We start from the raw sequence: 144,179 nt of genomic DNA, 5'->3' as shown, positions 1-144,179 counted from the left end.
GTCAGTTTTACACAGAAGAGTTACAAAAGATAAACCCGGATGTTGACAGAGTATATCGTATACAAAACAAGACTCGAGAGGTCATGGCAGAAATAAACAAGTTTTAGTCAAATGGCTAGTGTGGGGGGTTAAATTTAATAGTTGGATCAAAACTTCAGAGGTGAAAGACATAGCACAGGGGTTGTGAGAGGCTCAAAAAATGAGTGAAAACGGATTTTACTTGACTTTAACCAACAACGCCTCACAGGATCTATTTCCTAATAACAAGAGCTCCAACTTTACTGATCATCTAGCCAAATCCATCGATCTATCAGTTAAATGGGAGGTAGGGATGGTGGAGATGCACTACCCCTTGACTGTCAATACATTTGACAGGAAACAGAGCTTCAAATTGCATTCTGAGACAACCGATACAAACTAGTATTATGAAATATCACAAGGCTACTATAAAACATTGATGTATTGTTAACAGCCATGAATAATGCTGTCAAGGCTGTCCCCACATCGCCCAAGGTATACTTTCAATACAATTATATTAGTAGAAGTGTGAGGCTTTTCGGGGATTCGACTGTATTGTTTTTTACCAGGGGCCAACTAGTACACATCTTGGGATTCATTCCCGAGAAGGGGGGGGGGGAAATCGCCCCATCCTGTGGGTATTACTGCAGGTTTTAACCACATGTATGTTTATATATAATTGAACACCAAGTTGACACTTATGCCCCACTTATGCGCTGTGTACCTAAAAAAGGGGAAGAAGACAAGTTCGTTACACTGTTATATGATAAGCCTCACTATGTCCACCTGAGCATGGATCAATTCGACACCATCAGTATTGAAATAAAGACTGATCAGAACGAACATGTCACATTCGCATACGGCAAGGTGATAGTGTAGTTGCATTTCCGACCTGTTACAACCACTTTTAAAATCATGGTGATTGTTAAAAACTATGGAGACCCGCACATGTATAGGAACTACTACAAGTATCAGGCGGGTAATGGACTCCCCAGTTTCGCCAGGATGCCGGTACAATACGGGACTAATGTATATCAGGAGAGGCATTAAAAGGAAAAGAACGACACCACTGGGGCTCAAGGCCCCCGGCACCTGTTAAAAGAAGGGCCGTACGGAAGAAACACAATCATAAAATAAACGGGGCCGGTAAGACAGGCCAGGCAACAACATCGTGGGGATATATTTTAAACATGGCTTTTGTGCACTGTAGCTCTGGGGAGTGCACCAAATCTGAACTGGACCTTTTTCAGCTGGCCCCCATACAGACCAGCATTAAAAAGAGTTTCTATGTGGAGGGGCCGCCCCTCACAGCGCTCTCTGACAACGCCCCACTGGAATTCTACATCACTGGAAACGGCGAAGACTATCTAGATCTGAACAACACTGTGATCTATCTGACTTGTAAAATAACTAAGCACAGTGGCACCGATCTGGCCCAGGATGATCGGGTGGGCCTTGTAAATTACCCCGTGGCCTCCCTTTTCAGTCAGGTCGACATCACAATTGTTGACAGACTTATTAGCCAGAGGAACAACCGTTATCCGTACAGGGCTATAATAGAATCCATTCTCAACTACAGTGAAAGCACCCTGAACACACAATACTCTGCAGGCCTTTTTGTCAAGGACACAGCCGGCCAGCATAAAGTAACGGCACTGAATGGGGCAAACCTGGGGTTCAAGAAGCTGCTGCGTATACAGCAGGAAGCCGAAAACTAAAATTGTTGAGTTGTATTCATGCAGACATGTTTGTTCAAGACAAATTAATGCTGAATGGTGTTGATATAAAAATTACACTCACCCGTAACAGAGAAGCGTTCTGTCTCATGAGCAACGCTGATGATTTTAAACTCTCGATTCTCTCAGCAGCTCTGTTTGTGAAGAGGGTTCGGGTGGCCCCCGCTGTCAGGCTGGGCCACGCCGATGCGCTGCAGGTGGCTAATGCAAAATACTCTGTAGATCGGGTTCAGATGAAAGTGTTCAGTCTGGCCAGAGGAAGCCGGGTGTGCAACTAGGGGCCAATTGCCTAAAATAATAGTAATTGGTTTTGTGGATAACGTCGCATTCAGCAGTGACGTTACACAAAACCCCTTCAACTTTAAACATTGTGATATTAATTTCCTGGCCCTGTATGCTGATGGGGAGCAGATCCCTACCAAACCACTACAACCGGATTTCGCAAATGATAACTGTGTCCAGGAGTACTTTAACCTGGTGGAAACAGCTGGAAAGCGCCTCAAAGACAAGCCTCTGGTAGTGGACCGTAAGGCGTTTGCCAGAGGTTACACCCTGTTTGCATTCAACCTCAGCCCGTATCAAGAGTGCACCGGGCACTATTCACTCATAAAAACAGGGAACCTGAGAGCAGAAATTCGTTTTGCCCAGCCATTACCAACCACCGTGAATATGATAGTGTATGCTGTTTTTGACGACATTGTTGAAATTAACATGAGACGCCAAGTCCTTTATGACTACAGCTGAAAAGGAAAAAAATGATTGCTTTGTGCCTTTCACTAAACTGGCCATGGATACCAAACAACTTTTTGTCATCATGACTAAGGACATTTACACAAGAGACTATTTTCTGGGTGTGTTTCCATCTGATAAGCTCCCCAAACTATCACAAGTCCCGAATAGGAGGCTGGTCTGCTTTATTATTAACACCCACCCCCACGACCGACCCAGGGAGCACTGGTTTGCTATGGAGGAAATGGGAGGAAATGGGAGGAAATGGGAAGGCTATAACAGTAACCAGATGCAAGATGCTTTGTCCACAACATGTGGAAACCACTGTGTGTATTTTTTACAACAGCGTTGTAAAGGTTTAGCTTATAATCAGATATTGGATTTGTATTCTGAAGATGCATGAACATGGTAATGCAGTTTGTGAAAAGTTATAACAGGAGAACGAGACCTATGTATTTGTTTAAGCTTCATGTAAATGAGAATTGTCAGATGTGTAAACGAATGTATTATTTTAGGATCTGTCATAATTGCTAAATCAGTCATGAACAGAAATAAGCAATATTAGAGCCAATAACGCTATAGAGGTATAGACACGCTAGATTAGTGCTTGTGTGTGTGTGTGTGTGTGTGTGTGTGTGTGTGTGTGAGGCGGTGTTAAGTTAATGAAATTTGAAATTCTTATATATGTAATGCCTGTTAACCAGATAATAAAATATTATATACACAATAAGTACGGTTTTACCTAGTTAATAAATTCACACATACAAACACCATTGTTTATCTCACGTTACATTTTTATTCAACCCATACAAATATTCACAAAAAATATCAAAAAAACAATTAAACACCACTGACAATTGTTATTTGGAATACAAACACAATAATAATAATGATAAAACATGTTTTATTATCAGAACAATGATATTACAGATAACAACAACTTATGTATTTCTATAACCTATATATAAACAAACACCCACCAAAATAATAATACAACAAATTATGTATTTTTTTTACGGATAGGAGCTCCCTTGTACACAAATTCCCCATTCTCATTCCATGAAGTTACAGCATTGTTGGATACCATTCTCTTAATTAATATTTCGGCATTTTTCTTTTGCCTCTGTGGTATAGCCTCTAAAATATCATCAAAAACAGGCTCTAGACTGTAGGTGTTATTTCGGCCGGGGTAGCCGTATTAGGCATCTGCAAAGTTAACATGGCTTTGTCTGATTCTGCCTGACACGTCAGGGCCAGGTACCTCTGCAAAACTTGTGCATAGCGTTTAGCTTTTTCATATTCACCCAAATGAGAGCTTTGCAGAATATCTTTCATTTCCCCATCCAATTTATACGTGGCTATTTTTCAGATGACGTGTTCAACTGGAAAGTCCTCTTTAATTCTGTATATTGTTTCTGTGGAACTAAATACATTTTTTCTGTGAACTGATTTTTTTTACTTGGCCGGTATGCTGGTGATGATGGAGAGGGCGATACTTAGCAAATTACAGATAAACCGGATGAGTGTTTAAAATGCCAGATCTCGTATATTTCAGCTATTCTGTAACCATTGTCCATAGCACCCAGCAGTTCTGGCGTGCACCAGACACCGGTAAGCGCTCTCTCCTCATCGCTGTGTGTGCAGAGAGACACCTGCTGTGTGTCCGCACACGTCCGACAGAGGGTAAAGAACAGTTTTTTAACTCTGGTCGGTAGCACAGGGAAAAACAATCGCCTTGGGGGGGTAAATTTTGACTTTTGCTAGACCAAAATAATTGTGTAAATCTTCAAACACCTCACATATTATATCAGGATGACCAACAGGGTACAATTTGGTTTTATTCACGAAAGGGTAGAGACTGGTAAAATCGTAGTATCGGACCTCCTCACCAGGCTTTGGTTGATAATACAGGGTTACGGCATTAGTCCTACCACCGAACAGAGACTCTCTGGGGTCTAAAGGTGCCGGTAACCGGACTTCAGAAATAAAAGCGCTAACATCCAGATTTTCATTCTGCATTGCCAACCAATCGTGTTCCCATATCACTTTGACATCAAACCCGTGTAATTTTAAGAATTCATTTTTATACTATGTATTTTGATAAAACCAACCAAATGTTGTGTGTGTGACGCTGTTAAAGTAATTTTCACTAGAACATCTATCACAGCCATGAAAAAAACAACTGTGGTACTCAACTGCCGTGTTCACTCCATGTATTACTGCGAAACCGTCTAGATAGTACGGGCCATATTTACAGTCACCAGCCGGCTTTAGTGCGTGTTGTATACTGATGTTGTCCTTGTGCTCTGAATACATGAGCCACTGAATAGCGGGGGTCGAGAAGCGCTTTTCCTGTCTATGATAATTCTCGTGGGGGACTAATGCAATTGTTTTCGGTCTATTGTCATATACACTGAAGCTATGGTGATGTACTGAAACGGGTCTGTGTCTGTGACCGTGCTAATTGTGACACATTTGTTCTAAATTTAAGCCTACGCAGCATTCTTTTGGTTGCATTAAAGGGGTCATGAACTGTCTTTTTTATTTTGTACTGTTCTCCGAGGTCCACTTATGTTATCAAGATTTGTACATCAAAAAACATCATAATTTAGAAGTAATAGGCTATTTTCTGTCCTGTTTTGACCCCCCTCATCGGAACACACCGTTTGAATAGGTGTGGCGGATTGTAGACTCGGAAGTAAACGCCCACTGGTGTGATTGGCTGACAGTTTTGCATATTTAAAAATGTTCAACTCCCCGTTAGTACACGTGTGGAATTGTTTTGAAAACTTCCAATGTTGAGAAATGGCAGCCGGTGAAATTCAGCCAAACATGTTTGAGCCAGAGTCTGATCCCGAATCACAAGACAACGAACCTGCACCTCAAATGGCAAGGATACTACAGCCTGCGACAGCGTGGTAAATAATCATCTTTATTTATATTTATACTTTATGTATTTGTGAGGTAGTTAGCCTATTACATTATATTAGAGTTTAGCCGAAGACGCTACAGAAAGCGGTTTGTGTCGTTATGTTGTTAACATTTATGCATATTACACGTTTTATATTTCATTGGTTGTTGCATATAAAGTTTAGATACTAGGCATTAATACAGTTATATCTGACAAAGGATAATTCACGATGCTTCATGTAAACGAAGTATTAATGAATGTACCATCGTTTGTCAAGCTGTCGTTCATATATTCATTGTCCATCATTTTCATTAAAGTAAAAAACTTGTCAATTGTTGTCTTCGGAGCCATCTTTATCATTTGGTTTCTGCATAGACCTGCGTTTGCCTCTCTCATTATTTACCTACTATATGCGTTAATCGGTGGGCGGGGCTAAGCAGGTAGTAATTTAGAAGCAGGCGTTGATCTTCTTCTGCGGAGGCGGGGTTTAGCCACACTATTACGTAATAAAGTGGCACATTCCAAATCCTGTCGTTTTTGCAGATTGGCTTCAATATAAGCTGTTTTTAGATTAACAATACAGTTTTGATTTCTGAAACTTACAGGATGTTTTTATAGTACAATTACCTCTTATATGTCAAAAGATCAAGGGAATTTTGATTTCTCAGTTCATGACCCCTTTAATTTTATTTCTCATTGGCCATTTTTGTGCTTCTCCTTTTTCATTGTTTGTCAATTGTTGTTTTCAGAATTGGTTGTTTTCTGTAACAGCACTTCTAGATCTTGCAGAGAGACTGATTGACTCACAGTGTCCCCATTCACCAAACTCTCATTAGAAACGGGATAATACCTTGTTTTAACAAATTTGTCAAAACATGTACTTTGCACTGAGCTGTGTTTAATGCCTCCACAAGCTGCCAGCAAATATGACATATCTTGCTAAACAACAGGGCCCTAGAATCACCAGGGGTCTGTATGTCAACACAGGGTGATTGATCACATTTCATCTCTGTATCCCCACTAGTGGTGGTTTTAACAGCGTTTTTACCCCGTTTACCTCTTTTTACAGTAGCGGAGCTCGGTCGGTTCACTTTCACACATTGCACCCCCACATCGGTGGTGTCGTGTGCAACCCGGTTTGTCTTACTCAGGGCTTTTCTGGGCTCTGTGTTTCCCCTTTGTGTGGCTGATGGCTGTCTGCCCCGCTGTAGAATGGACCTCCCCTTATCAGCACGATCGGTTCTCTTCAACTGTTTACCTCTTGACAGGTGAAGACTCTGTATATGTTTTATATTGATGTTAGCATTAGAAATTGTTTGTATACAGACTCCACAAATTAGATTTATCTAGCCTAGCAAAACCAACGAGGTGGTGGTTAAAGATACATCTTATTGAAATTATTCTCTCTGCTTCCACTTCTGTTTAATCTATGATAAGGGAAATGGTCCGAATGTTTCGCCCATGGGTTTGTCTGTGTGTGGATTTCCTGTTTCTCCTCTCAAAGCCAAAGATGTTACCTCATTGTTAAGAAAACCACAAGATCGTACCGTTTGTATGCTGTAACAGGACCAGACATCTGCTTCTATGATGACCTCCTCCCTTGGGAAGGCCAGCCTACAAACTTTCCAGGGCTTGCATCTTTTGGAGCTTCTGATTGGATGAACGGCCACAAGATTCTATGTCATTTTTCCTATAAAGCTGTACTCATGTTTGTAAACATTAAGTTCTCACTGAAGGAATTTTCCTGACGTGGGGCTTCCAAGCCGGCTTGATTAAAGTTCTATTTGCTTTATCTCGACGACTTCTCCACTTATTTCCGAGACGGGTTCTACAACAGGCCTCTCATGGGGCCCTGTTGAGGGATTGATCGCTCTGGCTGTGCAGCATTTTTAGCTATAAGAAAACAGACATGGTAATTACACTTTATAGAGTGACTTTTCACTACATTTCGAAAAAAAAAAATAATAATAATAAAATTGGTAAAAACCAGTGAATGTTACATACCTCCATTAAAAGTTTGCTCTGTGACTTGGGTTGGGTGGGGGAGTGCGTAGTTATGAGGGTAAACACGGTCTCGTTGACAACTGTCAAAACAAAAACAAACATTGGTACCGTAAATTTACACATTATTATGTTTTAGAAGATGTTATTAATTCATAATATATAACAACTTGTTCTATGGCATACCATGAAATCTGAATAAAACAGGGGCATTGAACACATTGCTTTGGCCCACCTTCAGAACACGTGTCTCCTGCGGTTTGGAAGGCGCTGTGCGGGACGTAGGCGTTGGGGGTTGTGAGTTCCACTCTCCGTGGTGCCCCGCGGGGTGCTTGGCCCGACAGTCTCGGGTCTGTTATTCTGTGCTGTAGTATCTCGGTTCTCTCCAAGTCCAGTGTTTCGCCTTAAATTATACAAACACCTATACATGAACTATGCATGATATACTAAGACTTTTAAACCCAACTCTATTTCTATAAAAAAACATTCTTACCATCAATACATGATAATACATTTACTAGCTTTTCCTCATCAAATGTACCCCAGTCAGATGCCATGATGATGAGTGTGTCTGTTCATATATTATGTCTGCTGTGTAAAATTAACCGCTTGGAGTTGCTTATTTATCGGGGGGCAAAATGGTATTTCATATTTATTCTAAGAATCACAAAAACATTTATTCCACAGAGCATACCAGGAAAACGCCAAAAAAAAGAAAAATGTTTTTCGCATAATAGAATTCAGTTGGGGCAGTATGTTGGTGTCTATTTCACTCCGAAAAAGTTTATCCCCGCAGACATCTGTATCTATGCATGCTATGGTCATGGTCTCTTGTTCAAAACAACATGTACACACAGGGTGAGGTGACCGTTTGGAGAGATAAAAGTGTTATCACATATTTGTTCTGGACACTAACGTCATGGGTCCAAATGCTGACAATACCGACGTGTCCCCCATACACATACCCAACTCCGCCCACACCCCGCCTCCTTTGCAGAGCCACTGCCCCAATTTACCCACATGTCCCCATACACGCACCCAACTCCACCAACACCCCGCCTTCTCTGTAGAGCCGCCACCCACCATTTACAGTATAAAGAGCACGCTGGTAAACACAGAAAACATGTCTCCCGATTGGGAGAGAACAGGTCTGCGGTAACCGTTGGAAATCCCATAGTGCACTATGGCTACACCTGCTAAGAAGACACCCCCTAGCGACCACACTGCTGATGAAGATGCAGGCGCACCTAACACAAAATTAAGACAGACGGAAGACAGGGACCCAAAAGAGGTGACACTTTATTTTACTTTAAAAAATGTGTTTAGGTTTTTTACAAAAATGTACCCCCACGCGTTTACATGTTGTTAGGCTGTATGTGTGTATATATGAATTTCAATGCAAAATGAATTTAAATACATGTTTTCTTATTTGTATGTTTATCAAAAGAATGGTGTCAGCGCTCCTCCTCCGAGCCCCAGTGAAGCTGCCCCAATGTCTGATGAAGACGAAGGTGTCAACACTGGTGATGAGTCTGAAGATGATGACAAGGATTGTGAACATGGCAGTGAGGGTAAAACCTCAGACACTGATGGTGGAGTTGGACCATCAGCGGAAAGAGAGGTAAATATAGAGGTCCTAGAACTGTGTATAGTCATGTACTTCTTTACTTACCAAAACTCATTACAGTTTTAAGTGTTATTTTCTTTTATCTTCATTAGAATAATGGAGTACCTGACACCAGTGATATCGATTCCTCTGTCAGCTCTTTAAGACCCCGAACAAGATTGAACATTAAATGCTTCTGTTCTTGCCTTGCTAGAACCCACAAGAGTTTTGATTCAGACAGGGAAGTTGTGAGATATAATTGTAAAATCTATGATGAACATGTAACACTAGTGATGACACATACCATAAAGGCCAGTATTGCGCTAGTGTTACAACATTGTATAGGCCGTGAATTAGTTGATAAGTGTGAGGCTTGTCTGATAGGAGACCCCAGCCAAGCACAGCATCTCTGTCTAACTTTAGATCATGAGCAAGGAAGTGTCTGGAGTAGTGTCACTCTTATATGTGACAAAATAAGTGTCACCCGTTTGCTAAACGTTGTGTTATGTGTTGCACGTGCCCTATGTGGGCTATGTATCACCAGACAGACTGAGAAAGAAGTGAGATCTCTGAAATCTCTAGAAACATGCACTCTACCTTCAAGATGGTTTAGTGACTTGTTGGAAAGTGTAGATGAGCAAGTAATACAATTAGTTGAGAAGGTTATAAATAACAAGCCTTATAAGATGTTTTACAAACATGAATAAAATACTATTTGTGTGTGCTCTACATTTTTTGTGCAATAAGACATTATATATTTTTTTTTCAGAGAAAGAAAACTCCTGCTGCCATGGGTTTACGTATGTTTGAGGAATCTCTGCTTGAAGATGTCATCCTCACTCTAATAGCTTGCAAAGTTTGGTGATTTGTATGATACTGGTAATCCTAATGTGACATCACTAGTTGAGGATATTGTGAAAACAGTGGATGCCTTTCCCAGTATGCTCAAGAGAATGCTGTATGAAGATCCACGGCCTGGTGTACCTGCTTTTACAGCTGTTCAAAAAGTTCTCCAGAGTTCTTTTGGAAACACTATCCCTATCATGACCAAGTCCAATTTCTATACTGTGCTAGACAAAATCTGAACGATCTGCGTCACTGCCCTTGCAAATAAACAGGTTGAGGACGTTATGCTATTAAACATTACACCTCCACACCAGCAGGGTGAGGTACCCTTGGACCATCACCATGATGGATGTCATCATAACAAAATGACCTATGACCTTACAAATGGCTGATATTATCCAAGATGGCTGACATCCAAAATACTGTGTGCAGTTCTGGGCACCACACTTCAAGAAAGATATCGCTGCTCTAGAGGCAGTTCAGAGGAGAGCAACCAGACTTATTCCAGTTCTGAAGGGAATTTCCTACAGAGAGACTAAGGAACTGAACCTTTTCACCCTGGAACAGAGAAGACTACGTGGAGACTTGATCCAAGTCTTCAAAATCATGAAAGGCATCGACCACATCAAACCAGAGGATCTTTTCCAGATAAGCAGGGACACACGCACCTGGGGACACAAATGGAAATTGGGCTTCAAGGCATTCAAAATGGAAAACAGGAGACACGTCTTTACACAGAGAGTAGTCACAATCTGGAATAAACTCCCCAGCGATGTGGTAGAAGCTGAAAGTTTGGGAACATTTAATCCTTGGATCACTCCATTATTAATGTACACCAAACGAGCATGATGGGTCGAATGGCCTCCTCTCGTTTGTAAACTTTCTTATGTTCTTATGAAGAGAGGCAGCCCCACAAGCTCAAGATTCCCTAACCGCTCACTTGGGGGCCCATGAAAGGGCCGAGCGCCCGGGAGCCGCATGCCCCTGCCCGCTGTACCCTGATACCCCCGCCGGGAGAGTGCACCAAAGGTGGGTAGAGAGCGCATGCCCCGCAGATGGAGACAGATAGAGAAAGCATGCGCTTCCTGTGGAGAGAAGGGATGTGTGGTGCCAAGGAGAGAGAGCCCTAGAGCTCTTTTGGAGTTGGAGTTCCTCATGCTAAACATGAGAAATAAAAATACATTAATTACTTACCTGCATTCTCTCCACAGTCTCTTCGTGTGGGCTGCAGCTATGAAAGAAGATCTAGTGAGTCAAAGCAGGGAACTCTGATCGAGGTTAAATTATTGATTGTGTTACTTATGTTCTCCTGTGTCTTTTCCAATTGGTATTGATCAGCGCTGAATATTAGCCGCTGGGGGGACCATTGGATGGGGTGATAGTGGGGGCTTTAAATACATTGTTTTTAAGTTGTTTTATTTTTAATATAGCCTGGGATTATTAAAGGCGTTTTAGTAGAATTTATTAACATACCTTTCTAGTTTAAATTATTGTTATTCCCTGTAAATATTTTCCCTTTGTATTGTTACTACTTCCCCACTTGTGTAATTTGTGGCAGCTTCTTGCCCTGGGCTCCTACCTGTGTGGCACTGCAAATTGTTAATAAACATTGTTGCCTTTTACAACTGCCTTTTGATCATTGTTGCTGGGAAATATTGGGGAGTCCCCAAGCTCAATAACTTGGGTTGGTGTAGTTATGAGTTGTCACCACCTGGTGGTCATGACAGATGTATTCATGACACATACCTCCATCCACTTGGAGTAGGCATCCACTATGACTAAAAACATCCTCCCCATGAAGGGCCCAGCAAAGTCCACATGTATCCTCGTCCAAGGCCTGTCAGGTCAGTCCCATAGGTGCAAAAGTGCTGGAGCTGGGCTATTGCGTACACTCTGACACACATTGCAATGTCTGACTTTTCTTTCTACAGCCAAATCCATGTTAGGCCACCATACCAGACACCTTGCCAGGCTCTTCATTCACGACATTCCCGGGTGTGCCTAAAGAAGTGCACTCATGACTCTCTCTCGGCCCTGTGGGGAAACAATGATGCAGCTTCCCCTTAACAAACACCCATCTTGAATGCTCAGTTAATCTTTCCTTGCAAAATATGATTTCCAGCTGTCATCATCCAAGCGCTCTGGTCAGCCATATTTGACAAATGCAAGGATTCAAGACAGGACTGGATCTGTCTTAGTCCACGTCAGTATGCTAGCAGCATTCACTGGAAATGTGGTCAGAGTCTCCAACAGTAGCACAGTGTCACCAGGGAGTGGAACAGAAACTGGGCCAACAGGCAAGGCGGCTAAGCGCATCAGCATTAGCAGTCCCCTGCATTAGAGGTCCCCTGCCTTGTATTCATAGGCAGCCAGTGTCAGCGCCCATCTTTGAATTCATCAAGAGGCTGCTTTAGCTTCATTGAACAAACTCATTAGGGGTTTGTGGTCAGTGCAGATCGTGTCATGGTGGCCATGGTTATAGTTGTGAAATTGTTTCACACCAAAGACTATAGCCAGTGCATCCTTGTCTAAGAATAGTTTCGCTCAGCTGATGCAAGTTTCTGTGATGCAAAACTGATTGGCCATTCTGGGACAGCACTGCCCCAACTCTGTGTGATGAAGCATCACAGGCTAGAACTAATGGCTTCTGTGAATCAAAATGGGCAAGGGGCTTTGAAGAATGTAGTAACTCCTTGGAGGCTCTGAAAGCAGCCACTTTAATTACTTGATTCCATTGCCAGGGAATATTTTTATGCAGAAGCTGGTGCAATGCAGCCAACACAGTGGAGGCATTTGGCAGGAACTGTATTATGTATTATTCGTAGGTAGGACTTCAGTTCTGTAGGATCCTGTAGTGCAGGAGCATCTGTAATATCCTGTACTTTGTATTGGGTCAGGTGCAGCCCCTCAGCATCAATTTTGTGCCCTAAATACCATGGAGAGACATTTCTGTCTTAAGTTTTAGCTTTAGACAAGCGTTTGATAACCTCTGCAAAACCTCTTCCAGGTTTTTTAAATGTGTAGCTGCATTGGGGCATTTGATGAGTACATCATCTAGATACTACAACTTGTGGAATTCCTTGAAATATGTTTTCTGCTGTGTGCTGAAAGATTCCCAGAGCAGAGGAGACTCCAAATGGCAGCCTGTTATAGCAGTAGAGACCTGTGTGTGTTGATGGTCAGTTACTCGTTGGATCCTTCACGCAGAAGCAACTGATGGTAAGCTTGACTCATGTCAGGTTTTGTAAACTACTGGCTTCCTGATAGTGTAGCAAATAGGTCTTCTATTTTTGGAATTGGGTAGGCATCTAGTTTTGAAACCTGGATTGCGGTTAGCTTGTAGTCCCCGCAAATGCGTACTGAACCATGGGTGCAGCATTGGTTCAAACGATCCAGTTCCCTCCCCACTTTATCTTACAGGGAATATGGCACAGATCTTCAGGGTTCCTAACCCCTCTTCAAACACTGCTGAATACTTATCCAAGATCTCTTGCACTCTACTTGACCTCACATGGTAATGCTTGTCCAGTCAAGTTTTATTTAGTACAGCAAATTCCTTCCCATTAAGCTTGGACCAGCACCTTCCACCACTAACTTCTTTAGGAGCAGGCATGACTCTAAAATCCAGAGCTTTATGTATGTTTGTTCGCTGATTACTGAAAATAATGCTTTTGTGTCCACTTCCATTTGAAAATCCTGGTCATTCAACTTGACCTGCACATTCACTGGGGCTGACTTATCTGAGTTTATATTATACATGGTATAAACAGACTCTGCAGCTGATTCACCGTGCAGTCTGATGATGTAGCTCCATTAATTACTTGTGTGTGTCGCGCTGCAAGCTCCATAGCCTGTGCAATTTCCAGCGATTTCTTAAAATCCAATGCTGGCACTGACAATTAATGGCACTGAATGTGATCATCTTTAATGCTGCACACTAATCTGTCTCTAAGCATCCTTTCAAGCATTTCCCCAAAGTTTTCTGAAAGACGTCTCAGCTCGGCAACGTTTGTAGCCACAAATTCTCCCGGTTGTCTGAATCAACTGTGAAACTTGAACGACTGTACTATGGCAGAGGTCTTAGGGTTTTTTGGAATTGAACCAAAGCACACAGATCCTGAAAGCTCTTGACTGATGGTTTTAGCTACTAAGTTTCATATGACTGTTAATGTCTTCAGCCCGTATACACTTAAGAAGATAGAACATTTCTTACCATTCGCAATTAAATTATGTTTGAGACACTCCACATATTCAGACCAGTCGCTGTCATCATTGAACTCGCCAACACTGCTGAAAGTTGCCATTGAACACATTTCTTTTGTATTGATCAATATGTGTATGCGCCAACTGATAGGGATAGGGCTGTCTTTCTGGGTGTTCTGAATGACACACTGGATAGCTGTAATCCTGAGGATCTTTTAGTTTTGGGTGGGGGTTTTAATTGCACTACCGATAGGATGGATCGGATCACATACCACACCTGCCACACACACTTTCTGGCAGGATTTTAAGATGATCCATGGAGAAATATGATTTACAGGATGTGTGGAGGAGTTTTTATCAGGAGGAGAGGCAGTATACTTGGATGCACGTTAGAGGTGATGCTCTCTCTCTTGCTCGTCTGGATCGGTTTTACTGTTTTAAGCACTTTTTTAGTTGTTTTAAATCCTGTTGTATAACTCCTGTTGGTTTTACTGGTCATTGTTTAGTTTGTAGTGTTTTTATGAATGCAGTTAAAGCTAAGAGCGCATACTGGCATTTTAATACTCTTTTATTAGAGGACTCCCATATTAGGAACTGTTTTATTTTTTTCTGGCGGAAGTTGAGGGCGCAGAAGGGAGATTTTATTTCTCTCGGACAGTGGTGGGATGTGGGGAAGCTGCAGATCAGGCAGTTCTGCTAGCAGTATACTATGAATGTCACCCGGAACAGCACCCGGTGTGTGAGAGACCTGGAAATTGTGGAACTCCAGACTTCTCTAGAGACCACAGCAGACAGAGCGCAGATTGAGGCTCTCAAAGTCAAAAAAGCATCATTGGCGGACCTGCTGGGCAGCAGGGCACAGGGATCGCTAGTGAGGTCATGGTTCCTGAGTGCGTCTCATATGGATGCCCCTACCAAGTACTTTTACGATCTGGAGAAGAAGCGTGTCCAGAGTAAGCTCCTCCACTGCTTGCGTTCGGCCTCAGGGCAGGAGCTGCGGGGCCCGGGGGAGATCCGGAAGAGTGCTTTCGAGTTTTATTCGCAGCTCTACACCAGCAAGCTGCAGGGGGCAGCACCAGGCACACAGCAGTTCTGTCAAGGGCTGCCACAGGTCCCCGAGAGGGAACAGGCGGGGCTGGAGAGAGTACTCTCGCTGAAGGAGCTCTCTGCTGCATTATAAGGGGTTCTGGCCTGTGCTGGGTGAGGACTTGCTGTCCATCCTACAAGAGAGTCTGGTTCAAGGGAAACTGCCTTTCAGCTGCAGGAGAGCAGTCATTACACTCCTGCCAAAGAAAGGGGACCTCTGTGACATCAAGAACTGGTGGCCTGTCGCTTTGCTGTGTGCTGAATACAAGCTGTACTTGAAGGCTCTGGCCACCAGACTTCGGGAGGTGATGGGGGCTGTCACGCACTCGGACCAGTCGTACTGTGTCTCTGGCAGGTCCATCTTTGATAATGTGTTTCTGATTCGGGATGTTTTGGATGTCTCCAGGATATTGGGTCTGGACACTGGTTTGATTTCCCTGGATCAGGAAACGGCATTTGACCGGCTCAGCGCAGTGCTACGGGACTTTGACATTGTGTTGTTGGCCAGAGTCAACTGGGCCAAGAGCTGCGCTGTGCTGGTGGGGGAGTGGAGGGCTGGCCCCCCGGCTCTACTTTCTGGACTACAATGGCAGCGTGGAGGCTTCAAGTACTTGGGGGTACACCTGGGAGATGAGGCCTCCAAGGAGAAGAACTTGGAGGGGGTGCTTGAGGGGGTGCAAGGGAGGCTGGGCTGCTGGCGCTGGCTGCTCCCCCAGTTGTCCTACAGGGGGAGGACACTGATCATCAATAACCTGGTGGCGTCAGCGCTGTGGAACTGCCTGGTGTGTGTGCCGCCTCCTCCACCACTGCTGGCCGAGCTCCAGAAGGCAGTGCTGGATTTCTCTTAGGACAAGCTGCACTGGCTGAGGCAATGTGTGCTGTACCTGCCCAGGGAGGAGAGGGGGCAGGGTCTAGTGCATATCGGCAGCAGGATGGCTGCTTTTCGACTGCAGTGCCTCCAGCGGTTGCTGTATGGTCCTGACAGCTTGGTCTGGAGGCCGCTGGCCTGCACATTGCTGTGGCAAGCTGAAGGCCTGCACCTTGGCCTCCCCCTGTTCCTGCTAGACAGCGGCCAGCTGACCCTCACAGCACTGAGCCACTTCTACCGTAGCCTGATGAAGGCCTGGCAGCTGCTGGGAGTGAAGAGAGTGGAAGGGGCCCCCTCCCTGTACTGGCTGCTGCAGGAGCCTCTGGTCCACAACCCCCGCCTGGACATCACCCACATTCTTCCCAGTTTCCCCCGCCTGCTGATCACAGCGGGCATCACCCAGCTGTGCCACCTGCTGGACATTCTACAGTGGTGCTAGAAGGAGGCAGACAGTTTGGTTGCAGCACTGGGCCTGCGCTCCCTGTGCTGTGTTGAGAGGCTGCTGGCGCACCTCTGCTTTGTGCTCCTTGAGCAGGATACAATCCTACTGGGAGAACTGTTTGAGGGGCGCAAGTTCCCGGATGCATAGGACCCTTTCCCCACTCTGCTGGTCACCCCCAACATCACAGTGACTGCCACCCCAGAGGGGTCCCTGCGCTCCCGGGGGTTGCTAGAGGCCCTCTATTTTGATTCAGTGACGGATAAGGACCTATGCAGAGCATGTGTATGGTCCCAGCACCAGGCTTTACTCTCCACAATTCCTGACCCTCCCTGGAGAGCCTGGCTGGGGGTTGGGGTGGACACGCAGCCCTGCTGGAGGGTTTTGTACACAACACTGTTAAATAAGAGAGCTGGTGATCTGCAGTGGAAGGTGCTGCAAACCACTGTTGTAGTTAATTCCTGTGTCGCTTCTTAATCCCAGTGTCAGTGATGAATATCCCTTCTACCAGCGTCGGGAAACTGTGAGCACGTCTCACCCCTCTTTTTACTGTTTTAGCAAGTTTGTTTAAGGATTTTAACCTGGTTTTTAGTGCTTCTGTTTTTATTTTTGGTATGATGTATACGAAGCAAACAATATTTGTTGCCCAACTAGCCAACTTTCTGCTTGGCCAAGCCAAAATGGCCATATATTTAAGCAGGAAAAACAAGACTGAGGGCGGCTGGTGAGGAGGAGCCCGGAGACGGTGTGGGTGCTGTGGGGCGGCGGGACTCGCAGTCAGAGGAGTCTGTCTGGGGGAACCTGCCGTCTCAGCCCAAGGAGTCCGACCGGCTGCGATGCCGGGAGTCTGAGAGCAGCGCTGCAGGTGTGGAGAGCGCAGACTCTGGCAGCGCTGCTGAGGGGGACATCACTGACTCCCAGAGCCAGCCCGTCTCCACCGACACTGCGGGATACAGGGCTAAGAGCATCAAGGATTTGTTAAGGGAAACCAAAGGGAAGAGGAATGTAGTTTTAGAAAACTCTTTCCCTGATGCAAAGCAGTTCCTGGCATCTGCAAAAGTGATCTTGCAGGATGCAGCACTCGTGTAGTTTAGTGAGCCGGAGTGCTACAGGTTGAAAATGTGGAAGAGTTGTCAGGACTGCTTTGCAATCTACCGATGATGATTAATAGTATGTGTTTTTATGTCTTTCTCCTGTTTCACACTGTTTCTTTTCTAGTCTTTCGGTCACCCTCTTTCAAATTTGTATCAATGACAAACCTCGTTTGTGGGAGCATTAATATTAACGGTGGGAGGGCAGTGGTGAAGGGCACAGCACTGCTGCAGTGCGCGCAGACATAAACTCAATGTTTTATATGTACAAGAGACGCACGCAGATCAGGATCAGGATTGGAAAGGAGAGAGTGTGTTTAGTCACGGGTCTAGTGTGAGTGGGGGAGGGGGGATTTTATTCTCACACACTTTTAAATTTGATTATTTTAAGAAAACAGATTTGGTTGCTGGAAAATTGTTGATGGTAAAGGCTGAGAGGGGGGAAGGACCTTTGTGTTTATTAATATCTATGCCCCCAATGCTGTGTGAGATTGTCAGTGTTTTCAGTGCTCAGCAAAGCACTAGCAGACTGTGTGGCGGAGGAGATACTGGTTTTGGGAGGTGATTGGAACTGTACTGTGGACTATAGATTAAATAGAAATAATTTGGAGCCCAGTCCACAGTCAGCAACATAGCTGGAATGTAATATACACAATCTGGTCGATGTCTGGAGGATTGCCAACCCGAAGGTGAAACAGTACACCTGGGTTAGGCCGGGTTCCAGCATTATTTCGCTGGCCAGGCTGGATAGATTTTATACCTTCAGACATTATGTAAATCTGATCAGTGGCTGCCATATCACCCCCACCGGCCTGTCTGACCACTGTCTCATAACTATGAGTGTCACCCTGCCTCCTGTCTGGCTGCGCAGTGCCTACTGGCTTTTTAATAATAGTTTGCTGCAAGACAGGAATTTTTGTGACTCTTTTATTTTCTTTTGGCAGACCAGGCTCTTCTGCCAGCAGTACACCGAGCATAGGACTGACAGCTTGAATGAATCTATGAAGGAGCTAGAAGGAGAGATTCAGGCACTCCACCGAGCCCTGGACTCTGGAGATTCGGGGGCATTAGAGGACCTCAAAGCTAAGCAGGAGGCATTGTCAGAGCTGCTGGGGATGTGGACTTGAGGGGCGATGGTGCGCTCGCGGTTCCAGAGCCTGACACAGATGGATGTGCCCACCAAGTTCTTCTTTGGGCTGGAACACAGGCGGCAGCAGAGCAGGGTGATGCTCTGCCTGAGGACGGCTGAGGGCTGTGTGCTGCAGGACGGACAGGAGATGTGCAGTCATGCCGCCCAGTTCTATAGAGAGCTGTACTTTGCAGAGCCGGGCAGCCTGGAGCAGCAGCAGCACTTTCTGCAGGGTTTGCCTAAGGTCCCACAGGATGGGGACCTGGAGGCCTCACTAACCCTGGCAGAGCTGACCTGCGCAATGCAGGGGCTCAATAACGGCCGGGCGCCAGGGCTGGATGGGCTCACTGCAGAGTTTTTCTCTGAGTTTTGGGCTGAGCTGGGTCCGGACCTGCTCTCAGTGCTGCAGGAGGGCCTGCAGGCCGGGCTGCTGCCCGTTAGCTGTCGGAGAGACGTTCTGACCCTGCTGCCCAAGAAAGGCCATTGGCAACTGGAGGCCGGTGGTGCTGCTGTGTCAGGACTATAAGATCCTGTCCAAGGCTCTGGCTAAGTGGCTGAGAGACATCATGCCGCCCACAGTGCATTCAGACCAGTCCTACTGTGTCCCTGGCAGGTCCATCTTTGACAATGTCTTTTTGGCTGCTTCTAAGATCTTCGGTTTTGAATGCAGTCTCATCTCCATAGCTCATGAAAAGGCTTTTGACAAGGTCGATCACCACTACCTGTTTCAGGTGCTGAGAGCTGTTGGTGTTGGCCTTGCGTTTGTAGAATTCATTCAGCTGCTGTACTGTCGTGTGTTCAGTGTGCTGAAAATCAATGGTGGCCTGAGTGAGTCTATCCCCATCCACAGAGGCATCCCCTGTCAGGGATGCTATATTCCCTTTCCATCGAGACCCTGCTGCACAGTCTGAGGCAGCTGCTCGCTGGGCTGTCCCTTGTCACCCAGAGCAGGCGGTCAGAGTGTCAGCCTACGCTGATGACCTGACTGTCTGTGTGTCTGGCCAGCGAGACGTCCAAGTCCTGGGGGAGTGTCTGGAGGAGTTCACCAGGGCCTCCTCAGCCAGGGTTAACTGAGGCAAGAGCACCACTCATCTGGTTGGGGTGTGGGACGGTTCTGCCCTCCCTGCCCTCCCTGCGGGGCTGCAGTGGTCTCGCTCAGGCCCTCGGATGCTGGGTGTGACTTTGGGGGAGATGCAGGAGAACTGGGCTGGCCTGCTGGAGAGGGTGCAGGGCAGGCTGAGGGCGTGACGCTGGCTGCTGCCCCAGCTCTCCTTCAGGGGGAGAGTGATTGTTATTATTAACTTGGTGGCCTCAATGCTGTGGCACACTTTTGCCTGTCTGGTCCCCCCCCACAGCCCTGGTGTCCTGGATACAGACCCTGGTCCTGGATTTCTTCTGGGACGGGTTGCACTGGGTGTGAAAAGCAGTGCTGTACCTGCCGTTCCAGGAGGGGGGAGCAGGGGTTGGTAGATCTGCAGGCAGCTCAGAGGCTTCTGTACCCTCCAGACCCACAGACAGTGTCCCCCGCCCTGGACACTTCTTGCCATTCTGCAGTGGGGGGGGAGCAGCAGTCTGTATTGGCTGTTATAGGAGCCACTGCTGTGGAACCCCGGTTTTAGCTGTCCACTCCTGCTCTCCAGCAGCTTCAGGTCGGTCCTGCTTAAGGTCGGCATTATCCAGCTGAGAGATTTGTTGGATTTTAACAGGGGCCAGTGGGTTGGTGCCGACAGCCTGGCTGCCAGGCTGGGTGTATGGTCACTGAGAGTTGTAGTTTGACTTGTCTGGGCAGTGCGGAATGCCCTTCCCATAGGCACTGTGGAGCGGCTTTCTCAGGTCTTCACGTGGCGCTGCTGGCCCCAGGACCCCGATTCCATCTTTCCCCTTGTGTGTCTGTGTCTCTCAGTCCCCCCTAGCTCCTCAGGCCGCATTCTGTCACCTCACAGTCTCTATAGTGTGTCTGTCTCCACAGCCCAGCGTCAGGATCAGTGTGAGGGAGCTGCACCATCAGCAGCTGCAGCCCCTCCCCGACACCCCCTGGAGGGAGCACCTGGCTCTGGGGGAAGATGTCTGCCCAGCCTGGAGGAGCCTGTAATAGCCCCCGCTCTCCTAGCGTTCTGCAAACCTGCAGTGGCATGGCGTTGTAGCAAAACAAACTCTTTTGCACACACTGGACCCCCAAGTGAACGGCGCCTGCCCCCACTGCGGGGAGAGAGAGACTTTTTCACAGTTTCTGCCACTGCCCTAGATTAGAGCCGCTGTTCACTGCACTGGAGAGGCTGTTCAAGCAGCTGGGCCTCCATTTCTCTCGCACTATGTTTATTTTGGGAGTGCAGTACAGGCAGCGCCACAGACATGTTTGTCAATTAGGTAACTTTCTAGTGGGGCAGGCAAAGCAGGCTATCCTGAGCAGTAGGAGAAGTCAGACTAAGCGTGTGCAGCAGCAGTGTGCGCTCTCTCTCTTCAGGTCTCCATACGCTCCAGAGTGCAACTGGATTACTGTTCTACAGGCTGATATAAATAATATAAAATTGTTTACAAAAATCACTGATTAGCCCCTGTATAAACTTTTACATCCCTAATTTATCATTGGCACCCTTGGCAATTAGCAACTGTAAACAAACCAGGCTTTGGTAATTAATGGAAATTGATTTTAAATTCAGATTCAGAACAGAAAACAGGAGACACTTCTTTATTCAGTGTTGTGGGGTAGTTTAGAACTATAGCTATATGGTTAAAGCAGACTGCACTTGCATCATTTTATGTAGATGGAAGAGAGAGATGGGTCTTTTGAGTATTTTTGTAAGGCACTGTGTTGCACTAGTAGAAAGCTACATCTGATCTTGAACTTTCTGCAAACTTTTGATATTGAAATTCACAATGTAATCAAAATACCCTAACTATGAATACAGAAGACAGATAAATATGCACAATTTATAGGAAAACTCATTGATCAGGTGATAGCATAAAAGCAGGAAATGTCTACCTGCTACAGAGAGTAGGGGTGTAGTGGCGAGAGGAGGAGAGTGAGCCTGTGAAAAAGCACTTCTGCTGGCTACGGGGAACAGACCACTGACAGTGTGCTGCACACAGATAGCCTACTGAACTTTTGCTTTCAGACTTGGACATAGTCTTTGGAATACAATGAGGCTTGTGTATTCAGTGAGGGTTTTGTGTATGTTTTTTAATTTCCATTTTGTACTGGCAGTTGCTTAGCTGCTCAGCTTCTATAGAGAGGGATAAAATGTTTATGTAGGCTCAAACAGGGAGTTCTGTTTTTGTTTTAGTTTGATTTCATTCACTCACCAGCAGTGTACATAATAAAAACACACCATTTATACATCTTTCCACTGTTTCTAGTTCTTGTACTTCTTCCACTGGATCTTGTTTCCCAGGAACCCTGTGAGACCAGTGTCACACAACACTTCATGGTGTGACAAAAAAAAGTGGTAACATTTAATTGGCAGCTCAATCAAGAATTTAAGGTTAAAATAAAAGCTTTATTTGGTCATCATGCAAGAAATAATTAAGAAAGTGACATTTCCTGCCAGTGATGCTGACTGGATGGCATGTTTCCACGTTGTGGCACATTGCTAGCCTGTGAGAGAAGTACACAAATGTTAATGTACACAGAATTTAAATGATTAATCATGAATAAAAAAAAATGTATTCTTCAAAAGTGTGGAAAGAAAGAAAGTATAATGAAAATAACACGCATGTCCCCAGAAATTAACTAAGACCTCAAAGCTCCAGTTCCACCACATTCTGCTGCTCTGGAGAATTGCTTAGTTGGGTCATAATCTTAAGTCTCGTATGTATACATTTTGTTGATATCTCACAAAATAATATTGAATGAATCCCAAATGTCAATTTATTAAAAGCATCTGAAATAATCAATTCTAAATATAAATACATTATTTTAAGTTTCTTAATTGTAGGTGGGTTTTAAGCATGAAACACAATGTATTTTTGCAAACACAAATCTGTGCTTTATTCAGGAACTGACACACAGGACAACAAGTCCACACAAAATAGTGTCCTGGACAATTATTTACAGGCGGCGCTGTCTGCTGCCCTGGCTGCACACTCCACTTCAAGTCCCAAGGACCACTCCCATGAATCCTTACGCCTCACTAACACAGGGCTCCAACCCTCAATGCTGAATCATACAGAGGGCAGGTTAACAGAGAGCGATATATAATACAAAATGCAACTCCCCACTATGAAGATCACACCAGAACAGTATATTAATTTTTGATTAGGTTTAAGACTATGATTCAACTCTCACACCTACAATGTTCTGAGTTTATTTAATTTGAGTTTCTTTGCTTACAAGCTTTAGTGCATAAACAGATTTGTTTTAAATAAGCAAGCAAATGCCCCTATATAAATGATATAGTCATAAGTTTCAAACCCAGTATTTCATAGTGACTTTATGATGGTCAATAATTTTTGTATTTACCAGATATAAACCCACCATTCACTGCAGAGGATGTAGTGTGTAACTTGTTGTTCAGTCAATGTTCCAATTTAATCCAAGCCATACATTTAAATCCCAAATACCAGACACTACTGAATAAGACAGCTTGTGATTGGTAACACAGAAATAGAGAAAATGTGCAATTAATTAATTTCCTGTATAACAGATATTCAATGTCCAGCATTGGGAACCTTTCTGTTGCCACTGTCCTCAGTACTCCGCATGGAATGGATAGTCTTTGTGGTTTATAGCCCTGGAAGAAAAATCATTCCTATAAAGATTACTTGGCTGGATCAGTCAGACTTTCAAAAAGTCAGATCCTCAAAAATTAATTTGATTGGGAAAGAAATTATGGACATTTTGCAATGTGGTGTATGCCCTGCATATTAAACATGTTTGAGCATATTGCTGTAGAGCTTTGTTTTATACTGAACAAAAATATATAGGCAACATGTTTCATGAGCAATTTTGTGTCACAGATACAACAGATGTCTCAAGTGTACAATGGGCTTGCTGACTGCAGGAATGTCCCCCAGAGTTGTTGACAGAGAATTAAATGTTAATTTCTCTACCATAAGCCACCTCCAATGTGGTTTTAGAGAATTTGGCAGTACGGTCCAACTGGCCTCACAACCCTGGACCAGATGAAACCACACCAGCCCAGGACCTCCACTTCCAGCTTCTTCACCTGCAGGATTGTCTGAGAACAGCCACCCTTACAGCTGATGAAACTGGGTTTGCACAACTGAAGAATTTCTGCACAAACTGTCAGAAAACGTCTTGGAGAAGCTCATCTGTGTACTCGTTGTCCTCACCAGGGTTTTGACCTGACTGCAGCTCTGGTGGACATTCCTGCAGTCAGTAGGACTGATTTCATTTCCAACTGCAATAGTTGGGTACATGTTTTTAATTATTAGAGGATGTTTTATAAATGTTATATGAATTTTAGTATCTTCCATTATTTAAACAAATCTTTCCATTCATGTTTTTAATGCAAACCTCTATAATAGCCATAATATAAAATCAAGATAGTTTAGAGATAGACCCTGCTTAACAACTCTCAAGAGTTGTAGGTTTTAAATACATTGTCCCAGCATTTCACAAAATGATCAGAACTTTATAGTGATGTCAAGAGAACCATGCAGAAATATAGTGGTTATGGTGCAGAAACTTTTTACTGCTCAACAGGACATTGTACCAATATTTCTCAGAGTATAAAATTTTCAGTGCCTAAATTTTAATTCACACAATCCGAATGTTGTGACAATTTAGATAAAGTGTCAGATCACTTACCATTTAAAAGCAAAGGCCCTCCAGTTTCTATTGAACTGGAGGATGGTTTTCATGTCATTCTCATCAAGTTGAAAATCAAAGACCTGCTATGACACAATAAGAGATGCACAGCTGTAGTCTTACTAGTAGACCAGCCATGCATGGACATTTATGGGATGCAAGGAGTTATAACTACATGAAGCAAAAGATGGAGCTCTCTCATACTCTACAATGTCAATTACCTTGAAATTCTCCTCAATGTGCTTAGGGGTAGAGGACTTAGGAATGACAATGACATCCCTCTGAACTTGGAAACGGATCAGGACCTTAGAAGACCAACACAGGAGAGTTGGAGCTACACAATGCATCACAATGGATAATAGATAGATTCTTAAACATCTTGATTATGGAGAGGTATACACTCACCTAAAGGATTATTAGGAACACCATACCAATACTGTGTTTGACCCTCTTTCGCCTTCAGAACTGCCTTAATTCTACGTGGCATTGATTCAACAAGGTGCTAAAAGCATTCTTTAGAAATGTTGGCCCATATTGATAGGATAGCATCTTGCAGTTGATGGAGATTCGTGGGATGCACATCCAGGGCACGAAGCTCCCGTTCCACCACATCCCAAAGATGCTCTATTGGGTTGAGATCTGGTGACTGTGGGGGCCAGTTTAGTACAGTGAACTCATTGTCATGTTCAAGAAACCAATTTGAAATGACTCGACCTTTGTGACATGGTGCATTATCCTGCTGGAAGTAGCCATCAGAGGATGGGTACATGGTGGTCATAAAGGGATGGACATGGTCAGAAACAATGCTCAGGTAGGCCGTGGCATTTAAACAATGCCCAGTTGGCACTAAGGGGCCTAAAGTGTGCCAAGAAAACATCCCCCACACCATTACACCACCACCAGCATGCACAGTGGTAACAAGGCATAATGGATCCATGTTCTCATTCTGTTTACGCCAAATTCTGACTCTACCATCTGAATGTCTCAACAGAAATCGAGACTCATCAGACCAGGCAACATTTTTCCAGTCTTCAACTGTCCAATTTTGGTGAGCTTGTGCAAATTGTAGCCTCTTTTTCCTATTTGTAGTGGAGATGAGTGGTACCCGGTGGGGTCTTCTGCTGTTGTAGCCCATCCGCCTCAAGGTTGTACGTGTTGTGGCTTCACAAATGCTTTGCTGCATACCTCGGTTCTAACGAGTGGTTATTTCAGTCAAAGTTGCTCTTCTATCAGCTTGAATCAGTCGGCCCATTCTCCTCTGACCTCTAGCATGAACAAGGCATTTTCGCCCACAGGACTGCCGCATACTGGATGTTTTTCCCTTTTCACACCATTCTTTGTAAACCCTAGAAATGGTTGTACGTGAAAATCCCAGTAACTGAGCAGATTGTGAAACACTCAGACCGCCCCGTCTGGCACCAAAAACCATGCCACGCTCAAAATTGCTTAAATCACCTTTCTTTCCCATTCAGACATTCAGTTTGGAGTTCAGGAGATTGTCTTGACCAGGACCACACCCCTAAATGCATTGAAGCAACTGCCATGTGACTGGTTGGTTAGATAATTGCATTAATGAGAAATTGAACAGGTGTTCCTAATAATCCTTTAGGTGAGTGTATATCGATAAGTATCAGATGCAACCCCAGTTATCTGAAAATGAGAATAATGCCCAAAGGCGACAATGGGAAGTCGCATCAGAATCAGATTTCATGAATAAAGCTGCTGGTAGGCCCTGTGTGCCATAGCTAGTCAACCCTTCCTTTTGCTGGCTTTACCTCAGCACAGAGACGTGCAGTATTTTTTGCTCTTTATGGATGCGTGAGTAATAGCAGCCTTTTTGTATGCAAACCTCGTTTGTCATAGTATTGTTACGTACCTGCTACTTAACTGCTGAACTAGAATTGTTAATATTCTTATTATTCTGTCATTTCATGGCACTCTTTTGACTGAAATGGAAGTCCACGAGCAACCTCTTTGGGTGGTCACCATCCCAGAAGAGGTACCTGCATTGTTGATGCGAGACTGCTTTTCTCCCAGTTGACCTATAAGGTCAACTTTTGGAGATGATCCAGGACTAGTATTGTGTGTGTCACTCAATAAGTGGTCTCAGGGGGACCAGGATGACACCCATGCACTTGGAAAAGCTGCAAGGAGCGAGTGACAAACCGAAAAAGGACACAAATTGAACACGTGCCTTTGAACAGAAAGTGAAGACTTCCTGTGCGATGGAACAATAGAAACGTCAAGATACGCATCCTTTAGATCCACCATAGTGAACCAATTGCATAGTCTGATAGATTGGATGATGGTGCGGTACAGATGCTAGTTCAGGAGTCTCAGATCCAAGATAGGCCGCATTGTCCGCCCCTTCTTGGGCACCAGGAAGTAACTGGAATAAAACCCATCATGCATCAGATGGGTGGGCACCTCACAGAATATGCACTTTTGTAGCAGCTCCGTGATCTCCACCTGGAGGGCCATGCTTCCACACTGCAGGCAGTGTCTAATTTTTATATTTTGTAGCAGCCACGTGTCTTGGGTGTAGAGCTGCCAAATTGAGTGTTGCAATGGGGAGAGCAGGTGGAACACAGACTGCTGGAAGCCTTTAGGGCCTAGGAAACACAGTTGGGAGAACTGCCTATGTCTTGGATGCCCCTGGGCTGAAGCTCCAGGAGGCTGAAGAGCAGATTTGCTTATGCAAATCACATAGAGGGTAAGGTTGCAGAACACACATCCACTTTTTCACCACCACACCACTAGGAGGTGTCATAGGTGAGGGTATATCTGTGCCTTCTGCTGTGACTGCTCCTGAGCTTTGGTCAAGCACAGCCTCAACTGCCAGGCCAAAAGGTGTAGCCAGAGGAGATAGCATATATATAAAAAAAAACAACACATGCTGCAATTTCCTCCCTTCTGGTCTGTGACGGTGACCATGGAGGCCAAGGAGTGTACTATGGCCTGGGCGCCATGCTGCAAGGACTCAACTAAAATGTCAGTTACAGCTCCAGGGTCCTTTTAGGGGTTAGTGTATGGCACAAGCAGGCTGTGGGTGTGCAGCATTCGGTTAGCCTGAAGCTATATTCTTTCGTCAGCAGGCCATGACCTTACAAGCAAGTCCTGGGGTTCTACTGACACCAGAGGGAGAGAGACCAAGGTCAGGATCGACGAGTATGATAGGCCCACCTCTGGCATTCCTCGCCGACTAGCAAACTAGATTCTGCCCTGGTGCGGAGGTTCTGGCTTGTCCCACAGGGCCTGGAGTTCACGGAGGAAGTTGGGTGGGGGAGATGGCTATCAGCACCTTCTGTCCTCAGTGTACAAGCCCTCTGCATCTGGCCTGAAATCACAAGGTGTTGTCTATCCACAGGGAGGGAGTATCCTCGCTCTTTTCTGTAGGTGTTAGGGGAATTGAAGCAGTGGCTCCCATCTCAGGTGGGGCTGTAGGTTGCAAGGGAGGGGGGTCAGAAACAGATGGATCCACTGTCTGGAGATGTAGAAGCCAAGAAGCTGCTCCCATCTGCACCTTCAGAATTTGAAAGCCAGAATGCTTGTTGGGATCTCAAAGCAGAGGAGGGAGAACACTTGTGCATCTGCTGAGTCTGATCACAAGGAGGAGGAGGAGACTGGCCAGAAAATGGCCAGAGAAGGGCTCAAGGAATGCCTCAGCCACATTGCAGATGAATATGACTTGCTTCAGCCCATAGCTCTATACAGGTGATCATGGAGGAAGTGCATTTCGAACAGTAAGCAGATTTTGCAGGAGGAGCAGTACTATAGGGCCTGGTGAGCATGATCTGGTCCCAGACAAACTGTGCAGAAAGTATACAAATCAGCTCGATGCATGGTAAGAGCGCATGCCTCACAGCGATGGAAGGCCTGCTGGGCCATTGTGTGAGCTGACAAGTAATGTTGGGGACACAAACATAAGTATGCTATTTATACAAGAATATGTAATATGTATAACCTTATAAGTTTATATAAATATTATAGGTAATTAAATTATATATTACACCTTCAGGAGGTCTAGTGGAGTCCATGCCTCGACGGGTCAGGGCTGTTTTGGGACCTACACAATATTAGGCCGGTGGTCATAATGTTATGGCTGATCGGTGTAAATACACAGTATATTATATTCTTATATATGCATACTATGATATATAGATGTATATATATATGCACACAGGTGGCAAATTGAGACCTTAAGTGGAGGAAAAAGCACACAACCAACAGCACAGTGTGGGAGAGGCAAAACGTATCAGCCAGTGTGGGCACTAGCAATATGAAGCAAGCCCTACTTCCAGTCCAAGCAGCACACGTGCACTGAATTCAGTGACAGGTGTGGGCCAGTAAAAGGCAGGCTCAAGGTGTAATGAAAGCCCATGGGAGAGGGTGAGGTGATTAATACATCTAATTCAACAGTTAAGTAGCAGGTACTTCACAGAATACAACTGCTAAAATGATTTAAGTTTTAGACAGTGTACAAAGGGAATTTTTGCATACATAAATGCTGCTATTACTCAGGAATCTGTGAAGAGCAAAAGATAATGTGTGCTGAGATGAAGCATGCAAAGGGGGAGTTGTCCAAATACAGCCTCCGTGAAATCTGAGCCGACAACTTCCCATAGTCCCATTTGGGTATTATTCTCGAATTGAAAGAAAGTATTTAGAAATGGCAGTTAAATGTTGTGGAAAGGAGCTTAAAACAATTAATAACATCTAAATATCGATTAAACAACATATAGTAATGTTCACTGAATTCTAGGTATCTTTACCTGAGCAGGGGACTTCTTGTACTTTGCAGCAATAGCTTGGATTTGTGGATGATCCAGCAGAGATGGATCATCTGCCATGGTCCTGTCAAAATACATACGTATTGAACATTTTCAGGACCCCAATTTTATTTACCAAATCTTTTTGGGAAACTATTTATAGGTTAGCATACCACTGCACACCAGGAGACAGCCTGTTTTTATCCTATACATGCCACAATCTAAAAGCCTACATTTTAATTAAGTACACAAGAGGACTAGTTGTCACAAGAGTATAAGGAATCCCAAGATAAGTAGGTTTGGTAGATTGCAAACTTTATTTCCATTGTCCCTACTTGCCTTTAAAGCTATAATAAAAGGGTTTTTAATCCATGTCTGTTTCTCAGTTAAATCACAGATCTGATGACGAATCACATATTCATTATTACTACCCACTAAGGCAGGATTTTCAAAACCGATATTACCCATCTCCACATGGTGAATGAGAGGCCTTGGAGGTTTAATTTTTCCCACAGAATATGCGAGACTCACACCAGTTGCAATGAAAAACCTCAAATTGATCACTAACCCTGGTCTTGCTGGTGATCCAAGGGGACCATAACCTGTCACAGCAATTCCTTTGGAACAACAGTAGTTTATGAGCTTTTCCTGGGTCAAGTACGGATGGCACTCAATCTTAAATGAAAATATACATCAATAATATAATTATTCTTTGCTATTAAATCAACTCAATATTCATCAAGTTTTTAAACTAACATGGATATTAAAGGCTCCTGAATTTAGTTATCCGAGAAAAAATATTATGTAGAAACATTAATGTCGAGATATTCTGGGATTACTTGTACACATCAGAATATTGTATGCCCTTTAGCTGGGAAGGAGGATAAATAAACATTTATGTCCCCACCTGATTATGTACTTTAATATAATTTGGTACACAGTGGGGGGTTGCCACAATGCTAGGCTATTGTTATAGGTGGGGCCTCAGGAAATATACACAGGAACAGTATAAATGTTCCTATTTGGAGCACTGCCACATTAACTAGGCAGAATGTAATGGGGTAAAAAGTTGAATAATGAACACAACTTATTAGTTTAACAGCAAGCGATATAGCAAATACTAAATTGCTTTATTGTGTAACTTAAAGATGTGTGCATTTTATATGCAATGTGAAGCAAGTCAGAACAAACCAGTTCCTGACCACCTTTTGGCATCTTCTAAAAATGCATCTATTCAGACTACACCTGTAATACCTCTGCCATGGACAATATGGCACTAACTTTAAATCACTTTATAAACTGCAACAAACATGGGACCAAGACTTTACATGTTGCATTCATATTTTTGTTGAGTATAGTGCTGGCATTGTTGGAATACTGTAATGTTTTGTGAAATATATTTTGTAACAATTGTAACATGTTACCATGGTTAAGGTAACATTCAAAATTACACTGGACGTGATCCTTGGATCACTTAGTTATTAATGGACACCAAATGAGCATGATGGGTCGAATGGCCTCCTCGTTTGTAAACTTTAGGTTCTTAATGTTTACAAAAATCAGAGTTCAGGGCAAATATGAAAATGACAAATGCATTAATGAATAAATGAACCTACCTGATTAACAGCAGGCTTATACTTTAAGCCAGGCTTATTTAAGATCGCCTCAATCTGTTCATGGTTGAAGTTGGAAACTCCAATGGCCTTTACCTTTTTAGCATTTACCAGCTCCTCCATAGCCTGAAGAAAATCTGCATTTCAGGAATTCATCCACAGACAAGCAATAACATGCAAAACTCATTTTAGGATTCAGAAAAAACAAACAAGCACCACATTTATCTGAATGTGTGAAGTTGTATTTTTGTTGTGTTGGATTTGACAAAACATGATACAAGAAAAATATTGCAGAAACATTACCCACAGTGTCGTTGAAATGGTTCACTCAATGTACCAATGCATTTTTCCCTATTATTGCAGAGAAACATTATTTACATTATTCAAATACATATTCATATATATTTAAGAGCACTCATCGTGTATATGAGCTCGTTACAGATGACATAACATGATGACATCAACAATCAGTACAGTGATAAACCTCCCTCGTCAGGAGACCTGGTCTTTTGGCATAGTGGACTTCTCTCTCTCTACTGGGTGGAGCTGTGAATCATGGTTTGAATCCTGAGTGGATAGCTCCGACCCCCACCAGCTACACATAGCACATTTCTATTATATTGCATACATACACTATATTTGATTACATATGTTAACATCATATTCTTCTCGGTCATTTTTTTACCTCCCAGACATCCAAGAAGTTGGTGTTGGCTGGTATTATCAAACCATTTTCATCCAAAGGGATCAAGTTATCGCCAGCCTGAAACAAAAACCATACAGTTGGCACCAAACAGGTTTGGTGCGGAATGCATTTTGCCTGTACAGTGGCTGTCAAAAGTATTAACCCCCCTTGGACTTTTCCACATTTCATTGTGTTACAACATGATATCAGAATGGATTTAATCAGAAGTTTTTGCCGCTGATCAACACTGAAAATGTCCATAATGTCAAAGTGAAAACTATAATCTGCAAATTGTTCTAAATTAATTACAAATACAGAACAGAAAATACTTGAATGTATAAGTAATCTACCCCTTTGCGATGACATGCCTGATTAAGCTACTGATTAAGCTAAACTACACCAGTCTCTGGGAGGTCCCACAGTTGGTTAGTACAATTCCTAACAAAAACTACATCATGAAGACAAAGGAACATTCAAATCAAATCCGGAATAAGGTTCTTCAATAGCACCAATCAGGGGTAGTATACAAGAATATTTCCCATTTGAATATCCCCCAGAACACAGTAAAGTCCATTATTAAGAAACTGAGAGAATATGGTACAACTGTGAATCTACCTAGATCAGGCTGTCCTCAAAATCTGAGTATCCGGGTGAGAAGGTCACTAGTCAGGGAGGCCACCAAGAGGCCTTTTGCAACTCTTTTAGAGTTACAGTCTTCCATGGCTGAGCTGGGAGACACTGTGCATAGTGCAATAATAGCCCAGGTGCTTCACAAAAGTGGCCTTTATGGGAGTAGTAAAAAAAACTAAAATCTCAGCTAGAGTTTGTCAGAAGGCATGTGGGGGACTGAGACCAAGAAGATGAAGATTCTATGGTCTGATGAGACCAAAATAGAGCTTTTTGACCTCAACATTAAGTGCTACATTTCGCACAAGCCTAACACCACACATAATCCCAAGAACACCATCCCCACCATGAAGCATGGTGGTGGCAGCATCATGCTATGGGGGTGCTTCTCTGCATCAAGGCCTGAAAACCTTGTACAGATAGAGGGCAAAATGGATGCAGCAAAGTACAGAGAAATCCTGGAAGAAAATCTGTTGAAGTCTGCAAGAGACCTGGGAGAAGATACATCTTCCAGCAGGACAACAACCCCAAACATACAGTCAAAGCCACACTGGAGTGGCTAAAATAAAAAGATCCATGTCCTGGAGTGGCCCAGTCAAAGCCCGGACCACAATTAAATTGAGAATATGTGGAAAGATTTGAAAATTGCTGTTCACCAAAGGGCCACGTCCAACTTGATGGAGTTTGAGCAATTTTGCAAAGAGGAACGGGCAAAATTTTCTGTGTCCAGATGTGCAAAGCTGGTAGAGACTTATCCACATAGACTCATGGCTGTAATTGCTGCCAAAGGTGCTTCTACCAAATATTGACTGATGGTGTTGTTTACTTATGCATTCTATTATTTTCAGGTTTGTATTTGTAATTAAGAACAATTTGCAGATTATATTTTTCACTGATATGGACTGATATGGACTGCCGATTAAATACATTCCGATTTCATGTATTAACTGGTGAAAGTGAACGTTGCTCTGGATAAACAAGTCAGCTAAGTAAATCAAAAATATTTACTATTCTTAATTTAACATTTAACCATGCCAATTTACGGTTATCAGTCAGAGCTGGTTTGAACAAAACAAATAATTTTAAAAAGGAGGACATTTGGTATGGGAATTTCTGGGAAGATTATGGGAAGTGCAGAAAGATTACATATATTATGATGGGTGTGCCAGGACAAATGCAATTCATTATTACTGCCAAAAAACAGTCGCATCTGCAACAAAAACATCACCTTGAATCCCATGGGAGTGTGCATCAGAAGGAGATCCAGGTATTCAATCTTTAGGTCACTTATTATCTTAATTAAGTTTTCCTTTACCCTCTCATTTTCATGGTTGTTAGATGAGAGCTGTGAAGGAAGGATTTTTCTTTTAATTTTTTTAATAAATGTGGAAAAAGGGATTTAGTTTTTATTTTCTATGAACTACACTTTATTCCATTCATAAATCAAGATTAAACATTTAATACATATGAATAGTTTGTAAATACAAAGTTTATTTCAGACAGAAAAGCACCAAAATAGTAATCTATACACACACGTGGGTAATTTACATGGGGGATGTAAATATTTAAAGAAGCTTAATCCATCCCCACCAATAATGTGTTTGAGGGGAAAAGAAGATCTGCCAAGATCTGCGCTGCTCCACCAATGGAATCGGTGGAATTCTGCAGATCTGTGCAGAACTGCGGAAATCTGAGCTACAAGAACGGGATCGGATGTTGGTGCGCAGCAAATCAGAAGGAAGAAAGTGTGGGGAGGCGGGACTGAGCACTAGTGGGCCAAGATAGTGTGAGGTGATCATCGGATAGGAAAAACGACATGGGCGTTACTTCTAATATAGCCAACACAGTTATACATTACATTTATTTTTATATTCCCTTATTCCCATATTCCCTTGTTAAATCTCCTTTGCTTGCGAAAGCACGAGTTGACATGAAATGAATGCGCTGGCACCGTTACCGTTAGCTAACATCAAGTTCAAATTCTGGGTTTTTAAATATATACTAGTGTAACGTTAAAAATTGGGGTGCAGTTCCCCTTTGTTATCTTGATTATATTAGCTGTATATATTGTTTTAAAGATGGTAATGCGTGTGTGTATACACACACACACGGATAAGCGGCCGCCATTCTCTCTCTAGCACACAATCAGTGACGTCAGTGCGGCCCCACAGTGCAGAGAGGCTGGGTGTCTGTTTGACACCAACAGCTGCTGGGACTAGCGGCAGTTCATATTGTCACATTAATGAGTTTGAAACGACGCAATAAATCAAGTTAACGGTTTTATTTTAACAAAGTCCAAGTGCACAAAACAACTACTTCCGTTTCAACGTATTCTTATGTACTCTTCCTGTAACCACTGACCTCTTACTAACCACCTCATTTCCTGGTCACGTACTGTTCAAGGCACAGTAAATAATTACAACAATTACATGGCAACCATCTGTGTTACAAACATGCCACACTGTATGGCTTTTGGCTGTACACAACACAGTGGACGCCATCAAAAAAACAAAGATTACCACAACGATGAGGAGGAAGTAAAATTATTCTGCTTCCCAAAAGATCACCAACTTGCCAGACAGTAGGCTGTCAATATGGGTACCGACATCTGACCAATCAAATGTATTGATCGTGTCAGTCAGCTAAAAGGTCCATCAAATTCAGGTTGTGTAGTAAGCCAGTGGTTTTCAAACCAGTCCTGGAGTACCCCCTGCCCTACTGATTTTAGTTCCAACCAAGGTCAATTACTTAATTTAACTGTATATTGCTTTGTTAGTTCAATTAAGGATTCAATTAAGCAATTCAGACCTAGGTTGGAACTAAAACCAGCAGGGCAAGGGGTAGTCCAGGACCGGTTTGAAAACCACTGTAGTAGGCACTTCAATTCAGATGTTTCAATGGGATCTCAAGCAGAATTAACTAAATATCAAAAAAAAAAACTAAAAAGACACTACCTGGTTGCAATAGATGCAGGGATTGCTTTACCAACTGAAAACAGAAGATCTAAATAAGGATATACTTTTCATCCATTTCATTTACATCCTATATAGATCTATAACATGGGGAAAAACACAAACAAAACACCAGCAAAAATTCATGGGGTCAACCAATGATTTCCCATAAAATAAATCTGTATTCTCTCTCTCTGGGCAAACATACATTCCAACTTTGAAGTACTTTATTGGAATGAAAAACAAGTGTTTCCAGTGCTATCATTTAAATATTTATAATTTATTGAAAACAAACTTTGTCTTTGTTGGTGAAACATTAATGCTGAAATGTATGTTACAATGTTTACAATATATTGGTATACCTGTACTGCTGATACAGATTAGTGACAAATTAAAGGAAAACCCTGAATAAATTAGTGGAGGAACATAATGAATGCAGATGCCTCCGAACAGGTGTACTGCATGATACAGCAATTAACATCCTATCATGCTCTGTGTCATGTATGAAAATGCTGAGCAGGCCCAGTTGACCTCGATTTTGGATCAAGATGGCAAGAGGAAAGGATCTAATTGACTTTGAAAGAGGGGACATTATTGGGGCACGAATGGCAGGAGCTTCAGTCACAAAGACTGCTCAACTGGCTAGTGTTTCAATAGGAACAGTGAGTAAAGTTACATCTGCATTTAGATCTATGGTTAAGACATCAGTGAATAGGGTTGGAAATTGTGGTCAGAAGCGCACATTCGATGACTGTGATGGTCATGCATTACTGTGATATGTAAGGAAAAAACAGAAGAGCAACTGTTTCCGAGGTGACAATGTCAATGCAGGACATGATCAGACTGTCAGCAAGAACAGTGTCAAGAACTAAACAGAGAGGAATATTATTGTAAAGTTGCAGTGCATAAACCCCTCATTACCAAGACAAATGCACATTTGTAAGTTCAGTGGTGCAAAAACCATAGGCACTGATCTACAGAGATTTGGAAAAAAAAGTGATATGGTCAGATGAGTCATCCTTCACCATATTCTTGACAAGTGGGTGAGTGCATGTGTGGCGTACACCAAGAGAATGGTATAGGCCGGACTGCTTGACCCCTAAAGTGAGTGGGTCCGGAGGCTCTTATGCTGTGGGGGGCATTTTCCAGTCCACTTGTCCCCTTAGAGGGAAGGGTCATTGTAAATCATTACAAAGCTATTCTGAGTGATCAACTTTATCCTATGGTGAAACATTTCTATGCTTGTGGGAGTGGTCTCTTCCAGGATGACAATACCCCCATCCACAGGGCACAAGGGGTCACTGAATGGTTTGAGGAGTATGAAAATCTGAATCATATGCTTTGTCTTCGCAGTCACCAGATCTCAACCCAATTGAACACCTATGGGAGATTTTGGACTGACGTGATATAGAGCACTGTCCACCACCATCAAAACAAAATAAGGGAATATCATTTGGAAGAATGGTGTTCCATCCCTCCAGTAGAGTTCCAGAGACTCATAGAATCTATGCCATGGCGCATTGAAGCTGTGCTGTTGGCTCGTGGTGGCACAACGTCTTAGAGACACTGGGCCGGATGAAATCATAATTTTGACCCACCCACTAATAGCAAACTACAAACCTGTTCATCATAGCGGTTACATTTAGGATTAGAAGAAAGTGTCACCTTACTGAAAATGAAGCCACAACCGAGTACAATTCTGTGGTTTTCTATTAGCAGGTGGGTCAAAGTTTTGATTTGATCCAGCCCACTATGTTGGTTTTTCCTTTAATTTGTCACATGTGTGTACACACACAATACCACTTTCTTTTCCAATACAGGTACCTCAACCTTGACTATCTGCCGATACCCATCCAATGTTTTTCCAAAATGATCCAAAACTACTAAGCTCTTAATATGCCATAGGTATGGATGCACGATAGCCATCTAAAAAACATCATGCTCAAACTGTGAAACAAATTCCCCATTTCCCTAAAGGAAAAAATACAAAGCCCACAACAACATGACTTATGTAATAATGCTGCAATCCTTTGATTTAGTGGAAAAAAATATATTTAATAAAATATAAATATATAAAATATTTAAGCAGCATTTAAACATTCAAAATGAATACTGAAATATCACTAAAAGTACAAATTCACGGCATTTAGATAACAAAATATATAATTCTAGTATAATACATTGGATTAAAAGATGACAATATAAATAACTCAAACTTCAATATACATCTAAAAATAAAAGCATTTCCAGTAAAAAAAACTTTTCAACTTTTCAAACTTTGTATTGCACTTATGTTGTAAGTCGCCCTGGATAAGGGCGTCTGCCAAGAAATAATAAGAAGAATGTAGAATGTACAGTGGGGGGAAAAAGTATTTGATCCCCTGCTGATTTTGTACGTTTGCCCACTGACAAAGAAATGATCAGTTTATAATGTTAATGGTAGGTGTATTTTAACAGTGAGAGACAGAATAACAACAACAAAATCCAGAAAAATGCATTTCAAAAAAAGTTATCAATCGATTTGCATGTTAATGAGGGAAATAAGTATTTGACCCCTTCGACTTAGTACTTGGTGGCAAAACCCTTGTTGGCAATCACAGAGGTCAGACGTTTCTTGTAGTTGGCCACCAGGTTTGCACACATCTCAGGAGGGATTTTGTCCCACTCCTCTTTGCAGATCCTCTCCAAGTCATTAAGGTTTCGAGGACGACGTTTAGCAACTCGAACCTTCAGCTCCCTCCACAGATTTTCTATGGGATTAAGGTCTGGAGACTGGCTAGGCCACTCCAGGACCTTAATGTGCTTCTTCTTGAGCCACTCCTTTGTTGCCTTGGCTGTGTGTTTTGGGTCATTGTCATGCTGGAATACCCATCCACGACCCATTTTCAATGCCCTGGCTGAGGGAATGAGGTTCTCACCCAAGATTTGACGGTACATGGCCCCGTCCATCGTCCCTTTGATGCAGTGCAGTTGTCCTGTCCCCTTAGCAGAAAAACACCCCCAAAGCATAATGTTTCCACCTCCATGTTTGACGGTGGGGATGGTGTTCTTGGGGTCATTCCTCCTCCTCCAAACACGGCGAGTTCAGTTGATGCCAAAGAGCTCGATTTTGGTCTCATCTGACCACAACACTTTCACCTAGTTCTCCTCTGAATCATTCAGATGTTGGCAAACTTCAGACGGGCCTGTACATGTGCTTTCTTGAACAGGGGGACCTTGCGGGTGTTGCAGGATTTCAGTCCTTCACGGCATAGTGTGTTACCAATTGTTTTCTTGGCGACTATGGTCCCAGCTGCCTTGAGATCATTAACAAGATCCTCCCGTGTAGTTCTGGGCTGATTCCTCACCGTTCTCATGATCATTGAAACTCAATGAGGTGAGATCTTGCATGGAAACCCAGACCGAGGGAGACTGACAGTTATTTTGTGTTTCTTCCATTTGCGAATAATCTCACCAACTGTTGTCACCTTCTCACCAAGCTGCTTGGTGATGGTCTTGTAGCCCATTCCAGCCTTGTGTAGGTCTACAATCTTGTCCCTGACATCCTTGGACAACTCTTCGGTCTTGGCCATGGTGGAGAGTTTGGAATCTGATTGATTGATTGCTTCTGTGGACAGGAGTCTTTTATACAGGTAACGATCCGAGATTAGGAGCACTCCCTTTAAGAGAGTGCTCCTAATCTCAGCTCATTACCTGTATAAAAGACACCTGGGAGCCAGAAATCTTGCCGATTGATAGGGGATCAAATACTTATTTCCCTCATTAACATGCAAATAAATTTATAACTTTTTTGAAATGCGTTTTTCTGGATTTTTTTTGCTGTTATTCTGTCTCTCACTGTTAAAATACACCTACCATTAAAATTATAGACTGATCATTTCTTTGTCAGTGGGCAAACGTACAAAATCAGCAGGGGATCAAATACTTTTTTCCCCTCACTGTAACTCAAATAACTTAATATTAACATAAATAGCATCTCCAGTGTTAGTCCTAAATCATACATTCAAGTTTTCACTTAAGAATAATACAATTTCAAAGTATTTTTAAGGACCTTAAAAGTCATTAAAATGAATGCTGTCATTAAAAGTCATTGTTTATAACCTACAATGTAAAAATGATTCTCTCATCTGCGCTCTGACCAGTGCGCTCTGCAGCAGCAAGTAATCTGTCACCTGCCTTATTAGCTAGTCCCAGGGCTGAGAGAGGTCTTCTGGATTGTCTAGACTCTAGATATTAAGAGTCACGATCTGTGATTGTGTAAAAATAAATAAATCTCTAGGGATGACGACAGACCATAGCAACGCCCTTTCCATTGGTCAATACCATGCCTATGTTCTGCAGTTGCGCAAACGCCAGCAAAGACGCAATGTAAACAAACCGCACATGGTTCTTTTTAGCAGAATCTCAGCTACGCAGGTAAAACAAATGTCTCCATCACAAATCGTTTCCCCATAAATTAATACTTTGTAATTGATGAATACTTATCTAACAACAACTTTGTTAAATAAACATTAGTCTATGTAAAAATACCTTCCTAGTATGGAAATGGCACAATAACAGCAGCAATAAGCAGACCTGTCAACTCACGCATCTCGTGTCAGACTATCCTATTCTCGTTTGTGACAATTTCAAATTAACTATAAAGGTTGTGACTATTTGTTTAAAAAGGAATATTTTGCAATTACAGCTGTAACTGTCCGTCCAATAGGCTTTTCCTTCTCGATTGTAATTTATTTTTCATTCAATAGCCTAATAGTTTAGCAATGTAAACTGCAACGAAAATGCCTTAACATTAGCGTCCTTGTGGCAATATTTCGGTCATAACAGCGAAATACAAAATGTATTAGACTATGTAACGAATTTATAATTATTTACTTTACTTTATTTACTTATCCACGTTTCCAAACCACAATCAACATATACACTCAGACTGCCGGTCTACGTTCAGAAACATACCTGTGCGTTCGAGTTCCAGTGAATAAAAAATAAATAACAATAGCTGGCTGTGTATATTTAGCTTAATAATATTTGTTGGTTGCTCCTCTTTCCTTTTCCGTCATTGCTAGTTTCACAGAAGGGTGTTTGGCTTTTTGGTGGGTTAACATACCAGCTGTAGATTTGTGGTAGTTTAATTGCACTGCACATATTATACACTTAACAGTGTTTTAATATACTTTGTCGGAGTATTTCCACGCAGAACGTCTCTGTGAGGAAACCATTGTTCGCGTTCTTGCAGCGCAGATTTGCATCGATTGTGCGTATATGGATTTTCAGTGCATCTATTATAAATCCCAGAACACTTTGATCCATGTGATTAAAAACTCAGTAATTATGATTATGAAAATTCATTACAAGTCTTTTTTTTTTTTTTTTTTTTAACCCACATCCTTAACCTACAAGAAGCTTTGCACTCCGCCGTCTGTAGCCTACATGGCAGGGCCTGGAATAAAATCAAGTTAAATAATAGCGACAGTTAAGGTGGGGAAATACACTTTTTATGACTACAAACCGATGGTTCATTCGTAAAAATGGGATGATGGAGCCATCGAACGTGCATAAAATGTTTTTTTGTTTTTTTTAATGATTTTCGTGACTTTTCTGATTTCCCACAATGACTCTCAGCAAAGCTGCTCCAGAGTTATCACCCCGGCGACGTCACGGCATATTTTTCGATCTCTGATTTCTGGTACGTAGCGTCAGATTACCCGGTTACTAGGTCCAAATATTAAAAAAATGTTGTGGTTTGGGCTCTGGACTCATAACTGGTAGGTTGTGGTTTCAAATCCTCGGTGGGGCGGTGCTGTTGTACTCTTGAGCAAGGTACTTCACTTAGATCGCTCCAGTAAAATGCCCAGCTGTATAAATGGGTACAAATGTAAGTCCTGGATAAGAGCGTCGGCTAAATGACAAATGTAATGTAAATTAATTTGTTACCGTTTCGAGTGATAGCCCTTCTTCATCTGCACTCTTAAAAGTAATGTGTTGCAATTCTACACACACACAAAGTTAATAACATGTTGTGTTGTTTTCTACACAATAAGTGCAGGGTACTGTCTTTCTTCTAACACAATCGAACGGTGTTATTTATTTTTAACCACAATCCTCTGCGAAATGCGTCTCAACCAACCGCCTTCCTCACGCCCTTCGCTCCAGGACAGCGGTGAGGGTTTGAGCCGTCTACACAACCTGTTAGTTGGCCACGAAATTACGAGAGGTGAGTAATATTAAATGTATTTTAATCCTTAGTTTGTGTTCGGTTTGACTTAATTTTATAATTGTAAGAAAAGTAATTGATTATCGTATTAGTACGGAAGAGCCATGGGGCCATGTGAAACAGAACCCCTCCGAAATTCGACTCGAAATTTAAACTTGTAATCTCTCAAATTCGGGTCTCCAAGAGATATTCTCGTTTCGTTTTTTCTTGAGCATGGCACAGGGCTCTTCCGTATTAGATACAATGTTTAGATTATTTATTTATTTTTTAAGGATGCTATGTTACGTTGGCGATTCGATTTTTCAAGAAGGGTAGCTTATAGTAGTAGTATAGTAATATACCCACTATAAAATAATATTAAAAAGTCCAATATGCCGGTAATGTAATACGGTGTCGATTCTGAAGTCTTGCGAAGACGTCCAGTGACGCGGCAGTCAATACAATGTGTTTTTGTTTTGTGTCTCAGGGGAATTTTAATTTATATAGGTGAGGTTTAAATAATACTTAATAGTTTAATCAAACATAGTAACGGATACATTATCTGTTACTTCACTTTCGACCTGTCCATAGGCCTGCTGTGGTACTAGAGACGTCGAGTATCCCTCCCCTCCACACGGGACTGCAGAGCCGCTGAAGCGCATTGAGCCTCGTCGGGTCTCGGTGTCCTCTGAGCAGCGCAGCCCAGCAGCGGCATCGACGCCACTAACCACAAGATATCACTGCACTGGAGTCTGCATGTGCTTTATTTTGGATGTAACTACCCTCAAAATTAAAGATGAAAGTCTACACTTAAAGAACATGGTTTCCTTTAAAATCCATTGTGGTGGTGTACAGAGCCAAAGTGACGACAATTGTGTCACTGTCCAAATATTTATGGACCTAACTATACACACACACACACACACACACACACACACCTCTTGATTAAGTTGAGTGAATGGCATTAATCTTTAGAGGCATTTTAAATGTAACATTTACATGTCTTGTAACGTTATAGCCTGCGGTTTATGTGCTCCGAAAAGATCACCCAAGATGCAGCTGGTCCCAAAACAAGAGCAAAAACGAAATCAGTCAACACTTCCATGTAATTATGACTGTACCTTACTGACAAGGAAAAGGTCCTCTCTTTTCACAATCCCTTCCTTGATCTTCTCCTGTATGGCATCTCCTACTTCACTCTCATTCTGATATGCATGGGCGCAATCAATGTGGCGGTAACCAATTTCTAATGCTGCCTCAACCGCTTCAGCTACTTTCCCGGGCGAAGACTGGCAATTACAAGAAATGAGGAGGATTAGAAATAACAGTTTTATCCGACAAATCATGATTAACTTTAGGACATTACAGTGGTTAATGCCATTGCCCTCGTACCTCTTTAGGGTAATTGACAGGCGTCTTGTGCCATTGTCACATAGGTTCGTTCAAAAACAGTTGTTATGGAAAATGTGTTGATTCTTCACAGCTGTGAACAACCTCACAGACAATGTCCTATTCCAATGTCACACACCAGAAATTTAGCTCACCTCAGTGTGCATTCAGTAGATAGGTACAAAGAATTAGAAAATAAATGCAATATGTGCTAGCTTATATTGTATCATGTAATTAGATAACAATTATTTAATTTTGTACTTTTGGCTCATGTGTAGCAGAATATCTTATTGTATTTATTTTGTAATGTTTGATTTATAATTGTTCTTGTGACAACTTGCTCACTGAAGTGCACACTATATAACATCAGTAAAATGTCAAAGGCAGTATACACTTATTGCTTTTACATTAATAGTACTCATGTTTATTTTGGTTCCACTTATGCCCCCTTCCCATTAGGGTTTAACTATGACTGCACATCTTGTCTGCACTTATTAGCAATTCCAATCTAGGATTTAGGATTTATGTTGGATTAACTATTTGCCTATGCACTTGCATAATTCTGAACTTGTAATTTTATTATGTTTAGATCTTCACTGTATTATTGCACTTTTGTAATGCTCTAAGATTTTGTAAATCACCGTGGCTAAGGTCATCTGCCAAGAAAACATTCTAGGGGGTGTGATTTGCATGTTATGCAAATACTTCAGACCTCATTTTACATCATGAATTTGAGGACTGAATGGTACATTTTAGTTTCTAGCAAAGGCATCACAATCTAAAAGTTGGACAATACATTATTTCTATCAGTTACCAATAGACTTGAAAACAAAGACAAAATACAATAATCCACCCATCCAGTAAGAGATCAGTGAACGAGAGTTTACGCACACGCACACAAAATCCTATCCTTTGGCATGTAGGATGAAACTATCAAACTGATGAAACTGAAACTGCCTATCAAACCTACGAACTCCACACATGTAGATCATGTTGTGATCACATGGGGTGCCAAATTAATGGAGGGAACAAAACTCAAGATGGTAACAATAAAACTTCAAAGTTTTTCAAATAAACAACGCATTTTTTTCACCTTACCCTCGATGTCCCAAGACCCAAAATTGGCATTTTAGCTCCGGTATTTAGGATTACAACAGTTTGCATGATAAATACAGTTTACGAATACAAGGCGCGTGAACGCAGCGGTCCAAAAATAAATAATACAAAAAAGCCCAGCCTGCATACAGACTGAGAGTCAGAGCTCTGCGTCTTAATATACGTTAGCAATGAACAGCAAGGCGTGTCACTTAATTAAGACCAGTAATTAATGCGATTGGTAAATTGAACTAGGCCTATACAGGAACATATTTTAAACAAACTCGCTCTCAATATGCATCGTAGTTCCAGAGACCTACGAAATAAAACGAACATTGCAAATATCACCATTTAACGACTGTCAGAACTGAACTGGCAGACTTTTTCATTTGTAAGGTTTATTGAACTGAATGTCAAATAACGGGGCTTGTGGATTGTTATCGAGCTAGCTATTAAAGACTAATGAGAGGAGAGGAGAGGGGCCGAACACCGAGAACCGAGTGGGTGTTTGTCAGGAAGCAGCCGGGAACGAGGCTGGATTCTGTTCGAATGGAGACTGCTCGAGGACAAGCTGCTTCTGTCGGTCGGTGATTGATTTGTGTTTTCTTTAGAATCGGCACCTTGTGCCTGGTTCACTTTCTATACAATTGTGATACGGCAAATTAAAACTAATCCTATGCCCTCTCTGAATGTGTATTAGCGATTGGTGCCTGTTCTATTGAAGACTACTGGTAAAATAAGTCCAGTTCTCTTCTATTCTTTGTGAATATATATGAATAACTTGTGCCCGGTTTAATGTACATAATACTGAAATATAGCCCTACTGTAATGACATGAGGTTTTGACACTGATTGATACAATTGCGATTCTACACACATTCTCACGAGGTATAATTACCCTAGTAACACAACGTTTCTGCAACATTTAACAATTTTAAGGATGGTTGGTGACAAAGCAACAATGTGACAACGTTAGATGTTACTTGGTCCAAAATTAACGTTGTGGCAACAGTGCTGAAACCACACTTGATAACGTTGTAGCAATGTTAAATGTCAATTGATAGACAACATTGTGTAGGTTATGCGATTTTGTTGTGTGTGTTAACACACAAGTATATTACAGTTCGCAAACGTGAGCGTGTGTTTTTTTTTTCCTCAATGGGAGAACAAAACTGCGCGATAATATGACTCTCTCCGATGATTATAACTCACTATTAAATAAATCGTACATCAATATACTGAATGTTAGTGCAAATAAAATTACTGATGAATAATATGTCATACACGAGTTTAGTGATGGAGAATTACCAGCATTCCTAGACTACAATGACCCAGTAAATAATTAAGTATATTTGACCTTTTAGTCAAGCATGATGCTAAGTGCAAATCTCTTTAGGGTGGTAAAAAATGATTAATCTGAGATGTTTCTGTAAATGTTTAGGTTGCACGAGATGACTGATGTGCCTACAAAACAAGAGGATAAAATACTATCTACTTTGAACCAAATGAAGTCATAGAGGTGCTGCCGTTTATAATTAATGTATAATAGTATCAGTTGCAAACATAATTGAATAGAGTTCTATGAGAAAAAGCACAATCCACAAAGAATATCTGACTTTTTTTCTGTATTAGTCTTTTGGTAGAATACCAAGTGATTTCTTAATGCAAATGTGTGTTTTTGTTTGTTTTAATTAAATTGACCCAGGGATTATGCTATAGGGGTTGTTTATATTTGTGCATTTTATTTTTAATTATTTTATTGCAGGAAGACCTGTTTGATGAAACTAGTTTTGAAGCCAACAGCCCTGTGTATAATGGATCAGACTTGTTGAAGGGACAACTTCTGGCCCTGCTGATGGCATTTTCTTTGAGACATGGCTCGTCTGGTGTTGCTTTAAAAGACAGAGTTCAAATGCTGATGCCTTTGCTTGGATAGATAAGAATGGACATCAGTATACTAGCAGAGTGCTAAATTTTTATATATATATATATATATATACACACACCGATCAGCCATAACATTATGACCACTGACAGGTGAATTGAATAACTGATAATCTCATTATCTTGGCACCTGTCAGTGGGTGGGATATATTAGGCAGCAAGTGAACATTTTGTCCTCAAAGTTGATGTGTTGGAAGCAGGAAAAATGGGCTAGTGTAAGGATCTGAGCGACTTTGACAAGGGCCAAATGGTGATGGCTAGACGACTGAGTCAGAGCATCTCCAAAACTGCAGCTCTTGTGGGGTGTTCACGGTCTGCAGTGGTCAGTACCTATCAAAAGTGATCCAAGGAAGGAAAAGCGATGAACCGGCGACAGGGTCATGGGCGGCCAAGGCTCATTGATGCACGGGGGGAGCGAAGGCTGACCCGTGTGGTCCGATCCAACAGATGAGCTACTGTAGCTCAATTTGCTCAAAAAGTTAATGCTGGTTTTGATAGAAAGGTGTCAGAACACACAGTGCATCGCAGTTTGTTGAGTATGGGGCTGCATAGCCGCAGACCAGTCAGGGTGCCCATGCTGACCCGTCTACTGCCGAAAGCGCCTACAATGGGCACGTGAGCATCAGAACTGCTACTATCCGAATCAGAATTTTCCATGTAGCACCTTAATGTCCTTGTAATGAAAGAATAAGATGGAAATGTGTATTATTTTGTGTAAAATTTGCGTAGATTTCCTTTCAATTGTGTGCCCTTTCTTCCAAATGTATTTGATCCCATTTTTACTTACTTTATTTCTTCCATATGATTTACATCTGCACCGATTTGTTGTCCAGGGTAGACATAACTTCACTTGCTGCCAAAAAAAAAAACTGCCGCAGAGAACAACTGTCAATTACAAATACTTCAGTAAATTTCTTAAAAATTATGAAAACACAGGAGAAACACAGCTATTTCCACATGTAAACTAATTTCACATGTAAATGCTACTGAGGTAATTGTATATATCCTTAAATGAGCACATTATAAAGATAACTGGTCTGTTTATTGTGGGTTTTAAGGTAAAGTAAGTTGCTGATGGACGTTTCATGGTTAGCAATTGTGTATTTCAGGTTAATGGCAAAGCAGAAAGTTTTTTTTTTTTTTTTCCTGTTATCATTATGCTCTCTATATTGTCATGGGTCTGTTGTATAATCTTAACTTCATAAAACACTTACATTTATGGCTTACTAGCTCTATCACTGACATGAAAAACCACTTGGCTAAGATCAGTAAAACAAAGTATTAATTTAGGGCTGCAACAAATGACTATTTTGATAATCTATTCATCTGTCATTTACGACTTCATTTACTACAAAAACACATACATTCCAGCATTAAGTGTTGTATTAAAAAATGAAAGGTTTGAGTTGTTCCTCATCTTGCACAATGCTCTCTTTAAAACAACTTGAGACGACAGTTATAAAACCAATAGAAAACATGTGAAAAAAATAAGGGTTTTATAAAGTGCATATAGTAACAGGAGTTTTTACATTGTTCTCAAAAGACAAAGTGGTTTTGCTTTTCAGTTTGAAAGGTGGTAAACTGTTTTGATAAATAATGAAAAATAAAGAAAAACATAAAATTCAGTGTTTACAGGCTTTTCTAAATCAAACAGCTTAAATGGCAGTCCAATACTGGAGTATGGAGCTAGATTTTTTTTAGTTTTTTTACTGAAATGAGAGAGACAATAGGAGTATGGATAGTAGCACAATATTTACATTTCCAGGCACACTGGATCCCATGCATCTGATTTGTACATGCATGTAAAGAGAAAAAAAATAGTGTGCATATTCCCTTTCCCACCTTGCACATTGACTCTGTCGTACTACTGTGAAACCAGTTCAATTCGATCAGATTTTACATGCGTTAAAAATGTAATTACCCAATTAAACGAGAGGAAGACATGGATTGGTGGAAAAGCTTATCATTTGCGTGTCTAACTATGAATAACTAGAGCAAATAAATATAGACATCTGTGTAAAAATGATGTAAAAGCTCCTTATTTATCCAGCAGCCCTGTTGCAAACTCAAAACGAAACTCAAACGTTTTAAATGTGTATGTTGTATACGACAATGTTTTTTGTTTTTAATTCAACAGCCTTCTGTAGCAATGCTCCACAGCTGTGCAATGCACTTCCAGAGGCTTTGAGAAGCACTACACTTGATAGTTTAAAGAAATCTTTAATTTTTTTTTTTTTTACACGTTGTAGCAAACAGTCTTCTTTGAAGTGTGTTCATGACTTTCCACAGGTGTACCTGCAGCCTCCACCATTTCTCAAGTTTTTTTTTTTTTTTTTTTTTTTTTTTTATAGCTGCACCCCAGGTAGACCTAACTAAATCGACATGGAAATTCGTTGCCAATGATTTTTAATAATCGATTTTATCAATTAGTTGTTGCAGCCCTAGTATTAAATCAACTAGACACAAGGCACAAGCCACAGCTGTACAGATTGAACAAGATTTTCAGCATTTAAGGAAAATCCATGAAGGGGTGGTTTACATGCGCAAGAACAATACTCGAGACACTTCCATCACGGAATTAATGGAATATTATAAAGAAAATGACAAGTGAAGTAGCATTTAAGCAAAATGGATAGTAGTATCGGGTCAAACAAACCTGAAACATCATTGGAGGGTTAAAGATAATTCTCAGTCCTAAACACAGATTTTCATTTTCAATTCTGACTTCAGGTGCTTTTTCACATGTGAAGAGACTCAACTTTGGCAATACCTTTCAATATTTGTATTACTAGTCCCCTTTGTAATCTCCTTGGTTTAAAATGAAAGATAGTATACTCTGAAAGACAACACAAAGTGAATTCAAAGTGAAATTTTTATTCAAATATATATTCTTACAATACTTTCCACACTGTGTTCTGTACATAGTAACCATTAAATCCCCATTCTATGATATCAGTTATAGAACTGCCACAGAAAAATAAGAATTTTGACAAGACCAGCTTGTGTTCCTCACTTTCTAGCCATAATACTAGCTGTTTGTGCCAAATGAAAGAAAATGGCAACTGAATAAAAATTTTTTTCTGGTATATATAATTTAGTTTTACTGGTATTCAATATGTTTACTATCGGCTATTATAGACTAGAATTTGTAAATATAAATTTAAAATAGTACACAGTATCAAGTTGTACACAAAAAAAATAATATAGTAGACATTGTGTTTTCAGATAAAATTCTACACAACCAAGGTACATTTTTAAGCAATGCTTTTTAGATTTCACAATTAGTTTTTACCCTCAATAAATATTTTGACCTAAATAAAAAAGTGTGTGGGTGGGGTTGACAATTTGTGTTTTATTTGGACATGTAAATTGCCTATACATTGAAACTGAACATTCATTTTTAATTGTGTGTATGTAGGGAAGTTTATATTACTACATTAATTCATGTTAATACAACATTCATCCTTACATAAAAACCTTTCAAAACCTTTTCTTGAAAGCCTGTCAAACTTAAGTCTATACTTTCAAGCATTTCAAAACAGTAGAGAACAGACAATATATTGGATGTGAATCTGGTGCAACAAAATTGCAAAACAAGAAAAGGAAAAAAATAACCAGAGGAATTTAAAATGTGTTTAAATGACCTGCCCTGTATTGCATAACTTGTACAATTCTGAGCTTGGTGTGCGGGTAATGCCCCATATTTCAGAGCGTTGGTTCCAGTCTGTGACTGGCATAACCCACATAGCAGTTCACTTGTCTCGTCTCTCAACAGTAACTCCTGCAGTTTGGTGCTGGGTGCCTGTGAGCTCTTCAAAGTTATGAGTGAGAGCCAAATGAGTCCTGCCCAGAATGTTCTCTCTCTGCTCTTTGCATGTGACAGAAGTGAAATTTCCTGTCCATGATTTTTTGTAAAACAGTTAGGGTTGTCTTTGACCAGAAAATGGCATAACAAAAAATAAAGTTATAAAAAAAGGCACCTCAAAACATAAACAGAGATCAATTCAGAAAAGACTGAGTGGTAGCACAATACCCCTTCTTGGGTCTTCTTTCTTGGTTGTACTCCTAATGACCTAGAATGTTTTTTCGTTTTCGCCGAATTTACACAATTTGGAACTCAGGTTGTACCTGTCATCCATATAGCTAAAAAAATATTATAGCAACAGAATTGCAGGTTAACCCACAAAACAGCAAAAGGTGAAGATCAGAAATTATATGGAAGAGCCTTGAAGGTTAACTGCCAGAAGGACATTATCCTTGCTAAAAGACTGTGTACTCAAAAAGGATCCAGTAGAGGTTAAATCTGGATAGTCACAAATCACCCCTGAAAGAACTTCCATCCTCTTCTGAAAGCCACATATTTGTTCTTTGGTTGTGGTGTTTCTTGACAGCTGACAATCTCCTTTTAACAAAGTGTTGAGGCATGGTGCCCCAAAGTGGTACCTTATAGCTGCAGAGGTACTCTCAAGCAGTGATTACTCTCAGATTGAGTTCCTGAACGAGTCCCCTGTGGTCCAGATGGGTTAGTATCTGCCGTGTTCATCTGTGGCTGTGACAATAACATCCATCCAAATCCTCATGGCTTCAGCAGTGGGGGCTACCATGAAAAATAGCCTATCATAGGTCTTCACACAGAAGGTAAGTTTTGGGTGAGGACTCTGGGTGGGGAGGGGAGAGAGAGAGAAATTTCATTAACATAAAAGGGTCAATTTTAAGATCTGTACAAAACTAGAAAAACAGCCTATGATACATCTTTGCGTGTTTATACCATGCTATAACATCTGCACAGACACAAAATAATTATTAACATTAGTAGGGCTGGGACGATGAATCAATGGATAGATGTGTCGAATCGTTTCAAAACCAATGATGGGCAAAATAAATTCAATTTTAAATACAGCTTGATTTGGAGACAGGCAAAAATCTGGGAATTAGTTTAGTCTACTAACTTTTATGGTACCCTATGCAATTATAGTACTGCTTTAAAATAATAAAATTTTAAAAGGAACATCCCGATGCATTTTTCAGAACATAATTTCCTTTTACCGGTAATTGAATAGACAGTATATGTGAGAGCAATTGAACTGCAACAGTTTTTTGTAATTGTTTTACCAAGCAACCATATTCAAAAGTAAACTACGTCTTGTACGAGAATTTGCTGAGCTCTTCTGCAAACACAACAAATGTACAGGACCACTTAGTAAGACTCCATCCTTCTAAATACAAAACTAAAAACAAATGGGAGCCTTCTCCGGCTTCTTACTTTGGATATAAAAGTTAGCCTGAGCAAGGTCGTGGATGTAATGAATAATGCAATTTACTGTACTGTTGCCAAGAGCAATCAAAGTTTCAAATTTCAATTGTATTCTTTGTTGGTCTGTCACCTTATGAATTTAATATGTTTATATTAAATTCAAATATTTAAAGGTGATGGTTATTATATATATATTCGTTTCATAGGGAATATAACTACTGGGATACATCAGGTGGTATCTGTGGCAATGCAGACACCGTGTTGAGAATTTGTGTGAGAGCGCTGTAGCCCTGATGCGTAGAGCGGTCGCTGTGAGCTTAGTGCTCTGTGGGTTAATGCTCACACCCACACACATTTAATAAACACAGCACAAATTTGCCATAGGAATTTTTTTTGTAATAAGACAGGCTGCTCTGGTTTTTCTCAAATCAAAAATGTAGGTATCTCAGGATTTTCCAAAAGCGATTCCTTGAAAAAGGGAAGACAGGTCTTTTGACCAGTAGCTCTCCACATACATACTTTTGCCCACATATACACCATGGACATGGATTGTTATGAAAGCTTGTAATTCCTCCAAAGAGACCCAGATAGCACAGGACGTTGGGCCAACGTCGACATATGGTTGGCATGGTCGTACAGCAGTAGTTCGGGGAGGTGGAGGATGACTGACATCGACATATGGTTGGCATGGTCGGACTGCAGTTACAGTGGAGATGGCAAGATGGATCATGTCCGACTAAATGCTGACAGATACGATATCAGTGCAACTTGTTTTAATACATTGATCTATATAACTTTAAAATATCATCAGTATGAATAATCATTATAATTGCATGATACTGTCAAAAATGTTCCCAGCTTAATTACTTGAAAACGCTCGAGCGCTCTTCCTCGAGACCATACTGAGAAAAGGCGTCTCCTCAGATTTCCTTCAGACTGAAGAATGCGCTGGAAGGTAAGTTCACTTTCACGACTATTATTAAAATGTTTAAATTTACTGTTGTTTAAATGTACTGAAAAGTAGAATATTTAATTGTCTGAAGTACCGGGTTGTATGTATGACACATTAACTGTGGTTGTTTTCAAAATAACATTTTTAAAATATCAGTGATGGGCTTTTAATTTTCTGTATAGCAGAATGGTTTAAAGTGAATGTAAATTACAATATATAGCCAATTGGGTAATTCATTATGTAGCGAATGTATATGTAACTAATTTGTCAGAAGTGTTCACATTTTCTTCTCATTTTATTTTTCGGTTTCATTAAGTACAGGCCTTGTGTGCAAAGATGGCACAGAAACTAGTTGTTTGTATGTATTTGTAAGAGGACACTGATTTATCCACGAATGTAACTTAAAGGTCAATACTGACAATTAAGATTTCAGTTATAAGAATTAATACAGCTTATGTAATGCCTTTTAGTTTAGTTGTTCGTTTATCTGTTTATCTAGAATTGAGCCAGACATGCCCAGAGGATTCAGGAACTTGAACACTGAGAAGCAAGATCAGACGTTTGTTGTTTATTCTTTTAAATGTTTAATCTACTATTTGTGAATAAAATTGGTGCTTGTTATTCTTTAATAATGCCTCTGCTGAGTGATTTGAATATACGATCTTAAGTTACATGTCTTTCTTCCTGTTGTGTTTTTATCTGGGGATCTGTAATTCTCCAAGTGGCTACTGCTCATTTACATATTTAATATTAAATTAATGATTTAATTAAGCTTTTTGTTCAGCATGTATAAGACATCAGCTTTTTAAATAACTGAGTGTGTTGGATAATACACATTTTAGAAATATGCCACATTTGTACCTCACCATGGAGAGAGAAAATGAAGCATTGACAAAGTGTGACTGTAGTTCTGCTCTTCTGAAATATATTTCTACAAGATCAAGAACGGGTTCTGAAAAAACTTAGGGTTACAGGACGAGGACAGTGGAGGAACAAGCAACACTGGATACAGAATAAGAGCAAAGGATACTTTTGGGGATTAACATTTGCAGGTCAAAACACGAATGGACCAAACGTCGTTTTGAACATCGGGCCAATGTGGGCACGATGAGCAAAAAGACGACGGCCCGACGTCGTCTTCAAACGTTGGTCCGACCACTCATGATCCATCGTGCAGACGTTGGCCCAATGCTGCTGTGCTATCTGGCTAGTTCCCATTGATCAACATTCAGTACCCACTGCGTCTCTGCAATGGTACAGCGCTGAATGTGAAGCAGCAGTTGCATGGAGATCAACAACAGAAATGCACCACGTGAGATGTCGGTTTCATTTTGCATGTGGTGTTGGGCCTGACACTTCAGACAAAACATCTTCAGCTGTCTGCCTTCTCAAAGCAGCATCACTTGAATTAATATTTTTCCAGACTGTCCCATCTTTGCCTGAGAAGCTGATGCAGCAGGTGTAGTTGTCCTTGGTACTGGTGGTGCTGATACAGCAAATGCAAGGACCACAGTTCTCCAGTTATGGATTTGGATCTGCCACGACCAGGACCATAACCTCTCCCTCTCCTTCTCCCTCTCCCCCTGGTCAGCTCTTCTTGTGCTTCACCTTGGCTCGGTGTCCTCACTTTCACTGTTGGAGCTGCTTTTGGAGTTTCCACAGCCCTGTCTCCATCACTTACACCACCATCAGAATATCCTTCTGCCACTTTGAGGAATAGTGCAAGTGCTTCTTCCATATTCAGTACTCTTCGTCCAATCTTCTCAGTCCTATATAGATACTGAATTGTAGCGCTAACAATAAATGCTAACACCAGCCAGCCTGTCGCCAGCCCTACAACCTAATACAAAAGACTTAGCATACATGATCACACAGGTGACTGATCAAGGCATTGATCCAAAGACCTGGGTTTGCAACCTGATCAAGATTGAATTCCAAAGAAACAGGCAGATGAGAGCTGTATCACATGAATTCTTTAATTGTGTATATTTTGTGAAACCTGCTAATTAAATAATGATAATTTATGATTTGTAGAAATTCACATGTTTCAGGACTCAAGATTATAATTCTTTCACAATGACAAATTTTATTACAAAGCCCAGATTGTCGGCTATATATTCAATATAGCCTACCGTATAAACTGTGAGTCCAGTGGTTGAAGAAAATATTTCCAGATGAAACACCATATAATTTCAAATATTTAGTAACACATAAGAAAGGACATGGATGAGTTATTCACATACGATGCTAGTATTAAAATGTTACTTTATGTAATTCAAAATTACAATAACATTTTACCTTTAAGGAAGAAGTAAAACAATAAATGTTGTATCAATATTCAAGAGGAATTACTGAAATTTTTTAAATCATGGATGTAAGAACAGATAACTCGCACACTTACTAATAAGCTCCATATTTAGCCCAGGTTAACCTAATAAATTTAACCTAATTAACCTGGATTTGGCTCATCTATTCTTACATATTGATCTTCCATGATTTTTAACATTCCAGTAGTGACATACCTAGGGATATTATTTGAGATTCTTAACACAATCACAAACATACAGAACCAAAATAAAATGTACACAGGCTCTATAATATGTTAATAAATGTAAAACATTAAGAGGAAAATATGTTCAAGACTTTTTACACACCTTGGAGGCACATCGCAAATGATCATAATACACCTCTTCTATGGCCTGAAAATAAATCACACCTTTCAGTTTCATTTCTTCTTTATCTGAAATGCAGAAAATAGCCATTAGAGAACACAAGACACCCAATTATTTAACTTGATAAACTTAATATTTTATTATTTATCAACAGTGATAAAAGGATCTAGAGTTTTAAAGGATTTAGAACAGAAATTAGTAAACATTTCTTCATTCCGTGTTGTGGAACAGTCTAGAACTAACTCTCAAGCCATATTGTTAAAGCAGACATATGATTCTAACCCTTTTAATGTTGAAATTCACAATGTAATCAAAATACTCTAACCAGAACTATCTTGATACTATTTCTGTATAGGAAAACTCATTGGTCAGGTGATAGCATAAAAGCAGGAAATGTCTACCTCCTATAAAGAGTAGGGGCATAGTGGCGAGAGGAGGAGAGTGAGCCTGTGAAAAAGGACTTCTGCTGCCTATGCCAGGGAACAGACCACAGATGACAGTGTGCTGCACACAGGTATTTAACTTTTCCTTTTGGACTTCGGATTATGATGTGTTTAGTGTTTGTTCATGGTGTTACAACAATATAATTGGTTTAATTCTTATTTCAAATGGCAAAAGGTGGTAAAATAGAATTGGCAGCTCAATCTAGAAATTAAGGTAAATAGAAAAGTTTAGTTAAGCTAAAAACAAAAGGGACATTGCATGATCAAAACATTTATATAAAATAAACTTTAAGCCATTAACATTTCCATACCTGCGAAGTAGGCCAGCCTTTTCTTTTCGCCGTCAAACACGAACCAGCGTTTCTTCCAGGTCTTGATCTTTCCACCCATCTTAGTGAGGAAGCCCTTGCACTTCCTGTCAGTGATGCTGACTGGGTGGCATGTCTCCACATTGTGGCCCATGGCCTCCAAATGAGCTCGGAGATCAAATGTCTCACAGCTAATTAGGGAGCGGAATGGCGGGGGGCTAGCCTGCGAGAGGAGATGGGATTGGCATTGTGAAACATCTCTCCCTCCTCCCACTCCCTACCACATGGTCAACTACATCAAAACCCAATAACCTTAATCACTGTTTTTTTATTATGATTACAATGACTTTAACGAGTGCTGTATTAAAATGAGTAACAGCAAAACAGTGAAATTGTTCAGTGTTTCCAACAGATTTCCATGACAATAAATCTCTTTTGATATCGCTGTTTGTTTGCTCTGTTTTGTTCTTGGTCTTGTGTGTTATACATATTTCTTTGTCGAGGTACTGATGTGCAAATGTTAAATTGCTTTTCAAGGGATGTACAATTCAATGGCATCACAGTAAAAAAAAAGTATATAGGTGTACCTCATTTGAAGCACTATACAAAATGGAAAAGTGTATTTAAATCCCTCACACGGGTCTAAAATCCCATTGTGAAGGACTTCAGGTGACAATGTAACACATCTGAGAGGTCCCTATTACAGTTCTAATATTTACAAAATATTCATAAGCAACTTTTTATTTTACTGCTAAAATTACACTATTTTTCAATTTGTCCCCCCTCATTTGAGAAAAATAGGACAACAGGAAGTATAGGAATCTAAACAACTGTCTTCCAAAGTTGAAATTTGTTTTTTTTCTCCATTTTATATATACTGCTAAAAAAAAAAAGTTCAGAGTTCATACAGTGCAATGTGAGCGAGTCCCATTGTACCTCCTTGAAAGGCAAAAACAGCAGTGCCAGGTGTCTGATGGAGTGGAGTACAGAAGGGCAATATCCTAGATATACTAATTCCCTGCTGATATAGCCAGCACCTACCTCCACACTGCTACAGAGAGAGCTGGTCTCTGGCTCTGGCGAGAACTGTTGGGACATCTCCAGTTCTCTCTGTTTGGCCTCCTCCTCAGCTTTCCTCTTGGTTTCCTAAGGAATTATAACAGGGGTAGTCAACAGGCAGTCAGCGGGCCAAATCCGGACTGCCAGACACTTTTGAATGGACCTTGAATTTTTTTGTATTAACTTATCATGATTGAAATTTAAAAAATGTATTGTTACGGGGGTTTGTTGCACTAAGTGCTTGTTATTTTTATGGAACCTAGTAGCAGCCCTTTCTGGTCATTGGCCAATAGGATTTTACGTATTTGCCATAATATTGGATGTCCTATATAGAGCTAGTGTTACCCTGTTAGTTAGTTAATTGAGTGTTCGCAGGTTCCCGGTTCAGATGTCTCTATACCCAATCTGGACTGGGGCAAGAGTGTCACTTTATACTCTTACTGATATTCCGTTTGTTATCCTGATTTCTATAAGTAAACCGGTAAACTGTGGATCGTTTCTCATGTGGACATATCTCAATGTGAACATCCATACACAACAGTATTTTTTTTTTTTTTTTTCAAATTTTCTCCCAATGCAATCTCTGATACAGATTATTGTTAATTTTAGGTATTGTAAGTTTCTTCTAATAATATTACAATTAATAATAAAAACAAGAATATGCATACTGTAGGGCTTACTTTTAAACAAAAAGTCTGTATGCTTATGTGGAAACACACTGCTGAATGCTGTAGTCCCGCCAATATCGAACAAAGTGCTCAGCAGTGTTTACACATGGATGCAAAAAAAGACAAGTTGACACCGAAAATCATTAATTTAAAAGATTGAATACTTTTCACATTTCAGTGTTTTCGTCTGTGATCATGCCTATATCTCGTTTTACTCCGATACGTGTGTTAGCCTGTACTGTACAGTGGAACAACGAACTCCATTGAAAACAATAAGTACCATTGTAAATCCAAATATTTTTTCTATTCAAATTGTAAATATATAAAACAGTATATTTTACTTATATGGTTTCACGATTAAGATATTGCACCCAATCGCTGCTTCCAAACATTTCCACACTGCAGTATTACTTCCTCATGGCTTTTTCTTTAAAATAATCCTGACTTGTCAATGGCCCTCTTGACTGTCACTCTTCTTAGTCCCGCCTTCAAGCAGAAGTAAATTAACCAATCAGTGAAGTGAGGTTTTGGAAACCAGCTCTGTTAGGACAGAACTGCTCTGGGGGCAGATATGATGCAACTGACTGGTTAATTGCCTTTAAGAGGCAATATATGACGCAACTTTAGTTTTGAAAAATGTGCATTCAAGAAAAAAACGGGAGAAAGTAATACTGCACATTGTGGGTGATCATTGTGCATTTCTTGTGCCCCAACAAAAGATTATTCAATTATGCCAGTTTATTACCACTGCATGTAAGGACTAATGTAACTATTACTAAATTTCTGTTAAAACTACTTCTGAACTACCCCAGTATAAGAATCCTGCAGTGCTTTTTGTACCATGCTCTTGTTTTAATTACTTCAGTTTGATGTATATCATACAATGCATTCTTTGCTCTTTCTTAAAATATGTATATTTTGGGTAAGGACATCTGCTAAGAATTCAATTAGTAATAATAGTATTATTACTGTACATTAATAATTGTATTTTTAATATGATATTAATAATAGTAATATCCATATATTATAATTACTATAGTAATAATATTATAATTATATTATTATTATTATTATTATTAATACTAATAATTTGTATTATTAATAACAATACTATGTATTATTATTAATAAAACATATTATAATATTAATCATTATAATATTATTAATTAGTACTATAATATAATAAATAATAATAATAATAGGATGGATAGCTGCAAGATTAATCAGCACAGATTGGGAAGAAATTTGGAAAACTGTCATGAAAGGAGAACATTTTATCAGTCTCTCTTCAGAATCAGGTGCCTCAGTCTTTTGCAATTGTTGACTGGCAATGAGGTTTAGAAGATATACAAAATGGCAGGAGCTTATATCAGACCACTTATACAGTCATTTTATACCCTGTGTGAAGCTAAACTCTTATTTGCTGGTTTCATAGGCCATGATTAAACCCTAATTAGAACTGGCATAATTCAAGACTACAGTGAATCTTGATCTTTGAAAGCAGCCCTTAAATGTCTTACTCAGTAATCACAGACCTCATCAGCAAAAGTCGCTGTCAATTGAATGCGGACTCACCCTTGCCTTCAGCAGTCGCTCCTTCTCTGCTCTGGCCTCTCTCAGCCTCCTCTCCATCTCTGCAATGTTGGGGATCCCTCGGCCAGGACTGAAAGAATCAACAAGCAATCCATCCATCCATTATTGCATTTATAAAGCAGATATACACTCACCTAAAGGATTATTAGGAACACCTGTTCAATTTCTCATTAATGCAATTATCTAACCAACCAATCACATGGCAGTTGCTTCAATGCATTTAGGGGTGTGGTCCTGGTCAAGACAATCTCCTGAACTCCAAACTGAATGTCTGAATGGGAAAGAAAGGTGATTTAAGCAATTTTGAGCGTGGCATGGTTGTTGGTGCCAGACGGGCCGGTCTGAGTATTTCACAATCTGCTCAGTTACTGGGATTTTCACGCACAACCATTTCTAGGGTTTACAAAGAATGGTGTGAAAAGGGAAAAACATCCAGTATGCGGCAGTCCTGTGGGCGAAAATGCCTTGTTGATGCTAGAGGTCAGAGGAGAATGGGCCGACTGATTCAAGCTGATAGAAGAGCAACTTTGACTGAAATAACCACTCGTTACAACCGAGGTATGCAGCAAAGCATTTGTGAAGCCACAACACGTACAACCTTGAGGCGGCTGGGCTACAACAGCAGAAGACCCCACCGGGTACCACTCATCTCCACTACAAATAGGAAAAAGAGGCTACAATTTGCACAAGCTCACCAAAATTGGACAGTTGAAGACTGGAAAAATGTTGCCTGGTCTGATGAGTCTCGATTTCTGTTGAGACATTCAGATGGTAGAGTCAGAATTTGGCGTAAACAGAAAGAGGACATGGATCGATCATGCCTTGTTACCACTGTGCAGGCTGGTGGTGGTGGTGTAATGGTGTGGGGGATGTTTTCTTGGCACACTTTAGGCCCCTTAGTGCCAATTGGGCATCGTTTAAATGCCACGGCCTACTTGAGCATTGTTTCTGACCATGTCCATCCCTTTATGACCACCATGTACCCATCCTCTGATGGCTACTTCCAGCAGGATAATGCACCATGTCACAAAGGTCGAATCATTTCAAATTGGTTTCTTGAACATGACAATGAGTTCACTGTACTAAACTGGCCCCCACAGTCACCAGATCTCAACCCAATAGGGCATCTTTGGGATGTGGTGGAACGGGAGCTTCGTGCCCTGGATGTGCATCCCACAAATCTCCATCAACTGCAAGATGCTATCCTATCAATATGGGCCAACATTTCTAAAGAATGCTTTCAGCACCTTGTTGAATCAATGCCACGTAGAATTAAGGCAGTTCTGAAGGCGAAAGGGGGTCAAACACAGTATTAGTATGGTGTTCCTAATAATCCTTTAGGTGAGTGTACATAACATTATGGAAAAACACCCTTTTAAAGGGAAAGGGAATAGTTGCAGGGTTTGTATCTCACAATGTGGACACAATGCTGAATGTTTGGTCCATAAATGCCTCTCGCATAATTGAGAGTTCAGACAGAAGACACTGTGGCTCCTCCAGGTTTTCATAGCACTTATTTAAACAATGCCAGGGAAGGTGGACCCAGGTGCAGAGCATAAGATCAGGTCAAAACAAGCAAGGGGTCTAGGGCCAGCAAACTGTTTCAACAAGGGCAAGGCTAAAGCTGAGGTCAGTAATCAGTCCAAAGGTCAAGGGATCATCAGGCAAACAGGTTGTCAAAGGAAATCCAAGAACGAAGGTCAAAAAAGGAGAAACACAGGTCAGGTACACAAGGAGTCAGTAAGGCTAGAGATTAGTGCTCAGAAATGTCACAATACTGGGAACAAGACTTCACCAGGAGCGCCCAGAATAAAGCAGTATAAATGCTTTAGGAACCTGATCGACCAACTCCTCCTCCATGAGCTCCACCTCCAGCTCCGAGTCCTTGTGAGGACCCAGAGACAGGCGGTCCTCCTCCCAGGTGGCCCGTCCACTGCCCTCGCAGATCTGGTCCATCCTGCTATTCAAAGACAGGAAAGCTATATTGCGCTCCCTGTCCGCAGAGCCTGTCTGCAGGATCTTCAGGCACAGTGGCGATCGCGGCAGTGCCTGGTGAAACGGTGGACCTCCGGTCGCGCCGTAGCAGACCCGGAAGTTGTGGCCAAATTACGCCCGCTGTTGGTGCCCATACAGATGGGGCATAAGACTTCCCCAATCCAGGAGGGCAAGGTGCGCTGGCCGCAAGCGGCACAGTGGCGGGGGCGAGAGGAGCTCATCGCCAAGCCGAGCGCACACACGCGTGCACAGGGAAACTTGACCCGCGGGGGCCAAGAGTAGTAGACCACCAGCTGTAGCGGGATCTAAAATCGAGGCCGGGAGGGCTAGCAGTACTCGTTCTCAGCGAACTGAGAGAGCGAGACCTCCTACAGCCACAGCCGCAGGCTTGTAGTGCGGGCGCAAGCCAGCAGAGAAACACCTCACGTGGGTTACAAACACACCAAGGCTTAGGCCGGGCAGCCGGGCCTCAGATTTTACTGCCGCTGCTAGCGCTCCTGCTGTGGAGGAATAAGCCTTATGGACAAACCAACACAGCAAGCAGTCGGAATATATAAAGCAATATATAAACATGACTACTATTTTTAAAGTGTGCTATTTGTGTCCGAAGCTGAAACCGAAGTGCACCGGAGCCCCAGAGCGCGGACGGAACAGAGTTGGGTTAGCTATTAAATAATAACTAAACAATACAAATAGACACAGACATAAACGGTGGCAACCAACCGGAAAATAATAATAATTGTAGAAACAATAAAAATAATAGTAAGTCTAATGCACAGACAAGACACAGACAGCTTACGTTTTCGGTCCAGGCGAAGTGGCAAAAGAGGACGAACCTCCACTGACGTCATGTTTTATGGAACAGGATGTGGGAAGGGACCTGTTCTGAGTGACGAGCACAGGGGCCAATGGCAGCTTTGATAGAGTGATGTTTCGATCAGGTTCCTACGGCAGTGCGCAGAAACCCCTCCCCCTTGGGCAGTGCTTCCGACTTGAAAGATAACTTGTTACCATCTCTAATGCTTTGTATTGGAAATTCTCTCCTTACAGGAAGCCACAATATACATTAATTTAATAATATGTACTCAGTTAATGTCATTGCACACTTTTGAACACTAGGTGGCAGCCATCTCAAACGGTTTTACACTGCGACCCGGCTATTTGTGACATTAAAGTCCTGCCAAAATATGAACTATATATATATATATATATATATACACATACACATACATATACACACACACACACACACACACACACACACACACACACACACACAACCAGTCAAAAGTTTTAGAACACCTACATTTTTCCATGTTTTATAGAAATGTACGCAGTTTAATGTCTCAATGTATTCTTTCTACAATGGCAATCAAATATTGTTCGGAAAGTTTTTGAAAGACTGTTGCAGAAGTTCCCACAAATGTGTTGCACTTGTAGGTTGCTTTTTCTTTCACCCTTCTGTCCAGTTCATCCCATGTTTTGGGTCATTATCTTGCTGTAGGATGTACCCCTGACCAACTAGGCGTATACCAGAGGGTACTGCATGGCGATGCAAAATGCTGTGGTAGCCGTTTTGGTTCAGGGTGCCACTCACAAGACACCGACTCTGGACCTAGCAAAAGAGCCCCAGACCATAACCTCCTCCATGTTTGACAGTTGGTGTCACATGCTGAGGAACCATCCTTTCGACTACTCGACGGCGTACAAAATCTCTGCGTGATTATTCAAAATTTTTAATCTTCAGTTCATCGGCCCATAAGACCTTCTTCCAGTCTTCGGTAGTCCACTGGCAGTACTTCATGGCCCAGGCAAGCCTCTTTTTCTTATTTTGCCATCTTAGCAATGGCTTTCTTACTCCCACTCAACCTGTCAAACCTATAGCTCGAAGTCTTCTCTTCACAGTTGAAACTGAGACTTGCTTACTTGGACCAGAGTTAAGCTGTGCTTGGAAATGCAAGCTGTTGCAAGCTGTTGATTCTCAGAAACTTGTCTTCTGATTCTGTTGTGGCTTTGGGAAACTGTACTTTAATTTAAATAAAAACTGGAAAATGCCGGTGTTCTAAAACTTTTGACGGGCAGTGTGTATACATGTATGGGTGTGTGTGTGTATGTATATATATATATGTAGACAAACATAAATGTAGACAAGGTAATCATATGAGGGACTCTTTCTTTGATAAGACCGACTGAAGTTCTTTCTACACAGAACATTAAAATAACTAATTTTACAAGAGCAGAGATGTTGCCACATCACCTTTAGAGTACAAAGTTCTAGCTTAAACCTGGATAAGACACACACTTCTTACGCATGACATCACTTCTGCAAAAATTACAGCCATATACTAGTATAGATTATCCAAAGGACATTTGAAAATATAAAGTTACTGCTTTATATGTTTAAATAACCTTTATGATTTGAAGTTTCAATCAAAAAATATATATATAATGGTACTTTAGAAAAACAAAATAAATTCCTTCCATCAAACCATTATAATAAAATCTTTTCAACCACAGAGCAACCTTAATCTAGCACAAGGCTGGCCAATCCTGGTCCTGGAGAGCCACATGTTTCTGATGTCTTTTTTGTGTATGTTTTATACTAACCAGTATCCGTTTTAATTAATTGGACTTAACTAGTCAAAATTATCATGCGCTCAAAGAAATCAGTTCAGTGATTCATGATTTAGAGACTCAGATAAACCTGCAGGATTATAGCTACTCCATGAATAGGCTTGACCAGCCCTCATCTAATACATATTTAGGCTGACCTGGATGCCCTTGAGGTGACTGTGCTGCTGCAGAGGGTGATGCTGCCATTGCCATAGCAAGAAAGGCCTCCGTTGACTGGGTTAAGTGATGAGGTGGTTACGCTCCTCAGAAAGTCAGGGCTGCTAGAATCATGGGCTGTCACAGTAAGAGAACAGACAGCCAAGGGCAAGGCCTCCTCAGTGGCCAGCAAACTACCTACACAAAGGGAATTAACAAATCAAAATCAGTTCACCTTAAAGACCTCCATTAGCACTAGCTTTTATAATATTAAGGTATTATTTGTCATTCAGCTTTATCCCCTCCAAAATTGTCTCCACTATGTTGCTTTTAGTAATTGTGTAGCTAGATTGAAAAAAGCCCTTCCCAACAGGGCTAACACAGATATAGTAAAAATTGAATTGAATAACCTTCAAAAGCCTAGTCATTTAAATGGAAATTAAGGTTGAAAATTGAAAATTAACTTGCAGAACTGTCCTGGTTCACCCACAACTGCTAACATGCTTCTCAAGCTCATGAAGACAATCACATGAAGACACATTTGGTCTGGATCCTACTTAGCTAATTCTCATTTTCCTCTTAAGCTACTAGAGAGAACTGTAGGATTATTATTACATAATATAGGTATGATGGTAAAACACTCCTTAAATGTAGACTTAAAAGAGATCATCATGGATCATGATTAGGGTATTGGCAAGTACCAAGTACCTACTGATCCAATCAATATATCACAATTAATCATTATTATCACAATTTAATCGCAGTACCTATTGAAGTGCTAGTGAAAACCTTGAATAATATTATGCAAATTCAAATACAAACTTTAGCTAATTCAAATGAACACCCCTAATAAAATATAACTCAGGGCTGGCCCATGGCATAGGCTGAATAGGCAAATGCTAGGGGCGCCGTCCATCCATAGGGGCGCCCGATTGAGTGAAGATTTTTTTTTTACTAATACTGTTTTAATTCAATTAATTCAAAATATTACAAAAAAGTGAAAGCCCCCACAACAACATAACTACAGACCTTATCAGGCCATATTTTCTGTGTCGCCCGCAGCATCACCCCAGCCCTGGCCCATCAATCCCCCACCCCCGCTCTCACAGTTAGACTGACCTGATTGTGGGGGGGCGAGTTCAGTTACCTGAAGCAGTGAGTGACACTGAACGCGAAACATGATACATTAGCATCAGCAGCCACTTCAAACCATGTCAAAAAGACCAAAGCCCTCTGGTGCCCAGGGAAGAAAAGGAAGAAGAGAAGAGAACGACAAACGGGATAAGGACAGAGGTGATGTGATGTGATGAATGAATAGTGTACTAGTAGCGTTCGCAAATTCAAATAGCTAGCTAGAGTCAATGTCAGTTACTTTTACCTTAAATGCATTAGGGAATGTTGGAAAGACTAAAAGGTGTTATTCAATTTGTTTTAGGTCACTTGTTTGATGCAAGAATGGCAAGTTAAGTAAAGCTGTAGAACAGGGTTCGCCAAATCTGGCCCACCAGCAATATCTTTTGGCCCCCCAAAGCCCCACAAATAAATTATGTATGGAAGCGTATTGCTGCCACCCGAACAAAAATTTAAAAAACACTGTCAGCACCCCCCCCGCTCAGAATTATGTTCTGGCCCAATGACTATTAGGCTAAACCTAGTTGACGAACAATGCTACATTATGCATATTGCACTACGGTGTGTATAACATAGTTTTTTCGTGCAATACTCTTATTTATATTGTATTTATAATTTGTTTTGTCACTTGTTTCTTTAATACTGTTTTCATTTGTGGGGGGGGGGGGGTTGTTTCTAAAAAAAAGAAAATGTCAAAGACATAAAGCTATGCAGTTTCTGTTTGAGTGTATGAACATATTGATCGGTGTTGGAATCGCCTGCGATGCAAGGGGCACCAGCTAAAATCTTGCCTAGGGCACCAAATTGGTCAGGGCCGGCCCTGATATAACTAGCTAGCTAACGGCACGCAACCTGTTATTGACACGTCTCAGAAGCAGGAGGACATGTTAACAGCACTGTTACTGTTACTGTTAGTGGTGTACAGGTATATCCTCTAAATGCTTTAAACGCGATCATTTCGTAAGCATAGGTTAATATATTCCCTTTTTGATCGGCTGTAGCACACACAGCAATTTCTGCCCAGTCATCGTTGCAAAATTGCTCAACCTCCATCAAGTTGGAAGAGGACCTTTGGTGAACAGCAAGGTCGAGGCTTTGACTATCTGTTTTTAAGCCACTCCAGTGTGTATTTGGCTGTATGTTTGGGGTCATTGTCCTGCTGGATGAATCTTCTCCCAAGTCCCAGGTTACTTGCAGACTTCAGCAGGTTTTCTTCCAGGATTTCTCTGTACTTTGCTACCCTCCTTTACAAGGTTTCTAGGCCCTGACACAGAGAAGCATCCCCATAAGACACATAAGAACATAAGAATGTTTACATAGAAGAGGAGACCATTCGACCCATCATGCTTGTTTGGTGTCCAATAATAACTGTGATCCAAGTGATCCAAGGATCCTATCCAGTGTATTTTTGAATGTTCCCAAGTTTTCAGCTTTAACCACATTGCTGGGGAGTTTGTTCCAGATTGTAACAACTCTCTGTGTGAAGAAGCGTCTCCTGTTTTCTGTCTTGATTGCCTTGAAGCCCAATTTCCATTTGTGTCCCCGAGTCAGTGTGTCCCTGCTGATCTGGAAAAGCTCCTCTGGTTTGATGTATTCAATGCCATTCATGATTTTGAATACTTGAATCAAATCAACCCGTAGTCTTCTCTGTTCCAGGGTGAAAAGGTTCAGTTCACTCAGGCTCTACAAGTAGGACATTCCATTCAAACCTGGAATAAGTCTGGTTGCTCTCCTCTGAACTGCCTCTAGAGCAGCAATATCTTTCTTGAAGTGTGGTGCCCAGAACTGTACACAGTATTCCAGATGAGCTCTAACTAGTGCACTGTGACATGGCAAGGTTCTTCATCTACCCCCCCAACCTCTTTTCACTGGCATACCCCAAGGCTCTGTCCTGGGCCCCCTCCTGTTCTCTCTCTACACTCGCTCCCTGGGCCCCCTCATCACATCCCATGCTTTGTCTTACCATTTTTACACAGGTGATGGCCAGATCTTCCTGTCTTTTCCCTCCTCTGACACTCTCATCCCCTCTTGCATCTCTTCCTGCTCGTCTGCTATCTTTGCCTGGATGCACTTGCACTCACCTTCTGCTGACCTCTCCATCTCAATCCCCTTGGAATCTACGACACTCTCTCCCCCTCTTCTTCTCCATACATCCCCTCCAGACCACTGCCGTCTTAGCAGACTAACCTTACCTCCTCTCCACTCCCCTTCCTCCAGAGCCTTGCCACTGAATTAAAAAAAGCAGAGTCCCTGACCTTTTTCCAGTGATTACTCAAAGACGGATCTTTTCAGACTGTACTTTTAATTTAGTCATTTATTCTCCTGTAAGATTGCACTTATACAATGTTTTGTCATACTTCTTGCTTTTGTATTACTAGTACTCGTATTGTTTATTTTTATTTCCCCTATGCTCCCTTTCCCTTGGCCCTTGACTGTGATTTATCAGCTTTTGCATTACCCTGAATACCTACGGCTTCCAAATTTAGGATCAGTCTTTGGTGTGGAAACTTATCAAAAGCTTTCTGAAAATCTAAGTATATCATATCATATGCTTTCATGTGATCTACAGCTGCAGTTGCATGTTCAAAAAACTATTAAATTAGTAAGACCCGATCTGCCTCGTCTAAACCCATGTTGACTATCTCCAAGATGCTCCTTGATTTTCGGTCTAATCATTTTTTCCAAATTTTACAGGTAATACAGGTGAGACTGATTGGTCTGTAATTCCCCTTTCTTGAGGATAGGTATGACATTTCCAGTTTTCCATTTAGGCTGGCCCAGGGCATTTTATTTAGGCTGGCTTTTCGCCCGCATGTGTGAACGCACTTAGGCCTCCTAAAACCGCAAGTGTGAACGGGGTGTCTGAAAAAAGCCGGCCTAAATTTGAGGCGGCTCAGGGCTGGCCTAATAAGTGTGAACGGGGTCTTAGGGTTTGACTGGAGTGATTGTTAAGCTGTGGCATGTTATCCGATTTTTCTTTAGTAAAAACATCAATTTTTAGCCTTTACTCGTTGTTTCACTTCCTCCATTATTAACCTCTTTCTATTTCCCTCTTTGTTTTCCTGATCCCTTTCTTAACATCTCCTTGCAGTTCTATATATTCCTTGTATTATACATACTTCTATTAAACCATTTTGGCCAATGTTTTTTGGTCCTTAAGTTTTATTACAAATTTCTCCTATGCCTCAAGTAGTATATTCTTAAAATTTAACCATCAATTTTTGACTGAATCTGTATCCAGTGTGCCACAGTCTAACTCTTCTAAATGCTTGATTCTTGTTTTTTGAAAGTATGCCTCAAAGCTAAACATATTGTGATCACAGTTTGCCATTGGTTCTCTAATTAGTGTCCTTCTGACTTTCTCAGTTATTTGAAAATATCAAATCAATGCATGCTCTCTCTCTGGTTGGTTCCCTGATGCTGATGCTTGATGCTGCCACCACCATGCTTCACGGTAGAGATGGTGTTCTCAGGATGATGTGTGGTGTTAAGCTTGTGCCAAACGTAACACTTAGTGTTGAGGTCAAAAAGCTCTAGTTTGGTCTCCCACATGCCTTCTGGCAAACTCTATCCAAGATTTTTTCACCAATGGCTTTCGTTTTGCCACTCTCCCATAAAGGCCACTTTTGTGAAGCACCCGGACAATTGTTGCAGTATGCACAGTGTCTCCCAGCTCAGCCATTGAAGACTAACTCCTTTAGAGTTGCCATAGGCCTCTTGGTGGCCTCCCTGACTAGTGCCCTTCTCACCCGGATACTCAGATTTTGAGGACGGCCTGATCTAGGCAGATTCACAGTTGTACCATATTCTCTCAATTTCTTAAAAATTTACTTTACTGTACTCCAAGGGATATTCAATGCCTTTGAAATGTTCTTATATCCTACCCCTGATTGGTGCTTTTGAAGAACCTTATTCCAGATTTGCATTGAATGTTCCTTCCGTCTTCATGATGTCAGTTTTGTTAGGAATTGTACTAACCAATTGTGGGACCTCCCAGAGACAGGTGTATTTAACCTGAAATCACATGACACACCTTAAATTGCAAAGAGGTGGATTCAACTAATTACGTGACTTTTAAAGGCAACTGGTTTCACCACAGCTCAAATCAGGTGTATCATAGCATAGGGGGTGTTTACTTATGCATTTATTTTGAACGATTTGCAGATTATATTTTTCACTTTGACATTATGAACATTTTCTGTGTTGATCAGTGGCACAAACTCCTGATTAAATCCATTCTGAATTCATGTTGTAACACAATGAAATGTGGAAAAGTCCAAGGGGGGGTGAATACTTTCGAGAGCCACTGTATACTGGCAACGTGTTCTCTGTGATCAGAAATCATAGTCTTACACATAACATATACTTTATTATTTGTGATAAACAGTCACATGTAAGTTTTTAATATATTTTATTTAAAAAAAAATGGAAAGTCAGTGAATGTGTTAGTGAAGACATGAATTAAGATTTATTTTCAACAAGTGAAGGTTTCGTTTCGGCAAAGTGAGACTCAGTTAAGAAACCGAGATGCGTTAGGATAAGGCTGAAGAGACCTGAAAGCACAGAAACTTCGCTACAAAATACAAAACAATATGAATACAAATAAAATATGAATATACCTTAAAATCCAACAACAGATGGATCTTCTAATTGTCTGTATAACCTTCAGTCTTTCGGTATAAATGTGTCATGTGTTGACAGTTATTTTCTTTTTAAATCAGTGTTAATTTCGTCAATGAAAACTATGATGAAAAATATTCATCAAAGACCTGTTTTCAGTGACGATAACTATGACGGTAACAAGACGAAATTCTGTGAAAAAAATTATAACTAAAAAGAAATGCCTTCTAATTTTAGTTGACTAGCTATTTTATTATTTCTGCTTTACATGATTGGAGACAGCGTAATAAATGCACGTTTCTGTTAAGAGATATTAGGAAGAGCTAAACGTGTATAGACACCCATACAGAAAGGAAACCTATTGCAATATATTATAAAAATATGTGGACATATAATTCAATATAATGTAAAATATATTCAGTTAAAAATACATTTTCCTAAATTATATCTAAAATACATTTAAGAATATATTTTCATTAATATATTTCACCAAATGTATTTGTAATTATTACGAAATATATTTCACCAAATACATTAATTCCTATTTCAATAATACATATTTAACATTGCATTGTAGTGAAATGCCAAAACTCAGGTGTTGGAGGTATCTATTGTCTACTAGCCATTGTTTGGACAAGTATCATAACTCAAAATATTTCATATGTACAGTGGGGGAAAAAAGTATTTGATCCCCTGCTGATTTTGTACGTTTGCCCACTGACAAAGAAATGATCAGTCTATAATTTTAACGGTAGGTGTATTTTAACAGTGAGAGACAGAATAACAACCAAAAAATCCAGAAAAATGCATTTCAAAAAAGTTATACATTGATTGCATGTTAATGAGGGAAATAAATATTTGACCCCTTCAACTTAGTACTTCGTGGCAAAACCCTTGTTGGCAATCACAGAGGTCAGACGTTTCTTGTAGTTGGCCACCAGGTTTGCACACATCTCAGGAGGGATTTTGTCCCACTCCTCTATGCAGATCCTCTCCAAGTCATTAAGGTTTCAAGGCTGACGTTTGGCAACTCGAACCTTCAGCTCCCTCCACAGATTTTCTATGGGATTAAGGTCTGGAGACTGGCTAGGCCACTCCAGGACCTTAATGTGCTTCTTCTTGAGCCACTCCTTTGTTGCCTTGGCTGTGTGTTTTGGGTCATTGTCATGCTGGAATACCCATCCACGACACATTTTCAATGCCCTGGCTGAGGGAGGAGGTTCTCACCCAAGATTTGACGGTACATGGCCCTGTCCATCGTCCCTTTGATGCGGTGCAGTTGTCCTGTCCCCAAAGCATAATGTTTCCACCTCCATGTTTGACGGTGGGGATGGTGTTCTTCGGGTCATTCCTCCTCCTCCAAACACGGCAAGTTGAGTTGATGCCAAAGAGCTCGATTTTGGTCTCATCTGACCACAACACTTTCACCCAGTTCTCCTCTGAATCATTCAGATATTGGCAAACTTCAGACGGGCCTGTACATGTGCTTTCTTAAGCAGGGGGACCTTGCGGGCGCTGCAGGATTTCAGTCCTTCACGACGTAGTGTGTTACCAATTGTTTTCTTGGTGACTATGGTCCCAGCTGCCTTGAGATCATTAACAAGATCCTCCCGTGTAGTTCTGGGCTGATTCCTCACCGTTCTCATGATCATTGAAACTCTACGAGGTGAGATCTTGCATGGAGCCCCAGACAGAGGGAGACTGACAGTTATTTTGTGTTTCTTCCATTTGCGAATAATCTCACCAACTGTTGTCACCTTCTCACCAAGCTGCTTGGCGATGGTCTTGTAGCCCATTCCAGCCTTGTGTAGGTCTACAATCTTGTCCCTGACAACCTTGGACAGCTCCTTGGTCTTGGCAATGGTGGAGAGTTTGGAATCTGATTGATTGATTGCTTCTGTGGACAGGTGTCTTTTATACAGGTAATGAGCTGAGATTAGGAGCACTCCCTTTAAGAGAGTGCTCCTAATCTCAGCTCGTTACCTGTATAAAAGACACCTGGGAGCCAGAAATCTTGCTAATTGATAGGGGATCAACTACTTATTTCCCTCATTAACATGCAAATCAATTTATAACTTTTTTGAAATGCGTTTTTCTGGATATTTTTGTTGTTATTCTGTCTCTCACTGTTAAAATACACCTACCATTAAAATTATAGACTGATCATTTCTTTGTCAGTGGGCAAACGTACAAAATCAGCAGGGGATCAAATTCTTTTTTCCCTCACTGTAACTACCCAGCCAACACCCAGATGGGTCCCAAGTGTGTAGTAGCTGGTTAGACTGGGCTCAGCTGGACTTTAGGTGGGCTCAGCTAGGCTTGGGCTTTAGACAGGGGTTGCCAATATCTGCAACTCTACAGACCTGTATCTGTCGTAACTCAGTCCAATCAACTGGAATCTTCACTACTGCTCTCTAGGCTCAATCAATTTGAAATAATGCAATTCATTTAAAACTAAATTAGTGAATATTGCTTAAATTAAGCATGGCAAAACGTCAGCCTCACCTGTATATATACCAGTATATATTTTTAATCTAATCATATTTTTACATTATTAAAATATTACATATTCCAAATATACGACCCCTGTCTATCTACCCATCTATACACCTATCTATAATGAGTTTGAGCCGTACAGGCTCCGAGTTGATGTGATAGGCTCTGCTTTCAAATCAAGTTTGAAACACTTGATACTCTGAGCTGATTGGAGGAGAGCAGGGGTGGAGGCGGAGAGAAGGTTTGAATGAGTTGCGTGGGGAAGATGGAAATTGGGACAACAAACAGTGGACTGTTTTCCTTTTTGCTTCATGTCAGTTATGTAAAATGTTTTCCTGAGTGGATAAGGATTAAAAGACTTGTTGCTGACGTGTTTTTGGGATTGAGTTGCACACGCCAGTGTTTGTTTTGTTGAGTTTAAACCAATGGCGATCGGGACCAGAGCTACCAATGAAACCAGAGCAAGATGCTGATTAAGACTTCAAACAGGTATGATAAATGTAATCCAGTCTTTTGTGTGTGTGTGTAACTCAGGACTGTTTTTGTTTTGCGCTTACAGTTATTCTTGTACAGGTGATCAAATATCATTAAGTAACACATATCGTTTAGCAAAAGCTATACAGTGCTGTGATGGGAACAGAAAACAGTGCTGCATAGAAGGCAATGAAGGCACGTCTGTGGCAGCCAGATCCATCACAATGCTGCACAGCTGACCCTGTAGCGCAGTCTTCCAAGTTTATTGTATTTATTGAACACAGGCAGGTTTTGATGAGTTTTAGTTGATAATTACTGTTCATTATTTATGATTAGTATAGCGTTTCAGTGTATTTTCATTTGTGTTTCAGTGTATTGCGTAATTTGTATTTTATTTTTTTAATTTGCATTTAAGTGAACTGTTTGTTTTCATTATTACAAAATGTAGGTATTATAAAGTATAATATTTTGAACTAAAGTTATGTATATTGCATTTGCATTGTTTTATTTGTTCAAACCAAAACATGCGTTTCTGTTCAGCGGACATGTAATACACAGCAGCATAAAGGGTTAATGAAAAACACCTTGTGGTAATTTTTTTTTGTATTTCATTCATCATACATTTACCTTTTAAAAAATGTCATCTGGTACCTGGAAAGAGTTTTCATTTTTTCATCTGGAGTTGAAGTGGTTAAAAAGACAATCAGTGTGTATGTCTTATATTTAAAAGTGTTTACAATATATTTAGAAGTTTAAAATATATACATATAAAATATTATGTATTTCAATATTTAGTTTTAAAAATATATTAAATGTATTTCACAAAATATATTACAATATACAAAAACTGCAATTTATATATTTTAAAGTATATTACAAGATACTGTAATATATCTTCCCAAAAAATTACAATATATTGTAATATATATTAAACTATATTTTGATGTTTTGATAATATATTTATTATATATTGATATATATATATTGTTTAATTCTGTGACTGTTTGTATTTTCACATCCCTGTTCATATTATGATTTTATCTTTTACTCTCTTGTATTGTACATGTAACTTTTTTTTAAGCACTCATACCAGTAAAGCTAATTTGAACTTGAATTTTAATTTGATATATTTTACAAAATATATCTTAATATACAAACCCAGCAATCATTTATATATTTAAAATATACTGTAGTCATATATATTGTATATTATATATTGTATGATCCAGCAAGATAGGACAATATATTGTTACATATATGTTAAAATATATATTGATGTTTTTATAATAGATTTATAATATATTCATATATTTAGAAAAATATACCACAATATACAAAAATTGCAATAATTTACATATTTTAAAATATATTGCAGTATATTACAAGAATATATTGTTACAGATATTTTAAAATATATCATTTTTTCCAAGTGATTTGTAAATGTACTTTGACTTGTATTTAAACAAAAAACATATAAAGACAAGGTATTTGATGTTTTACCTAGTCAACTGCATAGTTTTTTTAAGGTAAACATTTATTTTGAAATTGATTCATGCAACATGTTCCATAAAAGTTGGGACAGGGGCAATTTAGGACTAATAGCGATGTGACAAGTTGAAATAAGAAGGTGATGTATATAAGGAGCCTCCAAGAAATGCCTAGTCCTTCAAGAGCAAGGATGGGTCGAGGCTCGCCAATCTGTCAACAGATGCATCAGCGAATAATCCAATACTTTGAGAACACCATTCCCCAAAGACAAATTGGTAGGATTTTGGGCATTTCACCTTCTACAGTGCACAATACACCAATCAGCCATAACATTATGACCACTGACAGGTGAAGTGAATGACACTTGTCAGTGGGTGGGATATATTTGGTAGCAAGTGAACATTTTGTCCTCAAAGTTGATGTGTTAGAAGCAGGAAAAATGGGCAAGCTTAAGGATCTAAGCGACTTTGACAAGGGCCAAATTGTGATGGCTAGACAACTGGGTCAGAGCATCTCCAAAACTTCAGCTCTTGTGGGGTGTTCCCGGTCTGCAGTGGTCAGTACCTATCAAAAGTGGTCCAAGGAAGGAAAAGCGGTGAACCGGCGACAGGGTCATGGGCGGCCAAGGCTCACTGATGCACGTGGGGAGCGAAGGCTGGCCCGTGTGGTCCGATCCAACGGATGAGCTACTGTAGCTCAAATTGCTGAAAAAGTTAATGTTGGCTCTGATAGAAAGGCGTCAGATCACACAGTGCATCGCAGTTTGTTGTGTATGGGGATGCGTAGCTGCAGACCAGTCAGGGTGCCCATGCTGACCCGTTTACTGCCAAAAGCGCCTACAATGGGCACTTGAGCATCAGAACTGAGCAATGAAGGAAGGTGGCCTTGTCTGATGAATCACGAGTTCAAGGTGTTGACTTGGCCTCCAAATTCCCCAGATCTCAATCCAGTCGAGCATCTGTGGGATGTGCTGGACAAACAAGTCTGATCCATGGAGGCCCCAACTCGCAACTTACAGGACTTAAAGGATTTGCTGCTAACGACTTGGTGCCAGATACCATAGCACACTTTCAGAGGTCTAGTGGAGTCCATGCCTCAACGGGTCAGGGCTGTTTTGGCTGCAAAAGGGGGACCTACACAATATTAGGCAGGTGGTCATAATGTTATGGCTGACCGGTGTATAATTAAAAGATACAAGGAATCCGGTCAAGGCTGAAAACCACTTCTGAATGCGCATGATCTCCGATCCCTCAGATGTCACTGTCTTAAAAACCGTCATGAATCTGTAATGGATATCCTGACATGGGCTCGTGAATACTTTGGTAAATCTTTGTCAGTAAACACCATTCGCCGCTGCATCCACAGATGCAAGATAAGGCTTTACTATGCAAAGCAGAAGCCATACATCAACACTGTCCAGAAGCACTGCCGACTTCTCTGGGCTCGGTCTCATCTGATATAGACAGTAGCACAGTGGAATCGTGTTTTGTGGTCTGAAGAGTCAACATTTCAAATAGTTTTTGGACAAAATAGCCGTCATGTTCTCCGAGCCAAAGAGGAAAAGGACCATCCAAGCTGTTATCAGCATCAGGTCCAAAGGTAACTTGGGTAACTTGCACATCTGTGAGGGCACCATTAAAGCAGAAAGATATGTACACCTTTTGGAGCAACATTTTCCAGCAGGACAACGCCAAACCACATTCTGCCCGTATTACAAGTGCATGGTTGCGTAAACAGAGAATGCGGGTGCTAGCATGGCCTGCCTGTAGTCCTGACCTGTCTCCGATTGAGAATGAAGCACAAAATAAGGCAACAAAGGCCCCGTACAGTTGCACAGCTGAAGAAATGCATAATGGATGAATGAGGGAAAATTCTGCTTGCTAAACTTAACCAACTGGTGTCTTCAGTGTCCAAGCGCTTAATAAGTGTTATTAAAAGAAAAGGTGATGTTACACAGTGGTAAACAGTCGACTGTCCCAACTTTTTTGGAGTGTGTGGCAGTCATCAGATTAGCAATGAGTGTATAATTTCCAAAATAAAGTGCAGGTCTTACAATTAGTGAAGTTAGGATCTAATTGGTTAACTTATAAGTATAGTAAGCCAAGTTAAGCGCAATTCATGCTTGGCTACAGTAGGGCTTAACACAGCGATGTTAGGTTGGGGTCGCCTGATATGCAAATAGGGTCACGATTACGATTGAAAATTATGTAAAATACTTTTTTTTTTTTTATCACTCCATTGGCCAAAATATTTGATTATATTTGTTAATTTGATTAAAACATGTAATAAATGCATGTAATGTACAGTTGACGCGTGATATTTCTTTGCTTCTACGGTAGTTCAACTATACAGAGTAAGCAAGCAATTAAAGCCACTTAAATTAAATATAATTGGCAAGGAAATGTAGGTAACTTGCCATTTTATAAAATTAACAGTGCACTTTAGGAAGGCTATAATAACGGTTAACAGGAGGCACTGAGAGCATCTTTTGAGGTGAGCTATCGTGTGGCAATGGCAATGAAACGACACGTCATTGCAGAGACTGTGATATTACCAGCAGCGATTGATGTTTGATGTTTAAAACAGCGGGCCGGATTAAATCAAAACTTTGACACACCCACTAATAGCAAACTACAAACCTATACGTCATAGCGGTTACATTTATGATTAGAAGAAAGTTTCATCTTACTAAAAATGAAGCCGCGACTGAGTCCAGTGCTAAAGTTTTTCTTATTAGCGGGTGGGTCAAAGTTTTGATTTAATCCCAGCCAAGGTGTGGTGAGACAGAGGGATTGGAGAGATTGCTTCACAAAAGCAAACTATTCTCCCTTCCCTCAGCTATGCGAGTTTGTTTCAGACAGCTGCACTGATCAGTGCCCAACTATGTTTATGATCATCTTCTACGTCTCAGGAGTGTTTTACTGATTATGAATACAATTTTCAGGCTTGCATATGTCCAACTTTGATTGGGTATGGGACCCTTTCCACTGTAATAATAGCTAAGCTCTAAAGTTTTCAAAACGCCAATGTGTGAGTGTAGCCGTTTGAGGTCGGAGTTTCTCGCCCGGAATTCAAACCGCATACCACTGGTACCCCTCCGAGCGCTCCGCACAGCAGCAGCTCCAGCGCAGTACAGTGTTACGCCCTCTACACCAAAAGACCAGGTCTCCTACCGTGGGAGGCTTAACACTGTACTACTTTTACTGAGGAGTTATGTCACTTTGTAACTTGCTCATTATTACCCGAATGAGCCCCACTGTCACATTATAAAATGCGGTGATAGATACCACTCTTGCCGGCAGAACCAGCAGCCTGAGGGGGTGTGGGAGCGCACAGAATATTTTTGGGCAAATGCATGAGACTTTATCGACAATGCGTGCGAGTGTGAGATGGAGCCTCAATGCGTTGTGCCCATAAAGTCACCGCTCCAGTGACAGCTGAACTGAGATGCATTTTCTCCACCACACCTTCTGACTGAAAGATTTTATTAACTAAATATTAACTAAAACTAATTAAAGATTAAAGTACTAAACTGTGACTAAAACTGATAAGCATTTTAGTCAAAAGAGTAAGACTAAAACTAAATCTAAAATAGCTGCCAAAATTAACAGTTTTTAATAAATGACATTTTAATAATAATAATAATAATAATATTATTATTATTATATTATTATTTCTTGGCAGACACCCTTATCCAGGGTGACTTACAACATACAGTGAGGGAAAAAAGTATTTGATCCCCTGCTGATTTTGTACGTTTGCCCACTGAAAAATAAATTATCAGTCTATAATTTTAATGGCAGGTTTATTTTAACAGTGAGAGACAGAATAACAACAAAAAAATCCAGAAAAATGCATTTCAAAAAAGTTATGAATTGATTTCCATGTTAATGAGGGAAATAAGTATTTGATCCCCTATCAATCAGCAAGATTTCTGGCTCCCAGGTGTCTTTTATACAGGTAATGAGCTGAGATTAGGAGCACTCTCTTAAAGGGAGTGCTCCTAATCTCAGCTCGTTACCTGTATAAAAGACACCTGTCCATAGAAGCAATCAATCAATCAGATTCCAAACTCTCCACCATGGCCAAGACCAAAGAGCTGTTCAAGGATGTCAGGGACAAGATTGTAGACCTACACAAGGCTGGAATGGGCTACAAGACCATCGCCAAGCAGCTTGGTGAGAAGGTGACAACAGTTGGTGCGATTATTCGCAAATGGAAGAAACACAAAATAACTGTCAGTCTCCCTCGGTCTGGGGCTCCATGCAAGATCTCACCTCGTGGAGTTTCAATGATCATGAGAACGGTGAGGAATCAGCCCAGAACTACACGGGAGGATCTTGTTAATGATCTCAAGGCAGCTGGGACCATAGTCACCAAGAAAACAATTGGTAACACACTACGCCGTGAAGGACTGAAATCCTGCAGCGCCCGCAAGGTCCCCCTGCTCAAGAAAGCACATGTACAGGCCCATCTGAAGTTTGCCAATTAACATCTGAATGATTCAGAGGAGAACTGGGTGAAAGTGTTGTGGTCAGATGAGACCAATATCAAGCTCTTTGGCATCAACTCAACTCGCCGTGTTTGGAGGAGGAGGAATGACCCCAAGAACACCATCCCCACCGTCAAACATGGAGGAGGAAACATTATGCTTTGGGGGTGTTTTTCTGCTAAGGGGACAGGAAAATTGCACCGCATCAAAGGGACGATGGACGGGGCCATGTACCGTCAAATCTTGGGTGAGAACCTCCTTCCCTCAGCCAGGGCATTGAAAATGGGTCGTGGATGGGTATTCCAGCATGACAATGACACAAAACACACAGCCAAGGCAACAAAGGAGTGGCTCAAGAAGAAGCACATTAACGTCCTGGAGTGGCCTAGCCAGTCTCCAGACCTTCATCCCATAGAAAATCTGTGGAGGGAGCTGAAGGTTCGAGTTGCCAAACGTCAGCCTCGAAACCTTAATGACTTGGAGAGGATCTGCAAAGACGAGTGGGACAAAATCCCTCCTGAGATGTGTGCAAACCTGGTGGCCAACTACAAGAAATGTCTGACCTCTGTGATTGCCAACAAGGGTTTTGCCACCAAGTACTAAGTCGAAGGGGTCAAATACTTATTTCCCTCATTAACATGCAAATCAATGTATAACTTTTTTGAAATGCGTTTTTCTGGATTTTTTTGTTGTTATTCTGTCTCTCACTGTTAAAATACACCTACCATTAAAATTATAGACTGATCATTTCTTTGTCAGTGGGCAAACGTACAAAATCAGCAGGGGATCAAATACTTTTTTCCCTCACTGTAAGTGCAATACAAAGTGCAAGAATAGTTATTTAGTTTTTTTTACTACTTTGTGGACAGTATTCAATATACAGTACTAGTAGTAGGATAATGAACACCTGTCTCATCAATACCACATCTGAATAATTGTTCTTTTCATTAAATTTGAATGGTTACATGTATTTATGTAATTATTTAACTTCTCTGCGGAGGCCAATCAACTACAGGAGAGAAAAAGTACAGTATACACCATGCACATAAGAAAAAAAATAAACAGATGAGCCTAGTGATCGGTCTCTGTCTTTGTTTCAGTCAACCTGGAAAAATACGTTTATTGTTGTATTTTCGGTTTGCTGGTTTTGATTTTGTTATATCTTGAAAATTGACACACACACAGGTTATCAAGCAGCTCCCATGCATACTGGTATCTAAAGAATTGTGGTTAGTACTGCGTTTGTGTTAATTCAAACGCAAAACTTATTATTTCTCAAAGATTACCGGCATATAAATACATAAATATCGATTCCAGAGGTTAGAGATTCGATACAATAACGTGAAAAGCAGAATCGCGATTCTATGTAAAATCGTTGTATCAGCACAGCACTAATCATGATAGTATTATTAGTAATATCACTTAATAAAACCAAGCATGCTTTCCTTTGTTTAACTTAATAGCTCCCCCACTAACCCCCCTTCCCTTACCATGCACTGATACTGGCCTATCAGATGGTTTGATGTTTTTATGCAGGCTGCGCCCCCTCTGCAGGCTCGATGTAATGTTCATCTCTTGGAGTGAATTCTGGGGTATCAGAAAACAGGGAAAGAATGTTACAGCCTCAGAAATTTGAAATTGGATTCAAAGGTCAATGGTTACTGACTAAAATAGTTTTGTGACCTTTAATATTTTAAACTTTCACAATTTGGGATCTGAAGTTATTACATCAACTCACCCCAATGTTACTGCCCCTATGCCTATGTTGGTAGGTATGTAAACACATAGAAACACACCGAAAAATTTGCTGCCAATCCACACACTTTTCAGGTAATGTGTCTACTGAGTAAACAGCAGAGCTATAGCATTGTAGGTGAGGATCAAATGCAGCTCTCACAAGCAAAGGAAACCCTGCCCAACTCAAGACCAACAAACTGCAATAGCACTCGACTAATTGAATTACACCCTGTGAAGTCTTCCATTACAAATTCTGAAAGGACTGTGCCTCTACTGGAGGGATGGAACACCATTCTTCCAAAAGATATTCCCTCATTTGGTGTTTTGATGATGGTGGTGGAGAGCGCTGTCTAACACACTGGTCCAAAATCTTCCATAGATGATCATATGGGTTGAGATCTGGTTACTGTGAAGGCCACAGCATATGATTCACATAATTTTCGTACTCATCAAACCATTCAGTGACCCCTCATGCCCTGTGGATGGGGGCATTGTCATCCTGGAAGAGACCACTCCTATCAGGATAGAAATGTTTCACCATAGGATAAAGATGATCACTCAGAATAACTTTGTAATGATTTGCAGTGGCCCTTCCCTCTAAGGGGACAAGTGGACCCAAACCATGACAGGAAAATGCCCCCCACAGTATTACAGAGCTTCCAGACCCCCTCACTGTAGAGGTCAAGCAGTCAGGCCTGTACCATTCACTTGGTGTACACCACACATGCACTCACCCACTTGTCAAGAATATGTTGAAGGATGACTCATCCAACCATATCACTTTTTTCCACATCTCTGTAGACCAGTGCCTATGGTTTTTGCACCACTGACCTCAAATGTGCATTTGTCTCTGTAATGGTTTATGCACTGCAACCCTACAATAATATCCCTCTCTGTGTAGTTCGATGGACTGTTCTTGCTGACACAGTCTGATCACGTCCTGCATTGACATTCTCAGTCACCTGGAAGAGAGTTGTTCTTCTGTTTTTCCTTACATATCACAGTAATGCACGAGCATCATGGTCATTGAATGTGTGCTTTCGACCACAATTTCCAACCCTATTTACTGATGTCTTTTCCTTAGATCTAAATGCAGATGTCACTTTAGTCACTGTTTCTATTGAAACACTAGCCAGTTGAGCAGTCTTTGTGACTGAAGCTCCTGCCATTTGTGGCCCAATAATGTCCCCTCTTTCAAAGTCAATTAGATCATTTCCTCTTGCCATCTTGATCCAAAATCGAGGTCAACTGGGCCTGCTCAGCATTTGTATACATGACACAGAGCATGATAGGATGTTAACTGCTTAATTGTATTATGCAGTACACCGGTTTGGAGGCATCTGCATTCGTTATGTTCCTCAACTCATTTATTCAGGTTTTTCCTTTAATTTAAGCCAACTGAGACCTGTTATTAATCTGGCCTGTAACAGTGAGTTTCTATCTGAAACAGAACAGCTTCCAGTTAATTTGCAATTTAAGTTGTTTTGAATTAAGTGATATCAATGCCAAAAGTAACATTTACAAAAAATATTTTACATGGAACTGGGGGAGAAGCACATGTTTTTAACCTTTCTGATAATCAAACATCACTGACAATATGGTGTACTTTCTTAACTTACATTTACACCCACTGTATGGCTCCTCACTATATTATTTTATTTGATATGCATTTAAAATTGTCCTTTCAATTTTCATAATTTGAACTGCCTTCTTACTTTTGATAATTATGCCAGCTTTGTCCCAACTGGACATTGCACTAATATAATTGTTGTCACATTTGTGCTACCACTTGAACTACAGTACAATATTATATAATGTATTTGTTCTTTTGTAAAATGCTTTTGCAAAATATTGCATAATATATATGCATTTTGTGAGAACTCAAAGTTGCCCAGGGTAAGGGCATCTGCCAATAAATAAATAATTCTGAATGGAATCTTATAAGCTAAATACAAAAGGGAAAAGGATTACGTCATCTGACCTAATTTGTCTAATAAAAACAAGGTCTCAATCTATTGTGGCAGTGCTGATAACTTCCACCAGGTTCAAAATCAAATTGAAAAGTGTGGAGCTGTGAGATGTGTTAGATAATTAACTGAATCAAATGAATAATTTAAGAGGTACAATGTTTAAAGGGGCTGGAGGTGAAATGGAAAGTAATGAACTTAACAAAAGATTAATAAGACATAAATAATGGATTATTAGAGCAGTTAGACAAACCCACCTGTCCTGGGCCATGAATGGTTAATGGGTTGAGTGACAGCATGCAGGGGGTAGAGCCTGTCAAGTTGCCCAAATCAGACAGTTCTTTCTGGTCCTTCATTAAATGCTGTAAGAAGACAAATTCAAATAAGTGATTCCATACATTCCACTTCATTATTATTATTTTTCTTTTTTTTAAATCACATGCAGCAACACAATTCTTCTAATAAAGGCCCTAAATGTAGAAAAAATCCAGTTTTATTGCAGAGGCAATGATGTATTATATTTTTAAAAACTCTGAAAATTAAAAACAAATCAGGCCCGTCTGAAATTTGCCAATGAACATCTGAATGATTCAGAGGAGAACTGGGTGAAAGTGTTGTGGTCAGATGAGACCAAAATCAAGCTCTTTGGCATCAACTCAACTCGCAGTGTTTGGAGGAGGAGGAATGACCCCAAGAACACCATCCCCACTGTCAGACATGGAGGAGGAAACATTATGCTTTGGGGGTGTTTTTCTGCTAAGGGGACAGGATAACTGCACCACATCAAAGGGACGATGGACGGGGCCATGTACTGTCAAATCTTGGGTGAGAACCTCCTCCCTCAGCCAGGGCATTGAAAATGGGTCGTGGATGGGTATTCCAGCATGACAATGACACAAAACACACAGCCAAGGCAACAAAGGAGTGGCTCAAGAAGAAGCACATTAAGGTCCTGGAGTGGCCTAGCCAGTCTCCAGACCTTCATCCCATAGAAAATCTGTGGAGGGAGCTGAAGGTTCGAGTTGCCAAACGTCACAGCCTCGAAACCTTAATGACTTGGAGAGGATCTGCAAAGAGGAGTGGGACAAAATCCCTCCTGAGATTGTGTGCAAGGTGTGGAAACCTGGTAGACAACTACAAGAAACGTCTGACCTCTGTGATTGCCAACAAGGGTTTTGCCACCAAATACTAAGTTGAAGGGGTCAAATACTTATTTCCCTCATTAACATGCAAATCAATTTATAACTCTTTTGAAATACATTTTTCTGGATTTTTTTGTTGTTATTATGTCTCTCACTGCTAAAATACACCTACCATTACAATTATGTACTGATCATTTCTTTGTCAGTGGGCAAACGTACGAAATCAGCAGGGGATCAAATACTTTTCCCCCCCCACTGTATATATTAAAAGAAAATGAATGATTTTCCCCAATATGTATGAAAGTCCATCTACAAATTGGTCTTAATCACACTATTTAAACATTGTAATCCAGGCTTATCTCAGGCTTCAGATTCAAAGCCTGACAACTAACCAATGATAGAAAACACTTATTTCACGTCTCATTTTGGAGCTTCTCCTGTAATTTTTAAACACTAGTTTACTACTGCCAACAAAGGAAGGATGGGGGATTGTAAAAAGTTAGAACTCTTCCCCCCGAGCCCCTATTCAGGTGCAAATCCAGTGATAAGACAATCATTGCTAATACTGAAACCAAACTGCTTCCTGAAAACAGCCGCCTGTGTACATAGGTCAGTCTAGCAGAATTAAATGATGAAGAAGTGTTTGTTCACATTTTGCATTTCTTCCAGTAAGAGAAAATAGCATTTACCATTGTTTAAATGCTTAAAACAGTTTCCATCAACAATAGATACCATATATTACTAAGTGTAAGTACACTGATAACCAACACTTGATTCAACTCACCTTCTGATGTAAATGTTTTTTTGAAGGATTTCTTATTTAGTACTGTAAACATTTAAATTAATGACCCAAATAAGCCACATGGCATATGCATAAAGCATCTGATGAGAAACGAGCGACCGAACATGAAAGATGGTGTTTCATTCCAAGACTCTGTCTGAGTTTTGGATTTCTGTCGAGAGGGAATACCCACAGTTATCCAAGGCCGCTGTGGATGTTCTGATGCCGTTTGGCACTACCTACTTGTGCGAATAGACTTTCTCGGCACTCACGTTCCTTAAATAAATACAGATTGCGATTGAACGTAGAGGATGATCTCCGAGTGGCGGTCTCCAAAATTAAACCAAGAATGGACTTGCTGTGCTCCAAGCATTGTGCACACCCATCTCATTAGGTGCGGTTAACACTGAAATGAAAGTAATGACTAAATTATGCTACTTTTAAATAATATTATGGTTGTTAGGCTGTTGTCATTATGCTGTTTGGATAGGCCTATTACGTTTGTATACTTTAACCACCACTGGCACCGTTATTTTGGGGGTCGTGGGCTGAAAAGTTTGGGAACCCCTGATCTAGTTTGTCTGATGGGTTCAAAATATGAACTGTGCTCTGTTTGTTTCAATCCAAGAATTTCTGATTGAGCCCAAATATTGCACATTACAGACCAATAGAGAGATGTAACAGAAGACCCATTCACCAACTAAGGCTATGCACAATAGCAATGCCTACAAACTACTTGCAAAATGTCCTTTCTTAACAAAAACATACTTTTTTGCATCCTGAGTTCATGCCTTGCCAGGGAGATATAAATAATCAGAATATGAATGTAGACTTAATTGAATAATTTCCTGAGTAATTCCCCATTGCTAACTATTGGTATCTGTTTTATAAATTAGCGTTTCACTAACAGGAATGCAATAATTTCCCCCCCTTTTTTGCATCAAATTATAATCTCCCATTTCTGATTTCGGCTTGATGCTGCGTTTTGCATTCCGTTTCAGAATGGATAGACAAAGCACAAATGCATTGTCTGTCACACATGCCGTGAAAGCTTTTTTAATGAAAGCCTACATTCTTGCTATCATGGGGAATTGATTCTGATGAAACAGGTGCAATACAAACGAACAAGCCACATGTGCCTGATTCCCCCAGCAAGCTTCCATCAAACCTACCCTAGCTGTGCTTCAGAGAAAAAATACTTTGCCAATTCCTATGAAATCTTTGTGAAAGATAATGGCACAGGCTGGATTGGATGTCATTTTGTCCTATAGGATACATTTTGCATTATGGCAGATTTATTTTACCAGGTGCAGCACATGGGAGCCACAGAAAGTTACTTTATAGTAAAACATTCTATCCTACCACTATTTTCTCCTAGGTAGCTTTTCTTCCTGAAGCGCTTTAAATAAGCAGAAATGAAAATACTGTAGAATACAGCCTGCAGTGGAGAGAATGTGTGACTAATGCCATTATGCCAAGTAGAGATGTTATAAATCCCCCACTACCAACATGAAAAATGTAAGCAGAATTCAACCAGCAGAGGAGAGAAACAAGAAACAATTGCACTTAGCAACACAATCCGCCATACAGTGCAGATAGTGTTGTTGCGGAGCTCGTTGACCAGGCTGGGTCAGTCAGTGTGACTAAGAATCTTATGATTGACTGCTGGCCAAGTTCTCTTTAAAATGAGTGGGGATTAAATGTGAGGTGGGCAGAATGATAGGGTGTCTCATAACACACATAAACTTCTATGTTTAAGAAAATAAGTAAAAACTATACAATAAATATAAAAGATTGATTCCAAATTTGTTTACTCCTTCATATAAGACTATCTTCAAATTAACAAAAGCCCCGTTTCTGGGAAAGTGAATGGAGTTGATCAAATCTATTTGTACATGCTTTTTATAGTCTACAGAGAGCAAACATGCTAGTGCAAATGTACTTATTTTTTCATTCTTTATAAATATATGAAATCTAACTTTTTATACGTTTTGATTGCACATTAATGTATTTAACTTAACTTTAATTTGTTTTAGAACGGAAATTACTTGAGCCCAGTCGCACTTTTATTGTGCTACACTGTACTATGATAGCATCATGAACAGGGTTGGGGAGTAACGGAATACAAGTAGCGGCGTTACGTAATCAGATTACAGAATTTTGATACTTTGGCAACATTGTGTTAACAGGGATTTAACTTATTGAAGTACAGGCAATTGTTCACTTTCAAAGAAAGAAAATGGAACAAAAAGTGCAAAATGTGTCCACCACCTGACAATGTAACGGTCTCTAAAGGACTCAACTTCAAATCTAAAAAACAAACATCTGGATATAAGATTTTATTTTTTGAATGTGTGCAGCCTTAAGAGAATTATACTTGACATGCGAGTAGAAAATACATATTTTAATAAAAATGATAATTACGATTTAATAATTACATATTTTTATGAAAGCATAATAAGCAAAATGGCAACATAGGCATAGTATAACCAAAAGCGTTATCAATAGTTTGCATTTGCAGTAATACGTTATCCTATCCAAATTTAAGATAAATCCATGTAAATTAGATAGTTCCTGTGCATCCTAGCTGGTTCTGTGATCTTAACAATAAAATACTTAATATAATACCAAAACAACAACATACAACATGTTAATAGTCTGAAACTAAATAAATCACAAACTGAATAAACTCGTCCTAACCAGTGCCGTGCAGTGCTGTTCTCTTTAACAGAGTGTGCATTCAGGGGATTCTCACATGTCAAACCTTTAAACTTATAAACTTTAGATATCACTTAAAAGAAGGTAAGACATCAATAATGTGTTAATTGCAGAAACAAGATGCATAACATTCATTGATACTTAAAAAATACTGACTTTATTGCATTGATTTCAATGTGTGTTTTAGGTGCTAGTGATTTGAAACTTGTGATTGCGTTTCTCATGCATAGAAAAATGCAGTGCATTTAAATCCCCTTTGTTATAGCAAGTTGCTTGATCTGTGTATCTTCACAGATCGAACAAAATAAACTGTAGACTTTGTAAGCATTTAATCTACTTACAATTTAGAGAAGATACCTGTTTAAGTTTTCAAGAAAATGCATTTCACTGATTAGAAAAGAAACCATGCGCCTTAAAATGACAGTGAATGAGATGCACCTTTGACATTAACGCATTATTGATACGTCTGATTTATGTTGGTTTGTAAAAAGGTAAAGGATATCAAAGTGCAGTTTCACTTGTTTACAAATGCATACACTACAAAATGCAAAGTACAATATGCAAGAAAATTAAACCGATGCAAATCTTAATTACCATTTTAATTGTCTGTACTGTGGATACAAATAAACAATTTCAATACGTCATCCATATCTGAATGTGTAGTACATTTTGTTTCACGTCTTGAATTCAGCTGCTTTTGTATTTTTCATAAATGGAAAGTATTCCAAAAGTAATCTAAAAGTATTCTGATTATGTTACTGACTTGGAGTAATGTATTGGATTAGGTTACAGATTATTTTCAAAATACTTGTTGAAGTAACCCTCCCAACCCTGATCATGAATTACAGAGGATAAGGGAACAAGTCAGATTTAAAAAGAACAGCTTTTTTAATACAAGTCTTTACAAAAGACATCCTATTTGCACTAGTGAGTAAGAGTCTTTGTGGTTTCACCCCCAAAACATACTCTCTCAGCCTCTGACTCACACTTAAAATCTAGATTAAGATTAAAAACCTTCTGCTGCCCTGGGCTTCACAGAAACATCTGTGGAATATTTTGCCTCTTTCATAAAAAGGAAAATGCCTGAGTAGAAGTCAGTCTAGCATTACATACACAAATAAAATCTTCGCATTGCATACATTTAATGGTGCAAGTTAACTGAACTGCAGTTAAACCCTTATTTATGAAATTTATGTTTGTATGTTTATCTGTGCACTTAACGCAGTAGAATCTGTAGCCTCTACATCCAAACAGCAACTTCACTATTTGTTCTACAATCTCTACATGCTTTACATAGACTTTTAAACCATGTCATATCATGTGTTCTGGGACCCCAAATCAAATGTAGGAATTGCTTTAATATCTACCATCACACTACACCAACACCACATGAAGTTTCAGAAAACAGGCATCTGGATAACTGAATTTCAACTGAAAATTGTCTCAGTGAAATGGACACTTGTCTCTGATTACATGGAAATCCAATTAAAAGTACTGACAGAATCCCACACTATACACAGATTTTATTTGGATCAATATAGGGCAATGGTACAGACTGGTACAATAGGCTGAGATTAATTAAGGTCACATGAAAATATTTTCTTTAAATTCTATTAATATTTTAGGTTAAAATATATATATAGATAGATAAAAAGATAGAGAGAGATAGATCTCTCTCTCTATGTATATATATCTATATCTATATATATCTATATATATATATATAAATAAAGGTTTAAAAAAATCTATAACAATTTACATAAACTTTAATGATCAACTTCATGGTGCTGGGAAAGTAGCCAAAGAAAATATTTCTCACAGTTTATGATTAAGATGGTTGGCAAATTAAGTTTTCCTTAGACAACGCTGAAAAAGTAGGACTTTCCAGATCTACTTGTTGCAGGAAATTTACATTTTTGGGGATTTGAAGTATCTGGAATTTGCTAAAATTCCAGTAGGAGTTCTTAGTACTGTCTGTCATTTTGAGAATCGGAATTCATGATCAGATAATGTATTTTTTTTTAATCTATGCTCGGTTAAAAACCTTGACTAGACCAAGACTGTGTTGGGAAAACACTTCTCAAACTCCATCTGCTAGGATCCAACAGTTTGGGTTTAGTCAGCCCCAATTAGGCAGATCACCAACTCCTGAAACACATCAGCTGTGAGCCACTGAAGTTTAATACTGGGAAAGAAAAAAAAAAAAAAAAAAAAAAAAAAAAAAAAAAAAAAAAACCTATTTCACCCTGCCTTCACTCCTATTAGCCAGAAAACCCTTAAGGTGAGTATATTCAGAATCCAGTGTATTACTGTTCTATTGCACCAGCTCTCTTCTTGGGGTATATATATAAAGCTCTGGAAAAAATTAAGAGACCACTCCAAGTTCAGAAATCAATGTTAAGTGGTCTCTTCATTTTTTGCAGAGGTGTATATTCCACAAACAAAGCAACCTACAGCAAACCATAAAATGTCAATCAGTAAAATAATGTATTTAGTTAGTCTGAGTCGCTTTGGAAAACACAGTAGCTCTGTGAGAAGCAATTATAAGACACAAAAGCAAAGCAAGGAAAGAGAAGTAGTTTTATTGTTTTTCCTCACCATATGGAGGTTTTGGAGAATGTCTTTTTTATCCTGGCTGAGTTGATGCAGCTCCCTGTCAGTCTGTTTTTGGGTCTGGCTCACTTGGTCCTGTAGGCGAATCAGCCTCTCCTGCAAAAAAAGACACAGAACGGCCTTTGAACACACACGATCAGACACACACACACATAGACACAGAGAGAAGAGAGTGAAAGAGTGTGCCTTTGGCGATTACACAACAAACAGAAGAACTGACTGGGCTGTCAGCCGTCACATGACAGGAGTGAACAGAGCCCTCAACTCCAGCTGGGTTTTAACATTAGTGGTGGCTGGAGGGGGCAGGGAGAGGGAAGGGAAGAGGTTGATTGTATTAAATTAAATATTAAATTAAAGCAGAGTTAGGGTGGGGGATATTACAGTGTGCAGCCAACCCCTCCCACACTGGTGGTAGAGAAGGCCGGCATTGCTTTGCGAGTCATTTTTTAATTTCTGTAAAATATTGTAGTTTAAAACATGGCAGTGCTTGGATACTAATGTGACTTTAGATGCATGTTAACTGGTACAGTTATTCCTTAACACTGCTATACTGTCCCATTCACCCACTGAAAAAAAACATAATCCATGTGCCTTGGTCATTTGATTTGAAACTATATTACCTCCTCCATCTGGAAACTCCTTTGATTATGCATTTATCTGGCAGATGCCTTTTTCCAAAGTTTACATGGATACACTACAATGTATAATACTAGGTTTACCATATGACACAAGTTAATGTGCATGGATGCAAATAATTTAAAAACTCAAAAGCATGTCCTTTAACAGGAAAATGATCATTTGCAATGCAAGCATTGGATTTACAGGGTCTGTGATGCATTAGTTAGACTTAATTTGGAATAATGGATTTAGTTTTGGTAACTAAACTACAAGAGGACAGCTATTAAAATAATTACTGGTCTAAAAGTATTGTCAATCTGGGCAGAATAAAAACAAAACATTCAGGATATTGAATACCTTATTTATTTCTCTGTTTCAAACTGAAAGCTATGGGCACGGTTCAAATAAACAAGGGGGCAAATGTGGAAACAACATTTAGGAGCATTCAGAGCATAGGGGAAAAACAGGAGGCAATTCATACAGAGAGCACTGGAGTTCTTGATAAACTCTCCAGCCTCATCCTTAAAGATCCTAAAATACAATAGCCTATTAATCATTAATCTACTAGGTTCCATCATTAATCTACTAGTACGAAAACAAGTCAATAGATTGGGTCTGCTGTCATTCGTAACCTCTTATGTTTTTAGGTTTTATAGCAAGTCAGTGTGAAAAATACTTTGTCAGTTCTAGAGGATAGAAAAGTAAGCACTGTATTTACATTTTCTTATATACTTTTATTCACTGCCATGTATAGATAACATTTGTATAGGGTTGATGTAATATTTTTAATAGTGTGTATATGCACATCACTGTAGGTTTGTGTTGGTTAAAATACACACATATACGGTCACATATATATATATATATATATATACACACATATAAGTCACCTTAAAATGGAATCAGTTAAATAACATACTGATAATGTACAATATCTTGTAGATGCTATGACCATGGTAGAGACCGTGTTGACAGCGTTTTTACAACATCAGAACAATAACATTCAGTTCAGGTAATGCTGGAGAGGCTGGCATCAATGCTTCATCTCATTAAACTGTATCCATAGCTCGTGCTTTGAAGATTCTGGGAGTGCTGGCAATTTTCAGACAAACTTTTCTATGTACATAAATATACAGTGGCTCTCAAAAAGTATTCACCCCCCCTTGAACTTTTCCATATTTCATTGTGTTACAACATGAAATCAGAATGGATTTAAATCAGGAGTTTTTGCCACTGATCAACACAGAAAATTTCCATAAAGTGAAAAATATAATCTGCAAATTGTTCTAAATTAATTCCAAATTCAAAACATAAAATACTTGAATTCATAAGTAATCACCCCCTTTGCTATGACACACCTGATTAAGTGGTGGTGAAACCAATTGTCTTTAGAAGTCACATAATTAGTTGAATGGAGTCCACACCTCTGTGGATTAAGGTGTGTGACATGATTTCAGGTTAAATACACCCATCTCTGGGAGGTTAGTACAATTCCTAACAAAAACTACATCATGAAGACGAAGGAAAATTTAAATCAAATACGGAATAAGGTTCTTCAAAAGCAACAATCACGGGTAGGATATAAGAATATTTCCAAGGTATTGAATATCCCCTAGAGTCCATTATTAAGAAATGGAGAGAATATGGCACAACTGTGAATCTGTCTAGAATAGATCGGGCCATCCTCAAAATCTGAGTATCCGGGTGAGAAGGGCACTAGTCAGGAAGGCCACCAAGAGGCCTATGGCAACTCTAAAGGAGTTACAGTCTTCCATGGCTGAGCTGGGAGATACTGTGCATACTGCTACAATAGCCTGGGTGCTTCACAAAAGTGGCCTTTATGGGAGAGTGGCAAAACGAAACTCATTATTAAAAAAAACGCATATCAAATATTGGCTAGAGTTGTGGGACACTCTGAGAACAAGTGGAGGAAGATTCTATGGTCTGAAGAGACCAAAATAGATACATCTTTTTGGCTTCAACGCTAAGTGATACGTTTGACATAAGCCTAACATCCTGAGAACACCATCCCTACCATGAAGCATGGTGGTGGCAGCATCATGCTATGGGGATGCTTCTCTGTGTCAGGCCCTGAAAACCTTGTAAAGATAGAGGGAAAAATTGATGCAGCAATGTGCAGAGAAATCCTGGAAGAAAACCTGCTGACGTCTTTAAGAGACCTGGGACTTGGGAGAAGATTCATCCAGCAGGACAATGACCCTAAACATACAGCCAAAGCCACTCTGGAGTGGCTTAAACAAAAAGGTCAATGTCCTGGAGTGGCTCAGTCAAAGCCAAAGCCTCAATCCAATTGAGAATATGTGGAAAGAGTTGAAAATTGCTGTTCACCAAAGGTCCACATCCAACTTAGAGGTTGAGCAATTTTGCAAAGAAGAATGTGCAAAAATTGTTGTGTCCAGATGTGCAAAGCTGGTAGAGACTTATCCACACTATAATTGCTGCCAAAGTGCCTCTACCAAATATTGACTGAAGATGCTGATTACTTATGCACTCAACTATTTTCTGTTTTGTATTTGTCATTAATTGAGAGAAATTTGCAGATTATATTTTTAACTTTGACATTATAGATATTTTCTGTGTTGATCAGTGACAAAAGCTCCTCATTTAATCCATTCTGACTTAATGTTGGAAATGTGGAAAATGTGGAAAAGTCCAAGGTGGGTGAATACTTTTGAGAGCCACTGTACTACATCCATTTAAGGTAGTTTTTTTATATATTGTGTTTCTTATAGATTTTATTGACTTTTCTATATATTTTAGTAAGCATCTCTTACATGATTATCAAATGTTTCATATGTTTTAGCTACCTTTCTTAATTATTTATGATTTATTATACTCTGGTTTGAATAACAGTATATGAATAAATAAATAAGGGGAAATAATTTGGATTCATAAGACATTGTGCCTTCAAATTGGAAAAATTGTTAAAACAGAAGTCCTATGCACACTTTATCCAGGTCACCCAGGGGGATTTTCACAAGAGAATGGGTACTTACAACCAGATCCAACACAGGTTATTAAACGTAGTTAGTTTAATGCATCCCCCGCTTACACACACACGCACACATTAACCCAGTTCAGAATCTGCTTCCTGATTCATCCCTTGTAACATTGTTGGCTCAGCTGGGCCTCTGTTTGTGTAGAGCTATGAAAACCATGGTTGTGATGAAACGTGGCATGTAGGTGAAGGTGCTGTTGAATGACAGGTTAATATGAGAGCTCTTCCTAACAGTTTGTGCAAAATTATTAATTATTCTAGTTCCACATCTCAAAGCTGATTCAGAATAGAGGACAACACCTTTAAAAAATATTAAAATAAAAAATGATGGACATAAATAAAAAAAATATAATCCTGAGAACTTAACTAAGCAAAAGCTACGGCTGATGGTGTCCTTTTCAGCTTAATGCAAGAAAAACATTGTGTTTTGTATTGTATAGCCTTTGGGAGTAGTCCTCCATACAAAGACACAAGCTTAAAATAAAGTCATGAAATTCTGTTGCATTGTCTGGATAAGTATAAAAGCAGTAGCTATGAACCCAATAATGGTTAATCTCCTGACCATCAGTGGAGTAGTTTTATCTTCTGACTAGTAAATTGCTCTTCAACCCTAGTCCTGAAGAACCTAATCATCTTTAATCAGAGTATAAAGGTTATTGGGTGTCTTCAATCACAGAGTACAGATCACGTTGATAAGGACTAACGGAGCCAATATTTGATTCAGGTATGTAATCAGGAGTTGGGTTGGAATAAAAAAACAAGACGACCCTGCATGTAGATGACTATGGCTTTACAGCTAGGCTTAGTATTTTAAAGGTCTTATCTTAACTCTCAGCATCTTAAAAACTTTGAACAAGTTTAACTGTTGCATTATAGCCCATATTGGATTGAACTGGATAGTAAGGAGTTCAGGTGGAATAAAAACTTGAAGAAACTGGAGTTGTCTTGTGATGACAAACAATAAGAGTTGCATTAGACATTAGCTAAGTTTAATTCTCTCTCAGCTTGGAGGTGGAGGGCATACCTTAATGGAGTTGACTCTGTGCTGCTGCTGGGAGATGTCCTGAGATGCCTGCCTGTTAGAGGCCTCCCTCTCCTCTTCCAACCCACTCTCCTGCTCCAGAAACTGAAACTCCATGTCCTCAAATGCCCGGACTGCTGCCTCCAGGGCCTCCTTGTCCTGAGAGATATGCAATGAGAGAGAAGACAAGATGGAGTATGTGTGAAATGCACAAAATGTAATTCTATATGGCAAAGCTCTAAAATAATTGTACTGGTTTTGTATAATGCTGTTATAGTTGTAGTCCCCAGGGCCTCCCTGTGCAGATAGAGAGAGAGAGAGAGGCACAGAGACAGTGTGAGAGAAAGAGATAAAGACAGAGAAAGATAGGCATAAATAAATGTGAAAAGACACACGAGAGAGAGAGAGAGACAAAAGTCTACCCAAGGTCACAAAATACACTTCTATGTGTGTGAGGTCCAAAAATACTACAGGGAAGTATTATGGTTTGTGTAATTCTTTAATCACTGTGCAAGGACTTTAAAGTAATGCAAGTTCACATCATTGCACTACATTGCCCCAACAGATGAGTTAAATCTGACAAATTTAGAAATTGATGGGAAAGAAAATACAGCTACAATCATCTTCTATTTGAACCATAACTGTTAAAGCATGATCTACTTGAAGATCGTATCGAAGACATTTTCTATCAAAGCTACCATTGGCCCTTGTGCCCATCACTCAAACAGGACCCTTCCGCTTCTGCTTTGTATAAAAGGTGATGTCTGCACAAAGACTTCCTCTTTTTGCCCTTCGCCTTGGTTCGTGAAGACAGGTGAGAGCTTATGTGCTTGTGAATAAAAAACTGAAATTGCATTTTTCGGCTGGCTGGTAGTACAAATAGTACCATCCACACACCGATTCGCTACAGTTGTGTGTTGTTGTGCTATTTAAATTGTATTTAAATTAGCCACACTGTTTTGTTCCGTCCGCGCCACAAAAGTCCGTCGGTGCCTCAGTTCATCTCAGCTTTCACACGACTACTAGACGTTTAATATTTTAATTATTATTCAGGCTAGTTCGCCGTGTTGGTTTATTTTTCACAGGACTTTTTCCTCCACAGCGAGAGCGCACACAATGGCAGTAATAGCCGAGACCTCGCCCGTGAGAGGGGCTCCTCCACCGGCTTGCACCCGCACTACAGCCCGCAGCTGTGGCTGTAGGAGGTCTCACGCTTCCAGTTTACTGGATTGAGCTCTGCTGCGCTCACTAATCCGTGCAGTGGTTCTGGCTGGTGGCTTTTCTACCGTGATGCTCCCCCTGCATGCCATGTCTCAGGCTATTAAGCCTGGAGACTGGTTCACCATGGTGGATTTGAAAGATGCCTACTTTCACATCCCCATTGCGCAGATGCACAGGAAGTTTCTCCGCTTCGCCTTCAAAGGCCGAGCGTTCAAGTTCGCTGTTCTCCCATTCAGCCTGTCTCTAGCCCCTCGCACTTTCTCCAAGTGCATGGATGCAGTGCCAGGGGGTCCGTGTCCTCAATTATCTAGACGACTGGCTGGTCTGTTCGAACTCCAGGGAGCAGGTTCAGAGCCACATGAGCCTGATCCTCTACTGCCTCTCCAAGTTGGGCCTTCGGGTCAACAGAGAGAATAGCTGTCTTGTGCCAACTCAGCAGGCGCAGGCACCTCGATTCTATTGCCATGCTGTCCATGCTGGTGTCAGAGAGAGTTGCCTCCATACACACGCGTCTCTCCCTCTTTCGGTTGAGAGCTTGCGTCAGGGTGTCCCTTTGCCAGAGGCTGCTAGGCCTTCTAGCGGCTGCGTCCCAAACCCTCCCCCTCGGCCTCCTTCATCTAAGGCCTCTGCAGTGGTGGTTCGGGTCCCATGGGATGCATCCTCGCCGCAACAGATCACGTCGAGTGACAGTCACTCAAGCGTGCTGGAAGGCGCTCCATTAGTGGCGGAGCCCTTCGAATTTAACCCTCGGTGTGCCCTTGGGGCCAATATGCCACCGAGTGGTGTTGACAACAGACGCCTCCAAGCAAGCTTGGGGAGCTGTCTGCAATGGACAGGGAGTCCGGAGCAGTTGGACGGTGCCCGTCAGGGCCCTCCATATCAACGCCCTTGAATTACGAGCTGTGCTCCTCGGTCTCTGTCACTTTAAGCTGGCCCTTCAGGGCAGTAATGTTTTAGTACGGACAGACAACACAGCGGTGGTTGCCTACATCAAGAGGCAGGGAGTTCTCCGGTCACACACACTATATCGGCTAGTGCGTCATCTGCTTCTATGGACTCCATTAGAGCAGCCCACCTCCCAGGCATTTCCAACATGGCGGCTGACCTCCTCTCTCGGGGAGGCCCCCCGGTGTTGGCGGAATGGCGCCTCCACCCGCTGGTGATTCAGCAGCTTTGGAGCCGCTATGGCAGGGCAGAGGTGGATCTCTTCCCTTCGGCGGAGTCCACACATTGTCCACTATGGTTCTCCATTCAGGATCAGTCAGGGACCCTGGGGATCGACACGCTAGCCCACACGTGGCCGCACTGTCTCCTCTATGCATCCCCACCATTCCCTCTTCTCCCAGTGGTTCTGGAGAAGATCAGGCAGGAACAAGTGACAGTTCTGCTGGTAGTGCCTCGCTGGCCCCGTAGACTGTGGTTTGCGGACCTGGTCTTCCTCTTTGTCGGAGAGCCTTGGCAGCTTCCCCTGCGGGCAGACTTGCTGTCTCAGGTGCAGGGCGCACTGTGGCATCCCAACCCGGGCCTGCTCCAGTTCTGGGCCTGGCCCCTGAGCGGGATGGCCTGATGGCTTGGGGTCTGTCAGACGCGGTAGTGGCTACTATTCAGTCGGCAAGAGCTCCCTCTATGTGGTTGCAGTACTCCTACCGGTAGGACTTTTCAGACTTGGTGTCAGGAGAAGTCTCATGCCATATAGGTGTCATTCTGCAATTCCTGCAGGAGCTGTTAGACCAAGTCCCCTTAAATGCACAAGGTTTATTTGGCCGCCATCTCCTCATGTCATGTCAGGATTGATGGCAAGCCTCCGGGCTCTCATTTTATGGCGGTGCTGTTTCTAAAACGTGCGTGTAGGCTGAGGCCTACCCGCACTTCTTCTCTGCCCGCGTGGCACTTTGATGTAGTTCTGGACGTGCTTTCCAAGGCCCCGTTTAAGCCCTTGCAGTCAGTTGACCTAAGATAAGCATCACTGAAGACATAGTTTTTGTTGGCAATCACGTCAGCAAAACGCGTGAGCAAATTACACGCCCTGTCCATTCACCCTGCGTGTGTCCATTTTGTGGGAGATGGTTCCAGGGTTACGCTTCGGCATAATCCTGCTGTCTCCTTTCCATATCAACAGGCCTATTGAGTTGATGGCTTTCCATCCTCCTCCCTTCTCTTCAGAGGAGGAGAGTAGGCTACACCTGTTGTGCCCGGTGTGGGCTCTCAGGTGCTATTTGCAGCGCACCAAGGACATTCGGTGCTCGGACCAATTGTTTGTGTCCTACGGAGGACGGACGCGGGGCCAGGTGCTTTCAAAGCAGTGCCTCTCGCACTGGATTCTGGACACCATTACCACGCACTATGAGTCAGCTGGAGTCCCGATGCCTGAACACCTGGTGGCCCACTTGACTCCAGGTGTAGCCATGTCATAGGCCCTTTTTCAAGTCTCGCCACAGACCTTTGTTTGGTTCTACAGGTTGGACATGATGGGCCCGGTTCCTTCTATTGGGAATCCGGTGTTGGCTTCAGTTGAGCCTCAGTAGCCTATCAGACACTGGCTCCTGGCCTTTTCTATCCCTGCCTGCCCCTGTGAGTGTGCTTGGGAAAAGCAACACAGAACCGTTATCCCTTCCTACTGGACTGTGACTTGTATATAGTTCATTCTGTAGGCGGGAGTGCATGTGTTTTTTACACCTGTACCCCGCCATTGTACATAGTTCCTTTGTCAGTAGGCCTGTGGTCCCTCCCTAGCTATGCTAGCTGTGCTGAGGGCCGCTGTTGCTGTATTCAGAGGTAGGCTTTGAGTTTACTCTTGTGCCCCACTGTGTATATAATTCATTTATTTACATCAGTAGAGCATCTGTTGCCACCAGCAGCTGGTCGGCAGTGTGCAACTTGCTCCTGTGTCCTGCGTGTGGTGCATGAGCTGGCTCCTGAATGCACCCCGTGCTTATGTGGTGTGGTCTTGGTATTGGCCCCGCTCCTAGCCCTGCTAGTAGAGCAGGAGGCCACTATTACTAGGTTTCACGGTAGGCACAAGGTTCTTGTTGCCAGTGGATACACCATTGCTCATTTCTTCCCAGTTCAGCATGACTGCGGTCTTTGCATCTTGGCAGCCCAGATGTGACCCCAAGTGGCCCCTGTGGTTCTATAATAGAGTTGGTACGGCTCCTAGTGGGTACGACTCGGGGCAGGCTCTCTTACCAGCTCGCTGCCTCCTCCCTTGCGATGGTTTGGTTATACTGTAACCCCCCCCCCTTGGGCAGTGCTTCTAACTTGAAAGATAACGATAAGTTGCGTATGCAACCGTGGATTTCTGAGAAAAGAAGCACTGCCCAAAGGTTGCAAGGTCACGTGGGAATTCTAGCTCCCGGCAAAAAAAGAAAGTCTTTGTGCAGACGTCACCTTTTATACAAACAGGAAGCGGAAGGATCCTGTGACGGGCACAAGGGCCAATGGTAGCTTTGATAGACAAATGTCTTCGATACGTTCCAGCGATGTGTGCTGAAAACCCCTCCCCCTTGGGCAGCGCAACCTATTGTTTTCTTTGTATTAATTATATCCAGAGATTGCTAATCAGATAATATAAGTTACTGAGTTAGCTAGGTTGAAGTAAGAGTCAAATGACACCAAGGCCCTTAGGAATTGAGTTTGAGACCTATGACCTAAACCTGCTATCTTCCTTCCTACACCTCTGTCACCCCTCCCCCTGTTCAACTCTGACCCCTGGCTTCCATTACCTCCAGCAAGCGCTGCTGTAGCTGCTCCCTGAGGCTTTTAGGCTGGGTCCCCATCTGCTTCTGTAACTGAGTGTGACGCTGCCTCATATCATCCACCTTCAATCGCTCTGACTCCAGCCTCATCTTCTCCTTTAGATTGGGAGAGATGATGATGATTACCACTTATTATCATTATTATTTTCAGTTACTTTATTATTAAAATGCAAAATTATTAAATAATTAAGAAATCATAATATTTGTATTATATTTGGTCTTCACTGTCACCTGACTTCACAGGTATTCACTACATAGCTGCTTTGGCAAACCTGCTCTTGTTAATCATGCCAATAAAGCAAATTAGATGTCAGGAGAGTGAGCAATGGAGAAAGAGAAAGAAAGCGCCAAAGGAAGTTCAGAGGACAAATTTGGTTTTAGGTGTCTAAAAAGTCTAAAATGTTCTATGGCAAAATTGACTAAACTGTAGTGGATGATAGAATTATTATACTGGCAAGCAAATTGTACAAAACAATATTTGTTATCAACTGATACAGGATTCTGGTCTGAGAAGTACAACTAGTGTCAATAGTAGAACTAATACTCTAACAAAATTCTTGTCACTAGTCCCAAGCAAAAATCACTATTACTGAGCAAACAGCTGTGATATTCACTGGCCCCTTTAAGATCCTTAACAGGGATTTGCAGGCCCTTAAATAATATGGAAGCACTTACTGGAAAGAAGCTGATGTGTGCAAAGCAGATACAGAGAATCAAAATATATCCTGGTTATAAAAATAGAAGTCTGGGCAACCTTAATGAACATGCAATTTAAAAAATACAAGAACCAGCATAAACTATTAACTCTGTAGATATACTGTAATTTTACTCAATAGCTCCTTCAAACTTAGCAATCAATTTTGTTATAAAAACACATGCTGTATTCACTGTTCTAATCCACTTTCCTATGACATCCACCCAATAATACTTAATACTTTTTTCAGGTTTACATTTCAAACTGGGTGTCTATTGTTAGTATCATTGGGTGTGCTATTGGGTGGCACACTGTAATACTGACGATTCTGCTGTGGTACCTTCTGCCTTTCAGTGTGGCGTTTCATCTCCTGTTGTCTCAGAGTTTCCTGCAGGCTGTCAAGGAGCTGCGTCTCTCTTGCTAGCAATTCTCTCTCGGTCTGCATCTCACCGTGTAGCAAAGCCACCTCCATCTGCATCTGAGTACCACATAACAAAAAAGCAAGAAAATGTTATAAAGATGTTAATAGAGGCTTTTGTATTCAATTATTGAGGATGAGACTATTTTTCTGAAAAAACTATTTGATCAATAATTCCTTATCACCACTTTTCAAGGCAAGGCCAAGATCTATACCAAATCAAAATGTTGACCTACTCATGAATCACAAATTTGAAACTGATATCCATACACAATTTAATGTATACCTACCATAAGACAATTTGCAGATAGGCCAATGTTTTGATTCAGTCTAAGACCCAGTCACATTACGACAGATCAGTGATCACCAACCTTGGTCCTGGTAAGCCCAATTTAAAGCTACTGGATTTTAAGAATTTTAATCATATGAACGCTACATATGTTTCGTGTTTTTAAAGCATACAAAATACAAATGAGCAAATTAGTTTTCAAAAATGTTTATGTATATATTTCTATCCATTTATCTGTATTATTTTGCAAAGAAACCAAAAGTCTAAGAATCTAAATAAGTGAATTGCTAATCATGTCCAGCAACCTTTGAAAATTTGGAAGAAAGTTGTCATTTCTAAACATTAATCAGAGAAAAGTCAGCAACGAAAGAGGTCATGATTAGTCCTTGTTTATACTGTAAACCATATCATTTAAGAATAAATATACACAGTGCCATAGTTTAGTCTCCTTCTTTGTGAGTTTGTTAGGGATAGCTAAGGCAGTTTTGCAGTTTGTTTGAAACATTAAATAAAAACAGATGTGAATTTGACTTGGACTAGGTTTGATGGCAGCAGAGAAAAGTTAACATTGATCTGAACCCTGTATGTATATCAGACAGAAACACCAGCATTAAGTCATACCAGTTTGAGTAATCAGCTAGGCAGAGCGTGAGAACATTCCACACAATATTAATCCCCATGAAAATTATGTAACTTTCTGAAGAAATCATACAGTTCTAGTGTTATTTGTTAATGTTCAGAAAGTATATACAGTGAGGGAAAAAAGTATTTGATCCCCTGCTGATTTTGTACGTTTGCAAAATGACAAAGAAATGATCAGTCTATAATTTTAATGGTAGGTGTATTTTAACAGTGAGAGACAGAATAACAACAAACAAATCCAGAAAAACGCATTTCAAAAAAGTTATCAATCGATTTGCATGTTAATGAGGGAAATAAGTATTTTACCCCTTCGACTTAGTACTTGGTGGCAAAAAACTTGTTGGCAATCACAGAGGTCAGACATTTCTTGTAGTTGGCCACCAGGTTTGCACACATCTCAGGAGGAATTTTGTGCTACTACTTTTTGCAGATCCTCTCCAATTCATTAAGCTTTCGAGGCTGACGTTTGGCAACTCGAACCTTCAGCTCCCTCCACAGATTTTCTATGGGATTAAGGTCTAGAGACTGGCTAGGCCACTCCAGGACCTTAATGTGCTTCTTCTTGAGCCACTCCATTGTTGCCTTGGCTGTGTGTTTTGTGTCATTGTCATGCTGGAATACCCATCCACGACCCATTTTCAATGCCCTGCTTGAGGGAAGGAGGTTCTCACCCAAGATTTGACGGTACATGGCCCCGTCCATCGTCCCTTTGATGCTGTGTAGTTGTCCTGTCCCCTTAGCAGAAAAACACCCCCAAAGCATAAAGTTTCCACCTCCATGTTTGACAGTTGGGATGGTGTTCTTGGGGTCATTCCTCCTCCTCCAAACACGGCGAGTTCAGTTGATGCCAAAGAGCTCGATTTTGGTCTCATCTGACCACAACACTTTCACCCAGTTCTCCTCTGAATCATTCAGATGTTGGCAAACTTCAGACGGGCCTGTACATGTGCTTTCTTGAGCAGGGGGACCTTGCGGGCGCTGCAGGATTTCAGTCCTTCACGGCGTAGTGTGTTACCAATTGTTTTCTTGGTGACTATGGTCCCAGCTGCCTTGAGATCATTAACAAGATCCTCCCGTGTAGTTCTGGGCTGATTCCTCACCGTTCTCATGATCATTGAAACTCCACGAGGTGAGATCTTGCATGGAGCCCCAGACCGAGGAAGACTGACAGTTATTTTGTGTTTCTTCCATTTGTGAATAATCGCACCAACTGTTGTCACCTTCTCACCAAGCTGTTTGGCGATGGTCTTGTAGCCCATTCCAGCCTTGTGTAGGTCTACAATCTTGTCCCTGACAACCTTGGACAGCTCTTTGGTCTTGGCCATGGTGGAGAGTTTGGAATCTGATTGATTGATTGCTTCCGTGGACAGGTGTCTTTTATACAGGTAACGAGCTGAGATTAGGAGCACTCCCTTTAAGAGAGTGCTCCTAATCTCAGCTCGTTACCTGTATAAAAGACACCTGGGAGCCAGAAATCTTGCTGATTGATAGGGGATCAAATACTTATTTCCCTCATTAACATGGAAATCAATTTATAACTTTTTTGAAATGCGTTTTTCTGGATTTTTTTGTTGTTACTCTGTCTCTCACTGTTAAAATAAACCTACCATTACAATTATAGACTGATCATTTCTTTGTCAGTGGGCAAACGTACAAAATCAGCAGGGGATCAAATACTTTTTTCCCTCACTGTACATAGGTTACAGCATAGATGACAACATTGATCAGAAATGAGGCTAATGTCCTTATTTTTCTCAGTGGGTCAATTGTGGGAAACTGTGTGCCCACTCCACAGGAAATGTATTAGATTTGCCAAACAAGAAAATGTGCCCACAAAGTTAGATTTGCAATTCAATAAAAATAAAAAATACATTTTCAAAACATAGGAGTTGTGCATCAGTATGTTGTTCTTATTTCCTTTACTTGTGAATCTTGTCCATAATTCTCTGTATTGTGATCTTAGATTGTGAATTGAGAAACTAGGTACATACTGCAAAGAAAATTTCTTCTCACACTTAAATTGGAGCAAATTACTGAATCTTGAGTAAAATCAGTGATAGCACAAATGTAGTTTACCTGCACACTTCTGAAGATTAATACAACAGAGAATCATGCAAAATACAAAAAAGTACAATACATTAAATCAGTAAGAAATGGAATGAGAGCACTGTCATTTTAAAATGAGCAGCTTTCTCGGGGGGGATACATATTAAGTGCAACAGCAAGCACTAAAGAGGAGACGCATGCCCACCACAGCATCAGATACCCTGGACTTTTGCCTCATACTGAACCAGATGCAGATTATGATGCAAAAGTTAGATTTATAAATAGCTGATGTGAATCTCTAGGAAATTGGGACAATGTTTAAATAAAGCAGTGCTCTATAAAAATATTGTTTTTTGTCTTGCTATTTACACCACTGCTCAAAGGCTTAAAGCAAAGGGCCAGTACACATCAAACACGACTTGAAACACATATGCCAAGATACAAAAAACAGGAGACAGAGCAAGCCTGGAAAAGGTATGCATGGAAGGCATGAGTAATCAACCTGCAGAAGAGGATCTGAGAGGGTGAGAGAGTATATAGAAAGAAGGGAGAACAAACAGGATATTACCTCAAGTTTAAGCTCCTCCCTCTGCTGATCTAGCTCCTTGATTCGCTGCTGCAGTTTAGAGGCTAAAGTCACAACCTGGGAAGGCTCCACCTCCAAAGATTTGGCATTAGGTTTGTTGTCTTTGAGTATCTGCAGCGGAGACATACGGACAAAATTTGAATATTTTACAGAGTACTCCCCTCCCAAGATAAGTTAATAGCAACCTGTGGAGGGCTCATATAGGACAAAATGTAGCATTACACATTTGTTATAGGGGTGGGTAACAAAAAACAGTGCTGAATACTAATATTGACCTAATCACAAATGGGTATTATGGGAAGTCGTTTTCTCAGAGCTATAAATACAAAACCAAAATACAAGCAGTCCCATTCAGATACTGTACTGGGCAACTATATTTCTTCAGATGAATGAAATATATCTCAAATTGTAAACTGTAAAACCATGAATATAACTGAAACAATAATATATGCAATTATAATGAATCAACTGTAGTACAAGGAAGTATATGAACACTGCTGTCTATAAGGATATAAGTGGCCAGCATCTTTCGATGGATATCAAAAGTTAAAAAGGACAATAAAAATGCTAAGATCCGACAAGAAAAAAAAAAAAAAAAAGCATGGACTACAACAAAGTTTTAGACTTGTAGATACAAACATTTTAAATTGGCAATATATGAATTCGATTCCCCATTGAACCATGCTGCTAAACCGACATGTCGTCATCTTTTTAAATTAGATTAGAAAGCACAGGCAAGTGAAATTTCAAAGACAATATGGAAGCAATTAGGTCAATATTAATAAGTTGTGATCCATATCCATAGCATACACCTGTAAACATACCTAATGTCATACTTAACTGTTTTTTTATTTAGCAGATTTATTTTCATTCCCAGCATGCATTTCGTCGCAAGTTTAGGCCTCCTTTTCAGGTACATGTGTGAACGCCCTTAAGCCTGCTAAAAACCTCAACTGTGAATGGGGTCAGAAAAAAAGCAGAGGTCCAAGTCTCTGTCTAGCTTTCTAGTTTGTATTTCCATCTGTTTATCCTCCATCTACCTCAATTTTGTCTCCCACTCTTTCAGTCTCTGTGTCTGGCTTGGTTTACCTGCCTCTCACTGTGTGCGTCTAATCTATTTCAATTATGTTCCTCTCTCCCTCCTTCAGAGATCTTTCTTTTATGTGCATTTCTCCAAAGCTGCATCTAGACTATTTCCCCTCTGTATCCGTCTGTCTAGCTCCAGTTGCTGTATGACCTGTGTGCTTCTGCGTCTCCCTGCCAGTTTCTGTGCCTTTGTGCCTCTAGCTCACTCCGTCTCTGTGCCCCTCTTTTTCTTCCTCTCATTGTGTTCTCTATATGCCTCTTATTTTCTCTGTCACTTTGTCTTTCGTCACCTCTCTTTCTCTGTTCTCTCTCTCCATGGCTTTGTGCCTCTCCACGCTCACCCTGGTCTGTGAGCTCTCAGTGCTGCTGCTCTCTTCACTGTCCGTATCATCTCCTGAACTGGGTGAAGAAGCCGAGCTGGAGCTGCATTCTGATGTCTCTGCCATTCCAGTCTCTCCCCTTCCAGAGCCCTGACTGGGAGAGGTGAGTTGAGAGCCCAGTGGAGACCCCAGTTCTGATTCTGAGTTGTTGGCATTCATACTGTGTTGTGGCATCTCTCAGGGGTGGCAGGCACACTTCTTTATGGAGAGAAATAGAAAGCATGCATGTTCTTTTTGCATTGGCAGAACAGAAACATTCAGCATCCTAGGATTATGAGATATGGATAAATCTGTTACGACAGTAACCAAACCACAGTAACCAAACCAACTAAGTGTACCATCCACATTTCTTTTTCACTTAATTTAAAAAATAAAATGTTGAAATCGCTTCAACCCATGTTAATGTATTTTACCCTGTAGAAGTAAAATAGATTTGCATCCAGAATTCCAAATAGAAGTATAAACACACACACATCACATCAACCCTTTACCATTCTCCTGCCAAGTCTAGGGTAAAACTGTCAGTAAGTAGGGTTGGTGTTATAAAGGGGGGTGGTATAGGGATACAACTATGCATTGGCAAATGTGTGTATGCATGTGTGTGTGTTGGGGTGTATAGAGGAACAGTTATAGATTAATACAGCTAGACACCTGAGGTTATGGGCATAAATATTTTAATTTATTTCATTGCTTTTAAAAGGGGGGGAGTGTCACTGACATGAGACCATCATACATCAAACGGTAATAGGTGTATAAATGTGTATTTGAATTAGGCATAAGCTTAGGCCATTATATGCAAGTATAACTATTAGTGCACAGCTGCTATTTAAACGAAACTGTGAGGGATTTCAAAACTAATACATTGCTAAATTTGTCAGAATGGGATGGTGGATTTTGTTATAAAAATAATCACTGAATCCACATTATTAATACTATTAAAAACATCAGATGTTTTTCCTTAAAAAAAAAAATCAGTTTGAGACAAAATTAAGAGGACAATTAATATTGAGACTAATTTGTAGACTAAACCTAAGGGGATTGTAAAGGGTTAGGTTGTCCCCATTCTGCACTCTGCAACATTAAAACAACAACTGCAGTCTCTTACATAGGACTATATTTACTTTGCAAGTGCTTTTAAATGTTCCTATGTCTGGCCTCAAACTACATTAAACCCGTTTGTTTTGTGAAAGCAGAACCTGACAAGTTCCTGTTAGGACAGCCTTGACTTCTCCTTGACAGAAAATAGACACAGTTTCCATTCTAAGAGAAGAAACAATTAAATTAAAAAAAAACATTCTATATTTCTGGTTGGGTGGGATACAAATTCTTATATTTTTAAGCAAATGTGTAAGGTTTAGTAATCAGTTTTGCTATATAACAAGAACAAGAGAACATGAAACATGAAACTGAAATAAAAGTGCAATGTAATAATCTTACCTGTACAATAAACAACTGCCACCTGAGTAGCACAAAACAGTTTTTCAACTGCACCAAATGACCACTTGGTATTTATACCGCTGATAATTTACAGCTCTGGGCTTAGCAGATTCACCTGGGATTTGAACCTAGGACTCTCTGATTAGAAGTCCAGAGCACAAACCACAACTTTACACTGCTTCCCTGAGTTATTAGTCAGGATAATCATATCATACAATCAGCAAAAAAATTTGAACCAGAAACAAAGACCCTGAAAAACATGGACATTTGAAGAATTCCTCTCCTGTATCTCAAGGTGAATACATGTTTCTTATTTCTTCCCACAATGCTGATAAATGAATACAAACTCTTGCAACTGTTCTTAAATTCTAAGTGAATGTCACAACAGTCTGTGCCATTGTATACTACTCCCATCTTCATAATGGAAGAATTATGCATCAGAAATCTGTTCCTAAAGGCAACTGCATTGTTTCCAACACTCACACTAAACAAGAGTGTTTATGTAATTGAATTGTATTGATCTTTTATTGATTCAATGTTATTACACCTAAATGAGAAAGCAGTCTAGTTCTAGTCTAATCTTTCATGCTGCGTAAAAGCCCTGTTATAGGAGTGGAAAATCCCGGGGTATTGCAAATATATGTCCCAGCACATCACACAAACTTGAGCTAAAACATGATTCTTCTCTGGACAAGCATCTTAATGATTTACTGGAAATAATAAAAACACCCACTCTTTCAAGCAACCATTCTGTATTGAAAAAAGATATAGTTACACTTACAGGCAATTAAAGAATTCCTAAACATTTCCAGTCAGCATTTGACAATGAGAAAAACAATCTGAAATAAGGAACTGCAAGCTGGGAATCCCCCAGTTTTCATTTTTACTTGGTAACATTTTGCAGGCTCATTGACATTTGGTTTGCAGTCTGGATAAAGATCAGACTTCAGATAACTCCTTTTCCCTTTGATATGGACATCTTTTGTCAATATATCTGTGTGAGGGATTTCGATTACCAGAAAGGATTTTAAATTATCATATCATCAAAACATTCGAGCCAAAAAAAAAGTATCCTCTCCCATCATAAAAATACTAAATCAATTTTACAAACCTAAAATAGCCTACGATTAAAAAAAAAAGATGACTATGATTGGAAAAAATGCCCAAATGCATGTTCCTGTTTAATGGGCTACAAAGATTCGAACATAGAATTATACTTTGTGCTCACAGCACTTGCTCATGGCCGACCATAATCACAAATCACATCTCACATCTCAATTAGTGTAAGCTTTACCCATACGTTTCACATATTTTTCAACATGTTGAAAGTAACGTAGCCCCACATAGTTTTTTAACTGTCCGCAGGTGATACTCTTTCACTGATGTTCTAGGACGCTACAGCTGTGAACAATCTGACGGACACCTGGTCCAATGTCTCGCATCTCGCTTTTGTCTTCTTAATGTCTGTCTGTTTGTGCAATATGGTATTTATGTCTGTTGCAACACGTCTGAAAGATGATTTATGACAAAGCTCTGTGTGTACTGTGGACTCCTGCCGAATATTAAAACCCAGTTTGATTGCCACTAAGAAAGTTGCCTTGTTTTTCTCTTCAACCTTCAAGCACAGCTTTATATTGAAGAAAACAATTCAGATTTTTTTCACCGCACAGTATATATATATATATATATATATATATATATATATATATATATATATAAAAAAACATGTAAAGATGTTGTAAAGATACAAATACTAGTCATATAAAGCACATAGGCTTGTACGTGCAACACTTAAATCCCCCGCTACTGCCAACCCCACCCGCCTGCGAACCGATAATATTGGATATCACGAAGTTTGAACCTTAGTTTTAAAAGAATATGGAAATTAAGAAAAAAACACCCGAAGTGACTTGTGCTGAATCATTGAGTTATTGCAATGTAACACCTGTTAACAGCCATGTCTGCATGTATACAATAAGAAATGTTGTCTACACACTTTACAGGTTGCCATTTTCTGTACTGAGGGCACCTCTGGAGAATATCTCGGTTCCGTTAGATTTAAACTCACTATGAACATAGCCAAGTGCTTTGCAGCATTTACGGTTTCAAACTAATCACAAACCTTACTATAATGAATAACTTATACAGCGATCTTGGTTAAAACAAATCTTTGGAAATACCATTCGGGTTTTATCAAGGGTCTTGAAATGCTGGAGAAATAATTATAAAAAAGGATAAACTATTATTGGACTCAACTCGTTATGCATATACAGTGAGGTAAAAAAGTATTTGATCCCCTGCTGATTTTGTACATTTGTCCTCTGACAAAGAAATCATCAGTCTATAATTTGAATGGTAGGTGTATTTTAACAGTGAGAGACAGAATAAGATCAAAAAAATCCAGAAAAACGCATTTCAAAAAAGTTATAAATTGATTTGCATGTTAATGAGGGAAATAAGTATTTGATCCCCTATCAATCAGCAAGATTTCTGGCTCCCAGATGTCTTTTATACAGGTAACGAGCTGAGATTAGGAGCACTCTCTTAAAGGGAGTGCTCCTAATCTTAGCTCGTTACCTGTATAAAAGACACCTGTCCACAGAAGCAATCAATCAATCAGATTCCAAACTCTCCACCATGGCCAAGACCAAAGAGCTGTCCAAGGATGTCAGGGACAAGATTGTAGACCTACACAAGGCTGGAATGGGCTACAAGACCATCGCCAAACAGCTTGGTGAGAAGGTGACAACAGTTGGTTGGTGCGATTATTCGCAAATGGAAGAAACACAAAATAACTGTCAGTCTCCCTCGGTCTGGGGCTCCATGCAAGATCTCACCTCGTGGAGTTTCAATGATCATGAGAACGGTGAGGAATCAGCCCAGAACTACACGGGAGGATCTTGTTAATGATCTCAAGGCAGCTGGGACCATAGTCACCATAGTCACCAAACAATTGGTAACACACTACGCCGTGAAGGACTGAAATCCTGCAGCGCCCGCAAGGCCCCCCTGCTCAAGAAAGCACATGTACAGGCCCATCTGAAATTTGCCAATGAACATCTGAATGATTCAGAGGAGAACTGGGTGAAAGTGTTGTGGTCAGATGAGACCAAAATCGAGCTCTTTGGCATCAACTCAACTCGCCGTGTTTGGAGGAGGAGGAATGACCCCAAGAACACCATCCCCACCGTCAAACATGGAGGTAGAAACATTATGCTTTGGGGGTGTTTTTCTGCTAAGGGGACAGGATAACTGCACCACATCAAAGGGACGATGGACGGGGCCATGTACCGTCAAATCTTGGGTGATAACCTCCTCCCTCAGCCAGGGCATTGAAAATGGGTCGTGGATGGGTATCCCAGCATGACAATGGCCCAAAACACACAGCCAAGGCAACAAAGGAGTGGCTCAAGAAGAAGCACATTAAGGTCCTGGAGTGGCCTAGCCAGTCTCCAGACCTTAATCCCATAGAAAATCTGTGGCGGGAGCTGAAGGTTCGAGTTGCCAAACGTCAGCCTCGAAACCTTAATGACTTGGAGAGGATCTGCAAAGAGGAGTGGGACAAAATCCCTCCTGAGATGTGTGCAAACCGGTTTGCCAACTACAAGAAACGTCTGACCTCTGCGATTGCCAACAAGGGTTTTACCACCAAGTACTAAGTCAAAGGGGTCAAATACTTATTTCCCTCATTAACATGCAAATCAATTGATAACTTTTTTGAAATGCATTTTTCTGGATTTTTTTGTTGTTATTCTGTCTCTCACTGTTAAAATACACCTACCATTAAAATTATAGACTGATCATTTCTTTGTCAGTGGGCAAACGTACAAAATCAGCAGGGGATCAAATACTTTTTTTCCTCACTGTACACAGCAGCAATCAGTCATCAGCCTTGATGGTTATGGTTTGTTTAAAAAGGTCTGGGGAGCGCAGCCTGCTAGTAAAAACAGTGATCAGGCAATGAATGCACATGTGACAAGTTAATTGAGACAATGCAAAATGCACAAAACTCTCTCTCATGGCTGCTTTCACAGACCTTGATTAGCACTAGTCTCTGACTACCTTAACTAACATTGCAGTGTTACCATTTCCATATTGCAATTTTAATTCTAATAGTTTCTAAACCCGAATAATCCTGATTAATTATGTTGTCGTTCATTTATTGATCACTACCTTTATGTGGTAACCGGTTATTAAATATGCAGTAGTAAGCATGTGTGGTTTACCAGTTTTATGGTTTAGATGCAGAACAGTTATACCATAATATACCGCAATAATCATAATTACGGTATACATGGATCAGACGTGTCTGTGACATGAGCCCTACTGGTCCTGCATTGCTTTAGAATTATAACTGGACTGATAACATAATTATATAGGCCTTATCCTATAGAATGTACTCGCCAAGTAGTCTCCCTAATTTTGGAAGCAACATTCTGACAAAGATCTTTTCCAGCTTGCATCTCCTGCATGATGTACTTTGGATATGAGAAAAGGGTCTGAAGATGGATTATTTTTGTAGATGCTGCAGAACACAGGTGTGCTTGTGGTGGAAACACTGTTGTAGTCTTGCTGTTAGTATTAACTTACTGAGGCGTGGATAAAGGCTATCTCACAACAACAAGCTTTTTCCAAACGGTTAGCAGGTTTATGTATGTACTTGCAGTAAAGAACATGCAGTGGTGACACTCAAACTCCAGCGTGGAACAAGTGACTGTGTGCACTGTTGGAGCCATGAATATGAGGCGCCGTTAGGAACATAATTCACCCCGTGGTACATACACTATACTGAGATGTGCATACACTACATACTGAGATGCGCATACACTACATACTGAGATGCATCCAGTGAGATACTTCTGCATACAGTGAGATTTCACATTCGTTTAGAGATTTGACTTCCTTTTACACTGAGATTTAACTTCCTTTTACACTGAGATCAGTCATCAGAGCCATTTTTAAGAAATAGTGGGAGGTTTATTATCCAGGGCAGGTGTTTATTTCTTTAAACATTAATTCTTGTCTGGCAATACGTCCCACTAGAATTAGCTCCGTCTCCCGCAACGAGTGTATGGATAATTACGATAATGTTGCCCGGCTATATAAGTGTATTCCAATACAATATCGTGTTGTTTATATTGACTGTCCCTATGTCCTTCCCCTGAGCTCTAACTGTGACTTCACATCTTGTCTGCAATGATTAGCTCACAAGGATGTAGGACCTGGATTTACTGTATTTGTTCTTATGTACTTATGTCATTTTGAACTTGTAATTTGTACTATGTTTTCATCTGTCATTGTATACTGTATTGCACTTGTATAATGCTCTTATGTAGTGTATGTAGGGCATCTGCTAATAAATAATAGTAATATATAATAATGAAATGTAATCATGTTCCACTAGAACCCCCGCGATTTCTGGCTAATTACACCCTGAACTGAATAGCCTTTCTACCTCAGCATTTGAGTGTGGGAGAGAGAGGACAGAACCTGCAGCAGAAGCCAAGTCTTCATATGGGTTTATACCTGCTGAATCCCGGTGTTTCTTCACCTCAGCCCAGAATGCCATGATGTTTGTTGTTTCCTCCCATTATTGTAGATGAATAGACCTCCACTGATTAATAATTTTATCTATCGTGTCTGGGCAATATCCTAAAAGGTTTGCAAGTATTGTCATGTCTACCAGGCTCTTGCTGTGCTTTAGTGTCTCCCCCACACAGAACAAAGATAAGTGCTGCAATATCTCCACATTATCTGGGAGACTTGCTCTTAGTTCATTAGCTAAGGATATGGTGTAGCTCACACATCTCCTTCGGATGCAATCCTCCTCCTCAAATGTATAGCCAAGGTATGGCTTGGGAGAGATGTGTCCATCTATTGGCTCTTTCAGCACATCAATTTTTGCCATTGGGTTAATGACCCTGCTGCAGACAGACTTTACAAACCTCATTAAACAGTCAAGCAGCTTGAGTGAATCTGACTGTTCCACCTCAAAAGCCTTAACAACAGACTGCACCTCACTAATTATAGATTTTAGAAAAGTGAGGTACAGGAGGTTCTGTGGGTCACTGTACATGGAATGTACAACATCTACCATGTAGCAGTGTTCACTTGCCATGGTGAGGCTGAAATGCAATTTTAGCTCCTGCCACTGATCTAAGATTCTGGATATGGCAGGCTCTATGGAAAGTGAGTGACACACACCGCAGATGAGGACCAGGTGTTTTAAGTCACCCTCCTCCCTCAGAATTTTGTGCACACCATTGTACACTCCTGTCATTACAGATGCATTATCTGTGCCAATGCCAAGCAGATTCTCCCTCTTGATGCCACAATTCCCAAGAAAAGATAAAACTGCTCTGGCTATTGTTCTAGCATCTCCTCCCTTCAGCTCAACAAGGCCTAGGTAAGTGGCCACCACATTTCCCTTACCAAATAACGATCCCAAGGTACTTTGTGACACTTACATCAGTGCTTTCATCAAGAAGGAGGCTGTATTGGCTGTCACCAATGTCAGCCACCAGTCTTTTTAGAAAATATTGTGCCAACACACCATTGATCATTTCAGTACACTTGGTACGGTGCATCCGAAAATGTTGGGCTGCACTGGAATCTGGAAAAGCAGCCTTACATGCCTGGTCAATGTGGTCACATGAAAGAATGGAACAATGCTCTGCGATGGCCATTGCCATTGTTGCCTCTGCCTGTTTGAAAGAGTCAGTGTTTTTTGAAGAAAATAGCAATGTAGATTGCTTAGATCGGTTATATGGCTTGGACTTTTCAGTGTGCTTCTGAGTTGACGCATGCTTTTTAATGTCAGACAACTTGGCACAGTCTGTCTTGCAGTAAAGACAGTAAACCCTTGTGTCATTGCCCACATATGGCTTCAGCCACCCCTTGCACTCAGGGATGATCGCTAGATTTGTCGCTAGGCGCTTTTTTGAATAAAAGTCACTAAAGAGGTCTGAAAAGTCGCTAAGTTGGTAATACTGGAGCTGACAATGGTCAATTCTTGCAGTCGACAATCTGAGCATTTTGTAATGTCATCGCATAACAAACTAACGCTGCCATCTTTGTTTGGGGGTAAGAATGAATATGTGTTAAAATATCACTACGAATAGATATGCTTAAAACATTGCATATGTGTGACCCTTCACCACAAAACCAGTCACAGCACCAATATTTTCAAAAATTAGATTACTTCATCCATTTGAGCTGGATTATTGTTTTATAATGATATATATATATATCTGCCTACTTGAAATATACAAAAGAAAAAAAAACGCTGTTAAAGTCATAAACTCCTTAGGAATATACACCATATAGCCATCACATGTACATGAAATTTGGCATACATTTCCCTGACATGTGTTTTGAACTTACTCAAGACGATATACTCGAGTCACAGTTTAAGTGCCATTCTCCCTCTCTGGGTTTATATGGTCTTAGTTTATTGCACTTGGGATGAGCTGTTGTTTACCTGCAGCCATGCAAAGGGAAAAGGAGAAGTCTTGTGCCTTTTGTTGAGCTGTTTAATACTTTGTACTGCTGATCTTACACAAGTGGTTTTTCACGTCACTGTTGGAGCTAGCAAACCGTGAATACAAGTGTTTTATAATCCTTTATAAATTAAAATTATAACACTATATACAGTACTAAACAGTGCACAACAGACCCACAACAATATAGAGACCAAAATGATAATAGAAAAAAAGGGGTTCTGCATTGCCATTAACCGTCCACCAGCAACTAACTTTACATTGAAACCCACAGTAAACGGACTAGTTATCTTGCACTTTTAAAATGTGGCCATTTCAGGATATATACTTGTATCACAGACGTAATATATGCACGTAAACTGCAGGTTTAAATGCGTAAATGGGCTTGTTTTTTAAATGTTTATGCCATTTACTGGTGGATATGGAATTTACTCTGTCCTTCTCTGTTGCTGTATACCTCGATTAAACGTCTTCTGGTTGATTGAAAGCTCTCGGTTAAGAATAGGATTCACACAACACGAGGGCTGTTATATATATATTTTTAAAAGGAACAAAACAATAAATAAACAAATGCAAAACATAATAAAAAAACAAGACCAGCAGTACAGCAATCTTTTGGGCATTCTTTGAGCCCAGAACTGAGCAGCGGAACATAGCTGGAGCAGCCACTAACTGGCTGGATTAGAGCTGGAGCAGAGCAGTTTTGCTGCTCCAAATCCCTGATTGTAGGTACAAGAAAAGAAAAATTAAAATACAAATAAACGATTTGAGAGATAGTTGTTACTTTGAATACCTAGACTTACTTGGAACATAACCCATTACATTATATCAAGGCATACCTCCATGCTTCAGCTGATAACTGAGTACCTGCCACTCCTTGCAAATCACAATGGGGCAAATAAATCCAAGTAGACTGCTTACCACTGATGACTTCCCTCAAATGGACTTGACAGGCAAATCACATAGTGACTTGACACTTCACAGTTACATTTTTATAATTAATGCCTACCATACAAGAAAATAAACCATTATATTATAAATAAATTAGAAATTTGAGCTGTATTTTTAAATCAAGAGCAACAGGATATTTTGTAATTGGTCAATTAATGCTTCTCTGTTGAAGTAGCCAATGTTACACACACACGCATGGTTTCCTTAATGTTTGAAAAACTATATATTAGGGTTGTGCCAATAGATGATAATATCATCGACGATAATCCATTTCATCAGTGTGGTCTAACTTTTGCATCAGCATAGCCTCACCTTCGCAATTACCCTGCTCTCTGGGTCATGGGGTGGGGGGAGGGGGTTGGTGGGCTTGTTTTGAAATTCTTGAAGTCGTCAGACTCTTAAAATTCACTTCAGAATTCTGTTATATTGTTCAAAGAACTGCAGATATCAAAAATATATTAACTTTAAAAGGAGCATTTTACATATACTTGGAACACTTTGGAATAAATGTGTCACTTAAACAAACTAGGGCTGTAAGAGTTTAAACAGTAAATATGGATACAAAATATTTTCATTTATAAAAAATGTAGTATATGTTTAACCCTTTGGAGTTCTACACTATGAGTGTTTTTTTTTTTTTTTCCCAGAGCTTAACTTATCTCCACATATAATTATTAGGCTACATAGATTTGGTGTATAGCATTTCTATAAGCATATACGTGTAATAGCTGTTCTTAAATGTCTTTAAATTATCACTGTAACTGAAATAGACATGTATTGATAGACAATAAACACACAAGCACAACCAAGGGAGAGAATATAATAACTATGCTTGCATGTATTTAAATGATTACTGTAAACAAAATAAACATTTATTGATTACAATTAAATTACTAAAAAGATAGAATGATAGAATAAACCTTTTCAGATTCGCACAGCAATACACATACCGGTAGAACTACAAGCAAAAAAGATGCACCGCATGCTTCGCAGGGGTGGAGTGTAATTCAGCACTTGCACAAAGCAAAACAAAAGCACGAAAAAAATTGCTTCCGAAACAGCGTCTTCATTTAACCCCAACAAAACTAATGTGTAAATTACAAAGTATTTACAATATGTAATTTGTATTGGGCATCTTTTTCAACATCTGTAATTAACAGTACTTTCACATTTTTACATTTGTGTCAACCACTCACCACCACCTCCTCCTGCCTCTCTTATCATGGTGTTCTTTCATGTGATCAACCAACCAAAGTAATGTGCATTAACCAACTATTTCCTCTAATGAAGTAATGAACACATGTGCATGAACAATATGTCTAAATCTAAAAAGAAAAGTCCTGTGTGGGACCATTTTGTTTGTTTAGGCAGTTTAGCTTATCAGGGAGGCTCTACTGGTTAAATGCTGAACCACCTTCGACTGAGGCATCCACAGAGTACCAATGAAGGACCAGCCTCTGCAAGCCAGACATGGATTTCACAATTTATGTGCCCGCTGGACTTGTGACCCAGTACAAGCGTTAAGGATCTCAGAACTAATTGCAGACATGATTGCACAAGATTGCTTATCCAACACATTCCACTGTGCTAATTGGCTTTGCCAGTTGCTGTATTTAATTGAGCACAATTGCAAAGTACCATCACAGCCTTCCATACTAAATCGGTTTACATGACACTGTGAAAACTAACTTGCAAGAATCCTTTGAAAAAGCTACACACATAAGCTTGGTGACAGACATTTGGACATCAAGAGCACAAGATTCCTACTTATGGTTACTTGCACACTACATCATTGATGAATGGGAGTTTAAAACTGCAGTCTTTTGTACAACACAAAATCGAAGAACATCATACATCTGAATTTATCAATTTTGTTCAAATCTTAGCAGAATCTTGGAATCTTCAGGGCAAAGTTGTAGCTGTCATTCATGACAATTCTTCAAGCGTGGCTTGGTGAAATGAGTTGCAATGCACAGGATCTTGGTTGCACTGCACACTCACTACAGCTTGCTGTTCAGGCTGGCCTTAAAACTGACCACATTTCTTACCTGCTTGGAAAAGCACGGTATCTTGAGTGTCACTTTAAGCACAGCACTTGTGCTTGTAACGTGCTTCAAGAACAGCAACATGTAATTCATCTTCCTCAACATTTCAGCATGTTAAAACACTCTGGAACACTCTCTCTCATGTTGGAGCATCTGTTGTAACAAAGGTTGTCAGTTTGTGCTGTCTTAAGTGATAGGAGAATCACCAAACTTACAGATGCACGCACATTTTAAATGAAAGAGAGCTGGAAAATTGCCAAATCTATAAGTACATTAAAACTGCTGTACTGTGCTACAACTGTTCTGTCTGGCGAAAGCACTTTTTTTGCATCTTTCATACATCCACTAATGCATGAGTTAATCAACAATCATCTTGTAGTTTCAAATGGAGATTTGCCTTCCATCAAAATGTTCAAACAGCTTGCGATTGAGGAAATCTGAACAAGGTTTGAGATTACTGATGCACGGTCAGTATGGATAGTTCCAGCTGTACTACAAATTGCTGGAGTTTACAGTTGCTGATTTGAAAGGGCTAGCATATGGGGCAATAAAGAATTAAATGCTCACAGTGATCTTCTCAGCCACTGAAACATTCTCGTAGGCAAAGCCCCCTACTCTCAAACAGACAGCGAAACAACCCCACCTGCAAAGAGAGGTTGTGAGGATCCCCACTCATCTCTGTGTTTTCTTCTAGGAAGACAGTGCAAGGGATAAACATTCCCCAAACCCCAAACACCCCATGCTGTCCTCTTTAATGCCCATTCCTAGAAATGACGATGCTGCTAGTCCATTGCTATGCAAATATGGCAAGCGAAGTTATCATTTAGAGATATCTTCAATTGCATTTCAAGATATCTTTCAATATTTACAGATCTGCAAATGTATTTAAGATATCTTTAAATGAAATAGAGATCTCTACATTAATTTCAGCTATCTTTAAATGTTCTGAAGATATCTAAATGAATTGCAGATATCTTATTTTAAAGTGCATTTTAAGATCTTCAAAACATTTATTTAGAGATCTCTAATTCATTTAAATATCTCTCTAAATATTTATATAAATGAAGTGCATCTACCCATACCTTAAACAATGTTTCAGGGTTTCCTGCTGCTGTATGTGTATATATATATATATTTATTTTTTTACACCGATCAGCCATAACATTATGACCACTGACAGGTGAAGTGAATAACACTGATAATCTCGTTATCATGGCACCTGTCAGTGGGTGGGATATATTAGGCAGCAAGTGAACATTTTGTCCTCAAAATGGGCAAGTGTAAGGATTTGAGCAACTTTGACAAGGGCCAAATGGTGATGTCTAGACGACTGGGTCAGAGCATCTCCAAAACTGCAGCTCTTGTGGGGTGTTCCTGGTCTGCAGTGGTCAGTACCTATCAAAAGTGGTCCAAGGAAGGAAAACGGTGAACCGGCGACAGGGTCATGGGCCGGCCAAGGCTCATTGATGCACGTGGGGAGCGAAGGCTGGCCCGTGTGGTCCAATCCAACAGACGAGCTACTGTAGCTCAAATAGCTGAAAAAGTTAATGCTGGTTCTGACAGAAAGGTGTCAGAACACACAGTGCATCGCAAGTTTGTTTCGTAAGGGGCTCCGTAGCTGCAGACCAGTCAGGGTGCCCATGCTGACCCCTGTCCACTGCCGAAAGCGCCTACAATGGGCATGTATCAGAACTGGACCACGGAGCAATGGAAGACGTTGGACTGGACTGATGAATCAAGAGTTCAAGGTGTTAACTTGGCCTCCAAATTCCCCAGATCTCAATCCAATCAAGCATCTGTGGGACGTGCTGGACAAACAAGTCCGATCCATGGAGGCCCCACCTCGCAACTTACAGGACTTAAAGGATCTGCTGCTAATGTCTTGGTGCCAGATACCACAGCACACCTTCAGAGGTCTAGTGGAGTCCATGCCTCAATGGGTCAGGGCTGTTTTGGGACCTATGCAGTATTAGGCCGGTGGTCATAATGTTATGGCTGATCGGTGTATAGTAGTGCTGTCAACACTAGCAAATAATCTGGAAACATTAATGCGATAAAAAAAAAAAAAAAAAAAACGCAAATTAATCATATCCCTCTTAGCCGCCAACACCCCCCCCATTTTCGCCTGATTTTACTGTTGTCATATTTTTACTTATAACTCTGTAATTACAAGGGCTAGAGGCAAAGTATCTTATATGGAAACACTCAGCACAAACTGGAGATTCAGAAAATAACACAAGTGTGTTTGCCTCACCAGAGTTAATACAGAAATCAAAAAAGTGAAGAAAAACAAAAGCGCTTCTAAGAAAAAAATGAATTTATTGTCAACACTTTTTTAGGGCTCCAGGCAGACATTTGACACTGGACAGTGAAACTTCAAAGTCTTATGAACTTGTGTCAAAAGAAAAACTCAAATCTAACCTCCAGAACAGAAATTACAGCCATTTATATTAGACTACCAACAGCCAGAATAACTATATACAAGTAAAGAAGAATGCTAAACAGGGAAACAGAATTCCAAACATCTGGCTTTTGAATATTGTCACTTTAGGCATTCTATTCTTTTACTATTGCTGCAGTAACTCATCCCAGCCACCACGCTGCCATGGCGTTTTATTCTAGCACAAATCACACCATCAGAGGCTTTCATAATGCTGTAAACAGACTCAGCATCTATGATTTGTTTTTGAAGGCTGAGGTGTTTTATTTTTTGTGGCTGATTTTTCTATTTTGTATTTGGTTTTCTTGCTGTATGACGTCTCTGTCTGTGAATCGCGTCTATTATTCTGTATGCGCCCTGCCTTCCGTATGTGCGGTTTGTGAGCTCTCACATAAACACACAGCTGAGCGCAGCCTAGCCTGCTCAGATATGGCCGTGTTTGGTATCATTGGAAAGCTACGGCCCTGCCCTGTAAGAAAAAGACAGTAATGCAGCCCCCCTCTCCCCTCTGGGTCGTCACCAAAAAAAAAATGCATTTCTTAAAGGGCTTGTAGCAAATTACTGCTTATACGGAAATGGCCGTAACTAGGCTCATTCGAAAGCTAGAGACCTGCAGATTTCGGGAGTGGCAGCCTTAAGCACCTATGGGAGGATTAGAGTAATATGACGTAGAACGCTAGTCCCGCCCCCGGGACAATTTGCAAAGGGCGTACACCAGAGATATTACCAAATTTGACCCCAACTTCCTCCCATAATTCCAGCACAGATATTTACCTGGATGAATGAAAGCTGCCAGTGCCCACCACAGATAACACGATGGAGACATCCCCCAGTGTGCTGAATGGGAAATTCCATTTTAAAAAGCTTCCAGGTGGAACTTTAGATAAAAATAAAGTTGTGTGCATATATTGCAATGATGAACTGTCTTTCCACCAAAGCACCACAAGTCTAAAGTACCATCTTTGGGCTAGCAGTGAGACAGGATCAAGCCGTGTACGTCAAATTACACTGGCAGAGTGCAGCCAGGGCAAGTCTGTGAAACAAGCGACAACAACTAAGCTAACCAATGCAATCGCTAAATGGACCACCATGGATTGCAGGCCCATCAACATTGTTGAAGACCAGGGGCTTCAAGCCATTATCCAGATCACCTCAGGCGACCCATCATACAGGCCACCTTTGAGGGGAACTATTGTCACAAGAATTCATGAATTGTATGGCAGTGAAAAGGCAAAGAAATCGGAGCAGCTGGCACAAGCTACATGTGTTGCACTGACCGGAAACCACTGGACATCAATAAGCAACCATAACTACCTCGGTGTAACGGCACACCTAACCGATAGCAAAAGGCAACTGCACTCATTCGCTTTAGGTGTAGTGAAAACAGAGGAAAGGAAATATGCTGAAGCATGCGCTACCCAGTTTCTTGAAGTTGCAAACGAGTAAGAGATAATGGACAAGGTCACCACTATAGGAACAGATAGCACTCGCAATATGATCGCGGCAGCAAGGAGTCTACCATTCGAGCATATGCCCTGTGTAGCGCACATTATACAGAGGGTAATCACAGTGGCTCTCCATGACAGCTGGTTTGTTAGTGCTCTAGCCAAGAGCCGTAAAATGGTTGGACATTTTAAACACAGTCCTGCAAACACAGCAGAGCTGAAAGTTCAGTAAGCCTCTCATGGGCAAGAAGAGGAGTCACTCATCTAGGATGTACCCGCATGCTGGAATTCAACTCTCAAAATGATAAAGCAAGTCAACACAACAAAGACCCACTGAAGGCAATGCTGGCACAGCAAAAGCACAACTTAGCCATGCTTACCTCAGCTGAATATGACAGACTGGAAAAGTGGAAACACTACTGGAGCCATGCAGGTAAGGTGATTTCCCTATCCTCTATAATTTTATTTTCTGACAAAAACAATTCATATAAATTGTCACTTTGTTATTGTATTTTATAAATAAGTTTAGGCCTGTCCCCTAAATGGGTGTTATCTGAATGAAAAGTGTAGTCATTGATTTTTTTGGTATGTTACTGAGCTCCTGGGTGGTGACAAATATGTGTCCTGCTCTATGGTACTGCCTGCACTCTGCCACCTCTTACGTACGATGGATGTCTCAGATGTTGACCCTGCCTATGTAGTGCGCTTCAAGGCTGCATTCACAGAGGACCTCAACAGACGAAAGGAGAACACAAACCTGTCATGGCTAAAAGTAGCAACAGCTCTAGATCCCAGATTCAAAGACCTCAGGTGCCTGCCCAGAGAAGAGAGGGAGAGGTGTGGCAAAAGCTGAGTGATATGCTGAAGGACAGAGAACTTGCATCACAGCCTTCCAGACAGGAAATGGAACCAGACCCACCAAAGAAGATGGCCCTCTTACTGATGGGGTCTGACTCAGACCTGATGATGATGCACTGTCCACAGACAAAACTCTAGAAAGATATAGGGCAGAGCCCAGTGTCAGCATAGAGGCATGTCCACTACAGTGGTGGTCGGCACATAAAGATGCCCACGGTAAGCTGGCCCATATTGCACAAAGGTACTTGGCGACACCTGCCTCAACAGTGCCATGTGAGAGACTGTTTTCTTTGGCAGGCCACATTGTGCAGAAGAGGTCAGCTCTGTCATCTGAAAATGTCAACAAGTTAGTCTGCCTGAGCAACTGGTTAAGAGAAAAGTAGACTTTATTAACTGGTTGACTGGAGTCATGTCACACAAGTCCACACTGTTTCAAGTAATCTTATTCAACATATGCCCCGTTTCCACTGGCGGACGCGTCCGGATGCATCCAGCCCCGGATGCTTAAATGGGTGTTTCCACTGGCTAAGCACCCGGACACATCTGTGTTTTGTGGACGGTTCATTATCTGGTGCTAGACATGTCCGTAAGTGTCTGTCACGCCCACCAAGGAAATATCTACGCTTCTGAAAGCAAAGATGTGTGCTGGACTTGCAGACAGACAAGGAAGAGATCAGCTACATTATCTCAGAAGGTATAATCTAAAGTGCTGTGTGTGTTCTTGAAGATATTACAGTTTTATTAGCAGCATGGAGTGAAATCCACATACGGAAACAATGACTGCTTACAGTTAATATCCGAGTGTATTAAAAACTTTCATTTCACAGGACCCCGGTGCAATGCCGTGACTAGTTAAAAATAAACTGAAAGACAATAATTGGATCTGTAGCAGCCGATGTTATTAATATTTTATGAACAACTGGACGGTGTTTCAGGCTGTCGTTTTGTGAATGGTGTGCAGAGACAATCTGCAGAGACAATCAGTATGAAGGCGAACACGATTAAGTTAACGTGTGCCCATTTAAAAGTTAAATGAATGAAGAAATAAATACAGCAGATCTGGGTTTCTCTCTCAAACATTAAGCACTGATTGAATAAATGCGTCCATAAGTCCATAAACACCATGACTGAAACGTGCACACTTCAGTTAAATTATAACCTGCTATATTGTAGTTGGATGATTCGTCGTGAAACGTGTGTATTTTGTTTCAGCTGTAATTTACCCTGGTTAAGGACATCTGCTAAGTAAATTATAAATAATATGGCAAAAAGTATTGTTTGCAGTTACAAAGCTGCAGAAAGAGTAATAAATTAAGGGAGTCACATTGTGCCATTTAAAATACATATATACTAGCACAAATGATGATAATAATAATACTAAATAGCAATAAATGTAATACCAAATATGTAATTATTGTTGCACATAGAAACGTATTCTTATGGGGACGTGCTTGTCTGAATATAATGTTGTCTATACACGTTTAGCTCTTCCTAACATCTCTTAACAGAAACAAAGAATAAAATAGCCACAAAAGTCCTTTCCACGTCAGGCTGTAATCGCTCGTAGTGTTGTTGTCTGTCTTTGTTTTTAAAACGAAACACGAACCAAACCCACAAGCGCTGCTCCTCCCATAGGAGGGACGGACTTCACAGCGGCCTGGTTTGACAAAAAAGCTCTGGAACGCGTCTGGCACAGCACGGCATGGCATGGCACGGACACTTAAGGCATAAGAGTGTGATAAGGGACTGTTCACTTTGTCTCTTCAAAGACACTATGGCATTCAGTTTCTTAAATAGGCCTACTCACTGTAGCATTCATTTGGGTGAGATGCTACTTTGCAAAAATTTACAGGCAAGCCGTTTATATTCACTTTAATTGTTAACGTTGGACGTGAATTGAATTGTTGACGTTAATTGTTCTTTATGCGGTTGTCTGCTAATTAAGTCTGCAATTCATTATGACAATGCCAAATTAATAGACTCCCTCTGACCACAAGGGGTCAATATTTACCCATAACCATGTTATTTTATAGGTATTATACACTCACCTAAAGGATTATTAGGAACACCATACTAATACTGTGTTTGACCCCCTTTCGCCTTCAGAACTGCCTTAATTCTACGTGGCATTGATTCAACAAGGTGCTGAAAGCATTCTTTAGAAATGTTGGCCCATATTGATAGGATAGCATCTTGCAGTTGATGGAGATTTGTGGGATGCACATCCAGGGCACGAAGCTCCCGTTCCACCACATCCCAAAGATGCTCTATTGGGTTGAGATCTGGTGACTGTGGGGGCCAGTTTAGTACAGTGAACTCATTATCATGTTCAAGAAACCAATTTGAAATGATTCGACCTTTGTGACATTGTGCATTATGCTGCTGGAAGTAGCCATCAGAGGATGGGTACATGGTGGTCATAAAGGGATGGACATGGTCAGAAACAATGCTCAGGTAGGCCGTGGCATTTAAACGATGCCCAATTGGCACTAAGGGGCCTAAAGTGTGCCAAGAAAACATCCCCCACACCATTACACCACCACCACCAGCCTGCACAGTGGTAACAAGGCATGATGGATCCATGTTCTCATTCTGTTTACGCCAAATTCTGACTCTACCATCTGAATGTCTCAACAGAAATCGAGACTCATCAGACCAGGCAACATTTTTCCAGTCTTCAACTGTCCAATTTTGGTGAGCTTGTGCAAATTGTAGCCTCTTTTTCCTATTTGTAGTGGAGATGAGTGGTACCCGGTGGGGTCTTCTGCTGTTGTAGCCCATCCGCCTCAAGGTTGTACGTGTTGTGGCTTCACAAATGCTTTGCTGCATACCTCGGTTGTAACGAGTGGTTATTTCAGTCAAAGTTGCTCTTCTATCAGCTTGAATCAGTCAGCCCATTCTCCTCTGACCTCTAGCATCAACAAGGCATTTTCGCCCACAGGACTGCCACATACTGGATGTTTTTCCCTTTTCACACCATTCTTTGTAAACCCTAGAAATGGTTGTGCGTGAAAATCCCAGTAACTGAGCAGATTGTGAAATACTCAGACCGGCCCGTCTGGCACCAACAACCATGCCACGCTCAAAATTGCTTAAATCACCCTTCTTTCCCATTCAGACATTCAGTTTGGAGTTCAGGAGATTGTCTTGACCAGGACCACAACACTAAATGCATTGAAGCAACTGCCATGTGATTGGTTGATTAGATAATTGCATTAATGAGAAATTGAACAGGTGTTCCTAATAATCCTTTAGGTGAGTGTAGAATATAGAACAATTAACAAATAGATATAAAACATTATTTTGGTGAACTTCACACAAAATCTTTACATTCGATTTCATATCTGCTACAGAAGCATATGCAAATTTAAGAGGAAACATCCACGTACTAATAATTTATTAAATATTATTATTAACATATATTGCTGACATACACCCTTATCCAGGGTGACTTACAGGATACAAGAGCTAAACTAAAGTGCTAAATACAGCACAAAATTACAAATCATGCAGGTACAATATACAGTTGGTTATTGAAATCTGCGGGGAGGAGTCTCGATGTTTGTGGGGATTGCCGTGGGCAGGAGAGCAGGGTGTGTGTCAGCCAGCTGGAGGCTCTGCCAGTCAGCATCAGTGACAGTGTCGCTGTTGACTCAGGCCAGCAGTTTCAATTGAAAGACAGACCTAAGTTAGCCTGGGGGTGAGGAGGCTAACTTTCCAGGCTTAGTCAGTCTTCATTTTTATGCAACTGACTAACTTGCATAGACAAGTCTACCTGTCAAATTAAGACCAGTCTAATGGGTTAGACTAGTCTAATATATTTTTATGCAACCGGCCCCTGGAATCAACAGCTATTATCCTAATAATGACTTCAAGAAGTTAGGCCTAAGGTAGATTAAAGACCCCTTTGCCCCTTGGTCTGTGCTTAGTATGGGGAAAACATCACTTCCAATGCAGAATGTCCTAGGATTAACACACAAAGACAGAAAAATCACCCAATTCTGTAAAGTTCTTATGCCAAGGTTGGGGATGAAACAACAAGGTGTTGTCCGAAAAGTGTTGAGCCTAATTTCACTCTTTTAGAATGGTTGTATTGCTCAATCAAAACATTCATTCTGGCAGAAAATACACACGTTTTTCAGGTTTACTACCCTAACAGCTTTTCAAACCGGTTTGGGAAAAAATAAGAAACAAGATCTAAATAAATCAATTATATTTCCTTGTGCATATTTCCCACAGAGTCTGTCACTGTGCAAGAATGTACGATCGCTGGCCAATTGATTGGAGCATCCCTACTACAAACCTCTAAAGCTTATTAAGCACTGTACACTTCAGTATGTGTTTCACTAAATAACCCCCCCTCCACACACACCCTCCAGTATGGAGGAGTATTTGACATGTTACTAGCACCCCCGGAAACAAATCATCAATTTCTGGGGGAAATACTATGCTATATACGCGTGACAAACTTTTTTTTTTGGTAGCATGCACTTTGAAGGTGTTTTCTTCCAAAGTCAAGGCGGGTTGTTATTTGCCTATACATTTCTATGACCTTCTGTCATTGCAGAGTTGTTCAAAAATGATTGGTGGAAGGTGTACAGAGATCCACTGTACATAAACAGACAGTCAAAGAGTGAGTTAATTCATATTGAAATTCCTATTGAACATTCAGTTGTAGTTCAGTTTTTTCATTTGTGCATGTTTATGCATTCCCTAGTGACTTAGAATAGCTGTGCATTATGTCACCAGCCTTATGGCAGAACACTGATACTAAAGACTTAGGTACGCTGTATCGTTTAGGTTTGTTCCCGTAATTGGGGGTCCAAAAGCTAATGCTTGTAAAATATTCTATTTATACTATTTAATGGTGAATCTGAAAGTTCTCCGGGTGATTTCTGACAGTTTTTTATTTAATTTTTTATTCCGACTACAATGTTGAACTATATTTACTGATTCATCATACTCAAAACGTATGGGTAGAATCATTGTGCCCACACTTTAGCCAATCAGAGGGCAGTATTGAGCAAGTTCTCACATAGAGGGCAAGATCAGAGAAAAGATGGCTGCGCCCATGGGCGACCATGACTCTCCTAAACAAAAAGGATAACACAAGAAACACTCTGATTATACGTGTAACAGAATGGTGAATGAAGGAGTACAATCTCTTACAGCAGTATGGTGGAGTATAGTACTCAAAAGCACACTGAAATGGATAGAATTGACCATACATTAGCTGAAGTGGAATGTAAACACAATGTCGATGAAGACTGCCTTGTCATGCTTGATTCTACAGAAACTGGCGCCAATGAAGGTGATTTCATTGACTCAAATAAGATCGGCTTTCACCTGACATGATATAGATGATTCATAGACAAGAAAAAGATAACGAGTGGTGGAAAAAAATTGTACCCTTGGATGTCATCATAGGGATCCCGTCTTTTCATCGGGCACTTTTCACCACAAACTGTTCCTCACCAGCGACAATTAAATCACTGATTGACATATTCTTCACCTATTTGATTCAGATTATTCAGAATATTTCTTAATGTCCTACGATTCCAAAATAGTCTTTTATTAAGGTTTCATGCTCTCCACTTTGTCAATGTGTGGATTGTGAAAATTTTGAAGATACTTCAAAGGAATGATCCCTCGATTCTGATGGTGTTAACTGATTAAATAGATGACTAAAACCCCATTCACACTGAAACAATTTCCAGCAATTAGCCAGCAATTTGCCAGCAAGGTCTGTGTGAACGGGTCATTGCCTGCAAATCCGGCAATGGTCCTAGTAAAATTACCGCAAATTCAGCATCAAGGAGAAATGCACCGGGTTAGAATTGGCAGAGGTTGAAAATAATATAGTTGCAGCTGAAGAACCAAGTCTGGATGCATAGATGGTAAATGTATTTATTTAACATGCCAGGCCTGGAAGGGGCCCGACATGGAAGCACTCTACCTCAGCAGAGACTTATTGAACAGCACATGTGGTCAGCCTTATATACATTGCAGGACATGTAGATCTGTGGCCGGGGTCTGTCACTGGGAGTTTGCCAGAGTGTTATCTCGAGGTCAGATTTCTGACCCTTGTAATGTTCATGGTAGTCTTCCTCGGAAGAGGTGTGGGATCCAAAGAACAGATGTCTTCCTTTGATATACTAGGAAAGGTCCAATCCCACGGATCTTATTTAACAACTGTCAATCGCTCATTAACAAAAACAGTTCCTGCCTATCTGGAGAAAAGATTAAGTCCACAGACTTTTAACAAACAACTGTGGGACCTCTCTCTCTCTGCAGTTTGATCTTTTCTATTATTGACAGGAATGTCTAGAGGATATGCCCTGAACAACTTGCAAAATGGTTGTTGCTACCATAATACATTTACTTTGCTTGGTCTGCATATTATTAATAATATAAAACATAATACAGTTTATATAAAACATTAATAACGGCTCTTCACAGCAATTCTACATGTTATTGGTGAACCAACAGGTTGGCATATGTAATGCTAACTATTGTCACACATGTCAGAAGTTATGTACCAATAAATCATACAAAATATATTATCTCTCTACAGGCAAACATGTTACCTCCTCACACTGGGTTTGTCTCAAACGAAATTGGTTCGGTTCGTTTGCTTTGAAACAATGCATCAGTCAGTGCTGCTGATCACTTGTCTTGTGTACAAACTGCTCAGTTCGTAACTCAGGGTCCTTTTCATGATTCACTTCCGTGTTTTCTCAGGACTCCGATCATATTGCAATAATAAAGTGAGCTTGGTTCCTTTTGTATTAATAAAACACCGGATATTTACATTTTACATGATTAGTGTATATAAGAAATGGAAGCATAACACGTACAATAACAAATACATATGACTACATTGTATTGTTTACTGTATATTTCCAATACACGTGTGTACATTTGAATTTGTAAATTGCATTATGCTTTGAACTGTACTGTAGTTTTGCACTTTGTATTGCTCTTATTTGTAAGGGCATCTGCCAATAAATACATAATAATGACGGCAATACTACATGTAGCCTAACACATTTCACTACTTCTGATACAACCAAATGATACATGGGTGCGTTCACGTTGTGTAGAATGTGCACAGATCTGACCAGCAAAGCGATTCATTTTCATAATCGTATGAGAACAGTCTGAATAGTGACCGCTTCCCACTTTCTATTTACACTCACCTAAAGGATTATTAGGAACACCATACTAATACTGTGTTTGACCCCCTTTCGCCTTCAGAACTGCCTTAATTCTACGTGGCATTGATTCAACAAGGTGCTGAAAGCATTCTTTAGAAATGTTGGCCCATATTGATAGGATAGCATCTTGCAGTTGATGGAGATTTGTGGGATGCACATCCAGGGCACGAAGCTCCCGTTCCACCACATCCCAAAGATGCTCTATTGGGTTGAGATCTGGTGACTGTGGGGGCCAGTTTAGTACAGTGAACTCATTGTCATGTTCAAGAAACCAATTTGAAATGATTCGACCTTTGTGACATGGTGCATTATCCTGCTGGAAGTAGCCATCAGAGGATGGGTACATGGTGGACATAAAGGGATGGACATGGTCAGAAACAATGCTCAGGTAGGCCTTGGCATTTAAACGATGCCCAATTGGCACTAAGGGGCCTAAAGTGTGCCAAGAAAACATCCCCCACACCATTACACCACCACCACCAGCCTGCACAGTGGTAACAAGGCATGATGGATCCATGTTCTCATTCTGTTTACGCCAAATTCTGACTCTACCATCTGAATGTCTCAACAGAAATCGAGACTCATCAGACCAGGCAACATTTTTCCAGTCTTCAACTGTCCAATTTTGGTGAGCTTGGGCAAATTGTAGCCTCTTTTTCCTATTTGTAGTGGAGATGAGTGGTACCCGGTGGGGTCTTCTGCTGTTGTAGCCCATCCGCCTCAAGGTTGTACGTGTTGTGGCTTCACAAATGCTTTGCTGCATACCTCGGTTGTAACGAGTGGTTATTTCAGTCAAAGTTGCTCTTCTATCAGCTTGAATCAGTCGGCCCATTCTCCTCTGACCTCTAGCATCAACAAGGCATTTTCGCCCACAGGACTGCCGCATACTGGATGTTTTTCCCTTTTCACACCATTCTTTGTAAACCCTAGAAATGGTTGTGTGTGAAAATCCTGGTAACTAAGCAGACTGTGAAATACTCAGACCGGCCCGTATGGCACCAACAACCATGCCATGCTCAAAATTGCTTAAATCACCCTTCTTTCCCATTCAGACATTCAGTTTGGAGTTCAGGAGATTGTCTTGACCAGGACCACACCCCTAAATGCATTGAAGCAACTGCCATGTGATTGGTTGGTTAGATAATTGCATTAATGAGAAATTGAACAGGTGTTCCTAATAATCCTTTAGGTGAGTGTATATATATGCAGTTATACAGAACACAACAATAGGCTGCTATATTTGTGAATATTATAAATCAGCGTTGCACTGCCGAATGGTGATTGTTTTGCCTATATAAAAATATACAATAGCACAGTAGTGTAAGGTCTCCTAAATATCCATCTCCGAGTATTTTACTGCTACTGCCATATCTTTAAACAGGGAAATGGTGGAACTCATACAGAGGCTCTGCTCTCCAGATCCACTGGCTTCTGTAACGTCTCGTCACCATGGCCACAGCGCTCTTACCGGCAATCTCCGTTTTCTGTGTGAATGCATCCTTGATGGCAATTTTCCAGCATTCAAACCCAGTGTGAATGGGTGCAACGGGGAAAAAAACAGGCAAACGTTGCCGGCAATTTTCCGGCAATTAGTTAGTTAGTCGGAGTTGTGGAGAGCATGGTGTTTGTGTGCGCATGTTGCTTGTGTGCGCATGTTGCTTGTGTGCGCATGTTGCTTTGCTTTGTTTGGTTTGTTGATACACAGAAGTCTGCTGACCATCCTGCGTGTTCTGTATTTCGGTTTGTTTGTTTCTGTGTATCTTTTTGGTTGGCCCCGATGCCCATTTAATTTGTGTATTTATTAAATAAAAGTATTGTTTTCGTTACCTGCGGTCTCTCTGAACCTCTATTCCCGGCCACCCCACCACAGCCTTATACACTTAAAACTTAAAAAAACTTAAAAAAAAAAATATATATATATATATATATATATAATTTAAACTGATTTAATTAATAGAATTAAATCAGTTTATTATACAATTGATAAGATAACTCTTTGTATTATAAATTGGACTTGTTTTCAGCAAGTTCTGCTGTATACCTATATTGCATTACATCACAGAAATCTAAATTTTATTGAACTCATGATTATGATAATTGATAGTTTGGATTTCTAAAGGTAGTTAGAATACATTAGCAGGCAGTTTCTTTAAAGCTTTAAATAAATATAGGTAGAAGTGTATAAATATAGGTAGAAGACCGTGAAGTATGATGAAGTTTCAATTGTGCCTTTGAGATGTTGCACAAAGTGTACATTTACGTTATGCTATGTAAAAGATAGGTCACCGTGGCATTTAGGCATTTGAACGAAAGTACTAAGGTCTATAGGACCTTCAAAAATCAGCTTGCTAACTGAAGAGATAGTAAAGTTATGGGGTCATGAAAAGCGATGAAAATCTATTTTTGGCCAAAAGTACGAAGTTTGATGTTGTATTACTGAAATACTGGCAAGTTTCATGTGGAGAACTTTTAGTTCCAGCTGAAGTACATATATGAGATCAGGAAACCATTGAGAGAAAGAAGTCCCCATGTTGGTGGAACAGAACCATATTTCTAGCCACATTCTAAATTGCAGTTTATGGCCTAACTTGGGTGAATGGGGAATACAGGCATTTAAATTAAAAAAAAAAAAAAAAAAAAAAAAGTAAGGCTGGGCAACATATTGTACAGTGCATCCGGAAAGTATTCACAGCGCTTCACTTTTTCCACATTTTGTTATGTTACAGCCTTATTCCAAAATTGATTAAATTCATTATTTTACTCAAAATTCTACAAACAATACCCCATAATGACAACTTGAAAGAAGTTTGTTTGAAATCTTTGCAAATTTATTAAAAATAAAAAACAAAAAAAGCACATGTACATAAGTATTCACAGCCTTTGCCATGACACTCAAAATTGAGCTCAGGTACATCCTGTTTCCACTGATCATCCTTGAGATGTTTCTACAACTTGATTGGAGTCCACCTGTGGTAAATTCAGTTGATTGGACATGATTTGGAAAGGCACACACCTGTCTATATAAGGTCCCACAGTTAACAGTGCATGTCAAAGCACAAACCAAGCCATGAAGTCCAAGGAATTGTCTGTAGACCTCTGAAACAGGATTGTATTGAGGCACAGATCTGGGGAAGGGTACAGAAAAATGTCTGCAGCATTGAAGGTCCCAATGAGCACAGTGGCCTCCATCATCTGTAAGTGGAAGAAGTTTGGAACCACCAGGACTCTTCCTAGAGCTGGCCGCCCAGCCAAACTGAGCGATCGGGGGAGAAGGGCCTTAGTCAGGGAGGTAACCAAGAACCCGATATTCACTCTGACAGAGCTCCAGCGTGTCTCTGTGGAGAGAGGAGAACCTTCCAGATGAACAACCATCTCTGCAGCACTCCACCAATCAGGTCTGTATGGTAGAATGGCCAGACGGAAGCCACTCCTCAGTAAAAGGCACATGACAGCCCACCTGGAGTTTGCCAAAAGGCACCTGAAGGACTCTCGGACCATGACAAGCAAAAGATTGAACTCTTTGGCCTGAATGGCAAGCGTCATGTCTGGAGGAAACCAGGCACTGCTCATCACCTGGCCAATACCATCCCTACAGTGAAGCATGGTGGTGGCAGCATCATGCTGTGGGGATGTTTTTCAGCGGCAGGAACTGGGAGACTAGTCAGGATCGAGGGAAATATGAATGCAGCAATGTACATAGACATCCTTGATGAAAACCTGCTCCAGAGCACTCTGGACCTCAGACTGGGGCGAAGGTTCATCTTCCAACAGGACAATGACCCTAAGCACACAGCCAAGATAACAAAGGAGTGGCTACAGGACAACTCTGTGAATGTCCTTGAGTGGCCCAGCCAGAGCCCAAACTTGAACCCGAGAGATCTGAAAATGGCTGTGCACCGACGCTCCCCATCCAACCTGATGGAGCTTGAGAGGTCCTGCAAAGAAGAATGGGAGAAACTGCCCAAAAATAGGTGTGCCAAGCTTGTAGCATCATACTCAAAAAGACTTGAGGCTGTAATTGGTGCCAAAGGTGCTTCAACATGGTACTGAGCAAAGGCTGTGAATACTTATGTACTTGTGCTTTTTTTTGTTTTTTATTTTTAATACATTTGCAAAGATTTCAAACAAACTTCTTTCACGTTGTCATTTATGGGGTATTGTTTGTAGAATTTTGAGGAAAATAATGAATTGAATCCATTTTGGAATAAGGCTATAACATAACAATGTGGAAACAGTGAAGCACTGTGAATACTTTCTGGATGCACTGTATATCAGTATACCAGTATAATTTAATTGTCTATAAAAATATTATGGGGTTGGTTTATATGGTGGGGTTTTCATTTTGTCCAGCATACAATACAAACAAGCTGCTAAACAAGAATTAAAAAAAAATGAAAAATTAAACCAAAATAGTGGGGCTGCTTTTGCAAGTGTCAAGGTTTACTGGCCAGATCTTTTAAGACGTTCAGAACCACCAGAGCTTTGTCAAGTCTTTCACACTTTTTTTTCCTTCTTCTTAAAAAACAACGCACTGTTTCAGTTAACTGAAGTGCCAATCTTTTCTGTCCATCTTTAAAATCTGTTGCTCCGCTCTCTTTTTCAAGGCATGTCAGTGACAGGTTTTAATGAAACCTTGATCCATTTAAAATACCATGATTCAGTGTATATCATGATTATCTGTAACATGTAGGCCTACAATGTGATATTTTATCAGGAGCGATTCTAGGATTTGTGAAATGGGCCATGATTATTACAAAAGTGCCAATTTCTGCTAAGGGGGCTTAGGGGCATGCTCCCCAAGGAACATTTTTTTGTAAAATCTCTTTTTAAATTTTTTTTTTTTTTTTTTTTAACAAAGATTGAAGTAAATTGCAAGGATAAACTGGGCAACTCCAGCAAATATGAACCACCATATAGACTACCATTTGCTAGTGACAAAATTATATATTTTTTTATTGACAGACATTAACACAATAGTGATACCTTATTGCCATTAACAATGTTGTTCAATACATGGTTGTATGTCAAAAAACTGCAAAAATGTTTTATCAAGAAAAAAAAATGTGCTAAAAGAAACTTATAACAATCAATCACATAAAAACAATTACATGAACGATTAGTACAAAAAAATCAAACGAATAATTTACGTTTGAGTTAATAAATTAATGTATATAAACAAGTATTAACTTCAGAAATCAAACGCGATTATATGAAAATACATTTTAACACTACAATCAGGTAAAATTGTACAAATATAAAAATATGAAGAAACAGTAACAACAACTAAACACTAGTGATTTGAAAAGGTTTCAGAACATGTAGTCAGCTGTGAAACGCGCCTGTCACTGCTGTAGCCGTTTCTTTAAAGAAAATGTCTAAAACATCCTGCTGGTTTCTATTAAAGTACACACTCCTCAATCGTCTTTTCACTGCCAAATCAAATTCTATATTCTCACTCATACTCTCCCTTCATGCCTCAACCTAAATTAATTTAATTAATTAATTAATTAATTGCACAACATTTTTAGAGTGATCCACCCCTGTATTTTATATTGCCTCACCCTAGTAAAAAGTAAGGGAAGTATAATAATATTATTATTATTAAGAGGTAGAAAGTAAAATAAAGCAAGGAAAAAGAAAAGACAAAATGAAGTGAAAAAGGGCAAAAGCAAGAGTTAAAAAATACACAATGAATAGGAAAATAAAATAGAGAAAGAAAATATGCCAGTTGTCAATGTAACCAAGCTCTTATATGTTTTCTTTCCCTACATTAATGTCTGTTTGTTTAAGATTGTGAAGGCCCATCTTGAATGTATTGCTCTTACAAACAGATACCAGCTAGCACTTCACAGGGAACAAATCCATGCAAACTGCAGCTCTAGGTTGCTAGGTAAAAGTCTCCAGATGTAGGAGGCTAGAGAGATTGATCTGAGGCTTTGATAGGCAACTGGACAGATGGCAGCACACTGAAGCTATCCATCAAGCTGCTGCATTTGCAGACAAACTAAAACAATGACTTACTGTACTGTCCTAGCTTAACCCCCCCCCCTCCTTACCTCCTATCATCCATTGTGAAAACCTTTCCCCACACACTCCCCACTTCCAATTCAATCCTTATCAGGTGCTGTATGAGCCTGGGTTCTTGCTATATATAGCAAACCACTGGGATTTGATAAAGCCATACCAGAGCAAAATGGGTACACAAACCCAGGCAGAATGAGGCTGGTTTGACTCTTTGACTGTTGACCCACCTGCCACAACAAATCCACTTCCCTGTAAAAGGGAGAACTTCTTGTTATGTATCTTGTTGTGTTTAATTGCTTAAGAATAAACTAAAAAAGGAAAGAAAATGGGAAAATCAGGAAGAATTCACAATGCAAATAGCAATCTAGGATTTCTCTTAAACTTTTCAGCCTGTCCTCACATTTTTCTTAGACTGGTATAGTTTCTTGTTAGTTTAAGATAATTAAATCAACCATGAAGTACCAATGACTAACTACCAAAGTTAAATATAGAATACAAATATTTAAAAGGTCAGTCCTTTTCTGTACAGTATGTTTGTTTCAAGAGCCATTTACCAAGAAACTTTTACTAAATAATTACTACAACTATCGAATTTAGATAAAACATAGGCCTACAATAAAATACAACAATCTACCTCTTACATTTAGCATGTTTGATATATAAAGATTAGTTACAGTGCCTTTTCATTCGGAATTTAATGTAAGCGTGTTAAAAGAGAAGTAATGATCTGGAATCCTGTACACATTTCCATAACGTAACTGTAAATAATGTCCAAGCACTGTTATTGTGCGTCATAGAGGTGGGAGTTACAATGTCCTGTCCTAATGGAAAGTCCCTCATCTTTCGACTAATGCGTTTTTAGTTCAATTGGATTTTTGTGCAAACCTGAAAAGACATTACACGTACTCCCTACACAACCGTGGTCACAGTACAGCTCAGTAGCCAATTTGTATCAAAGCTGAACTTTAAGAAAGCACGCAAAACGCGTGGGAAAGCACGCAGAAATACGTTGGGTTTCTTAACTTGCTTTGAATCTGTTGTAATTAGCCTATATTTAATTAAAAGGGAGTGGCGAGGCTAAAATCAATGATGTCATAAATAAACCCATAACCATTACAAAAATGTTTTTGTTGTAAATAACAAGTCGTCTAATGTATTTGGGAAAAAATAATACTCCTGATGTCAATGAAATACAGCAAAGTGACTTAATGGACTTCTGAATTACAAATGTTTAACCCCCACCCCCCAGTATAACTTGTAAGAAAAACACAGATCGGTATTATAACCCGATACCAATACAGCTACATATGTTGCAGTGATTAGGTCATACAAGATTTAAACTTCAGTTGACTCATCAGAAAGCTGTCAGCACAAGTTTACTTCGAGCCGGGTAAGACTTGTTTCCCACGCTTAACAAGAATGCTGCGGTGGGTTAAATTAATCATTTATGACTGAGGTAAGATGACCTTGGGACTACATAAAAGTATAATATAACCCCGAACCATAGGCTAACATGAACACCTGACAATAACGTACATGTTACTGTACAATGTGGTTATTTAGCACACCTATTGGACGCTTTCTGGCACAACGTGAATGAACGTAACGTGAAATAAAACATAGGACTTGAAAACGTAAACGAAACTCTGTAAACGGGTTATGGAAACCGTGAGATTTAAACCAGTAGGGCTATATTATATGAACAGTCAGAAGCGATAAATTCGTAAGTAAACCATCTGAACTTTCATGAACAAATACACACATGTACTTTGTACCTACTAATGTAAACCAAATAATCGATTTTCCTATAACAATTAATCAATCTGTACGTTGCCTAATAATCATACATGTATCATACATTATTATTGTTGATACAAATGTATAGTAATGGTTAAAAGCTCTTACTGTAGCTGGGGTTCACAGGTTACAACAAGGTTAAGCGGCTCTCTGAAGCTCCTCTTCGATGGTGTAGCCTACGTCCTTTTTTGAATTAAAAAAAAAATGGTTGCCTTCCACCAGGTGAGCTCGGTCCGTCCACGTCGCTCTATAATCTGCTAAAAGCGTAAACTGAGATAAAGTCAGGAATTGTTTGGCAGCTTTGTTTATCTGGCCCTCCCTTCACTCTAATCTGAAACTGAACCAACGGGTAAAAGAATGATCCTTCCCCAATAAAATACAAAACGAAAAGATTCCCCTTCGAACCTTTTGATTCCAACAAGGAGAAAGCACAGCGGTTTACCAGTTTCAATCCGTTGAGTTCAGACGCAATGTTTCGGTCGAACTAGTAGTACAATGCGGTACAGTGCTTTAGCAGGTGGATTAGCCAGTTCTGCCGGGGGCGTGTTAAACATACGAAAGGTAGAAAACATGCTTGTGCTCGTCTATTCCAGGGGAGTGACGCTGTGTCCAGATAGAAAAAAAGCGACACAGTACTCCTCTCCTTTCGGTTTTTATGGTTTGGATATGATATTTGATTGGTATCATTAGCCTATACTTTCTAAATTAATTTAAAACTCACATTGTTTGCCTTTTGAGTTCTTCTAAGCTTTTTTCCCCACAAGTTACAGGTATCGCCTTTGTAGATATTGTTTTCGAATTGAAATTCCGCCCCACAGGAGCCGTATAAATAATCAATGTATAAACAACAGGGTAGGCTCCCAGCTAACACACAACGTTGTATAAGCAGGGCTGTGTTACAGGGTTGTTTTTCCTTTTATTGTTGCCGCATTTTGGAAAGAACATTGTTTATTACTTTCCTTCTGGCGCTCAGACATAAAAGGTAAAATGGAAACATAGTTATGCACCACCGGTGTTTATTGGGGCTTGTTTATACACACTGTCCGTAGACTTTTCTTAGGTTGGGGAGAATCACCTGAAACGAAAAAATGATTTAAGCATCTGAATAAGACCTGCAATCCTGTGACTGATTACTGATTAATGTAGTTACGTCAAGTCATCCAGATCCAGTTTGTGTAGTAACTCAGTTTGACACTCTGAGAAGGTGCATTACTTCATCTATCAATTCATGGCGACAATCATCTTGTTCTGTATAGTTTATTTCATGCCAAATGTCCTGCGAATTAAATAAATGCGCCCCTCCTCCCTATAGAATATATAGCAGGTTTTAATATCACTCCTAGACTCAGTACAATTGCCCTTATTGCTGGAAAAGGGTATTCCACACTGTTTTTCAGTGAGAAGAAGACACTGCCGAACTCAGAAAATTCTTTCTACAACCATAAAACAATAAAAGTAAGTGTATATTGGAACTCTTCACAAGAGTGATAAATATGTCACTACTGTGTGATCCTCTGCCTTCTGGAGTTGTCAAAAAAGCAAGGAAATGTCATTAGGCTGCTACAACAGTATTATAATAACACTGATCTGGTTTCAGGTACTGCATTTAACCATTAAGGCTACAGCTTATTTTGTTACAGACTGCTTCAATTCAGCTATTCAAAACTGCTTGAAGTTGTAAACCATTTCTGAGAGGTTTTTCCTTTGGTAATTACCTGAGTCATTGTATTTTTAAAGCAGCAGTCCATGAAGCAGCAGGCAATTTCTATCAATCACAATAGATTGAATACTATCTGTTCCCAATTTATATTTATACTGTGCCTATAGAAAGTCTACACCCCCTTGATTTTTTCTTTCCTACATTTTGTTGTCAGTGCCTCAGAGTTTCATGCATTTAAATTAGGATGTTGTCCACTTATCTACACAGCATACTCTACACTGTTAAGGGGGGAAGTTTTTATTGTGGAAAAAACACATAACAGAAATATCATAATTAAATAAGACTCCACAACTAATTTCATGCTTAGTGAAAGCACCTTTGGCAGCAATTACAGCTAGTCTGTTGCGATATGTATCTACCAACTTTGCACATGTAGATTTGGCAATATTTGACCATTATTTTTAATTAAACTATTCAAGATCTGACAAGTTCCTTGGGGAATGATGATGGACAGCAATTTTCCAGTCATGCCACAAAGTTTCAATTGGATTTAGGTCAGCGCTCTCAAAGATTTACCTTTTTCCCCTTAGCCACTCTAGTGTAGTTTTGGCTTTTTGCTTCAAGTCATTTGTGACAGGACGCTGGCTGCTGCTGACGCTCGCTTATTAGGTGCCGCAGCTACCAGTGCATTTCAGTCTCAAACACATCCAATTTACAGGTAAACGCGCAGTCTGCTCCAGGTGAGGGGGGAATCACTCAGACGGTCACAGATCACTCAGTTTCGATTGGATTTATTTGCAAATAGGCTTGTTTTGTTCAGATTATATATTATTAGTATTTGATGTTCTATCAAATGCAGAGAAGTTCAGATCCAATTATGTAAAATCATTGTGTATTAGTACACTGTAAACAGAGTTTTCCATCTTGACATTTTGTGCTCTCTCAGGTGCATGTTGCTTCTATCAAAACGTGGATGGTCTTCTTTTGATCAGTAGACTGTCTGGTTCCAGAATATGTCATGATTATGAATATTTTCTGAGATTTTGAATTCCTACTGAGACCAAGTATGTATCAGAGAATGCTTCACATCATTAGAAAGCGGAGAGCCTCAGATATTATAAAAGCTACCAGATTCAGACCCTCTTTATGCCTTTGGATCTCAAACTACAAATCCTCACTCCTCTTCTTAAGTCCAAGTGATCAGGCTTGTGAGCAAAACAGATTTAATTCAGCTGCATGTTCGACATAGACACTCATAAAGCAGTCAGCCAGCATATGGCTTTATTGCACAACTCATGAAAAAGGCAATGAGTTGGCTGATACAGTTCTCCCCTCAATGGAGATTGAGTTGTTAATAGGGGCGAAGCTGGAAATGTGATTCATTCGTTTGCCTGGAAAGCTCCAGCCCAAGGCAACTATTTATGCAGACAATGCGATGCTGCTCATGAATTGCAAAGTGCAGGGCCCGAACAAAACCTAGTTTATGTTGCACAGCTGCCTGCTGTCACTGGTTTTCTCTTTTTTTAAATTTCTTAGAATGCAGTGTTATAAAGTCTTTTTGTTTCACTGATGTAGTTCCCAAATGACAGTAGTGAAAAAGGTAATTCCAAATGGAATAGAAAACATACGAATGTTCCCTTAAAACTTCTATTCAGCAATAGGACAGTATATTAAACAAATATTAAAACATGTACCATATACCTAATGGTTCATTTAATAAAAACATCATAGACCATATCTTTCTTTGGAGAAGTTATAAAATGAAACTTGTCTCCAGCCAGCGGTGTGCATTCTGCTCCCAGGACCGTTTTTTACATATGCTTGGGGAGGTCTAGCTAACTTTTGAAACTAGGTATTTTTATCTAGGTTCAGCAGTATTAACAAAGATATCCCTTTCACTTGCTAAATGTTTTTATTGAATGAATAATGACTCAAACATTTACTTATTAGTACAAGAGTAGCAGATCTGGTTAGCAGGCATCACTGCAGCTAAAAAGATACTGGTTAAGTGATGGGAGCCTCCTGCCTTTCTACTCAGCAATAGAGTCCTTACTTATCTTTATATGGAGCTTTCAACAGCTCGGATCCATGGTGCCAGGGAAGGGACTGTGGAGTAGGCATGGGCCGGTATGAGATTTTGACGGTATGATTAACCTTAAGCAAAAATATAATGGTTTCACGGTATTGCGGTATTGCGATTACAGCTCTAAAATGTGTTAAAAAACTACTTTTTTCCATTGAACACAATATATTTTATTTTTAAGCAACATATAGAATATTTGGAACAGTAGTAAACGTGTGTCAGGTTAAATAATTAAATAAAAAAATTGAATTCTTCTTAATTAAATTAAAATAAATGCAGTTACTTAAGTGAGCCTAAACCTGCATCTCAACAATAATTAGAACATAAATAAGTGATTTATTTTCTGAAAAAAAAAAAAAAAAAAGTTTTTGTAGACATGCTGACTTTCTACTCATTTCTCTTTCAGTTAAGTTATGATGCAGGAATGTGAGCATGTTCACCTTTCCTGGATTAAGTTTGGAGCGGTGAGGTACAAGGATGTGTCCACTAGAACTGAACACCCTGATGGCTGGGATGCAGAGTCATTGTCTTGCTATGTTGCCACACACACACACACACACACACACACACACACACACACACACACACACACACACACACACACACACACACACACACACACACACACACACACACACACACACACACGTGGTTTTTTTTATGTCGTGATTTTGAACAGATGTACATAATGGTGGAAGACTTAAAAGTATAGACGTGATATCAGCTAAATTTAATTATTGTACTAAATCGCAGAAAGGCAGTACTCTGCTCTTCCCCGCTCTGTGAAGTAACATGAGGGGGGAAACTAGCTGATGTTAGCTAGTTAATTAGCCATGTTATCTGCCTCGGTAGCAAGCCAGTAGGGTTTATTTCACCAGTGCTAAACATGCTAACTCTCTTAGCTTGTTGCAAATGTTAATTTCCACACAGCGTTACCTTGAATTTAGCGAAGAGTGATGGGTGGACCTCCCGTAGATGGGATGTCATATTTGACATATTGCCTGCTCTAGCAGCCACTCTACTTAAACACGTCTTACAAGTTGGATGTCCTTCCTCCTCCAAGCCGTGGCTGTCTGAATGTTTTCGGTACCCGAAAAATTCCCATACGGCAGACTTCGTCTTTTTCGATGGGGGAAAAGTTCCAGGGGTTCACCTCCTTTGACCATCCTACACACAGGTGAATGACTGCTTGCACCAACCGGAGGGGAGGGGTCATGTTACTCTCTACGCTACACACAACCTGAGGGATTCCTGCACTTTCCGTCTTTGACGAGACATAAAAAAAACAGCTCATACCGCAAGTAAGAATGCTTTCAAAAATAGACGTTAATAGATTATATTTATCAATTAACAAAATGCAAAGTGAATGAACAGAAGAACAATCTACATCAAATCCATATTTGGTGTGACCACCATTTGCCTTCAAAACAGCATCAATTCTTCTAGCCAAGATTGTTGCAGTATGCACAGTGTCTCCCAGCTCAGCTGTGGAAGACCCTAACTCCTTTAGAGTTACCATAGGCCTCTTGGTGGCCTCCCTTCTCACCTGGATACCCAGATTTTGAGGATGGCCTGATCTAGACAGATTCACAGTTGTGCCATATTCTCTACATTTCTTAATAATGGACTTTACTGTGCTCCAAGGGATATTCAATGCCTTGGAAATGTTCTTATATCCTACCCCTGATTGGTGCTTTTGAAGAACCTTATTCCGGATTTGCATTGAATGTTCCTTCGCCTTCACAATGTAGTTTTGTTAGGAATTGTACTAACCAACTGTGGGACCTGCCAGAGACGGGGGGATTTAACCTGAAATCATGTGACACACCTTAATCCACAGAGGTAGACTCCATTCAAATAATTACGTGACTTCTAAAGACAATTGGTTTCACTACCGCTCAATCAGGTGTGTCATAGCAAAGGGGGGTCGTATTTGTAATTCATTTTGAACAATCTGCAGATCATATTTTTCACTTTGACATCACCTATTGACAGTGACCCCAACATGCTGGCAGGCACTGTCCTGGTGGTAAAATCATTACATCCTGCACCTCGGCTCCCCCCTCGGCTGCCCACACAGAAGGGTAGTCATCACCACAGACGCCTCAAACTCAGGCTGGGGTGCTGTGTGGAATGGGATGGGAGTGAGAGGGACATGGAGCAGTCTCTGGTCTTCCACCCACATCAACATACAGGAGCTGCAAGTAGTGCTGCAGTCACTGTACCACTTTTGCCACGTCCTGACAGATAGACACGTCTTAGTTTGGACAGACAGAACTTCAGTGGTGGCTTACATCAACCACCAATGATGCCTGCGCTCCCCCAGACTACGTCGTGTGGCAGACTTCTCCTTTGGCTGGAGGACAATCTCCGGTCAATAAGAGCGATACATCCCATTCCCAGCATGTCCAAAAAAAAAGCAGCAGACATTCTCTCTCGGGGAGGTCCAGACAGCTTAAGTGGATACTGAATCCACAGGTGGTGGAAAAGATCTGGGAAAAGCTGGCATGAGCTTGGGTCGACCTCTTTGCCACACAGGCAACGACCCACTGCCCTATGTGGTTCTCACTAGAGACAGGAGGTGGTCCCCTGGGCATGGACGCCTTTGCTCACCCATGGCAGTGGGAACTGCTGTACGCCTTCTCCCCACTGTCACTTCTCCACTGACACTGGAGAGGACTCACCAGGAAGGCACCGCCTAATGTCTATGGGACTGCCAGATAACACACTGCAGTCAGCCAGGCCCCCCTCCACCAGGGCCCAATATACTTATCAGTGGTCAGCCTTCCAAAACTGACCAGACAAGTGGATCTGGTGTCGTGCCCCATGTCGACCATCCTGTGCTTCCTGCAACAGCAGCTAGAGGACTAGAAATCTGCATCCATGCTGAAGTTGTATCTGGCTGCTATCTCAGCATGTCATGATAACATTGACAATGTCTCCCCAGGAGCTAATTTCCTTGCAACCCAATTTCTAAAGGGTGCAAGACGACTAAGACCACCAGTAAAGGATACAATTCTGGCCTGGGACTTGGAATTAGTTCTGCAGGGACTTAGCGAAGCTCCCTTTGACCCCATTTCAACAAGGTAGCTCAAGGTAGCCTTTCTTGTAGCGATAACGTCGGCAAGGAGAACTAGTGAAATTCACACCTTGCCTGTGAATAAAGCCCGTCTGATCTTCTCAGGAAGTAATTACAGAGTTACTCTGACGATGAACCCGGCCTTCCTACCAAAGGTTGTGTCGGCGTTCCACATAAACCAACCAATTGTCCTGAAGTCCTTCCACCCCCCTTCACATGCGTCAGATGAGGACCACAGACTACACACACTCTGCCCTGTCCAAGCCTTGAAGTGCTGCATGCAGAGGACTGCGCACAGCTGCAAATCCAACCAGCTGTTTGTCTGCTACAGTTCTACCACCAGAGGGAGGATGGTTTCAAAACAACGACTGGCGCACTTGGTGGCAGAAGAGATCTGGCTCACCTATGAGACTGCTAAAGTCCCCATGCCTGAACACATATCAGTGCACTCAACAAAGGGACAGGCCACGTTGTGGGCTCTCTTTCTTGTGTAATGCTACAACCTGGTCCAGTCAACAGACCTTCACGAGGTTCTACCACCTCAACGTGGCAGACCAGCTGTGCCCAAACTTGGGCACCCTGGTACTACAAGCAGTTGGCCCTCAAGCGCCATGAGGCTCTGCTATGCTTGCCAGGATGGGATTGGGACTGAAATCAGATGTCAAGACTCGCGACAGCTCTGGTATAGTCTTCCCATTCGGTAATGGCTGTCTTTTGACTTGAAAGGGAATGATAGGTTATTATCATAACGCCAGTTCCCTGAAAAAGAAAGCCATTTTTCGCTCGGCCAGATGACCTT

The 144,179-nt window shown here is 40.6% G+C and overlaps 2 protein-coding genes across 7 annotated transcripts; both read right to left on the bottom strand.

Moving 5' to 3' along the window:
* Window positions 1-22,953: 22,953 nt before the first annotated feature.
* LOC136765021 (aldo-keto reductase family 1 member B1) lies at window positions 22,954-43,892 on the bottom strand. Of its 4 annotated transcripts, none has more exons than XM_066719484.1 (10): window positions 43,759-43,892; window positions 42,393-42,560; window positions 33,356-33,472; window positions 31,501-31,578; window positions 30,819-30,941; window positions 29,771-29,877; window positions 29,206-29,287; window positions 24,655-24,738; window positions 24,434-24,519; window positions 23,156-23,393 (listed from the first exon to the last, which is right to left on the bottom strand). In XM_066719484.1, exons 1-10 carry the CDS (start codon window positions 43,822-43,824, stop codon window positions 23,351-23,353), a joined length of 954 nt encoding a protein of 317 aa, XP_066575581.1. In that variant the 5' UTR covers window positions 43,825-43,892; the 3' UTR covers window positions 23,156-23,350. The 4 variants fall into 4 exon arrangements, with proteins under 4 accessions (XP_066575580.1, XP_066575583.1, XP_066575581.1 ...); XM_066719485.1 differs by having other exon boundaries at window positions 24,434-24,516; XM_066719483.1 differs by lacking the exon at window positions 24,434-24,519 and having other exon boundaries at window positions 22,954-23,393.
* Window positions 43,893-48,552: 4,660 nt separating this feature from the next.
* On the bottom strand, window positions 48,553-137,089 carry phldb3 (pleckstrin homology-like domain, family B, member 3). Of its 3 annotated transcripts, none has more exons than XM_066719480.1 (15): window positions 136,667-137,089; window positions 104,756-105,043; window positions 103,362-103,490; window positions 99,739-99,876; window positions 98,672-98,800; window positions 93,732-93,887; window positions 89,056-89,190; window positions 82,074-82,178; window positions 79,603-79,699; window positions 63,414-63,609; window positions 58,630-58,717; window positions 56,369-56,473; window positions 55,331-55,550; window positions 54,559-54,644; window positions 48,553-50,356 (listed from the first exon to the last, which is right to left on the bottom strand). In XM_066719480.1, exons 2-15 carry the CDS (start codon window positions 105,017-105,019, stop codon window positions 50,222-50,224), a joined length of 1,983 nt encoding a protein of 660 aa, XP_066575577.1. In that variant the 5' UTR covers window positions 105,020-105,043; window positions 136,667-137,089; the 3' UTR covers window positions 48,553-50,221. The 3 variants fall into 3 exon arrangements, with proteins under 3 accessions (XP_066575577.1, XP_066575578.1, XP_066575579.1); XM_066719481.1 differs by having other exon boundaries at window positions 89,056-89,166; window positions 136,667-137,088; XM_066719482.1 differs by having other exon boundaries at window positions 104,807-105,043; window positions 136,667-137,088.
* Window positions 137,090-144,179: the final 7,090 nt, after the last annotated feature.

The sequence above is a fragment of the Amia ocellicauda genome, chromosome 12 (assembly GCF_036373705.1).
Source record: "Amia ocellicauda isolate fAmiCal2 chromosome 12, fAmiCal2.hap1, whole genome shotgun sequence".
NCBI lineage: Eukaryota > Metazoa > Chordata > Actinopteri > Amiiformes > Amiidae > Amia > Amia ocellicauda.
Note: the sequence above shows the minus strand (reverse complement) of the source record. Positions and strands in the feature narration are given on the sequence as shown.

Bases quoted from the DNA above. Each gene is read 5' to 3' on its own strand.
- LOC136765021 (XM_066719483.1), bottom strand. From the start codon at position 43,824: ATGCAAACTGTTGTAATCCTAAATACCGGAGCTAAAATGCCAATTTTG. The intron at 30,942-31,500 runs GTAAAAAAATGA...GATTTTCTTCAG, and splicing joins ACTTCTTGGATGTCTGGGAG to GCTATGGAGGAGCTGGTAAA. The intron at 23,394-24,654 runs GTAATTGACATT...TTTTTCTTCCAG, and splicing joins ACATTGAGGAGAATTTCAAG to GGCTATAAACCACAAAGACT.
- phldb3 (XM_066719480.1), bottom strand. From the start codon at position 105,019: ATGCCACAACACAGTATGAATGCCAACAACTCAGAATCAGAACTGGGG. The intron at 99,877-103,361 runs GTAATATCCTGT...TGTGGTACTCAG, and splicing joins GGGAGGAGCTTAAACTTGAG to ATGCAGATGGAGGTGGCTTT. The intron at 79,700-82,073 runs GTGGGTTTGTCT...CTGATACCCCAG, and splicing joins CCATTCATGGCCCAGGACAG to AATTCACTCCAAGAGATGAA.